The sequence below is a fragment of the Oncorhynchus keta genome, chromosome 24, assembly GCF_023373465.1.
Source record: "Oncorhynchus keta strain PuntledgeMale-10-30-2019 chromosome 24, Oket_V2, whole genome shotgun sequence".
Classification (NCBI taxonomy): domain Eukaryota; kingdom Metazoa; phylum Chordata; class Actinopteri; order Salmoniformes; family Salmonidae; genus Oncorhynchus; species Oncorhynchus keta.
Window position 1 is genome coordinate 42,954,325 of NC_068444.1, and position 118,032 is coordinate 43,072,356.

A 118,032-nucleotide genomic window follows, 5' to 3' on the forward strand; every position below is an offset into this window, starting at 1 on the left:
GGCTCTTGTACTAACGTCATTCAGATCAAAGAGAGAAGGAATAACGCAACACAACTTTCGGAAGTTCAGAGTTGCATAGAGGCCGCTGTCCCAGCTGGAGATATAGACGACTTCGGATGCAATGTTTGAAAAAACACAAAATGACGACAAGCCAGCCCCATTGATTGAAGATTGCATCTTCCTTGAGATCATGGACAGAGAAGTCTAAAAGCTGGGTAGCTTCTCTACCTTTCCGTTCACCCCTGCCTCAACTCCCTAACAACAGAGAACAGGCACTAAAAATCACTTACTTCTCTGCGAGAGAAAGCCGGACATGAAAGAACAGTTCCATGACTTCATGCAGAAGATCAACAATGACCAAGCTGAAAAAGCTCCACCGTTGAAGGGAAAACAAGAATGTTGGTACTTACCAATCTTTGGTGTGTATCATCCCCAAAAATCATTAGTCACATGCGCCAAATACAATAGGTGTAGACTTTACAGTGAAATGCGTACTTACGAGGACCTAACTGACAGTGCAGTTTAAAAAAATATGGATAAGAGATAAAAAAATACAGATAAGAATAAGAGATAAAAGTAACAAGTAATTAAAGAGGAGCAGTAAAAAATAACAATATATACAGGGGGGCGTGTAGGCTCTGTACCGTAATACAGGGTATTACGGTACAGAGTCAATGTGGAGGCTATATACAGGGTATTACGGTACAGAGTCAATGTGGAGGCTATGTACAGGGTATTACGGTACAGAGTCAATGTGGAGGCTATATACAGGGTATTACGGTACAGAGTCAATGTGGAGGCTATATACAGGGTATTACGGTACAGAGTCAATGTGGAGGCTATGTACAGGGTATTACGGTACAGAGTCAATGTGGAGGCTATATACAGGGTATTACGGTACAGAGTCAATGTGGAGGCTATATACAGGGTATTACGGTACAGAGTCAATGTGGAGGCTATGTACAGGGTATTACGGTACAGAGTCAATGTGGAGACTATATACAGGGGGGTGTCGGTACAGAGTCAATGTGCAGGGCCACCGGTTAGTTGAGGTAGTATGTACATGTAGGTACAGTTAATTAAAGAAACTATGCATAGATGACAACAGAGAGTGGCAGTTGTGTGGAGTGGGGGGGGCAATGTTAATAGTCTGGATAGCCATTTGACGAAATGCTCAGGAATCTTATGGCTTGGGGTAGAAGCTGTTTAGAAGCCTCTTGGACCTAGACTTGGCGCTCCGGTACCGCTTGTCGTGCGGTAGCAGAGAGAACAGTCTATGACTAGGGTGGCTGGAGTCTTTGACAATTTTCAGGGCCTTCCTCTGACACCGCCTGGTATAGAGGTCCTGGATGGCAGGAAGCTTGGCCCCAGTGACGTACTGGGCCGTTCACACTAGCTTCTTTAGTGACTTTGCGGTCGAAGGCCGAGCAGTTTCCATACCAGGCGGTGATGCAACCAGTTGTGCAGTTGTAGAACCTTTTGAGGATCTGAGGACCCATGCCAAATCTTTTCAGTCTCCTGAGGGGGAGTAGGTTTTGTCATGCCCGCTTCACAACTGTCATGGTGTGCTTGGACCATGTTAGTTTGTTGGTGATGTGGACACCAAGAAACTTGAAGTTCTCAACCTGCTCCACTATAGATGAGAATGGGGGCGTGCTCTGACCTCTTTTTCCTGTCGTCCACAATCACCTCCTTTGTATTGATCACGTTGAGGGAGAGGTTGTTGTACTGGCACCACACGGCCAGATCTCTGACCTCCTCCCTATAGGCTGTCTCATTGTTGTCTGTGATCAGGCCGACCACTGTTGTGTCATCTGCAAATTTAATGATGGTGTAGGAGACGTACCTGGCCGTGCAGTCATGAGTCAACAGGGAGTACAGGAGGGGGCTGAGCACGCACCCCTGAGGGGCCCCTGTGTTGAGGATCAGCGTGGCGGATGTATTGTTACCTACCCTTACCACCCGGGTCGGCCCGTCAGGAAGTCCAGGATCCAGTTGTTTGACTCCAGTTCTAAGCATGAAGGAGTCTCCCTCAACGATGTCCTCCTCAGCGGACCAGACCTGAATAACACACTCCTGGGAGGCCTCATCCGAAAATAACGTATTGCAGTCACAGCTGATGTGCAACAGATGTTCTACTGCTTCTTTGTCAGAAATGACCACCGAGATTACCTGAATTTCCTGTGGTATGAAGACAACGACCTGAGAAAAGATACCACAAAATACAGGATGAAAGTACTTGTGTTCGGCAACAGCCGCTCTCCAGCTGTGGCCATCTACGGCCTGAGGCGTGCAGCCCAGAAGGGTGAAGAAGAGCACAGCACAGATGCGAAACAGTTTTTCACTTGAAACTTCTATGTAGACGATGGACTTACCTCATTCTCCAGCGATGAAGAAGCAATTGACATCCTATAAAGAACAAGATAAATGTTAGCCTAGTCAAGCATAAAGCTGCACAAGATAGCCTCCAACAGCAGCAAAGTCATGGAAGCATTTATTCCAGAGGATTGCGCAAAAGATCTCAAAGATCTGGATCTAGGGGTAGACCCACTACCTCTTCAGCGAAGCTTAGCCATTAGTTGTAATCTGGAAAGAGACAGCTTCACCTTTCGTGTATCCCAAGAAGAGAGACTGTTCACAAGAAGAGGTGTCCTGTCCATGGTCAACAGCCTATACGACCCCCTAGATTTTGTAGCACCTATCACTATGTAAGGCAAGGTTCTAATGAGAAAAATCTCTACTGAACATGAACAATGTGAATGGGACATCCCTCTACCAAAAGAGATGTAGTGGAAAATGTGGAAAGACTCACTGATGGAACTTGAACAGCTCACCATCCGAAGGCCCTATGTCCCTGTCTCCTTGTCTTTCACCCAGCAAAGAGAACTGTGCTTCTTCTCAGATGCATCCACTATGGCCATATCAGCTGTAGCCTACCTCAGAGTGGTCGATGTCGAAGGAAGAAGTCAGGTTGGGTTCATCATGGGAAAGTCCAAACTGGCTCCAAGTCCTGCTCACACAGTTCTACGCCTAGAGCTTTGTGCCGCTGTTTTAGCAGTTGAGATGGCAGACCTTATCATTGATGAGATGGACATTGAGATTCATGCAGTGAAGTTCAACACAGACAGCAAGATTGTGCTTGGATATATCACAACACCTCAAGAAAAGTATATGTCTATGTGTCAGATTAATACGCATAAATAAGGAAGTCCACACAGCCAGACCAGTGGCACCACGTCAGCACAGAAAAAAATCCAGCAGATCATGGAACTAGGCCTGTGCCAGCAGTCATCCTCAAACACACCACCTGGTTCTCAGGCCCACTCTTCCTGACAAAGATAGAGATAAAAGAGACTACTCAGTCAGAAACCGTCAAACTTATGGGATCAGATACTGACACAGAGATCCGGAGGAAAGTCACAACCTTCACTACAGAAGCTACTGAAATCCAACTTGGCTCACACAGGTTTGAATGTTTCTCCAGCTGGAAGTCGCTCATCGAGCAATCGCAAAACTACTCCAAATAGCCCAAGCATTCTCCAGGGCTCCAGACAGTGACGAGGGCAACCATCTTAAACAAGCCAAAACCAACACCATCAGATGTGTACAGCAAAAAGTCTTCAAAGATGAAATCAATTGCCTCACCAAAATAGAATAGGTCTCCAAACACAGTCCACTAAAGAAGCTGGACCCTATCATCGGTAGGGATGGCTTGATAAGAATTGGAGGTCGCACAGGGGTAGCTGATATGTCATGGGAAGAGAAACACCCTCTCATCATGCCCAATAACCACCACGTCACCACTCTGTTGGTGAGGCAATACCACCATCAAGTTGCACATCAGGGTCGTCACTTCACTGAAGGCAATCAACTTGGACTCAACCTTTAAGTCTTTACTGAAGACTCATCTCTTCAGTGGGTCATATGATTGAGTGTAGTCTGGCCCAGGAGTGTGAAGGTGAACGGAAAGGCTCTAGAGCAACGAACCGCCCTTGCTGTCTCTGCCTGGCCGGTTCCCCTCTTTCCACTAGGATTCTCTGCCTCTAACCCTATTACAGGGGCTACGTCACTGGCTTACTAGGGCTCTTTCATACCGTCCCTAGGAGGGGTGCGTCACTTGAGTGGATTGAGTCACTGATGTGATCTTCCTGTCTGGGTTGGCGCTCCCCCTTGGGTTGTGCCGTGGTGGAGATCTTTGTGGGCTATACTCGGCCTTGTCTCAGGATGGTAAGTTGGTGGTTGAAGATATCCCTCTAGTGGTGTGGGAGCTGTGCTTTGGCAAAGTGGGTGGGGTTATATCCTTCCTGTTTGGCCCTGTCCGGGGGTGTCATCGCATGGGGCCACAGTGTCTCCTGACCCCTCCTGTCTCAGCCTCCAGTATTTATGCTGCAGTAGTTTATGTGTCGGGGGGCTAGGGTCAGTTAGTTTTATCTGGAGTACTTCTCCTGTCCTATTCGGTGTCCTGTGTGAATTTAACTATGCTCTCTCTAATTCTCTCTTTCACTCTCTCGGAGGACCTGAGCCCTAGGACCATGCCTCAGGACTACCGGGCATGATGACTCCTTGCTGTCCCCAGTCCACATGGCCGTGCTGCTGCTCCAGTTTCAACTGTTCTGCCTGTGATTATTATTATTTGACCATGCTGGTCATCTTGGCCATGTTCTGTTATAATCTCCACCTGGCACAGCCAGAAGAGGACTGGCCACCCCACATAGCCTGTTCCTCTCTAGGTTTCTTCCTAAGTTTTGGCCTTTCTAGGGAGTTTTTCCTAGCCACCGTGCTTCTACACCTGCATTGCTTGCTGTTTGGGGTTTTAGGCTGGGTTTCTGTACAGCACTTTGAGATATCAGCTGATGTACGAAGGGCTATATAAATACATTTTATTTTATTTGAAAGCACAGTCCGGTCAGCTGGATTGTGGATCATTGGAAGTAAAAGACTGGTATCCAGCATAATCTATAAGTGTGTGATCTGCAGAAAACGTAGAGGAAAACTGGAAGAACAAAAGATGTCAGACTTTCCTGCAGACAGTCTTCACTCATGTTGGACTGGACATCTTGGGACCCTGGATCATCACCTCTCTTCGGACCAGAGGAGGCAGCGCTGAAAGTAAATGCTGGGCCGTCCTGTTCTCCTGCATGAGTACAAGAGTGGTACACATTGAAGTGATAGAGTCTATGTTCACCCCCAGCTTCATCAATGCTTTGAGAAGATTCTTCTCTACCCAAGGACCTGCAAAGCAACTATGCTTGGATCGTGGCACAAACTTCATTGGAGCCTGCAAAGAGCTGAAGATCAGAACAGCTGACTCTGAGATGAGTACTTACCTTCAAGACCAAGGATGCGCATGGACTTCTTCCTCCCATGATTCTGGAAGTTAGTTCTACTCGTCTCACACATGAAGTCCTCACTGCACTCACAGCTCGACCCATAAACAGCAAAAAAAGAAACGTCCCTTTTTTAGGACCCTGTCTTTCAAAGATAATTCATAAAAATCCAAATAACTTCACAGATCTTTACTGTAAAGGGTTTAAAAGGGATGTTTATTTTTTTGCTGAGTTTAGTATCAACACGAACTGAAAGTATAGTTTCAACAAACAGGCATATGAATTTTGTACAGTTGTCACGCCCTGACCTTAGAGATCCTTATTATTCTCTATGTTTGCTTAGGTCAAGGTGTGACTTGGGTGGGAAAATCTGTTTTCTATTTCTTTGTGTTTTTGGCTGAGAATGGTTCCCAATCAGAGGCAGCTGTCTATTGTTGTCTCTGTTTGGGGATCATATATAGGTTGTCTTTTTCCTTTTGGGTTTTGTGGGATCTTGTTTTCTGTATAGTTTATTTTGCCTTACAGAACTGTGCGCTATTGTTTTTGTAATTTTGCTGTTGGTGTCATCAATGAAAAGAACGATGAACGCCAACCACTCTGCACCTTGGTCCGGTCCACAAACGAGAGGCGTAACAACAGTTGACCTCTTCATGCACTTACAAAGTTTCTACCACTGATTCTTGAACTCAAACTAATGCAAAACATGAATCATCATACTTATGTAATTTCAGGTGTTCCTATAATGTACAGATATTATAAAATTCCTTTCAGCTTATTTTCTTGCTGCTAGCTCGTGATAGAAATGCTGTTCTTTATTTGTATCCATTTGTGTGAATGTATATAGTAATTTTTCTAATATATTCTACTAAAGATTCTTAATGGCACCAGTGTCTCCCTGATTCTTTATTGGAAGAGTGTAAGCTGCCTGCCAAGCTTTTTAGCTTACACATTGGGAGGGCAGAACACATAGCGCATCTACAGATGAAAAATGCAGATTATCCAAATAAATGTGACCCAGTGTATCGATGAAAATAATTTTAGGAATCGAATATACACTTAACCCATTCCAGCAGTGCATTGTAAACTACACCATAACTTTCAATTGTGGCTCTTTCCATTGTGCTACATGATTTCTCCATATTGGAGAATGGCTAGTTCTGTTTCAAGCATAGCCATTCGGCTAATAGCTTTTAGTACCCTATCATAATACAAATCATAGCAACCTTTAAAGGGTTTATTTACAACCTCTGGGGTATAATGTGTTGGGCAAAGTGGTATAGGACAGTCTGACATTAAATATATCCCCTAACTTGAGTTCACTGTTGGCAGCCATTTCCAGTGTGAAATGCTCAGTCTGAAGCCAATTGGCTATGGGTTTAAGAGCCCTATCATAATAATACAAATCATACTGTGGTATCCCAGGAGGTCTACCCCGGGGGATGGTAATAGAGGGGAGGTACGTGAGGTGATGTTGGCTCCCTCTGCTGGGAATACGGGAGCTGGGCACCCCGACACGGACAGCTAAGTGGAGGTAATTAGAGGAAAGTGCCAACCAGCCATGGAGGCTAAATAAAAGGAGCATGATGGCACACCGTGGGAGAGAATGGGGGGTAGAGACACCAGTTAAGAGAGAGAAGACTGAGCAAAACCGAAGTAATTTCTGAGGTATTTATTTTCCATCTTAGTAAAGTTGTTTTGTGAACTAAAGCCTCCCTGTCTCTGTCAATCTCTGTACGCTCAAACCAACACCTCACGGTTTACCACAATACCAACCTTCAAAGGTTTTATTTACCACCTATAACGTTAGGGTTAAGTGGTATAGAACAGTCTGACCCATATGATGTGGATCATTGTCATGTTATTTGACATACTGTATACGCTTCAGTAAAAATGAACACCATGGTTGCAATAACTTTAAAAAGGTAGTTTATAAATGTGAATAATGTTTGTGGGTCCACGTCGGTAAGTTAATCAACCTTATGTAAATTAGATATGGATTTTCCTTTCAATAACTGATCAGGGCATAGCACTTTCTATTCAGCTTCAGACCACTTTGATGTAAGGCCTTTCTGTCACGCCCAACCAGTGCAGTATTGCTTATCCAATGTTCACTAGATCTATCAATGTAATTTCACCCAACACAATGTTCAATAAAACTTATTAAAAAACTAATTGTGGGTAAGTAATAATGAAGTTCATTGCAACTGCAAGGATGACTATGTCTGGAAGAAAATAAAGAGTAATAAATTGTAAGGTATTAAAGTATTTTCTTCATAATCAAAGACAACATATAGGGTAACTTGTTGGCTACATTCACAGTACACTTGGACAAAAATACAGTCAAACAGATGTATTTTTAATAGTGTCTGCTCTGAAACACCTCATTCATTAGTGTGGTAAATGAGTTTCCACACATTTACCCAATTTCTGAACTGACTCTTTCTACACCAGCAAAGATTCTGGTCATTGACTACAATTACTCTTATCATGCAGTACACATTTGCTGTGCAAAGTCAGGTGCAGTTGTCACGATCGTCGTATGGAGTAGACCAAAGCGCAGCGTGGTTAGAATACATTATTTAATGAACACTTAAACAAAAACAACAGACCGAATAAGATGACCGTGACCACTATATAAACAATGTGCTAACGTGCAACATAACAGACAATAACCCACGAAATACCCAAAGAAGCCTAAATATGATTCCCAATCAGAGACAAAGATAAACACCTGACTAATTGAGAACCAATCTAGGCAACCATAGACCTACATAAACAGATGGAAACAACCCCATAAATCTACAAAACCCCTAGACAGTCCAAACACCCTAGGTGAGACAAAACACACATACCACCCTTGTCACACCCTGACCTAACCAAAATATATAAAGAAAACAAAGAATACTTAGGTCAGGGTGTGACAGCAGTGCACTGTTTATCTGGAATTGAGTATTGAATGAAGCCAAGCATCATTCATAACATACACACTAACTATATAGAACACTTTCCTAATATTGAGTTGCACCCACGCCTCCCCTTTTGCCCTCAGAACTGTCTCAATTCGTCAGGGCATGGTGTCGAAAGCATTCCACAGGGATGCTGGCCCATGTTGACTCAAACTTCCCATAATCGGCCAGATGTCCTTTGGGTGGTGGACCAATCTTGATACAGACAGGAAACATTTGAGCGTGAAAAACCCATCAGCGTTGCAGTTCCTGACACAAACCAGTGCGCCTGGCACCTACTACCATACCCCATTTAAAGGCACTTAAATAATTTGTCTTGTCCATTCACCCTCTGAATGGCACACATACACAATCCATTTCTCAATTGTCTCAAGGCTTAGAAATCCTTCTTTAACCTGTCTCCTCCCCTTCATCTCAACTGATTGAAGTGGATTTAACAAGTGACATCAATAAGGGATCATAGCTTTCACCTGGATTCACCTGGTCAGTCTGTAGTGGAAAGAGCAGGTGTCCTTAATGTTTATTATACTGTGTACGTGCATATATTATTACCAACCTCCAGGGAATTAGACACAGGTCCTGGTGCAGCCCAACCTCCTGCTTCAGCCCAACCTCCAGCTCCATCCTCAGCCCAACCTCCAGCTCCATCCTCAGCCCAACCTCCAGCTCCATCCTCAGCCCAAACCTCCTGCTCCATCCTCAGCCCAAACCTCCAGCTCCATCCTCAGCCCAAACCTCCAGCTCCATCCTCAGCCCAAACCTCCAGCTCCATCCTCAGCCCAAACCTCCAGCTCCATCCTCAGCCCAACCTCCAGCTCCATCCTCAGCCCAACCTCCAGCTCCATCCTCAGCCCAACCTCCAGCTCCATCCTCAGCCCAAACCTCCAGCTCCATCCTCAGCCCAAACCTCCAGCTCCATCCTCAGCCCAAACCTCCAGCTCCATCCTCAGCCCAAACCTCCAGCTCCATCCTCAGCCAAGCCTCCATCCTCAGCCTCAGCCAAGCCTCCATCCTCAGCCCAACCTAATGTCTGTTTTTTTTCATGTACTTTTGCCATTCTATATTATTTTGTCTCTTGGAATTCAAGAGTCAATGCAATTCACACTTGGCCTTAATGTTCTGCTTGTCTACTAATAAATTCAAACTAAAGCTTTGTGCGAGTTTTTTCCTATCATGCTGTACCAAAATAAATTACCACCAACTCTGTGTGGCAATAAAGAGTCTTGCTGTGACCAGTGTAACAGACCAATCTAAAGGCACAACACACAGACGAGATGGGAGACCACACCAGTCCGTCACATTATTCCTTTTGATCTGGGTCGGCCATCGGTCAACAACGAATGCACCAGACTACTCTACACAAAAACTAAACTGAAACTATAGAAGAGCAAATGAGCCGTAGTGGGGCAGTGTGCCCTCAAAAGCCTGGGACTTGGTTGGAGGCAGTACAGACTCGTATTCAAATCGGCACCAAACAGAATGAAAATGGACTGAAACTGCAAGGGACTAACTGCTCTGAGACCTTGAAGTAGTGGTTCCCCTTGCTCTCCAAGGCCCGCTGCTTTTGTGGAGCGATGGGTAACGATGCTTCGTGGATGACTGTTGTTGATGTGTGCAGAGGGTTCCTGGTTCGCGCCCGGGTATGGGCGAGGAGACGGTCTAAAGTTATACTGTTATACTGCTGTTGACCCGGATAACTGTTTGCTGCGGAAAAGGGGGAAGTCAAAAGGGGGGTGAGTGAAACGGCTCGCTTCGTTAGCGGCTAAATAGCGTTTCAATCGGTGACGTCACTTGCTCTGAGACCTTGAAGTAGTAGTTCGGGTATGGGCGAGTGGATGGTCTAAAGTTATACTGTCACACAGGCAGGAACACCACCAGTATGTGGTTAGGTGATATGTTCACCACTAGCCTCGTGTGGCCATCCTTCCAAATCTTGTCTTGGAAGTCTGGAGAAATCCAGTATAGGATTCTGGGGTTGGATGGGAGGGTAGGTTTTTGTTCAGACCGTTATCTAGCGCACCTAACTAACTGGATGAAAAATTGAATCATGTTAGTTATTACTGGGTTTGGAGCGAAAACCTACAGGGTAGTAGCTCCAGGAACAGAGTTGGTCAGCCCTGCAATAGTGATTTGGGATTTGTAAATAAAAAAAATAAAAAAAAGTAGAGGCCAATAAATCATCAAATAATCTGAACAATTTATGCTAATCTGTTCCTTTAAGTATCCGTTATAATACACCCAGAAGTTATGAAGCAATGAAGAACCATGGAACGCACCCTTGTCGACCAGCGACGTGTCCGCGGGCTTGCAAAGCAACCGTACGTAGCCTTGCAATGAACGCACCGGTGTAGACCTGCAACCTGGGACGGGGCCGATGGCTAGCAAAGCGACCAGGGGCTAGCAATATCAGTGCAATGCTCACTTATTATTTATCAATTACCATTTTGCTTCCTATGGCGCGCAATGGAGGTCTGGGTGTCGGCGTGCTGGAAATGTGATCTCGCGTTATTGTGTCATTGTTAGTACAGTACATCTACACCACGATGTGAAACGTTGATTTGAACCTTCTGACCAACTAGTGGGTCAGGCGGTGCCCCAGAGTTTGATTCATATCGCTTGATTTCTAATAATAGTTGATAATTATATCGACTGATTGCAATTGTATCGCGTGCACCGACAGAGGTGCAACCGATGAATATGCTTTAGACATAACACAAGTAAACATTTTGAAACAGACAATATTTCCTCAGTTTGCCACTTGAAATTACAATTTGGAGGGTCGTTAATTTGTCTACCCTATTGCCTCTAATTCACAAAAGGGCTCTAGAGTGCATAGATGATCTAAATAGCATCATAAAAGTATAATACAAAACCAATAAATATATATTTTTTGGTATATAGACAATGTAGACGTAGAACAAAAAAAATAGCAATTTGGCACGCGCAAAATGTGGAGCGCAGCGCGTGGACGGATATCAGAAACGGAATGGCACAACACCGCGTGTGACGGTGAAAGACAGGTACATTCACATTTATCACCAAATTACGTAACAAAGAATTATGTTCTCATTGGAAAAATGCACGTCTTTCAAACTTACACTATAAATGGCTTTATATTCCAATGAGTTTTTATGCAGCCTTTGGGTTTAGCTACAAAATAATTGGCTAGCGTCTCGCTGAGTTTGCCAGTTCATTTCGTTAGTAGTTAACGTTACAGGAGATGGCTAAATAGTTAATTTACTAGAAAGTTAAGTAGTGATTAGATGGCTAGACTAATTGAAGTGTTGTCTTCCAATGATATGATGCAAACTCAAGGTCACTTAACTAGCTAGTTATATTGGGACACATCTTGCTAGCTATATTTCGAAGGCACATTTAACTTGCCACGATGATAGGAGAGGAAAATAACTACGTTCACCACCAGTTGGCTAGCTAGTAGTCATTCGTCAAACAACTTGTAGCTAGCCATGGTTGCTCGCAAACGAAGTGCCAAAACAATCTTGGAGTGATATGGTAATGTTTCAACAACCTAGCTAAGACTGTTTTAATATGCTCTTTGATTTAAGTTTGACAGCATGATCATGAACCGCGGATCTTTCCAAAACGTGATGCAACCCAACATGCCTTTGAGGAGGCCGTCAACCAGCCCAGCAGGTGCCACTGCAACCCCAAGGGCCCCTGGCCCAACACCAGACCGGCCTCTGGCGAGCTCCAACGGGGATGGTATTTGTATGAATGTGCAATGCAATGTGTCAAATGATAGTTGATTAGTGATAACGTCATTTTGAAATACAGCTCCTGGATTTATTTAACTGTAATGGCTGCTTGATATTCATAATGGTCATGCTGAATGTCTGTTATGAATACTGTAGTGATTTTATTAGGTAGGGTGTTAAGGGTCAACATTATATTATGGTTCTGGTATTATACTTTGGATTCCATGCTATAGAGGAGCTTCTCAGGAACACAGAACACTTTATTTCATGAGGATACGACTTAACATTGCTGAGATCTTATTTTCAAGTGATTGGAAAAGGTCAAAAAGGTTGCGGACTGGTCAATGTTAATCCCTAGTCAGTAGGGATGCACGATATATAGGTGAACATCGGAATCGGACAATATTAGATAAAAATGCCAACATCGGTTGGTGTCTAGCTTAACCTGTTACGGCTGAAATCCTGATACCGTTTGGTATACATCTCCAAACTCTAATTCTGGTCAGTGTTATAACGGACCAAAAATTCAAAAGGTGACATTACCGGTCGAAGAAACATTTTAAACTAAGTACAGAATCAATCATTAGGATGTTTTTAACATATAGCTTCAATAAAGTTCCAACCGGAGTACTCCTTCTTGTCTTCGTGAGCAATGGAACGCAAGTGACTACCATGAGGGAAAAGTGAGATCACAAAATGGCTGCTTGATGGACATCTGATATATTCTGCTGTCACATTCACTCCCAAAACAACATAGACATCATTATAATTTCTATTGATGGTTGACATCTAGTGTAGAGGTCGACCGATTAATCGGAATGGTCGATTAATTAGGGCCGATTTCAAGTTTTCGTAACAATCGTAAATCGGTATTTTTGTGCGCTCCATTTCCCAATTTTTTAAATATATTTTTTTAACAACTTTTATTTAATCTTTATTTAACTAGGCAAGTCAGTTAAGAACACATTCTTATTTTCAATGATGGCCTAGGAACGGTGGGTTGACTGCCTTGTTCAGGGGCAGAACGACAGATTTTCACCTTGTCAGCTCGGGGGATCCAATCTTGCAACCTTAACTAGTCCAACGCAATAACGACCTGCCTCTCTCGTTGCACTCCACGAGGAGTTACGCGAATGCAGTAAACCAAGGTAAGTTGCTAGCTAGCATTAAACTTATCTTATAAAAAACAATCAATCATAATCACTAGTTAACTACACATGGTTGATATTACTAGATATTATCTGGCATGTCCTGCGTTGCATATAATCTGACTGAGCATACAAGTATCTGACTGAGCGGTGGTAGGCAGAAGCAGCATTCATTCAAAAAGCACTTTCGTGCGTTTTGCCAGCAGCTCTTTGTTGTGCGTCAAGCATTGCGCTGTTTATGACTTCAAGCCTATCAACTCCCGAGATGAGGCTCGTGTAACCGAAGTGAAATGGCTAGCTAGTTAGCGCGCGCTAATTGTCGTTGTGTTGCTGTTTCGAGCCCAGGGAGTAGCGAGGAGAGGGACGGAAGCAATACTGTTACACTGGCAATACTAAAGTGCCTATAAGAACATCCAATAGTCAAAGGTTAATGAAATACAAATGTTGTATAGCGAAATAGTCCTATAATTCCTATAACTACAACCTAAAACTTCTTACCTGGGAATATTGAAGACTCATGTTAAAAGGAACCACCAGCTTTCATAAGTTCTCATGTTCTGAGCAAGGAACTGAAACGTTAGCTTTCTTACATGGAACATATTGCACTTTTACTTACTTCTCCAACACTTCGTTTTATTATTTACTTGAGGCTAAATAGATTTTATTGATATTACGTTAAAATAAGTTTTCATTCAGTATTGTTGTAATTGTCATCATTACAAATAAATACATTTTCCGATTTAATCGGTATCTGCTTTTATGGTCCTCCAATAATCGGTATCAGCGTTGAAAAATCATAATCTGTCGACCTCTAATCTAGTGGAACCCCTAGGCAGTACAACATCATTCACATCTCAAGGGGATTTCATTGGTGAATACATACAAGCTCAGGTTTCTGACTTCCTGTTTTGATTTCAACTCAGGATTTTGCCTGCCAATATGAGTTCTGTTATACTCACAGACATCATTCAAACAGTTTTAGAAACTTTAGTGTTTTCTATCCAATACTAATAATAATATGCAAATATTAGCAACTATGACTGAGGAGCAGGCCGTTTGATATGGGCACCTTTCATCCAAGCTACTCAGTACTGCCCCTGCAGCCATAAGTTAACGCCGACGTTAAAAACCGATGTCAAAGCTACCATGCATACCTATATAACGTAGGTACATGGCGTAATGACTCCACGTAAAATTTTGCGCAACACAGCATTCCTAACCTAACCCACAATGTCTGTTGTGTGGATCGAGCAGTCAACAAGTCGAGCAGTCATTTGTAAGAGTAAGACAATTTCAGCGAGACAACTCAAAGGTGAAATCCATTAAAGCCAAGATAATGGAATTCATTGCCATTGACAATCAACCGTTCTCTGTCGTGGGTGATGTTGGCTTTCGCCGACTGGTCGAGCACCGTTACACTCTACCAAGTGCGCTATTTTTCAGATGTTGCCCTACCGGAGTTACACAGTAGTAGCGTCACTGCTATTAGCTTCACGACATGCATACAATGGAATGCCGATTGGGTCTTTGCGTGTCAAAAAAGATACAGTAGCACAGTCAAAGCTGTGCAAACAAGCAACCACCGGCCACGAACGATGTGTTTACAATACTGCGTTTGTAATAAAGCATCATTTGTTGGACTTCTGGGGTAGCGAGCTTTAGCTCGGTACCTAGCTAGCACCAATGTAGCCAGCCTGAAAACAATGGCCAGTAGAAACTGCAGCCATGTTCATTATTCTTAGCAATGATTTAGGAATCCTTGTGAGTAAGTATTAGCAAGGTTGCCACTTGTTCACCTATTGTAATTGAACTTCAAATCATGAAAATAAATAACTAGCCAGCAACTTAACCCTGTTGCCCAAAGCTAACGTTACAAGTAGCCAGCTAACTTCATCTGGCTCGTGAGGCTCGACCGGGGAGCGCTGTTAAGCTAGCCATAATAAGGATTTGGCACAATAATATCATTTGCGGTTTGCCTTCAAAATAAAAGTTTGACAGTGATGTAAATTAATACAAATACTTTTATTTTGAAGGCTAACTTCAAAGTCCACTATTGTGGCTAATCCTTATTGTGGCTAGCTTCACATAGATGGGTGCGACCACCATTCATTAAATAAGAACTGTCTTATAAATTAGGGTTATTTTAGATGACACCTAGCTAACTATAGCTACTGAAACAAATGTCGTTTTGCTATGTTTTTGGGGAAGAATATTGTTTGCATCCATGAGCTAGCTAGCTTTTTTTTAATGACCAGCACTGTAGGTGCGTGAGACAACTTTACCAGCATCATAGCATAGCTATCATTGTGACAAATGAAATACGAGTGAAACCGTAATCAATGTGTAATAACTACGTAAAACATTAATGAACGTGTTCAATTATTACGTTATGTGCAGTCATATTTACAAGCAAGTTTTCAAATGATTTGTATTTTTACATTTATTTGACAGCTGTTTTTTGTCATTCTCGCATGGCGTCCATTGTTTGTTGCGTCACCAAACACCCTAATTTTAGCATGTAAATAATGATACTTTTTCCTTTGTCAAAGCCGAGGCCAGCCGAAAAGAAACCACTGTACTCACAAACGGCTCTATGGTATGCATTTATTATTTTTCAATTGTAATATCAATTTTTTATCTCTCAAATGTAAGGCCTGCCTGAAAGGCAGTGACAACATGTGTAACATCTGTTATTTTCCCTGTAGAAAACAGCCTCTATGCCCCCATTCACTGTTAAATTGTGCAACTACTGCAGTCAGCAAGGTTGGTCTTATTTCCCTGCTAATTTCTCATTGATGTATCACTTTGTTTGTCTTGTTCTACGGCATACTGTGCACAGGATTACTGTTACAGTGTATAACATAGGAGAAGCTTTCATGTTAACTCGCACTCAAATTACTACCTGTTTAGCAGCACGTGTCCCGCATTGGAAGGTGTATCCATAATCGGTAGACATTTCTTATTAAATCCGCATCCCTTAATTCACCTATCAGTGCACAACAAATCATTAAAGTCAGTTGTTGGATGCTATTGATCGATGTCTATAACCTGGGCTAGAATTGAATAAACCTTAATCTTTTCCAGGTAACCTTCGCTGTACGCGCTGCAAGAAGACCTGCTACTGCTCAGTGGCTTGCCAGTCAGAGGACTGGAATGCACACAGGCATATGTGCAAGCCCAGTACCCCAGATACTCCCACAAGGTGAATATCTAACTAATCATGGTTTATGTTGGCTCAATCAAAGGTGATTTGTTGACTTGGATGTTTAAGTGCTGGCCAGGCAACTAACCCTTTTTGCTTAATTGTTTTACTTCATGTTAAGCTTAAAGGGGCAGTATGCGATTGCTACATCCATTTCTGGACTTTTAAATTAGTGATATACCCATTGATTCTTGAAGAAAATTACTTAGTTTAACATACTCCATCAGAACCCAAAATATAAGCATTTTTTAATGAAACCATTGTTTGTACAATGTAATTGTAAATGAACACAGTACAGCCTTTAAACATGGTGAGAACTCTAATTTTGATCTCAGCTTATTACCAAATCAGCGGTGGGGTGTTTGCTTTGTTGTTTTGAACTGCAGATTGTCCCTTCAAAAAATGTCTAAAATGCACCCCCCTTTTTTTTTTTTTTACACCCTTCATCTCAAAAAGTGATAAGCCAAAGGAAATCCCAGCTTCACCGATGGGAAATCGGCAGAACCTGTCAGACTCCAAGGTATAATTTCTTCTGTGTTGAGATGCTGTGGAGAGAAACACACTTGTTTAAATTGGCCAAATTCCTGATGCCCTACTCTGTAGTGATGTGAAGTTTGGCTCTTTTTACTGACTCAATCTTTTGAACTTGTTCAGTCAAAATAAATCTTTCGATTAATTTGTTTCAGTAATGCCCAGAGCATGTAGGACCCCCTACCGGTGAACGATGAACTAAAAACTCAAAAGAATCATGTTTCTACAAGCCTCTCGTTCAATATAGGGGGCTTATTGGCGCTGTCATTTGTGACAGACTTATAAGTGTGCTTCAAACAATGTACATTTTGTAACGGTTTTAACTTGAGGTTATTATTTATAGGGGTGCCAGGTAGGTTGTGCCTACCAGAGAATACATTGGTTTCTCCTTTTGGTTTGGGAGTGAGTCCCATCTGAGCCCGTCAAGTCTACACCAATACAAAGGACTTATGTAAAAGTCAGGATGGTAATAAACTTTTCATAAACCCTTAAAAACATTGGAAAGAACTTCAAAAACAACTATTCTTTTTCGTGGGTTGTATTAACAACCTCAATGATTACACACACATATAATAATATAACACAATGAGTTCTGGTTCCTCCAGAAATGTCCTGTACCTCGGGCCTAAAGAGTCCAGCCCGGTAAAGGAGTTCAGGGAACTCAAGTGACTTTTGTCACACAATGTTTGTCCGTTCATTCAGTGTAGCGTAAACCCAGTATTAATCATACAAACAATATAACAATTATTTTACCACTGAACTTTAAAGCGTATCAACTCTCACTAAGTCCTCAACTACAACTAACTACATAAATCATCACAGTATACATCAAAACAAATTAAATACCGTATACAAAAAGGTTGTAGTCAGTCAGACAATCCAATCCGCCAACAGATCTCCAGCGGAGAAAGGCCACGAAGAACAGAGAGGTGTAGTCCACGGACGCAAAGAGTGGTCCGATCCTGGGTAAACTATTAGGCTACAAAACACACGGAATAGAGAAGCTTCGGAACTGAGGGTTGAACACATCCTCATTCACGTCTCCATCACAACCCTTTTTGCGCAGCTGATGCTGGCTATTTAATTGGGAATTAAAGAGAAAGCCCCCTATTGGAAGGGGAAGCACTGAGACGCTTCAGAAAAATTCAGAGCCGTCACAATTTGTGATTGACAGGCATTTAAATAAGATAATTCCTTGATACTGCATATGTTGGCTGAAGCAGAAAATTACATTTCAATCATGCTGCAGAGCTAGACGGATACTGATTGAATAAACTCCTCGATTGAGAATGACTATTGGCGGAATGCAATTGCTTGACTGCTGCGAGGGAGATTGCAAACGATATTGTGCCAAACTGCAGCAGACCCCCCCCCAAATGATTCATTGTCGAGTTGAAATTTGTTGAGCAGAGACGAGCTGTGTTTTTGTTCTACAAAGCTATTTCCATCAATGATAACTTCATTGCATTCATTCTTGCACCATGCGATCAATTATCAATTCTAAACATGTCGTTTTGTTCTCTTTGCTTCCTGCAGCATGATCTATTTCTCTCTGCATACTTATACAGTTGGTGGTTAGAGCACATCTCCGGAGCCACTGAGCCAGAGGAGAGCATATTAATCCTGCTCTAAAGAATTGTTTTCAAACTGCACATCACTACTGCTCTGACTCGAATTGCTTAGAAAATTAGAATGAGGGCCAGAATAGAGCACTGCTTACTACAGTGAGGCTGTTAAAGGAATATTAATGGAGCTGATACGAGTTAGTAAGTGTGTTTCTTTATTTATTAAAAAATGTATTACATTTTTTTTACCTCTTTTTCTCACCAATTTCATGGTATCCAAGTGTTTTTTGTAGCTACGATCTTGTCTCATCACTACAACTCCCATACGGGCTCGGGAGAGACGAAGGTTGAAAGTCATGCATCCTCCGATACACAACCAACCAAGCTGCACTGTTTTTTAACACAGCGCGGATCCAACCCGACACCAATGTGTCGGAGGCAACCTTGGCTAGCGCGCACTGTGCCCGGCCCACCACGGGAGTCCCTAGTGCACGATGAGACAAGGATATCCCTACCGGCCAAGCCCTCCCTAACCCGGACGACGGTAGACCAATTGTGCGTCGCCCCACAGACCTCCCGGTCGCAGCCGGTTACGACAGAGCCTGGGCACGAACCCAGAGTCTCTGATGGCACAGCTGGCGCTGCAGTACAGCGCCTTTAACCACTGCGCCACCCGGGAGGCTAGTAAGTGTATTTCAACTTAAACATTTAAAAAATAAATAATATATATATATATTTCCTTTTGTATTTGTACTTATTATGGATCCCCATTTAACTGCTGCCTTGAGCTACTATTCCTGGAGTCCAGCAACATAAGACAGTTACATACAGTTTAAAATACTACATGACATTACATTTCACACCTTACCCAACCCAACACATTCAGTGTCTTCCCTCAGGCCACCACATATTTACAATACAACATCCATGTGCAAGTGTGTAGAGTGCTTGTGTTATGTATTATGTGCCTGTCTCTTCACAGTCCCTGCTGTTCCATAAGGTGTATATTTATCTGTATTTTAAATCCGATTCTACTGCTTTCATCAGTTACGTGATGTAGAATAGAGTTCCATGTAGCCATGCCTCTATGTAGTACTGTGCCACCCTGTTCTGAGCCAATTGCAATTTTCCGAAGTCCTTTTTTGTGGCACCTGACCACACGACTGAACAGTAGTCCATGTGCGACAAAACTAGCGCTTGTAGGACCTTCCTTGTTGATAGTGTTGTTAAAAAGGCAGAGCAGCGCTTTGTTATGGACAGACTTCTCCCCAATTGTAGCTACTGCTGTAGCAACATGTTTGAACCATGACAGTTTATAATCCAGGGTTACTCCAAGCAGTTTAGTCACAAACTTCCTCAATTTCCACACCATTTATTACAAGTTTAGTTAAGGTTTAGGTTTTAGTTAATGATTTGTCCCAAATACAAGACTTTTATTGTATTTAGGACTAACTTATTTCTTGCCACCCATTCTGAAACTAACTGCAGCTCTTTGTTAATTCTTGCGGATCAGTGGGACGCCATTACCATTTCGACACCTTCATGTGAAATTGCAGAGCGTCAAATTCGAATTAGTTACTATAAATATTAAACCTTCATGAAATCACAAGTGCAATACATCAAAATAAAGCTAAACTTCAGATTTCAAAAAGGCTTTACGGCGAAAGCAAACCATGCGATTATCTGAGGACAGCGGCCAGCACACAAATGCATAACAAATCATTTTCAACCAGGGAGTTGCGACACGAAAGTCAGAAATAGCGATATAATGTATGCCTTACCTTTGAAGATCTTATTCTGTTGGCACTCAAAGGTCCCAGTTACATTACAAATTGTCCTTTTGTTCGATAAAGGCCTTATTTATATCCATAAAATCTCAGTTTAGCTGGTGCGCTTCAGTCAATAATCCACTCGGTTTCCCCCTTCAAATGCATACAAAATGAATCCCAAACGTTAGCAATAAACTTATCCAAACAAGTCAATCAACGTTTATAATCAAACCTTAGGTACCCTAATACGCAAATAAGTGATACAATTTAAGACTGAGAATCGTTATTGTCTGGAAACACTACAGCCAAAATGGGGGCCACCTAGAAAAACTATTTTCTGGCTCATTCTTTCAAAAACCAGCCTGAAATTCTTTCTAAAGACTGACATCTAGTGGAAGCCCTAGGAACTGCAATTGGGTACGTTTTCGCCCTATTATAATTCTATTATATAATTATTTTTATTTTTGGGGGGAATGGTTTGTCCTCTGGGTTTTGCCTGCCATTTCAGTTCTGTTATACTCAGATGTTGTTTTAACAGTTTTAGAAACTTTAGTGTTTTCTATGCAAATCTACCAATTATATGCATACCGTAGCTTCCGTTGCAGGCAGTTTACATTGGGCACACTTTTCATCCGGGAGGTCAAAATACCGCCCCCTATCCCAAAGAAGTTCAGTGTTGCAGTAATTTCACTTGCTGTAGTAGCTGAAGTGGGTAGTGTTGAGTCATCAACGTACATAGCCACACTGGCTTTTACTGAAGGCAAGTGCCATGTCATTAGTAAAGATTTAACAAAAATGTGGGTCCTAGCCAGCTGCCCTGGGGAATTCCTGAGTATCTGGATTATGTTGGAGAGGCTTCCATTAAAGAACATCCTCCTTTTTCTGTTACAGGTAACTCTTTGTCCACAATATAGCAGGGGGTGTCAAGCCATAAGTTTTTCCATCAGCTGATCGATAATTTCAAAAGCCGCACTGAAGTCTTTACAAAACAGCTGCCACAATCTTTTATCAATTTCTCTCAGCCAATCATCGGTCACCTGTGTAACATGCTGACCAAACCGCGCAAGTTGATTTTGTTCATCCACACCAGACGCGATCAGGACACACAGGTTGAAATTTCAAAACAAACTCTGATCCAATTATATTAATTTGGGGACTGGCATGTGGGTATATGCTCCTAAAAACCAATGAGGAGATGGGAGAGGGACTTGCAGCGTGTTGAGGGTCACAAATAGAACCAAGTTCAATTTTTAGTGCCCGGCCACGTAGAAGCTTGCGAACGCTCACGAGCAGTGTGGGTGCAATGATTGAATAACATGTATGTGTACATTTATTTTGCAACGCTTGTGTGCTTGTTGAATGTCCTTCCCTATCAGTGTGCTGAAAGTCTGAAATAGCATTGTATCTGGTCAAACACCAGTTTTTTTTCCAAAAGTTTACCAAGGTTTGGTAAGAGGGTCATTGGTCCACTATTTGAGCCAGTAAAGGGGGCGTTTACTATTCTTGGGTAGCAGAATTACTTTTGCTTTCCTCCAGGCCAGAGGGCACACACTTTCTAGTAGGCTTAGATGGAAGATATGGCCAATAAGAGTGGCTATATCTTCTGCTATTATCCTCAGTAATTTTCCATCCAAGTTGTCAGACCCCGGTGGCTTGTCATTGTTGATATGCAACATTCATTTTTTCACCTCTTCCACACTCGCTTTACAGAATTCAAAATAACAATTATCTTTCATAATTTGATCAGTTATGCTTGGATGTTTAGTGTTTGTTACTGGCATGTTTGCTAATCTTGCCAATGGAAAAATCATTAAAGTAGTTGGCAGTATCAATTTGTTATGAATGAGCCATCTGATTCAATGAATGATTGAGCTGAGTTTGCCATTTTTTCCCCAGAATTTCATTTAACCTTTCTAGGGCAGGGGTTCCCTCGACAACATTCCGCTGAAAAGGCAGCACGCAAAATAAAAAAATATTTTTTAGAAATATGTAACTTTCACACATTAACAAGTCCAATACAGCAAATGAAAGATGAACATTTTGTTAATCTACCCATCGTGTCCAATTGGTATGGTAGGGTCTGGTTGGTAGGGTTGGTATAGTAGAGTAAGGTTGGTATGGTAGGGTTGGTGTAGTAGGGTCATGTTGGTATAATAGGGTTGGGTCAGGTTGGTATGGTAGGGTCAGGTTGGTATAATAGGTTGATTATGGTAGGGTTGGTATAGTCTGGTTGGTGTAGTCGGGTTGGTATAATAGGGTCGGGTTTGTAGGGTCGGGTTGGTATAGTAGGGTCATTTTGGTATAAGGGTCGGGTTGTTAGGGTAGGTGTGGTGTGGTAGGGCCAGGCTGGTATAATAGGGTCGGGTTGGTGTGTTAGGGTCGGGTTGGTGTGGTCGGTTTGGTATAATAGGGTCGGGTTGGTATAATAGGGTCGGGTTGGTATAATAGAGTTCAGTTGATATGGTAGGGTTGGTATAATAGGGTAGGTTCGGTATAGTCGGGTTGGTATATAAGGGTTGGTATAATAGGGTCGGGTTGGTATAGTAGGGTCATTTTGGTATAAGGGTCGGGTTGTTAGGGTAGGTGTGGTGTGGTAGGGCCAGGCTGGTATAATAGGGTCGGGTTGGTATGTTAGGGTCAGGTTGGTATAATAGGGTATGGCTGGTATGATAGGGTCAGGTTGGTATAATAGGTTAGGGTTGGTATAGTAGCACAACATTTTTCAACGTTGAGCTTACCATTACAATGGCCGGAGAAGGGCATGGAGAAATCCGCCCATTCCTACCCCTCATACAATTTGTTGAACCTTTCACTTTGTAGTTCATGTACTTGTACAGTTGAGGTCAAAGATATTGGCACCCTTGCACTTTACTGCACGTGAAATTACACAGTAAATTAGTAATTTTGTCCAGATAATTTTTTCCCTTGTTCCTGTGTGTTAGTAAATCAAGCAAATATACATGTGAACTAAGTTTTTTCTTCTTCTACATAGAAAAAATATTGAATTGTGCAGGGCTGACTATATATTTGACAGGCAACTGTATGGAATTTATTAGTACATGTGACCAGACAACTGAGGAGAACATTATTTTGAGATCTCTAACACAGTTACCTGGCGTTTGCAGGTGAACAACGGTGATGTGACTTGCTCCCAGCGAGTGTACCTGCGGGACCTCCGTAAGAATGACATCACCAAAGGAATGGAAATTCAGGTTTGTGCTCTGGCCAGCTCCTTTAATGTCCTCCTGAGGTCATGTTTAGGTCTGGGAAAAAGTCTGACCTAAAAGGTCACCGTTGAAAGAATTTAAGAGGCAGAATTAATGACTTATCTTATTTTTAATGCATGTTTAGAAAATATGCTATGGCGATGTCTGATGTTAGAACAATGCACAGGTGTACAAACTAATCCAACATACCTTAATGTTCCACCCACACAATGACGATTGTCCTGTAGGTACATAGGCCAACATTATCAATGTAGTATGTTGAGTCTCATTGTGTTTGTGCACTCGGATGAAGTCTTCTCTCCTCCTGGTTGTCTGTGGCTCAAGGTGTCTGTGGTGGAGCTGCATAGCCCTGGTAGGTTTTTCATTCACGTCCAAAGCCCAGAGCTGGTTGAGGCTCTGAGAGCCGTTACTGTGGAACTGCAGAAGACCAACGGTGGCTCGCTAGGGACAGACTACAAGCCCGACACCGGAGAGGTCTGTGCCGTCAAATACTCCTTGGATCAGGTGATGAAGGAGAACACTGAGGAAATTTTGAAAAAATGCAGTTGTGAAAATACTACTTAGAAGCTTTAAAATTCCATACTATCTAATCCTTTGCTTATCTCCCTCTCTAGAACTGGTACAGAGGTGTTGTCCAGTCTGTAGCTGCAGATGATGGAAATGCTAAAGTTCTCTACATTGACTTTGGAAACGAAGAAGATGTGACACTGGATCGGATCAAGCCCCTCGCTGCCAGCATTGAACCCATTCCACCATGTGTGAGTTCATTGTGAAAATTCACCTCAGTTCTTTGAGAAGTAGAGTTCTCCTGGCTTCCACCAAACCCAGATTTGTCCGGCGGACTGTCAGATGGATATGTGTGATTCATCACTCAGGAGAACGCACTTCCACTGCTCCGGAGTCCAATGGCGGCGAGCTTTACACCACTCCAGCTGAAACTTGGCATTGCGCACAGTGAGCTTTGGCTTGTGTGTGGCTGCTTGGCCATGGAAACCCATTCAATGAAGCTCTAGATGAACAGTTCTTGTGCTGATGTTGCTTCCAGAGGCAATTTGGAACTCTGTAGTGAGTGTCGCAACCGAGGACAGATGTTTTTTACTAGCTATGTGCTTCAGCACTAGTCTGTCCCGTTCTAGGAGCTTGTGTGGCCTACCACTTCACGGTTGAGCCGTTGTTGCTCCTAGACATTTCCACTTCACAATAACAGCACTTACAGTTGACGGGGGTAGCTCTAATTTGACAAACTGACTTGTTGGAAATGTGGCATCCTATGACGGTGTCACTGAGCTCTTCAGTAAGGCCGTTCTACTGCCCATGTTTGTCTATGGCGATTGGATTGCTGTGTGCTCAATTTCATACATTTAGCTGAATCCACTAATTTGAAGGGGTGTACATATACTTTTGTATACGGTGCCTTCGAAAAGTAGTCAGACCCCTTGACTTTTTCCATTTTGTAACGGCCTTTTTCTAAAATGTATTAAATAAAACAATTTCCTCAGAAAGCTGCACACAATACTCCATAATGACAAAGTGAAAACAGGGTTTTAGACATTTTTGAAAATGTATTTAAAAAATAAAAAGATGCACTTAAGCTCCATTTCGAGTCTCACAGCAAACAGTCTGAATACTTGTGTAAATGAGGTATATTTACATAAGTATTCAGACTGTTTGCTATGAGACTTGAAATTGAGCTTAGGTGCATCCTGTTTTCATTGATCATATTTGAGATGGTTCTACAACTTGATTGGAGTCTACCTCTTGTAAATTCATATGATTTGGAAAGGCACACACCTGTCTTTTTAAGGTCCCACAGTTGACTGCATGTCAGAGCAAAAAACACGAAATGAGGTCGAATGGATTGTCCGTAGAGCTCCGAGACAGGATTGTGTTGAGGCACAGATCTGGGGAAGGGTGCCAAAACATTACTGCAGCATTGAACGTCCCCAAGCACAGTGGCCTCTGTTCTTAAATGAAAGAAGTTTTGAGCTGGCTGCCCGGCCAACTGACCAATCGGGGGAGAAGGGCTTTGGTCAGGGAGGTGACCAGGAACCCGATGGTCACTCTGACAGAGCTCTAGAGTTCCTCTGTGGAGATGGGAGAAACTTCTGAAGGTTCTCCCATCTCTGCAGCACTCCACCAATTAAGCCTTTATGGTAGTGGCCAGACGGAAGCCACTCCTCAGTAAAAAGCATGTGACAGCCCGGTTGGGGTTTGGCAAAAGGCACCTAAAGACTCTCAGACCAAGAGAAACAAGATTCTCTGGTATGATGAAACCAAGGTTGAACACTTTGGCCTGAATGCCAAGTGTCAGGTCTGTAGGAAACCTGACACCATCCCTACGGTGAAGCATGGTGGTGGCTGCATCATGCTGTGGGGATGTTTATCTGTGGCAGGGCATGGGAGACAAGTCAGGATCAAGGCAAAGATGAACAGAGCAAAGTACAGAGAGATCTTTAAAGTCCTGAGCAGGTTATCAGACTGGGGTGAAGGTTCCTGATCCAGAGCGCTCAGAACTTCAGACTGGGGTGAAGGTTCACCTTCCAACAGGACAATGACCCTAAGCACACAGTCAAGACAACACAGGAGTGGCTTCAGGACATGTCTCTGAATGTCCTTGAGTGACCCAGCCAGAGCCCGGACTTGAACCCAACATCTCTGGAGAGACCTTAAAATAGCTGTGCAGCGACTCTCCCCATCCAACGTGACAGAGCTTGAGAGGATCTGCAGAGAAGAATGGGAGAAACTCTCCAAATACAGGTGTGCCAAGCTTGTAGCTTCATACCCAAGAAGACTCAAGGTTGTACTGTACTGAGTACTGAGTAAAGGGTCTGAATACTTATGTAAATGTGTTATTTGTTTTATTTTTAATACATTTACAAAAAAAATGTTTTTGCTTCATTGATATAGGTTATTGTGTGTAGATTGAGGGAATTTTTAATCAATTTTAGAATAAGGCTGTAAAGTAACAATGTGGAAAAAGTCAAGGGGTGAAATTGTGTGCACTGTAGTTAATTTTCCTTCTGTTTCCAAGGAGTAATATTCAATGCCCAAATATTTCCTGCCCTATTTTATTTCAAATGCGTATTTATTCTTGATGAATTGCACTTGTTCACGTTTATTTACCACAAGCTTTTTCTTGCAGGCTTTGGAGTGCAGCATCGCCGGGATAACACCGGTGACTGACAGCTGGATGGGAGTGTGTTGCATGGCTGTGAGACAGCTGGTGGCTGGAAAGAGCCTGACACTCACTGTGGTGGACACACAGGAGAATGACCGCACCTACGCAGTGGACATCCTGCTGACTCCTATCGGTACTGTATCACAGGAAGGCTATGGTCAGTTGGCTACAGTGAATAATAGAAGGTGAAAGACTGAATCACCACGTTTAAATCTCCATAATAAACCTAAGCATGATTAGTTTTAGGAACCTTGAGCATCTGTTTGGGCGCTCCTATTGGAGTACGGCTCTCCGTCCGTATACAGCGTAATTTGTCCTACAGTGTCGCTTTGAACTATATGGATGTCTTTGCATCATTCAATTTTGTTCTCATGTTTGTATCGCTGAATGCTTAACTGACTTTAACACTATAATATAGTAACCATACTCCCCTTATGTCTATTTTCCTTTGTATGACTATTGAAGTGCTTTTCACGTTGTCTGTCTTCATGTCTGCCATGTAAACACCTTATCTTTCTCTGACAGGAAAACAGCTGAGCACTTTCCTCGTGGACCAAGGTTATGCTGTGAGGGAGGACGTCAATAAGAAACGCGCAGAACATGACGTTGGTGAGCAGTGTCAATTTTATTTAGTCACCATTTTGCAACAGTTTTCCCAAGTTCCATAATAATAATTGGATTCTGATTCAAATTCCTGCTTAAATGTGTTGTCTTAAACTAAACAAAGCAAAAAAAGAAGCGTCCCCTTTTCAGGACCCTGTCTTTCAAAGTGAATTTGTGAAAACCCAATAACTTCACGGATCTTCATTATAAAGGGTTTAAACACTGTTTCCCATGCTTGTTCAATGAACCATAAACAATAAATGAACATGCTCCTGTGGAACGGTCATTAAGACACTAATAGCTTACAGACGGTAGGCAATTAAGGTCACAGTTATAAAAACTTAGGACACTAGAGATGCCTTTCTACTGACTCTGAAAAAATACCAAAAGAAAGATTCCCAGGGTCCCTGCTCATCTGCATGAACATGCCTTAGGCATGCTGCAAGGAGGCACGAGGACTGCAGATGTGGCCGTACTGTGAGACGCCTAAGACAGCGCTACAGGGAGACAGGATAGACAGCTGATCGTCTTCGCAATGGCAGACCAAGTGTAACAACACCTGCACAGGATCGGTACATCCGAACATCACACCTGCGGGACAGGTACAGAATGGCAACAACTGCCCGAGTTACACCAGGAAAGCACAATCCCTCCATCAGTGCTCAGACTGTCTGCAATAGGCTGAAAGAGGCTGGACTGAGGGCTTGTAGGCCTATTGTAAGGCAGGTCCTCAATGGACATCACCGGCAACAACGTTGCCTATGGGCACAAACCCATCGTCGCTGGACCAGACAGGACTGGCAAAAAGTGCTCTTCACCGACGAGTTGCGGTTTTGTCTCACCAGGGGTGATGATCAGATTCGCGTTTATCGTCGAAGGAATGTGCGTTACACCGAGGCCTGTACTCTGGAGCGGGATCGATGTGGAGGGTCCGTCATGGTCTGGGGCAGTGTGTCACAGCATCATTGGGCTGAGCTTGTTGTCATTGCATGAAATCTCAACGCTGAGCATTATAGGGAAGACATCCTCCTTCCTCATGTGGTACCCTTCCTGCAGGCTCATCCTGACATGACCCTCTAGCATGACAATGCCACCAGCCATACTGCTCGTCCTGTGCATGATTCCCTGCAAGACAGGAATGTCTGTGTTCTGCCATGGCCAGCGAGGAGCCCGGCTCTCAATCCCCGTTTGTTCAGGGACACATTATTCCATGTCTGTTAGTCACATGTCTGTGGAACTTGTTCAGTTTGTCTGTTTAATCTTATGTTCATACAAATATTTGCACATGTTAAATTTGCTGAAAAGAAACGCAGTCGACAGTGAGAGGACGTTTCTTTTTGAGTTTACAAGGTAAAGGTTTTCTCCAGTTTGTATTAATATTTTTTTGCTAATCCCCCTTTGCTCCCCTCTGCGCCAGACTCCCTGGTGAGTGCGTCCCTGGAAAACTTCCGCTGCCAGTCGGGGGGTAAGAACAAGAACATGGAGGCACAGCCACCTGACCCTCTGACCCAGGGACTGGGAGACACCTTCGCTGCCATGGTGACGCACCTGCAGTCACCTTATGACATCATCTGTCAGAAACTGGACAACGCCAGTGAGTACAACCTAGTGACAACCCATTAATACGCTTTTGCTTAATTTCTTTTTTTGTGTTTTTATTAAGGATCCTCATTAGCTGTTATCATGGCAACAGCTACTCTTCCTGGGGTCCAGCAACAATAAGGCAGTTTTACAATTTAAGTTATTACTTGTGTGTTCCCTCAGACCACTACTGTACTACCACATATCTAAAATACAAAATCCATGTGTACGTGTGTAGAGTGCATGTATTATCATTTGTGTGTGTTCCTGTCTCTTCAGTCCCCGCTGTTCCATAATGTGTAAATGTATCTAGTTCTTAAAATAAATCTGATTCTACTGCTTGCATCAGTTACCTGATGTGGAATAATGTTCCCATATAGCCATGCCTCTGTAGTACCCTGCTCCTCCCGTAGTCTGTTCTTGACTTGGACTGTGAAGAGACCTCTTGTGGGGTATGCGTGGGTGTCCGAGCTGTGTGCAAGTAGTTTAAACAGACGACTCGGTGCATTCAGCATGTCAACACTTACAAAAACAAGTAGTGAGCCATGAGAGATTTACGTGTTGGATGAGATGCACTGCAGTGCTTAGTGTCTGGTGTGGCCACCAGCTGCGTTGACTGAATTTTTATTTTGACCCCCCTTTGTTCAGGGACACATTATTCTGCTAGTTACATGTCTGTGTGAACTTGTTCAGTTTGTCTGTTGTTGAATCTTATGTTCATACAAATATTTACACGTTAAGTTTGCTGAAATTAACGCAGTTGACAGTGAGAGGACGTTTATTTACCCACCCAGTATTTTAATCAAAACTTACCAGAAAGTATGTAGTCCTTGGCTCAGACAGTGTAGTAGTGTGGGCTCAATAGTGTCTCATTAGTGTGCAAAATCTTGGGAATCGGCTGTACATGTGATGGAAGAATGCACTGTGCATGCAGAGGGTTGCAATTCCATTGAATAGGGGATAGTTTTAACCAAATAATGCCACAAGACCTAGAATTGCAATCGCTGTTAGAACTTTAAAAAACTAATAATTTAAGTAAAATTCCACAAATTCCAGGGCTCAACTTCCCATTGAACATTTCTGTAAAGTTTCCAACCCTTTTGCAACTAGTGATGCACCGATATTATGTTTTTTGCCGGTAACAATATCTGATATTTTCCTTACCAAAAAAAACTATACCGATATTTAACATTTTTGCTGCTGTTTTTAAGCATTCTAGTACAGTTAACTATTTAACACACACACATGGATGCAGCGGTCTAAGGCACTGCATCTCCAATGCGTCACTACAGTCCCTGGTTCGAATCTAGGGTGTATCACATCCGGCCGTGATTGGGAGACCCATAGGGCGGTGCACAATTGGCCCTATGTCGTCCGGGTTTGACCGGGGTAGCCGTCATTGTAAATAAGAACTTGTTCTTAACCGACTAGTCTAGTTAAAGGTTAGACACACCGCACAGACCAAAGAGTTATTTTTGGGGGATTTACTTATGTCCCCATTACCAGTAAAACATCATCAAAACCTATTAATTTCACTCACTTGCGGTGCTGTTTCCTTGTTAGTTTGTTCAGTCGTTTCATTCTCAACCAGGATTTCTATAAAACACCGTTTGGGTCTTTGCCTGTCGAAAAATATACAATATAAGCTTGTTGACCAATTAGGACCTGAATATGACTGAATGTCACATAATTTAACACATTCATACATGTTTTATGTAGTTACTACACATAGAATAATCTATCACTCGTATTTCATGTCACAACGATTCATCAATACGTATGCTATGATGCTGGTAAAGTTGTCTCCCGCACCAACAGTGCTGGTCAAAGTTTGCTAGTTTATGGATGCAAACAATGTTTTTCCCCAAATACGTAGCAAAACGACATCTAGGTGTCATCTCAAATAACCCTAATTTATAAGACAGTTCTTATTTGATTAATGGTGGTCGGACCCATCTGTAAAGCTAGCCACAGTATTGAACTTTGCGGTTAGCCTTCAAAATAAAAGTTTGCATAATTCTACTATTTGAATTCATTTGCATCACTGTCAATGGCAATTTTATTTTGAAGGCAACCCGTAAATTCCACTATTGTGCCTAATCTTTATTGTGCCTTGCTTCACATCGCCGTCCGGTCGAGCCTCACGAGCCAGATGAAGTTAGCTGGCTACTTGTAACGTTAGCTTTGGACAACAGGGTTAAGTTGCTGGCTAGTTATTTATTTTCATGAACTGAAGTTCAATTTCAATAGGTGAACAACAAGTGGCAACCTAGCTAATACTTACTCACAAGGATTCCTAATTCATTGCTAAGAATAATGAAAATGACTGCAGTTTCTACTGGTCATTGTTTTCAGGCTGGTTGTATTGGTGTTAGTTAGGTACCAAGCTGAAGCTAGCTACCCCAGAAGTTGCAGTCGAATCAAATTATGCTTTATTACAAACGCGGTATTGTAAACAGGTCGTTCGTGGCCGGGGTTTGCTTGTTTGCAGACCTTTTTTGTACAGCTTTGACAGTGCTACTGTATCTTTTTTGACACGCAAAGAAACGGGATTCCATAGTATGTATGTCGTGAAGCTAATAGCAGTGACACTATTGCTGTGTGACTCCGGTAGGGCAACATCTGAAAAATAGCGCACTTGGTAGAGTGTAACGGTGCTCGACCAGTGGGCGAAAGCCTATATTACCCACGACAGAGAACGGTTGATTGTCAATGGCAATGAATTCCATTATCTTGGCTTTAATGGATTTCACCTTTGAGTTGTCTCGCTGAAATTGTCTTACTCTTACAAATGACTGCTCAACCTTTTGACTGCTCGATCCACACAGCAGACATTGTGGTTTAGGGTCGGGAATGCTGTGTTGCACGTGTAGCGCAAAATTTTACGTGGCATCATGTACCTACGTCATATAGGTATGCACGGGAGCTTTGACGTCGGTTTTAAAAATCGCCGTTAAACTAGACATTGGGCCGATACTGATTTTTGGCATTTTTAGCTATTATCGTCCGATTCCGATATGTTCACGGATATATCATGCATCCCTGTTTGCAACCCTAGGAGGTACTGATAAAAACGTTTTTTAAATGTTTTGCTTTAATGTGCCTTAGTGAATTGAATGTAACCCTGTGGAGGTGATTCAGTCTCTTGCATCATGGGTGCTGAGTGTTGTATGTCTGTACAGGTGTGATCCAGGAGCTGCATCTGAAACTGAGAGACCACTGCTCTCAGGCCCCAGCCAGCCAAAACTTCAGACCTGCCCCTGGCACAGTGTGCTGCTCCCTATTCTATGGTAAGGACACTCTCTAATTCTGTGTCAGGCTAGAGTACTCACATTCACTCAGGGTACATACACGGTCAGATAAAGGACACATGAGCTCTCTCCTTTGATCTTAATCTTGACCTGGTTAAGGAAATTTGTGGAGCATTGCCAGCCAATGATCTCATTGCGGTTGGTAGTGATCTTGTGGTGGCATATTTCTGCATAACAAATGGGGAGAGTTCCAAACTTCACACACCAGTCAGTTCTACTTAAACTACATCTTTAATAATAAGACCTTTGCAATAGCCTTTTTGACTTTCAATGATGCGCTATCTCTAATGAACCATTGAAAGTACCAACAGAAAAGTACAAATATATCTTTTACAGCCAAGATACACCCCTCTCAACTTACATGACAAACCGCAGATCTTAGGAACAGTTCACAAAGGTTAATATTTGTATGAAAGATATCTATAAAACATAGCAGACATTTACTGTTGTGTCAACAGTTCTCATTGTAAAGACCAGTGTCTGGCCCTCCTACTCCAAACTGGAGCCCTCTCTCCCTGGTACGGTATAGAACAGAACCATTAGCTCATGTTCTCTGGAATGCTCTTTTGATTTTATCACCCAAAGACATCGTAAATCTCCTCTGTCAGTGTTATCTCAGAGGCCAATCCTCAGAACACACACATAATAGTTAACAGAATATTCTGTTCTGTCGAATAAAACAAGCATTATAATGCAATCTTGCCATTTTCTATGACAATCTCTCTCCGTGTGTACCTTCCCAGAGGACAACCAGTGGTACAGGGCCAAAGTGCTGGCCTACTCATCTGAAGAGAAGGTGTGTGTAGGCTACATTGACTTTGGCAACTCAGAGGAGGTGGAGCTGAGTCGCCTGTGTTCCATCAGCTCTGAACTCCTAGCCCTGCCAATGCAGGCCATCCCTTGTGCCCTGGCAGGTATGACCTATTACATGTTCAATTCAATGTATTGATTCATCTGGAATTTCTGCTTTTCTGGCGACATCTATTCATGTGTCATTCCATTTGTCCAAGGTGTCAATAACAACCTTATAGCAATAAATAAATGTATTGCCATTTCATGCCTTTTTGATTCCTTCCTTTTCGTCTCAAACTCAAAGGAATCTCTAGTGCATTAAATTGTGTTTTAGGGATAGTGGTGGTGTTAACCTGATCACTTACAAACTCATCACATTATAATTAAAATTATTGCCTGTTACACACACAATCCCACCCCTCCCCCTATAGGAGTGCGTCCCACAGGAGAGGTCTGGTCAGAGGAGACTGTGCTTATGCTCAGGCGGATGGTGTGCAACCGATTCCTGCGGGTAGAGATCCTGGGCGAGCGGGAGGGTATGGCGCTGGTGGCCATGATCGACGAGGCCAGCGACCCCCAGGGCAATGTGGCTGAGATGCTGGTCGCCACAGGTTATGCCTTGCCTTCCAACCATCAGGACGAAGAGCCCACCACGAAGTGGCAGGCGGAAGGAGCCTGGACAGAATCATCTCATGGTAACTAGAAGTCAGACCTGCCAACCTGTACGGCAGTGTTTCTGCTGTACTCATTTAGCATTAAAGTCATCAATATGGTGCTAACTAGTAACAAGATCATGGTAAGAGTTTGTGATCTAGCAGCTAATTAACTCAGTGGTGTAAATGCATGGGCAACCTCATGCTTGATCCTTCTTTATTTAGCAACAATATATTTCACCCTCTTCATTCAGTTAATTGAAATTCAATCATGAAGTCACATGTACAATTATCAACTTCGATCTCATTTATTTAGTGAGGAGAAAGCGACATTTGCGCCAGGGTACAAACGCCCAATGGTGAATTTGATATTTATTTAGCAGTCGCGAAAGATTTATCTTGTCTTCCTGAGTTCCACATGAAACATGACATAATACAGAATATGAATAGACTAGAACAGCTCAAGGACAGAACTACATCAATTTAAAATAGGCACACGTAGCCTCCTTATTAAAACATACACACAATCTAACTAGGTCAAATTGGGGAGAGGTGTTGCTTTATCTGTTTTTTGAAACCAGGTTTGCTGTTTATTTGAGCAAAATGAAATGGAATGAAGTTCCATGCAATAAGGGCTCTACATAATACTGTATGCTTTCTTGAATTTGTTCAGGATTTGTGGACTATGAAAAGACCCCTGGTGGCATGTCTGGTGGGATAAGTGTGTGTGTCAGAACTGTGTGTAAATTGACTGCAAACAATTTGGGATTTTCAACTATTCATGTTTCTTATAGAAAGAAGTGATGCAGTCAGTCTTTCTTCAACTCTCAGCCAAGAGAGACTGGCATGCATAGTATTTATATTAGCCCTCTGATTACAATGAAGAGCAAGACATGCCGCTCTGTTCTGGGCCAGCTGCAGCTTAACTAGGGCTTTACTTGCAGCACTCGACCACATGACTAGACAATAATCAAAATGAGACAAAACTAAAGCCTGTACGACTTGCTTTTTGGAATGTGGTGTCAAAAAAGCAAAGCAATCTCTCTTATTACGGACCGACCTCTCCACATCTTTAGAACCATTGTTTTGACCATGAGTTTACAATCTAAGGTAACACCAAGTAATTTAGTCTCCTCAACTTGTTCAACAGCCACAACATTCGTTACCAGATTCAACTGAGGTCTAGAATTTAGGAAATGTTTTGCATTGGCCCCTAAAAGTGGTAGTAGTGGCCCATTGGGCACACCATGTAATTTCAACATGGACAATTGGGTAATATTTGGTTGATCAATAAGATTGAATTTCCAATGTGTCATCACTATGCTTTCAACCATCTAAAAGCACAACCAAATCCCAATGGAAAAACCATGTCTGGTTTAGTCGTCACCTAAATGTGTTATCACTCATTCAACTATTTAAATGCATAACAAAGTCAAAATTGTGAAACAGAGCCTAACTCTGCCATGGCTCGTTGGTCAAAGCCTATGGGGAAATTAATGTTTTTTTTTAGGGGTTTTGGATCAATGCTGAAAATAAGGACTATGGTAAACACAGGCCTCATACAGTGCATTTGGAAAGTATTCAGGCCCCTTGACATTTTCCACATTTTGTTAAGTTCCAGCCTTATTCTAAATTGTATTAAATTGTTTGTTTTAAATCGACACACAATACCCCATAATGACAAAGCAAAAAACAGATTGTAAGAGATGTTTGCAAATGTATAAAAAAATAACTGAAATTTCACATTTAAAATAAAATTGTATTTGTCACTAGGGCCGAATACAACGGGTGAAATCCTTACTTTACAAGCCCATAACCAAGAATGCAGTTAAGAAAATATTTATAAAATAAACTAAGTATAAAATAAAAAGTAACACACAATAAAATAACAATAACGGGGCTATATACAGGGGTTACCGTTAGTCAATGTCTGGGGGTACAGGTTAGTTGAGGTAATGTAAAGAGTAAAGTGACTATGCATAGATAATAAACAGCAAGTAGCAGCAGTGTAGAAACAAGGGGGGGTGGTCAATGTAAATAGTCCTGGTGGCCATTTGATTAATTGTTCAGCAGTCTTATGGCTTGGGGGTAGAAGCTGTTAAGGAGCATTTTGGTCCTAGACTTGATGCTCCGGTACCGCTTGCCGTGCGGTAAGAGAGTACAGTCTATGACTTGGGTGACTGGAGTCTTTGACAATTTTTGGGGGGCCTTCCTCTGACACTGCCTAGTATATAGGTCCTGGAAGGCAGGAAGCTTGTCCGCAGTGATGTACTGGGTCATACGTACTACCCTCTGTAGAGCCTTACGGTCAGATACCGAGCAGTTGCCATACCAGACGGTGATGCAACCAGTCAAGATGCTCTTGAGTATGCAGCTGTAGAACTTGTTGAGGATCTGGGGACCCCATGAAGGGGAAAATATATTGTTGTGCCCTCTTCACAACTGTCTTGGTGTGTTTTGACCATGATAGTTTGTTGGTGACATGGATCCCAAGGAACTTAACTCTCGACCCGCTCCACTTCAGCCCTGTCGATGTTAATGGGAGCCTTTTCGGCTCTCCTTTTCCTATCGTTCATGATCAGCTCCTTTGTCTTGCTCACATTGAGGGGAAGATCGTTGTCCTTGCACCACACTGCCAGGTCTCTGACCAGTCATGGGTGAACAGTGAGTACGGGAGGAGACTAAGCACGCACCCCTGAGGGGCCCCAGTGTTGAGTATCAACATGGCAGATGTGTTGTTGCCTACCCTTACCACCTGGGGGATGGCCAGTCAGGAAGTCAAGGATGCACTTATTGATGAAGCCGGTGACTGAGGTGGTATACTCCTCAATGCCATTGGATGAATCCCGGGACATATTCCAGTCTGCTAGCAAAACAGTCCTGTAGCATCCGCGTCATCTGATTACTTCCGTATTGAGCGATTCCCTCTTAACTCCTGCGTTAGTTTTTGCTTTTAACCAGGAATCAGGAGGATAGATTTATGGTCCGATTAGCCAAATGGAGGGGGCGAGGGATAGTTTTGTATGTGTGTGTGTGTGTGTGTGTGGAGTACAGGTGATCTAGAGTTTTTATTTATTAATATTTTCTCTCTGGTTGCAGATGTGACATGTTTGTAGAAATGAGGTAAAACGGATTTAAGTTTCCCTGCATTAAAGTCCCCGGCCACTAGGAGCGCAGCTTCTGGATTAGCATATTCTTGTTTGCGTATGGCCTTATACAGCTCATTGAGTGCGGTCTTATTGTCAGCATAGATGAGAACTTTCTTGGTAGATAGTGTGGTCTACAGCTTATCATGAGTTACTCTACCTCATATTAAATGCATTTTTAATATTAGACATCATGCTCCAGCTGTTATTGACACAAGCCACACCCCTTATCTTTACAGACATAGCTGCTATGTCCTGCCAATGCACGGAAAACCCAGCAAGCTCTATATTATCTGCGTCTTCGTTCAACCACGACTCTGAAACATAAGATATTACAGTTTTTAATGTCCCTTTGATAGGATAGTCTTAATAGTAGATCGTCAAGTTTATTTTCCAAAGATTGCACGTTGGCCAATAGTACTGATGGTAGTTTACACACTCGCCTCCGAATTCTCACGAAGCACCCTGACCTACGCCCCCGTTTTCTCCTTCTTTAGTTCTTGCAAATGACAGGGATTTGAGCCCTGTCTTGAGAAAGCCATATATTCTTTGCGTCGGACTCATTAACCAAAAAAATCTTTGTCCAGTTCAAGGTGAGTAATCGCTGTTCTGATGTCCAGAAGCTCTTTTTGGCCATAATAGACGGTAGCAGCAACATCATGTACAAAATTAGTTTAAAAATGTGACAAATAAACAAAATAGCACATTTTGTTAGGAGCCCGTAAAAAGGCAGCCACCCATCAGGCTTCGTTCTTCCCCACATTTACATAAGTATTCAGACGATTAACCCCGTTTCTCCCATTCTTCTCTGCAGATCCTCTCAAGCTCTGTCAGGTTGGATGGTGAGTGTCGCTGCACAGCTTTTTTCAGGTCTCTCCAGAGATGTTCAATCGGATTCAAGTCAGGGCTATGGCTGGGCCACTCAAGGACATTCAGAGACTTGTCCCGAAGCCACTCCTGCATTGTCTTGGCTCTGTGCTTTGGGTCTTTGTCGTGTTGGAAGGTGACAGGAATCAGGAGGATAGAGTTATTGTTAGATTTGCCAAATGGAGGGTTAAGGATAGTTTTGTATCTCTGTGGAGTAAAGGTGATCTAGAGTTTCTTTCACCTCTAGTTGCACAGGTAACATGCTGGTACCATTGAGGTAAGACTCGTTTCAGTATCCCTGCATAAAAATCACTGGCCACTAGGAGCGCCGTCTCTGGATGAGCCTTTTCTTGTTTGCATATGGCTCTATACAGCTTGTTGAGTGTTGTCTTAATGCCAGCATCGGTTTGTAAATAGTAAGGTCTATAGCTAATCATAAGGTATTTGAACTCGGGCGAGCAGAACCTCGACTTCCTTATTAGAGGTTGCGCACCAGCTGTTCATTTCTCTGGGATATGTGGGACGCTAGCGTCCCACCTCGACAACAGCCAGTGAAATTGCAGGGCGGCAAATTCAAAACAACAGAAATTCCATAGTTAAAATTCCTCAAACATAGAAGTATTTTACACCATTTTAAAGTAAACTACTTGTAAATCCAGCCACAGTGTCCGATTTCAAATCGGCTTTACGGCATTTTCCAGCCAAGGAGAGCCCTCACAAAAGTAAAAAATAGCGATTAAATTAATCACTAACCGTCGATCTTCATCTGATGGCACTCCCAGGACTTCATGTTACACAATAAATGTGTTTTGTTCGATAAAGTTCATCTTTATGTCCAAAAACCTCATTTGAAATTGGCGTGTTATGTTCAGAAATGCATAGTCTCAAACAAACATCCGGTGAAAGTGCAGAGAGCCACATCAAATTACAGAAATACTCATAATAAACATTGATCTAAGATACAAGTGTTATACATACGATTAAAGATAAACTTCTCCTTAATGCAACATTGTGTCAGATTTCAAAAATCTGTGCGCGATCAACGTGCGCGATCAACAACTCAAGGCTTTCAGCCAGACCACTGGTTGAAACAGCTCTTATTCGCTCCCCTTTCACAGGAGAAGCCTGAAACAACATTCTAAAGACTGTTGACATCTAGTGGAAGCCGTAGGAAGTGCAATCTGACTCCATTTCCCACTTCTTCCTGGTTGGATTTTTCTCAGGTTTCCGCCTGCCATATGAGTTATGTTATAGTCAGACATCATTCAAACAGCTTTAGAAACTTTTGTGTTTTCTATCCAAATATACGAATAATATGCATATCCTAGCATCTGGGCCTGAGGAGCAGGCAGTTTACTCTGGGCACGCTTTTCATCCGGACGTGAAAAGAATTTAACCTCAACTCCCCATCCCAGGTCCGGGAGCGTAATCGGACATAAATATTCCTAGAAAATATTCCTATTCATGAAAATCACAAGTGAAATAGACACAGCTTAGCCTTTTGTTAATCACCCTGTCATCTCAGATTTTCAAAATATGCTTTACAGCCACTTTACAGCCAAAGTGATTTTCTGGAATTTTTTTCCCTCATTTTGTCTGTCATAGTTGAAGTGTTCCTATGATGAAAATGACAGGCCTCATCTTTTTAAGTGGGAGAACTTGCACAATTGGTGGCTGACTAAATACTTTTTTGCCCCACTATGTTTTGTTTGATAAAGTTCATATTTATATTTAAAAAAATCTCAGAATAGATTTTCGCATTACGTTCACTAGTTCCAAAAACATCCAGTGATATTGCAGAGCCACGTCATTTTACAGAAATACTCATTTATAAATGTCGATAGATACAATTGTTAGACATGGAAATATAGATATTCCTCTCCTTAATGCAACTGCTGTGTCAGATTTTTAAAAAACTTTAAAGAAAAAGAAAACCAGGCAATAATCTGAGACTGCGTTCAGAAAAAATATATTTTTTTATCCACCATGTTGGAGTCAACATTATAAATTATCCTTTACCTTTGATCTTCATCAGAATGCACTCCCAGGAATCCCAGTTCCACATGAAATGTTTGGTTTAGTTCGATAATATCCAAGTAGCTACTTTTGTTAAGGCGTTTATTACACAAATCCAAACGCTCGTGCAGGTCCTGCCGAACTTCGGACGAAAACTTAAATATTACAGTTCGTAGAAACATTTCAATCTTTAGTGTGTTTCTATCATAAATCTTAAATAACGTTCCAACCAGAGAATTCTTTTGTGTGTAGAAAAGCCATGGAACGCAGGTCGCTATCATGTGAAATGCGCATTACCAGGACCTGGCTCTCTGCCCGACCACTGACTCGAAGAGCTCTCATCCGGCCACACATTACAGTAGAAGCCTCATTCAAGTTTCTTAAGACGGTTGACATCTAGTGGAAGCCTTAGGAAGTGCACCATAACCAATATCCCACTGTGTATTCAATAGGGGCTGGGTTGAAAATCGACCAACCTCAGATTTCCCACTTCCTGTTTGGATTTCTTCTCAGGTTTTTGCCTGCCATTTGACTTCTGTTATACTCGCCGACATCATTCAAACAGTTTTAGAAACTTCAGAGTTTTCTATCCAATACTAATAAATGGCATTACATGAGAGCGTGTGACCCATGGCCTTTTATACAATCATGCACATTTGCATCCTTCTAGGTCTTAAGGGAATTAGCATTTTATTAATCAAATTGGCGGAACTGGAAAAAGTATTTGCCAACTGATACAATTGGGCTTCGCTGCTGAACCCCCAATAATATGAACACTTTCTATAGTTTCAGCTTGATAATACACTTTCAGCAAGCACACTTATCGTTATAGAAGGTACAATAAAAATCCACACTGGTGCGTAGATCAACACCGGTATATAGTAAAATACCATATACTGGCCATCCCAAGACCTAGGTTTCAGGAAATGGCAGTAACGGGTGTTTCAAAAATGCTTAACGCTCCAACTTGATTTTAGGCCTACATCAGCATCACCTAAGGAGAACCCTGATTGTACGTTGAAACGTGTATACATTTCTCGTTGTTGAAAGTCTATAGCCTACCATTCCTACATTTACATTTGGTTATTAATTTAGCAGACACTTTTATCCAGAGCGATTTACACGAGTAATTAGGGTTAAATGCCTTGCTCAAGAACACATTGGCATTTTTTTTTTCACCTAGTTGGCTCGGGGATTGGACCTAGCGACCTTTCAGTTACTGGCCCAACGTTCTTAACTGCAGTCTTTTGCTAACATCATTATTGGGCTATTGTTTGTTTCCACATGTGTGGGAACTGCACACGCGTTGTTGTGGGAGCCGTGGGCTTTACCGCCTCTCTGAAGAGGTACTCGTAGAGATTCTTTAAAGTTGCCTGTTTTAAGAAGGGGACCCTTTCAGTTAGATACTGTTGCTATCAGCCAGGTCAAGCTGAGTGAAATTCTGATGAATGTATGGCTCCCATTTGAGAAAGCAAATACTGATACCTGCTGCATGTCCCTGCACATTATGTATGAAACAAGAATGTGATACGCTTTTCTACAACAAACCGGTTGGCTAGACAGGCTATAGATTGCATAGTGTGTCAATAGTTTGGCATGAAGGCTATGTTGTTGAAAAGGCCATTGATCAAAGCTAGGTGAACTTTGCTAAGTTTTGAAGCGTGTCCACAATGATGACGGTGATATCTTGCATTTGTATACTGTTTTTCTCAAAATTAGGGGCCTTTTAGTTGTATGGGAGTATCTCACCCTTGCTATTCCATGTCTTTGTCTCGCAGTGGCCAAGCCTGCTGTGGCAGAGAAGCTACAGTGGACATGTGCTGAGCTTCCTACTGAGGGCCAGATGGTGGCACTGGTGGTCAGTGTGATGGAGAATCCTGGAGAGTTCTACTGCTACAAATATAACCAAGAAGGTACAGGAATTCTAAACATCTCACAGTAGGAGTGAGATTTTACTAGATTAGAATTAGGGAGCGTAGGTCTCCCGAGTGGCACACTGGTCTAAGGCAGTGCTAGCTATGTAAGCCAGAAACCATACATGCTGAGGCTGCATTTATTGTAGCTGGGGATTTTAACAAAGCTAATCTGAGAACAAGGCTTCCTAAATTACGCTTTCTCTGTGAACGGGTTTATTAGCAAGTGCATCGGTGATGTTTTAGCCACTGTGACTATTAAACCTTCCCCTAACCAGAGACTGTGGATTGATGGCAGCATTGCGCGAATCACCTCTTTTAATCATGGCAAGGCGACTGGAAACATGACCGAATACAAACAGTGGAGCTATTTCCTCCAAGGCAATCAAAAGAGCAAAGCGTCAGTATAGAGACAAAGTAGTCGCAATTCAACAGCTTAAACTCGAGACGTATGTGGCAGGGTCTACAGCCAATCACGGATTACAAAATGAAAACCAGCCCCGTCACGGACATCGACGTCTTGCCCCCAGACAAATTAACCAACTTCTTTGCTCGCTTTGAGGACAATACAGTAACACTAACACGGCCTGCTACCAAAGCCTGTGGGCTCTCCTTCTCCCTGGCCAACGTGAGTAAAACGTTTAAGCGTGTTAAACCTCGCAAGGCTTCCGGCTCAGGCGGCATCCCTAGCCATGTTCTTGGAGCATGCGCAGATCAGCTGGGTGGTGTGTTTACGGACATATTCAATCAGGCAAACAACCTCTCACTCAACATCAACAAAAGAAAGGAGATGATCGTAGGCTTCAGGAAACAGCAGAGGGAGCATCCCCCCCCATCCACATCGACGGGACAGTAGTGGAGAAGGTGTAAAGTTCCTCAGCATACACATCACGGACAAACTGAAATGGTCCACCCACACAGACAGCGTGGTGAAGAAGGCGCAACAGAGCCTCTTCAACCTCAGGATGCTGATGAAATTTGGCTTGTCACCATAAACACTCACAAACCTTTACAGCTGCACAATTGAGAGTATCATGTCGGGTTGTATCACCGCCTGGTACGGCAACTGCTCTGCCCACAACCGCAAGGCTCTCCAGAGATTAGTGCGGTCTGAGCAACTGATCATCGGTGGGCAAATTACCTGTCCTCCAGGACACCTACAGCACCCGATGTCACAGGAAGGACAAAAATATCAAGGACAACTAGTACCTGAGCCACTGCCTGTTCACCCCCAAATCATCCAGAAGGTTAGGTCAGTACAGGTACGTCAAAGCTGGGACCGAGAGATTGAAGATATTTTTCAATCTCAAGGCCGTCAGACTGTTAAACAGCCATCACTAACAGTGGCTGCTGCCAACATAGACTCAAATCTCTGGCCACTTTAATATCACTAGTAACTTTAAGTAACGCCACTTTAATATTTACATCCTACATTACTCATCTCGTTTTTATATTCTGTATTCTATACCATCTACTGCATCTTGCGCACGGTTGGCCCAGGGTTTGGCCGGCATGGATGTCCTTGTCCCATCGCGCACTAGCAACTCCTGTGGCAGGCCAGGCGCAGTGCACGCTGACACGGTTGCCAGATGCAATGTTTCCCCCCACACATTGGTGTGGCTGGCTTCTGGGCTAAGTGGGCATTATGTCAAGAAGCAGTGCGGCTTGGTTGGGTTGTGTTTCGAAGGACGTGCAGCGCACAACCTTCGCCTCTTCCGAGTCCGTACGGGAGTTGCAGCGATGAGACAAGACTGTAACTACCAATTGGATACCACGTAATGGAGTAAAATGGCTACAAAATAAAAGACGCTGTGGGAGCCTCACCTCAGAATGCATTTCCAATGACATATTGTTTCTTAAGTGATATGTTGAGTTAACTTTGCTTCTATACCACTACATACCATTGCAGTGTACACTGAACATAAGTATAAAAGCAACATGTGAAGTGTTGGTCACAAGCTTTTCATGACCTGAAGTAAAAGATTCCTGACATGTTCTATATGTACAAAAAGCTTACTTCTCTCAAATGTTGTGCACAAATCTGTTTACATTCCTGTTAGTGAGCATTTCTCCTTTGCCAAGATAATCCATTCACCTGACAGGTGTGGCATATCGATAAGCTGATTAAACAGCATGGTCATTCATTGCACAGGTGCACCTTGTGCTGTGGACAACAAAAGGCCACCCTAAAATGTGAAGTTTTGTCACAACACAATGCCAAAGATGTCTCAAGTTGAGGGCGTGTGCAATTGGCATGCTGACTGCAGGAATGTCCACCAGAGCTGTTTCCAGATCGAATGTTAATTTCTCTACCGTGAGCTGCCTCCAATGTCGTTTTAGAGAATTTGGCAGTACCACCAAATGGCCTCACAACCGCTGTAACCACGCCGGATGTGTAGGACATGGACTGGCTTCATCTGCGCTATAGTCTGAGACCAGCCACCAGGACAGCAGATTAAACTCTGGATTTGCACAAAGAATTTGAAGAATTTCTGTGCAAACGGTCTCAGGGAAGCTAATCTGCTTGCTCGTCATCCTCACCAGGGTCTTGACTTCAGTTCGGCGTCGTAACTGACTTCAGTGGGAAATGCTCTCCTTCGATGACTACTGGTACGGTGGAGAAGTGTGCTCTTCACGGATGTATCACGGTTTCAACTATACCGGGCAGATGGCAGACACTGTGTATGGCTTTGTGTGGGCGAGTGGTTTGCTGATTTCAACAATGTGAGTAGTGCCCATGGTTTCGGTGGTGTTATGGTATGGGCAGGCATAAGCTACGGACAACGGATACAATTGCATTTTATCGATGGCAATTTGAATGCACAGAGATGCCGTGACGAGGCACATTGTCGTGCCATTCGTCCACTGCTGTAATGAATTCTTCTTCTTCCGAAGAGGAGAGGCGAAACGGATCAGAGGACCATTATGCGGCGTGGTAATTGTCCATGGTTCTTTTTTAATGCGTAAAGGTACACATGAACAAACTAACAAAAACAAGAAATGTGAAAACTCAAAACAGTCCTATCTGGTGCACACACAGAGACAGGAACAATCACCCACAAACACACAGTGAAACCCAGGCCACCTAAGTATGATTCTCAATCAGAGACAACTAATGACACCTGCCTCTGATTGAGAACCATACTAGGCCGAAACATAGAAATAACCAAAACATAGAAAAACAAACAGACTGCCCACCCAACTCACGCCTGACCATACTAACTAAATACAAAACACAGGAAATAAAGGTCAGAACGTGACAGTCTCCCCCAAAGGTGCGGACTCCGGCCGCAAAACCTTGACCTATAGGGGAGGGTCTGGGTGGGCGTCTGTCCGATGGCGGTTCTGGCGCGGGACGCGGACCCCACTTCACCATTGTCTTAGTCCGCTTTATTGTCCGCCTCCGTGGCCTTCTCACCATGGCAACCCCTCTCAATGACCCCACTGGACAGAGGGGCAGCTCGGGACAGAGGGGCAGAAGCTCTGGACAGAGGGGCAGGGGCTCTGGCGCCTCTGGGCTGAGGGCTCTCTGGCGCCTCTGGGCTGAGGGGCTCTGGCGCCTCTGGGCTGAGGGGCTCTGGCGCCTGGGCTGAGGGGCTCTGGCGCCTCTGGGCTGAGGGGCTCTGGCGCCTCTGGGCTGAGGGGCTCTGGCGCCTCTGGGCTGAGGGGCTCTGGCGCCTCTGGGCTGAGGGGCTCTGGCGCCTCTGGGCTGAGGGGGCCGGGCAGGCGGGACGCTCCGGGCGGCGCGCCGGGCAGGCGGGAGGCTCCGGCGGCGGCGCCGGGCAGGCGGGACGCTCCGGCGGCGGCGCAGGGCAGGCGGGACGCTCCGGCGGCGGCGCAGGGCAGGCGGGCCCGCGGCGGCGCAGGGCAGGCGGGACGCTCGGCGGCGCAGGGCAGGCGGGACGCTCGGCGGCGGCGCAGGGCAGGCGGGACGCTCCGGCGGCGCGCAGGGCAGGCGGGACGCTCCGGCGGCGGCGCAGGGCAGGCGGGACGCCCGGCGGCGGCGCCGGGCAGGCGGGAGCACCTGCAGGGAGGAGACTGAGAGACAGCCTGGTGCGTGGGGCTGCCACAGGAACCACCAGGCTGGGGAGACTTTCAGGAGGCTTGGTGTTAGGAGGAGCCTGAAAGACCGGGCTGTGGGGAGCACTGGAGCTCTGGTGCGCAACCTTGGCACCACTTCCCCAGGCTGGACAACTACTCGAGCCCGGACCCTCCAGAGTGCAGGCACAGGTTGAACCGGGCTGTGGGTAAGCACGGGAGATCTAGTGCTTACTACACGCACCTCTCCCTAGGCTCCACTCCCACAGTTGCCCGGTACGAGCGGAGCGCAGGCAGAGGACGCACTGCACCCTCCCAGCGCCCCGGAGACACAGCACGCAGAGCCGGCGCAGGATAACCTGGACCAAGACTGCGTACCGGCGACCAGACCCGCTGAGCAGGCACCATACGCCCTGGCTCAATGCCCACACTCGCATGGCACTTTCGGGCTGCCCTATAGCGCACCGGGCTATGGACACGCACTGGCGACACCGTGCGCTCAACCGCATAACACGGTGCCTGACCAGTAATGCGCTGCTTATCATAAGCACGAGGAGTGAGCTCAGGTCTGCTACCTGGCTTAGTACCACACCTCGTGTGCCCCCCAATTTTTTTGGGGGGGCTGCCTCTCGTACCTGTCGCACTGCCGTGCTGGCTTCGCCAACCTCATTCTCCTGTAACCTTCCTTGCATTGCTCCATCGAATCCCAGGCGGGCTCCGGCACTCTCCCTGGGTCGACCGCCCACCTATCTATCTCCTCCCACGTTGTGTAGTCATGTGATGCTGGCCGCTGTTGTTGCTGCTGCTGCTGCTGTCGTCGCTGTCCTTTACCACGCCGCTTGGTCCGATTTTGGTGGGTGATTCTGTAATGAATTTCCTCCTCTTCTTCCGAAGAGGAGAGGCGAAACGGATCAGAGGACCAATACGCGGCGTGGTAATTGTCCATGGTTCTTTTTTTTAATGCGTAAAGGTACACATGAACAAACTAACAAAAACAAGAAATGTGAAAACTCAAAACAGTCCTATCTGGTGCACACACAGAGACAGGAACAATCACCCACAAACACACAGTGAAACCCAGGCCACCTAAGTATGATTCTCAATCAGAGACAACTAATGACACCTGCCTCTGATTGAGAACCATACTAGGCTGAAACATAGAAATAACCAAAACATAGAAAAACAAACAGACTGCCCACCCAACTCACGCCCTGACCATACTAACTAAATACAAAACACAGGAAATAAAGGTCAGAACGTGACAACTGCCATCACCGCATGTTTCAGCATAATGCACGATCCCATGTCGCAAGGATCTGTACACAATTTCCCAGTTCTTCCATGGCCTGCAATACTCACCACACGTCACCAATTGAGCATGTTGGGATGCTCTTTATAGAAGTGTACGACCGCTTGTTCGAGTTCTTGGCAATATCCAGAAACTTTGCACAGCCATTGAAGAGGAGTGGGACCACAGGCCACAATCAACAGCACTGCATGAGGCAAATGGTGGTCACACCAGATACTGACTGGTTTTCTGATCTTATGCCCCAACCTCTTTTTTTCTTCTTCTTTTAAAAAAAAGTTGTGACCAACAGATGCAAATCTGTATTTCCGGTCGTGAAATCCATGTATTAGGGCCTACTGAATTTATTTAAATTGACTGATTTCCCTATATGAACACTCAGTAAAGTATTTGAAATAGTTGAATGTTAGACACGGTTAAATATGGTACACATTATATTCACCTTTTTTACGTGTTACATTCCCCGTTTTCACTGTAATTGACATTGCTTCATCAGCGATATCTGTTTGTGTTGTAAGACCTGCAGGTTCTAGCGGAGCTGGGGGCTGAGCTGAAGCGGCACTGTGAGGCAGACATCACCCCTTTCACCCCTAGTGTGGGTGAGCCCTGCTGCGCTCTGTTCTCTGGTAAGAACAAACTACGAGATTTATCGAACGCCACTCGAACTGAGTATCTATCATACTATATGGGGTAGTAAAAATATCACCAAGGACTCAAAGGCCCTCTCTCTTACTCCCACTGGTGCAGTGAATGTAGTCAAACTGTATATTATGGTTAATTAATACTGGTGTGTGTGCTCTCCCTCCACAGGTGATGGGGCATGGTACCGTGGTATGGTGCAGGGTGTGTGGGCTGGCAGTAAAGCCCGGGTGTATTTTGTGGACTATGGCAACACCAGTGATGTCGAACCAGCCCACCTCAGAGCGATCACACCCAAGCTCCTCAAACACCACTTCCTGGCTATCCGCTGCTGGCTAGCAGGTGTGTGTGTGTGACTGTTAAAGTAGTAACATTTCTACATTGTCAAACTTTACAGCTTTTTTATGTAATAAGTTATTATATTATCCGGTGGTTGTAATGTTATCAGGTGATTAACAACTTTTTTGATGAATAATGTAAGAACTTTTTTGATTAATGTTTTTATGTATTACTTCCTTCAATTTGATGCATATACTGCTAGTTACAAACACAATCTCATGCACATCTTCCCGGAATACTTCTAAACACACTCGCAAGCACACATTGAAATGTGCACAATCATACACACACACCCAAAAGTAACTGAATGCTCATAAATAGAAACTCACAAGCGCACAATGAAACCGGTCTAGTGGAAAGAGATTTTTAAAATACCACTATAACACTTCTTTACTTGGCCAATGTACAACCGGAGCTTGTCTTTGTGATGTCACAGTACCCAAACCCTGACACGCCAGACCCACAACAGGCTGTGTATCATGATGAGTAACCTTGCTTGAGAGCTAGTTTTGAATCCAGTCTGTGCCCGGATGGGTGTCCGCTAGGGGGGGGGGTCAAAGGTTTGAACCTCACCTGCATGTTGAGGAACCTTGTTTTACACTCCCCTGAGATAAAGATGACTTCTTGAAACCATTTTGTGCTTGTACCTTGCTCGAGAGCACAACGGCAGGAGATTACATCTAGAATTAGATACCAGCAACCCTCCAGTTGCCGATTCACATCCACCAGATTTTTCCCATGAGACCCAGGATTCAAAGGCCTGCCCCTCTAACCTCAAGGCTACGTGTGCCGCCCCATAGCAAGGTAACAAGAGACACAGGTTTGACTGCTCTGAGAGATGGACAACGCAGATGGACCTTATTGGTTACAACCCCCACATAGAGCAGATGCGATTTGGCACAAACGGAGTAATACATAAACATAGCTTTTGCTATGTTATTAGCTACATGTTCAGTTAAAGATCATGTTATTCATCAAGTTGTTACTCCCATGATAACGTAACAAAAACCTGTGGTAGCATAACTTATAATGTAAAGTGAAAGGTTATTACATTATCCGGTAAGTTATAACATTAACTGGTGTTATACATTAACCGTTAACCATTACTGTGTGTGTGTGAATGAATTACATTTTAAGTCATGTCAAATCTCCAGTTGGCAGCCCATACCTTACTGACTTAATTGACACTAACAACCATTACAATGATTCACGGTGATACTAAAGTGATCATTATTACTGTTCTGTGCAGTGCGGACCATGTAAATTATTAAAGTTATCCAAGCAATAATAACAACTAGAGCAGTAAAAAAAAGTTAATACAGAACATTTTTAACCCGGTCTTGCACAAAGAGACGATTGTATGTACATGTTTGTGTATTTGCAGGATTTTTTGGGATTTTGTTCATGATATCCTCATTCATAAAATTGTAATTGTTTTCAAACCTGCTCATACAAATATGGTGAGAAACTGTTGCAAATGTCAATGTGGAAAAACATAGCAAGTCATGACTATAAAATAGTCTTCCCCCAATCCCTGTAGGTGTTGAGCCTCTGAGCCCCCAGTGGAGTGCTGAGTCTATAGCCCGCTTCCAGGCCCTGTGTGTGGGCCAGCAGCTCCATGCACGTGTCCTCTTCATCACAGAGCGAGGCTACGGACTTCAACTGGACAGCAGTGGTCAAAACGTGGCCACCACACTGCTCTCAGAACAGCTGGCCAAAGCCCCTGGACAGAGCCAGGCCCATGCTAAATCCGTTCCCACTGTCCCTAAAATCCCCCAGCAGAAGCCTGCCATTCAGAGAGACACCACCACTAGTGTGGGACCACCCAAATCCGCAGCCAATGAAAATGAGCCGCTCACTGAGAAGCAGGTCAAGAAAAACAATCAGAGCAAGGCTAGTGCTCGGCAGCCGGCAAAAGTGTCCATCCCATTTGGATCCGATGGAACTGCATCTGGTGAGTTAGATTTACTGTATTTTCGGTATCAAGAATAGACTGTAACCATGTTTCCATCCAACCATTTTTAAACAAGTCAAGTACCTGTCGGATAAAAAAAACTCACGATGAGCCTGATGGAAATAGCAAATTGTTGGTGGACTTTCTTAAATGTTGACAAAACTAAATCTGTATCATTTGATTGAAAATGTGTCGACAAGTAGATGGAAACCTAGCTTGTGTAATAAAATAACTTTTTTGGACAACAGCACAAGATTGGCTGCAATTTCACAGTTCATCTGTCTGTCCATGTCTTGCCTTCAGATCAAACAATTCTCCATTTTATTTCAGCATGAGCTTACATGACAGTGCTGAACCAATTAATTCAGTCACATTGCCAGTGCCACACACTTTTACAAGAACAATTTATGTTTATCAAATATCTCCTGTTTGTCTTTACTCGTGCCGTCATACAATATTTGTTGCTAATAAATTCAAGCGCAACTTAGAAATATACACTTGAATTCCAACACGCCTGCCATCAATACAAGTAAATCATGATTCTGTAAATGTGGTTTGATAAGGAGTAATTTATCATTTTTCCAAAAAAAATCATTGGTAAGGTTATTGCAAAATAAGTATGTACAGTGCCTTCACAAAGTATTCAGACCCCTAGACTTTTCCCACATTTTAAGTTGCAGCTGTATTCTAAAATTGATTAAACTATTTTTTCCCTCATCAATCCACACACAATAAATACTCTATAATGACAAGACGAAAACAGGTTTTTAGACATTTTTGCAAAAAAAAACAAGTTACCTTATTTGCATAATATTCAGCGGGTTTGCTATGTGACTTGAAATTGAGCTCAGGTGCATCCTGTTTCCATTGATAATCCTTGGTGTCTTTACAACTTAACTGGAGTCCACCTGTGGTAAATTCAATAGATTTGGACGTAATTTGGAAAGGCACACACCTGCCTATATAAGGTCCCACAGTTGACAGTGCATGTCAGCAAAAAGCCAAGCCATGAGGTCAAAGGAATTATCTGTTGAGCTCCGAGACAGGATTGTGTTGAGGCACAGATCTGGGGAAGAGTACCAAAACATTTCTGCTACATTGAAGGTCCACAAGAATGCAGTGGCCTCCATCATTCTTAAATTGAAGATGTTTCAAACCACCAAGACAATTCCTAGAGCTGGACGCCCAGCCAAACAGAGCGATGTGTTTTAATAAAATCAACTATATGCATTACGGTTTGATGAAATAAGACCAATGCCTCAAGGGCGCCAGAGATCTAGATAACCAGAATATTTGTTTTCTTTAACCTGATCCAACTATTCTCCCACTCCTGCTGGCTTTCGCAGATTCCGCCATTACTTTCATTAAGTTGCCGGTAAGAGTCTGCAACTTTTCTCAAGTGGAATGCTAATTTATCTTACCATATCTACCAGTTCTGGTTTTCATCGGCACATTTTCATGAAACCATTTCATTTATAATGTCTTCATATCTCAACCATTGTCATGTGGTTAATCAAAATTCTATCCCAATCTAAATAAAAATTGTAAAAATTTCCAGCGCCGGTGAGCCGGGGCAACGTTTCCAGCGCCGGGACAGACACAGTTGTAGGCTATTTGTGCTAGGGATAAGAAGTCATGCCTAACTTGGGCAGGAGCGCACCGGAGCTTTATAATGCTTTAGCTCCTGTTCCTCTTAGAATATTAGCTCAACTTTGTGGCGCTCCTGCACCTAAATATAGACCGTACCAGCACCCAAAATGAGTACCGGAACCTATTTCAGTCCAAGTCCAGCACTGATAAGAAGTAATCAGGCAGACCTATTTTATGTCATTTCCACTTGATATCTTTCCCATTTCACGCTGAGTGGTTATCGAAAGGGAGAACACATACTCATTCAACGGTTTTTCATTATTTTCACTGTTTTCTAATAGTGAAGACATCAAAACTATGAAATAACACATGTGGAATCATGTAGTAATCCAAAAAGTGTTAAAATGAATCTAAATATATTTTACATTTGAGATTCTTCAAAGTAACCACCCATTGCCTCGTGACAGCTTTGCACACTCTTAGCATTCTCTCAACCAGCTTCATCTGGAATGCTTTTCCAACAATCTTGATGGAGTTCCCACATATGCACATTGTCGAAAGAGAGCATTCTGGATAGAGAGCGTTAGATTGTGCATCTGGGCGCATGGTTAAGCCGACGTCTGCGTTGTCCATGCAGCATTTACGGTGATACGGCCTCAGCGGAAGTCAGGGCATTCATATTTCTTGAGCTTCGTGGAGCAGTGCAGAGTTGTTGGCAAGGAAGTAAGTTTGTTTTCTACAGGATGTACCACCCTCACCTACCATCAACCAATCATGTCAATGCGGCGTTACACAGAGCCTTACCCATTGCTACAAACTTTGGGAAGCGAATTGCGATGCGGTACTGGGATTGATTTGTCCCGTGCATGTCTCTGGAGGCTCTGCAATTGTGTCACATATGGAGCCTTCGGCCAAAATTTTCCATCAAGCATAAATTGGATTTTAGTCTTGGCCTCCGCTATGGATTAGTTGACATATTTTTGTCTGGTCGACCAACAACCAAACAATTGACCAGTCGACTAATTGGGGTCAGCCCTAATGCATATGTGTGGGGTGGAGGGGTGACTTGAGCTATGGAAATAATTGTATTTAAGGACATCAGTCAAGGAAACCATTAGTCAATCAATGCTAACGCTAGTAATGCTAATCAGATGAACGATATCTACCTCAGCAGACAAATTCCCTCTGGACTGGAGGACGGTGGAGCTGCCTCGCAATGAGACCTTCCAGCCTTGCATAGCAGCCGTTGTCAGCCCCGGTCTATTCTACCTTTTCAACCCCAGCCATGGTGAGGACTCTTTCTCTCATTTCTCTCGTTCTTTGTGTCTACAAAAATCCATGTCAATTCTTACAGGTGTACAATTACACCAGACTCACCCACAAATGTTCTGTGTATACGGTATGAACATTAATTTATGTCTGTGTGTGGTCTAGTGTATGTGGAGAGACTGCAGAGTGTGATGATGGACTTGGCTGTATACTGCACCACCAAGGCCTTGCCTAGTCGGTGCAAACCCATGCCAGGAGCTGCATGCTGTGCCCAGTTTTCAGGTGAGGAGTCGTCACCCCCCCCCACACACACACACACACACACACTTTCATCACCTTGTGGACAGGACTTTGCATGCACACACACACATGCACTATCACTGCTAAAATACACACCCATTCCGTGCCTCACACAATGCGTACACATGCAGTGCTTCAACAACAATCAGATATTTCCCATTTCAAGGGCACTATAAAATAACCTCATTAACTCAATAACACTCATTTTTTTAAACGTTAGGTGAAATCTAATCGTAAAGTGTACGGACTGCCATTTTTTCACGCTGCTCAGGATTTGGCAATATGGCCGTCCATTCACTTTATGATCAGATTTGACCTAACGTTTCAATATGGCTAAATGTCTTTCTGGAAAGACAGAGTTCTACTGATGGATCACACATCTTTTTTGGGATGTTTTCAAACCAATTGAATGGCAATATTCACAATATGCTTACATGAGGGTGGTGGACTAAATGGTGGATTGCTCTGATAAGGTGTCAAAGCACGAGGTAGGAAACCCCCAAAATGGATTGGACACAGTCGATCACCTCAATATAAAAATGTAATATTCAATATCAGTAAGTTAGACTAAATAATAGCACTTCACAAACTTGTGTGTTATAACCTTCAAGATGGCCATCATTGTTCCTGTTCCCAAGAAAGTTAAGGTAATTGAGCTAAACAACTATCGCACTCACTTCCGTCATCATGAAGTGCTTTGAGAGACTAGTTAAGGATCAGTATTTAACACCATAGTACCCTCCAAACTCATCATTAAGCTCAAGACCCTGGGTCCTGGACTTTCTGAGGGGACGCCCCCAGGTGGTGAGGGTAGGAAACATCTCCACCCTGCTGATCCTCAACACTGGGGCCCCACAAGGGTGTGTTCTCAGCCCTCTCCTGTACTCCCTGTTCACCCATGACTGCGTGGCCATGCACGCCTCCAACTCAATCATCAAGTTTGCAGACGACACTACAGTTGTAGGCTTGATTACCAACAACGACGAGACGGCCTACAGGGAAGAGGTGAGGGCCCTCGCAGTGTGGTGTCAGAAAAATAACTTCACACTCAACGTCAACAAAACAAAGGAGATTATTGTGGATTTCAGGAAACCGCAGAGGGAGCACCCCCGTATCCACATCAACGGGACAGTAGTGGAGAAGGTGGAAAGTTCCTCGGCGACCACAAAACGGACCAGCTGAAATGGTCCACCCACACAGACAGGCTGGTGAAGAAGGCTCAACAGTGTCTCTTCAACCTCAGGAGGCTGAAAAAGTTTGGCTTGTCATCACCGGGGGCAAACTACCTGCCCTCCAGGACACCTACAGCACCCGATTTCACAGGAAGGCCATAAAGATCATCAAGGACAACAACCCCCCCAAACCAATGCCTGTTCACCCTGTTATCATCCAGAAGGCGAGGTCAGTACAGTGGCATCAAAGCTGGGACCAAGAGACTGAAAAACAGCTTCTACCTCAAGGCCATCAGACTGTTAAATAGCCATTACTAGCACATTAGAGGCTGCTGCCTATAAGCATAGACTTGAAATCACTGACCACTTTAAGGAATTGAACACTAGTCACTTTAATAGTGTTTACGTATCTGGCATTACTCATCATGTATTTACTGTATTCTATACTATTCTACGGTATCTTAGTCCGTTCCGCTCTGACATCGCTCGTCCATATGTGTACAGTCTTAATTCATTCCTACTTAGATTTGTGGGTATTGGGTATATGTTGTGTAATTTGTTAGATATTGCTGCACTGTCGGTGCTAGAAGCACAAGCATTTCACTGCAATAACATCTGCTTATCACGTATGTGACCAATAAAATTTGATTTGATTTGCCTTGATGACAGCTTTGCAAACCCGACCTCAACCATCTTCATGAGGAATGCTTTTCCAACAGTCTTGAAGGATTTCCCACATGCTGAATACTTGTTGGCTGCTTTTCCTTCACTCTGCGGTCCAACTCATCCCAAACCAGTTTGGGTATTGTGGTGGCCAGGTCATCTGATGCAGCACTCCATCACTCTCCTTCTTGGCCAAATAGCCCTTACACAGTCTGGAGGTGTGTTGGGTCATTGTCCTTTTGAAAAAGAAATGATAGTCCCACTAAGCACAAACCAGATGGGATGGCATATCGCTGCAGAATGCTGTGGTAGCCATGCTGGTTAAGTGTTCTTTGAATTCTATATACACTGCTCAAAAAAATAAAGGGAACACTTAAACAACAATGTAACTCCAAGTCAATCACACTTCTGTGAAATCAAACTGTCCACTTAGGAAGCAACACTGATTGACAATACATTTCACATGCTGTTGCAAATGGAATAGACAACAGGTGGAAATTATAGGCAATTAGCAAGACGCCCCCAATAAAGGAGTGGTTCTGCAGGTGGTGACCACAGACCACTTCTCAGTTCCTATGCTTCCAGGCTGATGTTTTGGTCACTTTTGAATGCTAGCGGTGCTTTCACTCTAGTGGTAGCATGAGACGGAGTCTACAACCCACACAAGTGGCTCAGGTAGTGCAGCTCATCCAGGATGGCACATCAATGTGAGCTGTGGCAAGAAGGTTTGCTGTGTCTTTCAGCGTAGTGTCCAGAGCTTGGAGGCGCTACCAGGAGACAGGCCAGTACATCAGGAGACGTGGAGGAGGCCGTAGGAGGGCAACAACCCAGCAGCAGGACTGCTACCTCCGCCTGTGCAAACACCGGCCAGGAACGATGTGTTTACAATACCGCGTTTGTAATAAAGCATCATTTGTTGGACTTCTGGGGTAGCTAGCTTTAGCTCAGTACCTAGCTAGCACCAATACAACCAGCCTGAAAACAATGGCCATTAGTGTGTGGAAGTACTGACCTGATTGTATGAAATGTGGACTACACATTCCTTTTGACTATAGTCACATGAACATGGATGAAATCGAATATTAATTCATTCTCTTTTTGTCCTTCAAAAGTTGTTCAAGTCAACTATTTTTGGATGAGCTGCATACGGTACAAAGGCAAACATATTGTGAGTTTTTTTATGGACAGTCATCTGTTGTCCATCACCTGTCAATGGATTTTTTTGTACACAATCTCAGTGGCGCTGTACATGTAGACCACATTCCTCTATATGAGGAGAGCTATTGTTGTTTCACCCCGCAGGTGATAAGAATTGGTACAGAGCCGTGTTCCTGGAGACCACAGAGACTGAGGCCAGTGTTATCTATGCTGACTACGGCAACTCCGAGAAGCTCCCCTTCGCCAGCATTCTGCCCATCCCCACAGAGTTCCTGGAGCTCCCTTTCCAGATTGCCCGCTGTGCCCTCACAGGTAAGAGGGACCACACAAGGCAGAAGTCAGCTGCACAGTCTGATGTTAACGCCTAGCCCTGTAGCTGTGATCTTGTCCCGTTGTGTCTGTCTGGGCCGGTAGGAACACTTTGAGATGTGATCTATGTCTGTGTGACTGGTCTGTCTAGTTTCTGTGGCACTCATTTTCTGTAGATGAAGAGGGATATAATCTATGACTTGTGTCTTCCTGTCAACTGCCTGTCTGTCTTGTTTCTGAGTCTTCATCCCTGTATTTAACAAGTGCTCTGAGATGATACCTGTCATGTTGTCTGTCTGTTTGGCCCTGGCCCTGCTGTAGGTAAAGAGCATTTCCCGTCAGTGTGGCCCGTAGAGGTCCTGGAGCTTTTCAGTGCCCTGCTGAGTGACGGCGTGCTGGCCTCTGTCCAGGACTTCGATGGCAACTCCAACCTGCTGTCAGTCACCCTGCAAATAGAGCGAGGCGGGGGCCACCTCAACACTATGATCCTAGAGGGGCTGCAGAGCACACAAACTGGCAGCGCCAGGACCCGCAGACAGGAGCCAGGCCAGACCAAGACACCCATCATCGCCACAGCTCCAGTCACGCCGGCCACAGCTCCAGTCACGCCGGCCACAGCTCCAGTCACGCCGGCCACAGCTCCAGTCGCGCCGGCCACAGCTCCAGTCGCGCCGGCCACAGCTCCAGTCGCGCCGGCCACAGCTCCAGTCGCGCCGGCCACAGCTCCAGTCGCGCCGGCCACAGCTCCAGTCACGCCGGCCACAGCTACAGTCACGCCGGCCACAGCTACAGTCACGCCGGCCACAGCTACAGTAACTGGTGTGTCAGTTCAGATATCCGTGTTCTTATGGTACTAATAGACAGTATCAAAGGGATATTGTATTGTGTGGCAGGGAGCCTAGAGGTTAGAATGGCCTACAACTGGACGGTTTCCAGTTCGAATCCCATGTGTGACAGGAAAATCTGGTGCTATTCTAGGTATCATAGATGGCATTTCCTGCTGTTGTGCTCTTCAGCAAGGCACTTAACCCCTATACTGCTCCAGGATCACCGCACTGTGGCGATGTCTTGGGCAATGTAACCATTTGTTTTGTTTTTTGCATCTTACTCATTGTGTTTGTAGTATCTTCTAATTAAATATTGCACATTAAACCTTTTAGATGAGCTGTATATATAAATCTTATGTATTTTCAGATTATGCTGCCCCGACGAATACTGAACCCAAGGAATCACAGAGCCTAATTTGCTCAAAAAGTGTGAATGGTATGTCCAAATGACTCATCAGATACTGCTTACTTGATCACTTTGACCCATTATTGGCACATTTTACCTAGCTTTTGGTTAAGCACTGACTCAAGTATTTGTTCTCCAGATTATGCCTCTCCATGCTGCTGCCGGGACTTGGTGCAAAAGGTGAAACACATTTTTCTACTATTGCTACTAACATATTCAGGTGGTGGCACCAGGCCATGATTTGGTCACACAGTAATTGTTACATTGTCACGCAGTAGATAAAATTACTTATAAAGTAATTCACAGTGCTAATGAGATGATATGATTCAAGTAAATAAATACATTGTTTAATCTGACACATCCAAGAAAGATTGTTGCTATATTTTACTCTCAAAATAGGGCTCCAGAATTTGATTTATTTTGTTCAATCAAATCTAAGTTTATTGGCCGTGTACACAAATTTGCAGGTACATTGAAATGAGTGTTTCTAGAACCAACAGTGCAATAAACACACACAGTCTTCCCAAAAATTAAGAAGTTAGGAAATATCAGAACGAGCAATGTCAGAGACCTTGACTTTTTCCACATTTTGTTATTATTCTTAAATGGGGGGGGAATGAAAATGACCATCTTACATAAAATTACCAGCTGTGGAATGGCACTACTGGCTGTGGAGGTGAGGTCCCACAGTTGACAGTGCATGTCAAAGCAAAAACCAAGCCATGAGGTTAAAGGAATTGTTCGCAGAGCTACAAGACAGGATTATGTCGTGGAACAGATCTGGGGAAGGGTACCAAAACATTTCTGCAGCATTGAAGGTCCCCAAGAACACACTGGCCTCCATTCTTACATGGAATAAGTTTGGAACCACCAAGTCTCTTCCTGCAAGAATTTCGCTTTGTCATTATGGGGTATTGTGTGTGTGTGTAGATTGAGGCCTTTAAAAAATGTTTAAATCCATTTTAGAATAAGGCTGTAATGTAACAAAAGGGGAAGGGGTCTGAATACTTTCCAAATGCACTGTACAGTCGTGGTCTAAATTGTTGCGAGTGACACAAATATTTATTTTCACAAAGTCTGCTGCCTCAGTATGTATGATGGCAATTTGCATATACTCCAGAATGTTATGAAGATGAATTGCAATTAATTGCAAAGTCCCTCTTTGCCATGCAAATGAACTGAATCCCAAATAAACATTTTCCCTGCATTTCAGCCCTGCCACAAAAGGACCAGCTGACATGTCAGTGATTCTCTCATTAACTTCTTTGGGACAGGGGGCAGCATTTTCACGTCCGGATGAAAACCGTGTCCAAAGTAAACGGCCTGCTACACTGACCCAGAAGCCAGGATATGCATATTATTAGTAGATTTGGATAGAAAACACTCTGAAGTCTCTAACACTGTTTGAATCATGTCTGTGAGTATAACAGAACTTATTTGGCAGGCGAAATCCCGAGGGCAAACCGTTCAGATTTTTAAAAAATTTGGTCAATGGGTTTTCATTGGGAATCCAGATTTCTAATAGACTTTCCTGCAGTTCCTATCGCTTCCACTGGATGCGTCTTTAGAAATTGGTTGAGGTTTTTCCTTCGAGAAATTAAGAAGTAACACTGTTCAGAACAAGGGGAGAGAGAAGTGTACTCTTTGATAGAGGCGCGTGACCTGAAAAGCTCGCTCCACTTTGTTTTCCTCCGGTATTGAACACAGATCATCCCGTCTTCAATTTGATCAATTATTTACGTATAAAAAAATACCTAAAGTTGTATTAGGAAAGTAGTTTGACATGTTTGGACAATGCTTACATTGTCTTACAAACTCCAAGCATTGATTATACAAGAATGGGCTGCCAACACTGCAAATATTGACTCTTTGCATCAACTTCATGTAATTGTCAATTAAAAGCCTTTGACACTTACGAAATACTTGTAATTATACTTCAGTATTCCATAGTAACATCTGACAAAAATATCTAAAGACACTGAGGCAGCAGACTTGATGAAAATTAATATTTGTCATTCTCAAAACTTTTGGCCACGACTGTAATAGTGTAAGACAGTATGACCAGTATATGAATAGAAAAGCTGTGTACAGCAGTAGTTGTATAGGATGAACCATGACTAGAATACAGTATATACATATGAAGTGGGTAAAACAGAATGTAAACATTATTAAAGTGACCAATGTTTAATAACGATGTACCTAGGGCAGTAGTCTCTAGGGGGAAGGGTAGCGTACAGAGTGGTAGCCGGGCTAGAACAGTGATTAAGGCTAGTGGTGACATTCAGTTTCTGTCTCTCAGTCCCAGCTTTGATGCACCTGTACAGTAAAATTTATTTTTGTGCGCTGGCTATCCATTTATTTGGCCCTTGTTTCTGATTTGATTTGTTTCTGTGAAATCTCATTCATTGAACCTTATGCTCTTTTAACATTAGAACAGCCAACGTCTTTTGAACATGATCTTTTGAGCGTCATGTGATTTAACAATTGTAATATCACTGCCATTTGTAGTCATGTCCCCCTCCGTCCTTGACTTTTCCTAAATAAGTCTTTCACACACTTACGTTGTGAGAATTTCAATACCGCAGAGTTTGTGATAAGCAATTTTACGAGGACACTCAACAGTTAGTTGCCCATCTCATAATGCCCATTGAAAGTACACCTGAACTATATCAAAACGAATTCCACATAAAAAATAATAAGTAGCATAAAGGCAAGATTAAATGGACAATATTCTGGTGGTTGACAATATTATCAATTGTGAATGAAGAGACTGAACAGTGCACCTTGTGTAATTGACAAAAACTTTAAGACTTCACCACAAAAAAAACTATTGTATTCTATGGTTTCTGAAACACCTACGTTTGCCAAACAACTCAAGGGTTCTATTTTGATCACTTTTTTTGTAGAATAACCTCTCTTTCATGCGATACACACATGAGCAGTCGTGGCAGCATATAGCCTAAGCACAGACTAGTTACATAACTTTAAATATGCTGTTCTTTTGAAATACATTGTTTTTTAAGGCCTGCCTAAACTAAATGATGAGTTTCTTTGTGATGGTGTATATTAAATTGATTTATTAGACTGTTAAAATAGACACGACAAGGGTGCGACATTGGCCTGGATTAGTATGCCTCACGGCCCGGCGGTTCTAGTGTTAAGGACCATCTTCTGCCCAAAGTGTAGAACCAACATGTTTTGAACCCCCTTCTCTTTCACAGATTGATCAACTGGAAGAGCACATTCTGTTCCTCATGGAGAAAATAGGTGGATTGTCAAAGTGACTACCATATGCAACGAGTACACAACTCTATGTTCTAGGAATATTCATGAATACATGAAGGTATTCAGTTTAAGTGATTTATGCTTTGCAGTTCAGTTGGGGATGTTCCCTCAGGGGGTTTTGGTGGGTGAATGTTGCATCTTGGCTGTGAAAGGTATTTACATTATGGATATAATATGATGGAACAGCTCTCTTGATCAGGACTTAGTTTTAAACTTTGGTTTAAAATTGCTAATATAATTGTTTTAGGTATTGTTTAACTGAAATGTAATCATATTTTACACTTTCATCATAAACTATATCATAATTGTACTTTAAAGAAGTAAGCAATCTTAGAATTGTTATTGTTTTGTGACCATGTGGTCAGTGCATCAGTAATGTTAGGATGATTACATGATTATGTGCCTTCTCATTTAGTGTTCCACCACCTGTTGAAGAGGCATGGTTTCTCATTTACTTGTTTTAATTCAAGTTCAGTTTGGGATATGTAATGGTTTTGTGACATTAAATGAAAGCATTTACTTGAGCAGATTTCTTGATGGCTAACCAAACAGCACAGACTACATGCTGATTAGAAATGTGTTTCAGTGTTTGATCTAAGATAAGAGAACAATATTTCTTTTCCTATGTGTGAAATAACTTCGCTAGATATTTGGGCCCTCATTTGCTCCTTGTAGATCTCACTTTTTGTCAAATTATCAATGTTCATTTTATGAGTTGAAGACCTTTAAAGGAGTGTTGCTATTTTTCAACCTAATCTGTATTTTTGATGTTAATGGCATGTTATAAAAGGGCGAATACACTTTTTTTTTTGTGATTTTTACTTGTTTTTGAGAAACTTACCCCAGTCGTGATAGACTTCCTCATTGCTCGTTGTGCAGTGTGCGGGCATCCAAAAAGCATATCCAAAAACACCCAAATATTTGCTTTTAGAAACACGCTCTCAGTATCGTGATGCAGGTCTTTAGATGTTGTACACATGCAATTGTGTCATTCCGAACTTCATCCGCAACGTTATGTGCAAGTCCAGCGGTTTCCCTCACCAGCTTGTGCTACTTCTCTGTGTAGCCTGCGCAGCAAAGAAGAAGAAACGGTAAGTACATTCATTTCTTTGACACTTCTCAATATAAAAACTGACTTATACCCATAAGTTTAACAATGAAATCTTTTAATAAAATTAGTAAGCTTTGGTTTTCAGATGTAAGAATGTCCTTGTTTTTATTTAAAATCCTCGGTTTTAGTGGCTTTCAACTTTCTAAATCCACCCTGAATCTACTCTTCCTGTGGGATCAAGATTTTCCAGATGTTCTGCATCAAAACTAACCTAATCACACTACCTTGGAGTTTTGAAAAATGCAACTACAACTTTGAATGATCAGAATAAAATGTTCAGTTTTGAAATACCCAATTCTAAGATTGAATCCCATCCGATTGACGGGGGTCTGTAGTTATGTTAAGACTAAGTTGGCATGAAATAGTTTTATTTGGGGGTTGTCTGTGATTGATATGTGTTGTAGCGTTAGGTAGAAACTTACGACCATAGATGTCAAATCTGTACCGTCTGATTTCTGTAGGGGAGTGTTAGACATTAAATGTAACTTTGTTTTATTGCATTTGTGAGATCATTTAAGATAACTTTTCAATGATGCTGCCGACAACAATTTTCAAGAAGTTCCATTGGTGATGGAAAAATGTATTCTGTTCAGGGACATACAGTACGTCATCACGTACAATCTTTCATATTGTGGTCAGAGACGCTTATGTTAGGAACTCAGTCCTGCCGGTGGTCAATTGACGGATGTTAAGGCTTACATTGTCCCCTGAAGCCAACAAGTGAACTTACACCCAACGTGGGGGGTTGAGAGGAAATGATATGGGTTGGTTGTGGTTAGTTTTTTTAAATGGTCTTTTCACTCATGGTATACAGTAGATAACACCGTAAACCCAAGGCTAAATCTGCATAAATATTGTTAGTTCACTGTTACCTCAACATCAAAGTCGCGCTTCTCTAGACCCCATATTATATTGTAGTTAGTTGTAGGGCGGTTTGCATCGAACTCTACTTAATGCTGCGATTTATGAAGGGGTTTGTCCTGAAGGGTTATTAAAAAAGGTAACCAAGTGGTCACCTTGCATTGTATGTAAGCACTTTTTATGTAGGTTTTGTGTGTGCTCCGTTGGTTAGTTTAGGCACTCAAGGCTGAGAGGGAGGGGTTGTCCTGTCCTGTGATCAGACCAACCAGTTTGAAACCACCAACAAACTAGACAATAGGTTGTCTCTTGTATCCAAGTGTCTGTGTTGGAAGTGAGGGTTAAGACATGTCTTTGCTCCCCTTTCCAAAATGTTTTATAAATAGCCAGATACGTGACATTAACCATGTCCATTGTGGTAATTTATTTAGAACCAGAGAACAGGGGTGATTCAAACATGATTATGTTTGCAAGTTGTTACAAATCTCTTTTGGCCCAACAATCTAGGGGGGGTGGTAGCGAGACCCGTAACATGACTCATGCAAATTATAATAGTGGAAAAGTAAGACTGAGAACGAAATAACCACAGACCATTAAATTACCGTCAAACACTCATGGTTTATTTGAAAACACACGGTAATGGGGGGAGCAGGAAAAGGGGCTGAGCTGGACCCAAGGAAAGAAATAATAAGTATCCAAAAACATCCCTAAGCTAGACTAGCCTACTTCACCAACAGCTAACTAACCAAAAATACAGTGAGTGGTTCACCCAGTTCTAACTAGTGTTTTTATACAAAGTATTCCTCCGGGTAATGTATGCCCATGGGCGACTTATCTTGGTACCCCCTTTTCCCACCAAACAAACACCATAACAAAACCAATACTCCCAGTTGGGGACAAAGTGACATGTAGTTGCAAAAACCGAACGAGATCTACAGACAGATGGCATTGACAGAGAGATTGAGCTCTCAAGCAAACAGACAGGGTTTTTAAACCAAGGGAAAGGGAATGTGTTAGGGTAAGGTAATGGAAACAGGAGGAGGTGTGTCTTCTGATTAGCAACTGATTGGGGAATGATTGCCACCTGTGAGGAGAGAAAATAAATACACACACAGGATACCTGTATCCGTAACACTCCCACCCTTAAAAGAGCAACCCTAGCTAGGGAGGGATTGCGACCAAAGTATTACAATGAATACCCACAAGATCAACAACAAAGTCAACCTTACTAAAATCATCATTTTTACACACGAGACTAAGCATCTGCTAATACATATTCAGAACCTTTTTTATGCCGTATCTCCAAATTATAATTTTGCACAATAAGGGCCCAACGCATTAGGCGCTGGTTCTGGTTGTACATCCGGTGGAGAAACACTAAGGGGTTATGATCAGTGTATATACAATCACCGGTAGGGCACTGGAACCAATGTATACTTCAAAGTATTGCAGGGCCAACAACAAAGCAAGAGCTTCTTGTTCTATTGTCGCATAGTTTGTTGGACATTTGTTCAATTTACGCGAAAAATAACAAATGGAATGATCCACTCCACTCTTGTCCTGCTGCAGTAGAACAGCACCAGCACATCTGGCACTAGCATCTACCTCAAGTTTAAATGGTTGTTCAAAATCCGGAGAGGCAAGTACAGGGGTACTACATAAGAGTGCTTTAGCAGATTCAAAAGCTATTTTACAATCATGGGACCACTCATACGAGAGCTGGACTGAGCAAATCGGTTAATGGAGCAACTACCGCAGAGAAATTTTGACAACCATCCCTAAAGAAATGCAGTTGTAGCCAAGACCTTGGCATCAACAGGGCGCACCTGTCCATGGCCGACCTTGCCGAGATAGGTAACAGTAGCCTTCCCAAACTCGCACTTTGCCAAGTTCAGGGTTAGAGAAGCAGCTGCCAACCGTTCACATACTACCCTTAGAGTCAACATGATTTGACCACTCAGACAAATAAATCACTAGATCATCAAGATATGCACTACAATTGGGAACTCCAGCTAATACAGGGTTAACCATTGTTAGTTCACTGTTACCTCAACATCAAAGTCGCGCCTCTAGTTGTTGCATTTCCAACATTAATGTCATGTTCCAACACGTTTGTGCGAGTAGGAACCTCATTACAGAGACACTGTAGCCTCACAATATCATCGGCCTGTCCGTCCGTTAAATGAACCAGACCTGATTGGATACACAGCAGCATATCTGAGTTGGGCAATCTAACGCACTGCTGCCGAGTATTGCACAACTCCAATCCATCTCCATCATCAATATGACAGTCCACTATCATAGCAGTAGAAGCAGAGGAGACAGCAGTACCTGCCGCTGTTTTTGAACTATCTAACTGGGTGATGGGTCGGGTGTGGTATGCTTTCAACAAGTTAATGTGGCACACACGAGATTGGCGTTTTCTATCAGGAGTTTGAAGCACATAGTCAGTTTCACTTATTTTCTTTTCAATGAAATAAGGACCAGAGAAACGAGCTGAAAGTGAAGATCCTGGAACAGGCAATAACACCAGTACTTGGTCACCTAGCTGTAGTGGACGAGAAACAGCCTGGTTATCATCGTGACTTGTCATGCTCCTCTGTGAGGAAGACAGAGCTTCCTTTGCAAGAGCACAGGCTTGGTGTAGGCGCTCACAAAAGGGACTAACGTAGTCCAACACATTCTCATCTCCTGTACACAACTCTTGGGACAAAAACCGTTCTTTAAGGACTTTCATTGGTCCTCTCACTGTGTGACCAAACGCTAGTTCAGCCGGGCTGAAACCTAGGGACTCCTGCACAGTTTCACGAGCAGCAAACAAAACTAGAGGAACTCCCTCATCCCAATCTTTCTCAGATTCCAAACAATATTTACGTAGCATAGACTTCAATGTCTGACGCCAAAGTTCAAGCGCACCCTGAGACTGGGTGATAGGCGCTTGACACACGGTGTGTAATTGATAAGGATTTTAACACCTGCTTGAAGAGCTTGGATAGGAAATTGGTACCTTGATCACTTTGTACCACCTTAGGTAACCCGAATGTCGTAAAGAATTGAATTAAGGCCTTACCGGAGCAGTAATCCTTCTCAGAGGAATGGCCTCGGGAAATCTTGTTGCCATACACGATTGTTAACAGAAACTGGTTACCTGATTTTGTCTTCGGTAACGGTCCAACACAATCAACCACCACATGTTTGAATGGTTCACCTATGACAGGTATTGGACAAAGAGGAGCGGGAGGAGTAACCTGATCTGGTTTTCCTGTTATCTGACAGAACTGAGACACATCTTGTTTTAAACCTGGCCAAAATAAATGTTGAAGGATCCGATCATAAGTCTGTGATTCCTAAATGACCAGACCACTGGTGATCATTACATTTACATTTAAGTCATTTAGCAGACGCTCTTATCCAGAGCGACTTACAAATTGGTGCATTCACCTTATGACATCCAGTGGAACAGCCACTTTACAATAGTGCATCTAAATCTTTTAAGGGGGGGGGGGTGAGAAGGATTACTTTATCCTATCCTAGGTATTCCTTAGAGGTGGGGTTTCAGGTGTCTCCGGAAGGTGGTGATTGACTCCGCTGTCCTGGAGTCGTGAGGGAGTGTGTTCCACCATTGGGGAGCCAGAGCAGCGAACAGTTTTGACTGGGCTGAGCGGGAACTGTACTTCCTCAGTGGTAGGGAGGCGAGCAGGCCAGAGGTGGATGAACGCAGTGCCCTTGTTTGGGTGTAGGGCCTGATCAGAGCCTGGAGGTACTGAGGTGCCGTTCCCCTCACAGCTCCGTAGGCAAGCACCATGGTCTTGTAGCGGATGCGAGCTTCAACTGGAAGCCAGTGGAGAGAGCGGAGGAGCGGGGTGACGTGAGAGAACTTGGGAAGGTTGAACACCAGACGGGCTGCGGCGTTCTGGATGAGTTGTAGGGGTTTAATGGCACAGGCAGGGAGCCCAGCCAACAGCGAGTTGCAGTAATCCAGACGGGAGATGACAAGTGCCTGGATTAGGACCTGCGCCGCTTCCTGTGTGAGGCAGGGTCGTACTCTGCGGATGTTGTAGAGCATGAACCTACAGGAACGGGCCACCGCCTTGATGTTAGTTGAGAACGACAGGGTGTTGTCCAGGATCACGCCAAGGTTCTTAGCGCTCTGGGAGGAGGACACAATGGAGTTGTCAACCGTGATGGCGAGATCATGGAACGGGCAGTCCTTCCCGGGAGGAAGAGCAGCTCCGTCTTGCCGAGGTTCAGCTTGAGGTGGTGATCCGTCATCCACACTGATATGTCTGCCAGACATGCAGAGATGCGATTCGCCACCTGGTCATCAGAAGGGGGAAAGGAGAAGATTAATTGTGTGTCGTCTGCATAGCAATGATAGGAGAGACCATGTGAGGTTATGACAGAGCCAAGTGACTTGGTGTATAGCGAGAATAGGAGAGGGCCTAGAACAGAGCCCTGGGGGACACCAGTGGTGAGAGCGCGTGGTGAGGAGACAAATTCTCGCCACGCCACCTGGTAGGATGAGCAAGGGATAACACATTTTGTCGAAAGGCTGTAGGAATCACTATTTGGTAAACAGCATTCCAATCTCCACCCGTGTCAACATGGGATGTCCATTTACGCATGAGGAGATTACCATCAATGAAGTAAGCCACCTTCCTCTTTACCTCTTCCAATGAAACAACACTAGAAAAACATTTAGCGAGCTTTTTGTCAACCTTTTCAGCTGCTCACGAGTGACTGGTCACTCTATTGCATCAGCAATAAGTTCAACATTCTTCGATTCTTTCCTGGGTTGTTTGTCAGAGGTGATCAGCTTCCCAGAGGTAGCACACAACCCATCCTCTTGATCAACCTCTTTGAACAGAACAGTGTTCGACAAATCTATCACGTCATCCTCTTGTCGTGCCTGAGCACGAGTGACGGCACAAGCGGGGAGCACGTGGATAACTCTGTGCCAGCTCATTGGAGACTGAGTAGTCACTTTTATCCATTACTTCCAATACGGGGGTACTACCTTTCCTCCGGCAATATCGTTACCCATTCTAAAGGTCACACCTTTTACTGGCAACATAGGACATACCCCCACTCTGAATATTCCACTGATTAACTCGGTGTACTTTCACAAAGTGCAACGGGACTGGGACAAAACCCGTTTCAATACCCTGAACTAACACACTGGAACAACAGTATGTATCATCGGATAAGGGCAACACATCGAACAATATAAACGACTGCGCCGCACCAGTATCTCTAAGGATTTTAACCGGACGATGAGACGCTTCGTCATTCGCTAGGGACACAAACCCCTCAAATGAACGGTTCATAACTGTGGTCGGGGACTGGGACTTTCAAACTACAGTTACCCTGAGGCACCTGTTTCGTTGCAGACCTCACAACCGTACAAATTAGACTAACACCTGTTGGCGGCTTGGCACGAAGAGGCATCACTTGTTTGCGTTTTAGCAGGAAGCAATCATTAATCATATGTCCCACCTTATGACAATAGAAACAGGGATGCACATTTTTCTGGCGTGCTTGATATACTACTGCTGGCTGACTAGGGCTAAAGGCCGAAAACACACTCTTGTGAGTCAACACACTCGTCTGCCAACACGGACGCTTCTGACAGGGAGGATACTTTCTGGTCATTTAGGTAAACTACAATGCGTTCGGGTAAGCAATTTTTAAACTCTTCCAACAAGATTAACTCCTGGAGAGAGTTGAAATCAGTTACATTACTAGCAGCATGCCATTCATCAAACAGATTCCCAAGTCTTACTAGAAGACCTCTTATGAGACCTAAATCTCTGTCGGTATGCCTCAGGCACAAGCTCATAGGCGCGAAGAACTAGCTTTGACCACTTCATAATTCAAACTGTCTTCCAGAGGTAGCGCTGACAAAACCCCTTGGGCTTTACCAGTTAATTTACACTGAAGTAATAGACACCATATCTCTTCAGGCCATTTCAATGCTACGGCTATACGTTCAAAAACACAGAATAGGAGTCAACCTCTGCCTTAGTACCTTTTGTTCAGAGAGTCAATCTGCCTACTAATGTCAAAAGTTTTGGAAGCTCCAGCTGGTGAGGACGACTCACTAACAGTCCAAGCAGGAACGAAGGCTAGCCTCGCTGTCTCTGCCTCCAGTTCCATCTGGCGCATTTTTAACTCCATCTGCAGCTGTTCTCGTTCTTTTTCTGCCTCAATTTTACTGGAGAGTCTCCCGCCTAATTTTGGCTCTCTCTTCTGCCTCCAGTTGAAACTGTATTGAACGGACATCCCTCCTGGCATCACCGGTTGACTGGGGAGAGTGGATCAAAACGGGGCAATGTGGCTGGAACTTTCGCCTCGCCCTAGCTTTTTTTAACCTCCGCCTTAACTGCATTCTGCGGAATCGATAACTAATAATGGTCAGCCAAGGTCATTAAATCAACTCTACGACATTTATCAAGAACCTCACACGAAGGGTTATCCAAAAAGGATGTCAAATCAAATGTAGCCATTTTGAACTACCACACAAGAGCCAACAAATAGCAAACACTACTTCTACATCAGCTATGACGCTCAACACTGAACTAGACCACTATAACAATCTGCATGAGCCCCCACTTATGTTACGTATCCCTTTTGGCCCGACAGTCTAGGGGGGATGGTAACGAAACCCGTAACATAACTCATGCAATTTATAATAGTGGAAAAGTAAGAGAGAGAACGAAATAACTACAGACAATTAAATTACCGTCAAACACTCATGGTTTATTTGAAAACACACGGTAATGGGGGGAGCAGGATAAGGGGCTGAGCTGGATCCAAGGAAATAAATAATAAGTATCCAAAAACACCCCTAAGCTAGACTAGCCTACTTCACCAACAGCTAACTAACTAACCAAAAATACAGTGGGTGGTCCGCCCAGTTCTAACTAGTGTGTTTATATAACTAGTGTTTTTCTAATCCACAGGCTCAAACGCAGTCAATACAATCAGACAAAAAAATTCTAATTGTAAAGTTCATAGAAAAATGTCAAACGATGTTTATATTCAATCCTCAGGTTGTTTTTTAGCCTAAATGATCTATAATATTTCAATCAGACAAAAACATGGTCAATATAAAAGGTAAACAAGAAATGCACTTGCCATGAAAAAGCTCTGCGACACGGTAGGGTCCAGACTGTTCAGACTGGTCTTACTCCCTCATAAGAATACAAGCCTGAAACGATTTCTAAAGACTGTTGACATCTAGTGGAAGGGATAGGAACTGCAAATAGAGTCCTAAGTCAATGGATACTGTAATGGCATTAAATAGAAAACTACAAAACCAAAGAAAAATCCTACTTCCTGAATGGATTTTTCTCAGGTTTTCGCCTGCCAAATCAGTTCTGTTATACTCAGACATTATTTTAACAGTTTTGGAAACTTTAGAGTGTTGTCTATCCAAACTACTAATTATATGCATATCCTATCTTCTGGGCCTGAGTAGAAAGCTGTTTAATTTGGGCATGCTTTTCATCCAAAATTGAATTAATCTTTGGATTAATTGTCGGGGTAGAGGACCTTGTGCATTTAAGGTAAAATAACAACCCAATGTTTACATCCCAGGACAAATTAGCTAGCAACAGCAAGCTAGCTAGCTAAATTGCCATAAATGTTTAATGATTTTTGACCTGTCCCTAAATTAATATAATTGGTTTAGAGTTTATTTTGATATTTCAACCTATGTGTCCTAATCGCTTCTGGTGTGGTTGAATAAAATAACGTGCGCACGATGGCGCACTCGGATGCATGCCCGTGTCCAGTTTGGTCAGGATGTTAGAATGTACATTTACAAACGGGACCATATATTACCAGTATTAACTTTTCTCATTAAAGTCCCTGTTTTACTGTCGCGAATTACAGATCGGTATCTTAATGCATTTGAATCTAAATTACAATAAGCTTCCCAGTGTATCGACCTCCAAAATCAATTTTGTTTCTGGTGTCCTTTGACAGCTCTTTGGTATTGGCCATAGTGGAGTTTGGAGTGTGACTGTTTGAGGTTGTGGACAGGTCTCTTTCATTCTGATAACAAGTTCAAACAGGTGCGATTAATACAGGTAACGAGAGGAGGACAGAGGAGCCTCTTAAAGAAGAAGTTACAGGTCTGTGAGAGCCAGAAATCTTGCTTGTTTGTAGGTGACCAAATACTTACTTTATTCTCATTTTGTCTGTCATAGTTGAAGTGTTCCTATGATGAAAATTACAGGCCTCTCTCATCTTTAAGTGGGAGAACTTGCACAATTGGTTCCTGACTAAATACTTTTTTGCCCCACTGTATGTAGATATAAGTAGATATTCAATAACAATCAGCCGTTTCCAGCTACAATAGTCATTTACAACAAATATACAACATTTACAATGTCTACATTTGATGTTATTTTAATGGACACCGAAATGTGCTTTTCTTTCAAAAACAAGGACATTCTAAGTGACCCGAAACTTTTGAACAATAGTGTATATTTGACCAAAAATCTACTAGTTTTCTAATTTGAGAATCCTGGGGAATCCTCACTATAGGAGCCCGATACAATTCCCAGCAAGTGGGTTGACCATATTGGTGCGATGCGTAGGATGTTCGCCTTTCACACAAGCAATCCGGATTTGCTTCCCTGCCCCGCCGTTTGCTACAATATGATACCCATTGAAATATGGAAAACATGATATTATGTGCCACTATAAATCGCAAAATAATGTTTTAATTCATTATTAATCTACTAACTTTTTTTTATTGCTCGTGCATAAAAGATGATGCATTGGGATGAATGCCAAAATATTGTGCCTATTCTCAATAAAGACCTTTTTAGAAAAAGAAACAAATTGCTCAATGTGTATAGTGTGTGTTTTACTCAGATGCCTCTGACGTTGTCGTTGACCCTGCCACTACCCACCTGAAACGTATTACCTCCCCTAAGGGTGATTTGGGTAAGTAACACAGATACCTGGCAAGAAGAGGGAGCACACGTGACAAGCCTTCTTAACAAACTCTGATGCCTCTTTCTTAGAAAATATGATGCTGTAATGAATAATGTAACAAACAATGATCTTCATTGTTGGTGATTTTCATACTGTGTAGAATACAAATCTAGATAGATCTGTTCATTTGCATAATTATCATCCAAAAACACTTTCTGCAACCAGTTAACAAAAATTCAAAAAGTATCTTGATCGCTGACAAACTACTAATGGCAATTAACCTTTTACAAACAGGTAAATCTCCTGGCTTTGACAGTATACCAATTGAGGTGTTCAGGGTCTTTTTTTTTTTAACAGAAATCAAATAACCTTTGCTCACCTGCTTACATTTTTCATTTGAAAAGGGGGAACCAAAAGAGAGAGACTGATTACATTACTATTGAAGCAGGAGGAAAATAGCCAAAATAAAGGCCCTGTACATCTGGAGACCCCTCACTTTATTGTGCTGTGACACCCATATTCTATCAATTTGTTTAGCACTTAGGATGAAGAAAGTAATAAGCAAAACGTGAGCATTCTGGCTTTATTGAGGGTCTGACACTGTTGTAGTCCATGTGGGGTCAAACGACATCAGGAGGGCTAGCACGGAAAACATTTGAAAATGGAACTGATTTTAGCATTAAAACACTCCAAAAAACAGCCAATCATTTCAGGTCCAGTACCATTGTTGGGCCACTGACACCTTCTGGAAACAGAAGATACACTACAGGAATGACAGAGTCCATCCAAATCATCTTGGCTCCTGGACTCATTTCAAGGCTGCGTTGAAACAATGATTTATCAAAGACCAGCTCAGCTAATCCCTAACATTGTGACAATGAGTCATCATAATTCTGCATTAAATGTATATTATCCTTGGGGCATTGTGTCCTTGGGGCAGACACAATGTAAGTAACTTAATTTATATCACCCTAATTGTCCAGGATACCTCTGTTAATCCTACAGCTATTGCATGCAGTAATCATGAGCCTATGAACCAGAGTTGCACTTTTAGCACTGAGGCAGTGTGCCCTAGTAGGAAGACCACTTTGTGCAGCTCACCCTGCATTATAAAGTCTACTTCTGATAAACTTTCCAGTAAAGCATTAAAAACAATCTAGCAACCCATAAAAGTGCTAAAAATAGCCCATATTAACATGAGCCTGAGAAACAAGGTCCATGAAGAAAATAACTTGCTTGTAACAGATGACATTCATATTCTGACTATCTCTTACTTACATAATACCGTTGATGATACATTGGTAGTAATACATGATTATAACATTGCCAACGGGGGCAGTGTTGCGGTCTATAATCAAGGCAACATTCCTGTAAAGCTTAGCGAAGTAATATGGCTACAGGTTCATCTGCCTCACCTAAAGCCCATTCTTGTGGGACGCTGTTATAGACCACCAAGTGCTAACAGTTAACAATTGGGGGTGACCAGTGAAACATACCTGCTGGAGCACGTTCTACAGGTGGGTGCTGCAATGGTGACCAGTGAGCAGAGATAAGGCGAGCTTTACCTAGCAAGGACTTATAGATGACCTGGAGCCAGTGGGTTTGGCAACGAATATGAAGCGAGGGCCAGCCAACGAGAGCATACAAGTCGCAGTGGTGGGTAGTATATGGGGCTTTGGTGACAAAACGGATATCAACAGAGAAGTATATTTTCTGGGTGATTTAAATATTGACTGGCTCACATCGAGCTGCCCACTCAAGAAAAATCTTCAAACTGTAAACAGTGCCTGAAACCTGGTTCAGGTTATCAGTCAACCTACCAGAGTAGTTACAAACAGTACAGGAATGGAATTATCAACATGTATTGATCACATATTTACTAATGCTGAAGAAATTTGCTTTAAAGCAGCATCCAAATCCATAGGATGTAGTGATTACAGTATAATAGCCATATCTAGGAAAACCAAACATCAAAAGGCTGGGCGTAATATGGCGTATAAGAGGTCATACAATAAGTTTTGTAGTGATTCATATGTTGATGATGTAAATAATATTTGTTGGTCTGTGGTGGCTAATAAACACACACCCATTAAGAAAAGGACTGTAAAAACTATTAAATCCCCTTGGATTGATGAGGAATTGAAAAATTGTATGGATGAGAGGGATGAGGCAAAAGGAATGGCAAATAAGTCTGGCTGCACAACTGATTGGCAAACGTACTGCAAATTAAGAAATCGTGACTAAACTAAATAAAAAATAAACTATACTATGAAACAAAGATACATTATATAAAGATAGTAAAAAGCTTTAGAACACCTTAAATTACATTTTGGGGAAAATCAGATGGCTCATCACAAAACCCACTGATATTGCCAACTACTTCAATGACTTTTCATTGGCAAGATAAATAACATGCCAGCAGCAAACACTGACACTACACATCAAGTATATCAGACCAAATTATGAAAGACATGAATTGTACTTTTGAATTCCGTAAAGTCAGTGTGGAAGAGGTGAAAAAATGATTGTCTATCAACAATGACAAGCCAGCAGGGTCTGACAATCTGGATGGAAAATTACTGAGGATAATAGCGGACGATATTGCCACTCCTATTTGCCACATCTTCAATTTAAGCCTACTAGAAAGTGTGTTCCCTCAGGCTTGGAGGGAAGTTATTCCGCTACCCAAGAATAGTAAAGCAACCTTTACTGTCTCAATTAGCCAAACAACCAGCCTGTTACCAACCCTTAGTAAACTTCTGGAAAAAAGTGTTTGACCAGATACATTGCTATTTCACAGTAAACAAATTGACAACAGACTTTCAGCATGCTTATAGGGAAGGACACTCAACAAGCACGGCACTTAAACAAATGTCTGATGATTGGCTGAGAGAAATTGATGATAAAATGATTGCAGGGGCTGTCTTGTTACACTTCAGTGCATTTTTTGCATTATCGATCATAGTCTGCTGCTGAAAAAACATATGGTTTATGGCCCGTGTTACCCCCTGCTATAATGTGGATAAAGACTTACTTGTCTAACAGAAAACAGAGGGTGTTTTTTAATGGAAGCCTCTCAAACATAATCCAGGTAGAAGCAGAAATTCCCCAGGGTTGCTGTTTAGGCCCCTTGCTTATTTCAATCTTTACCAACGACATGCCACTGACTTTGAGTAAGGCAAGTGTGTCTATGTATGCAGATGACTGCAACACTTAACAAAGAGCTGCAGTTAGTTTCGGAATGGGTAGCAAGGAATAAGGTAGTCCTAAATATTTCCAATAGTATAAGCATTGTAATCAGGACAAATTCTTCACTAAACCCTAAACCTCAACTACATCTTGTAATGAATAGTATGGAAATTGAGCAAGTTGAGGTGACTAAACTACTTAGAGTAACCTTGGATTGTAAACTGTGGTGAAAACATATTGATACAACAGTAGGTAAGATGGGGAGAAGTCTGTCCATAATAAAGCTCTGCCTTCTTAACAACACTATCATCAAGGCAGGTCCAACAGGCCCTGGTTTTGTCGCACCTGGACTACTGTTCAGTCATGTGGTCAGGTGCCACAGAGGGACTTAGGAAAATTGCAGTTGGCTCAGAACAAGGCAGCACGGCTGCCCCTTAAAGGTACACAGAGAGCTAACATTAATGACATGTATGTCAATCTCTCATAGCTCAACGTGGAAGAGAGATCGACTTCCTCATTACTTGTTTTTGTAAGAGGTGTTGAAAAGCTGAATGTACCGAGCTGTCGGTTTTAAATACTAGCACACAGCTCAGACACTCTTGCAAACCCCACAAGACATGCCACCAGAGGTCTCTTCACAGTCCCCAAGTCCAGAACAGACTATGGGAGGAGCACAGTACTTCATAGAGCCATGACTACATGGAACTCTATTCCACATCAGGTAACTGATGCAAGCAGTAGAATCAGGTCAAAATACTCCTTATGGAACACCAGTCAAAAGTTTTAGAACACAGGCTTGGAGGGTTATTTTTACTATTTTCTACATTGTTGAATAATAGTGAAGACATCAAAACTATGAAATAACACATATGGAATCACATAGTAACCAAAAAAGTGTTAATCAAATCAAAATATATTTTATATACTAGATTCTTCAAATAGCCACCTTTTGCCTTGATGACAGCTTTGCACACTCTTGGCATTCTCTCAACCAATTCCTTGAGGTAGTCACCTGGAATGCATTTAAATTTTAACAGGTGTGCCTTCTTAAAAGTTCAAAGTTGTGGTAAATCGTTCCTTCTGAATGCGTGCTTAACCAGCACAGCTACCACGGCATTCTTGCGCGATACGCCACCCCATCTGATTTGCACTTAGTGGGACTGTAATTGGTTTTTCAACAGGACAATGGCCCAAAATCTCTAGATCACCTTTATTCCACACAGACAAAGCTCTTCCTCACCCTCCATTTGGCAAATCTAACCATAACACTATCCTCCTGATTCCTGCTTACAAGCAAAAACTCAAACAGGAAGTACACGTGATAGGCTCAATTAGGAAGTGGTCCAATGAAGCGGATGCTAAGCTGAAGGGACTGTTTTGCTAGCACAGACTGGAATATGTTCTGGGATTCATTCGATGGCATTCAGGAGTTTACCACATCGGTCACCGGCTTCATTAATAAGTGCATCAAAGACATCATCCCCACAGTGACCGTACGTACTGTACATATCCCAACTCGAAGGCATGGATGACAGGCAACATCCGCACTGAGCTAAAGGCTAGAGCTGCCACTTTTAAGCAGTAAGACACTAACCCGGACGCTTATAAGAAATCCCGCTATGCCCTCTGATGAACCATCAAACAGGCAAAGCATCAATATAGGACTAAGATCGAATCCTACTACACAGTCTCTGGTGCTCATCGGAGAGACAGGGCTTGCAAACTATTGCGGATTACAAAGGGGAATCCCAGCCTGTGGTGGTTATTACTGTATTATCAAATGAGGGGAGACAAACGTATCACACAAGTCAGTTATACTAATTCGTTATTCACTTATAAGGGAGCAAGGTTAACTATAAATAAATATTAAACAAAAAAAGGTAAATATGTGATTTTTCTGCCCAGCGACACAAGCCTACCAGATGAACTATACTCACTTCGAGGCAAACCAACACTGAACCATGCATGAGAGCATCAGCTGTTCCTGACGACACTCTCCATAGCCGATGTGAGCAAGACCTTTAAACATTCACAAGGCCGCAGGGCCAGACAGATTATCAGGTTGCGTACTCCGAGCATGCGCTAACCAGCTGGCAAGAGTGTTCACTGAAATGTTCAACATCTCCCTGACACATTATGTAATAACTACATGTTTCAAGCAGACCACCATAATCCCTGGGACCAAGAACGCCATGGTAACCTGTCTAAATGACTAAGGCCCCGTAGCACTCACATCTAACACCCGAACAGATCCATGGATGAAGCAATCTCTATTGCACTCCACACTGCCCTTTCGTACTTGGACAAAATGAACACCTACGTGAGAATGCTCAGCGTTCAACACCACAGTGCCCTCGAAGCTCAGCCATGGGACTGAACCCCCCGCAACTGGATCCTGGACCTCCTGACGGGCCCCCCCAGGAGGCGATGGTAGGCAACAACACACATGCCACACTGACCCTCATCAAGGGGACCCCCTCAGGGGTGCGTGCTTAGTCCCCTCCTGTACTCCCTGTTCACCCACGACTGTGTGGCCACCCATGACTCCAACATCATTAAGTTCGCCGACGACACAATGGTGGTAGGCCTGATCACCGGTGACAGCCAACATGGAGGAAGTCAGAGACCTGGCAGTGTGTTGCCAGGACAACAACCTCTCCCTCAACGTTAGTAAGACAAAGGAGCTGATCGTTGAGTACAAGGCTGTAGCGGAGAGGGTCGAGTGCGGCAATTTTCTTGGTGTCCACATCATTAAGGATCTATCATGGTCTAAACACACCAACACAGTCGTGTAGAGGGCACGGCAATGCCTCTTCCCCTCAGGAGGCTGAAAAGATTTGGCATGGGCCCTCAGATCCTCAAATGTTCTACAGATACAGCATCGAGACCAACTTGACTGGCTGCATCACTGCTTGGTGTGGCAACTGCTTGGCATCTGACCGCAAGGCATTAGAGGGCAGTGCATACGGACCAGCCGATCTCCCTGCCATCCGGGCAGTGTCAGAGACTCCACCCACAAAAACAAGATTCTCTGGTATTATGAAACCAAGATTGATCTCTTTGGCCTGAATGCCAAGCGTCACATCCTAAAGAAACCTAGCACCATCCCTACGGTGAAGCATGGTGGTGGCAGCATCATAATGTCAGGATGTCTTTCAGTGGCAGGGACTGGGAGACTAGCCAGGATCGAGGGAAAGATGGATGGAGAAAATTACAGAGATCCTTGATGAAAACCTGCTCCAGAGCACTCAGGACCTTAGACTGGGATGAAGGTTCACCCTCCAACAGGACAATGACCCTAAGCACACAGCCAGGACAACACAGAAGTGGCTTTGAGACAAGTCTCTGAATGTCCTTGAGTGGTCCAGCCAGAGACCGGACTTCAACCCAATCGAACATCTCTGGAGAGACCTGAAAATATTGGTGCATCGACGCTCCCCATCCAACCTGACAGAGTTTGAGGATCCATAGAGAATAATGGGATGAACTCCCCACATACAGGTATGCCAAGCTTGTAGCGTCATACCCAAGAAGTCTCGAGGCTGCAAACGCTGCCAAAGGTGCTTCAACAAAGTACTGAGTAAAGGGTCTGAATACTTATGGAAATGTCATATTTCAGTTTTTCATACATTTGCACATTTCTTAACTTGTTTCTGCTTAGTCATTATGGGCTATTGTGTGTAGTTTGAGGGGGGAAATGTATTTAATGCATTTTACAATAAGGCTGTAACGTAACAAAATGTGGAAAAATTTTAGGGGTCTGAATACTTTCCGAAAGCATTGTATATGTGGGGCTCCCGTGGAGCACAGTGATCTAAGTCATACAGTGCAAGAGGCAGCAGGTAGCTTAGTGGTAAGAGTGTTGGGCCAGTAACCGGAAGGTTGCCGGATCGAATCCCAGAGCTGTCAAGGTAAAAATATGTCGTTCTGCCCCTGAACAAGGCAGTTAACACACTGTGCCCCGCTAGGCTGTCATTGCAAATACAATGTTGTTCTTAACTGACTTGCCTCGTTAAATAAAGGCTATAATTAAAGTAAGATCTTAGAAAATAAAAGTATTTTCACGTTACTTGGTTCCTGCCGGATGGGGAAGGTTTTTATTTTTAGAACTCACAAAACAAATGTTAGTATTGGATTCTTTCTCTCAAACACTACTGTCAACTATAAGGATTGTGGGAGGTCTCAAGATTTTACTGATAAGTGGGACCAGATAACATGTCAAGAGGGATGGGCCTAATTTTGTATCCAAAAAGGTACTCCTGATCGCCAGTGATATGACAATTCTAGTTGTGTGTGTAAAGAAAAAAATCTATTCCTGTGGTTTGTTAGGGTTACTTTTCTAGTAGCAAAACAATACACTCACCTAGCTGTAGCAGATCAGGCTGACTAGCCTAAATACATTTCCCAGAGCTTGAAACACCCACCTAATGGTGAAACGATTGTTTTTACGCCCTTCGGACTTGGTGGTGTGCAGGCCCTTAGGCATCTCTGAAAGTTTTCAATAGAACTGAATTGATAGATTGTAAATCCAGGATTAGCATGATTATACGACGTTATATGACACAAAATGACAAAAATAACCACACTACTCATTTCACAATAGAATCTTCATGTTTAATACAATAAAAGTGTGTTAACATAGGCATTCATTTGATGTGAAGTAATTTAAACATTGTATTGCCCCAGATTCAAAGGGGGCTGCAGAGTATGGCAATATTTAGTAAATTCACAATAAAAACATTTTTTGGGTGGGGGGGGATTCGTCTCCCTATACTATATATTCGTTTTTCCAAATCTTTTATAATATATGAGGACAATAGCATTTAACACCAGAAAGCATTTAAAAAATATTACTTCTAAAAATATGATTTTTCCCTTAAATTCCATTCCAAAACAAGTGGAGCTAACACTCCTTTCAATACAGAATGGGCACTACATCACTGATAAGAGATTCATGTGTCGAGAGGATTCATGAGTGCCATCTGTGTGATTGACAGGTATGTGTAAAATGTCTACTCGGTCGCCAGCATACTGTTCACTACTGTGGTTCATAGAAATATTGTGTAATCAGGTAAAAAAAAAAGAAAAGACTGATTTCTGACTTTGGGACAAACATGCAGTGGATATGCCATGACGACCTTAAATATGTATGTGTGCTTTTGAAGGCCACCAAAGTGCTGTCAATTGAAGGTATTAATGATCAAATGTATGTGACTATGGGACACTCAAACCATTTATCAATTGTCATGAGAATAACATTTAACAAACGTTTTGTGTTTCAGTTGTATAAACTTTCATACATTTCACGTATGTAAAATGTTAATGAATTAGATTTTTTAATTGAAGGACAATGCAAGGTGTCTTTAACCGTGGTAATAACTGACAATTTACCACACTGATATACAGTGAAACAATGTGGTCATTTGTGCTTTGAGACCAGATTCAGTTCACTTATCACATGGAATTCCTCCATTTTGACAAACAAATTCAGGCATACATCATTTTACAAGCAACGAAATGAGTGAATTTGTCGGCCAACATAAAGGGGTCTTTCAAAAGACAAGTTAAATTATCCTTGGCCATTGATAAGAAGACATTGATAACAAGCCATATATTGATAATGTATACTGGGTATACCAAACATTAGGAACACCTTACTAATACTGAGTTGCCCTCAGAACAGTTTATTGGGGCATGGACTCTACAAGGTGTGGAAAGCGTTCCACAGGGATACTGGCCCATGTTGACTCCAATGCTTCCCACAGTTGTGTCAAGTTGGCTGGATGTCCTTTGCGTGGTGGACCATTCTTGTAAAAAAAAAACAGAAGCGTTGCAGTTCTTCACACAAACCGGTGCAAAGGCACCTAATACCATATCCCGTTTAAAGGTGCTTAAATCTTTAGTCTTGCCCATTCACCCTCTCAATGGAACACATGCACAATCTATGTCTCAAGGCTTACAAATTCTTCTTTAGCCAGTCTCCTCCCCTTCATATATACTGATTGAAGTGGATTTAACTAATCAGTAAGGGATCATAGCTTTCACCTGGTCAGTCTATGTCGTGGGAAGAGCAGGTGTTCTTAACGTTTTGTATACTCACTGTAAATACATTGACTCCAGTGGATAAAGTTTACTGACAAGCTTCATCATCTTCAACCTAATGAATTAATGTGTGTACATATAAACTGGCAAAATCTCAAATCCTCCTTGCTTGTGGTATGATGGAACATTTCCTGTGCCCTTGACCAAAAAACACAACGCTTTTTTTTTTTATGCAACAGATTAGCACTCTTTCCTGACAATTGTGCCAGTGAAACTCAAAATCCACAAAAAATAAATCTCACACAAAGAAACCTGAGGATGACAGTAAAATGTAATCTTTAACAGTCACTGCTGGGAGTGCATTATTGGTATGAATAGTTAAATTATTCGTACTTGACTTTGTTACCTCTGTTACATGGGATCATATGACAAGTGATTGCTCTTTGAGTGAGACCTAATCCCTTTTTAGGATTAATGATATTATAAAAACATTAAGACAAATAGCCAAAAATTGAAATTGTACATTTTCCAGCCGCTACCCTCCTGATTCAGTTGAAATTCAGCATATCGCCGCAATCTTTCATAAGGTAAGGTGCTTTTAAACTGACCCGTGTAGCCTACATTCTTAGACAACTATTATGCTGCTCCGATAAGCAAGTCCCCTCTAATAGTCTGATGTCCTTACACATTTAATGAGACTTGGCTCTCCCAACCAACTAGGATCCTTACAGGGAATGTTAGATCTGGTTTCCGTGTGGTTGTATAACGTCAGCAAATAATCCCCAAACAACGTTCAGGTACGGTGTTTCATAAACACAGTGGCAGTGTCCAATTACCCATACTTGCATTCTAAATAGAAGGCATGTTGAGTATTGCGAAAAATGTTTAGTTTTATATTATGTGAACTTTAGTACGCTTTAAAATGCCAAGATGTCATACTTATTTCAGCTTTTCATCTAGCAGAATTTGCTGCACACACCTTAGTAAGAGAACAGTCTTTCGAGACCCACGTGTCTGACAACAGCTGATAATGGCAGGACTTCAACGCAATTGCTCATTAGATGAGGCATTCTTAGTAGGATGAACCTAGTATGCTGATATGTGTAGCTTACTGCATTTATTTTTACTGAACAGTGCATTCTAAATAGTATGTAGTACTATCAGTACCACAGTATGCAGCTTGAGTAGTAGGCAAGCCAGTTTTCGGACATGGCCAATGTCTCTAGAAATCTACTTCATGTCAAGAAATGCCCCCTTCCCTCCAAAACTAAAAATAAATGCCCTGAGGCATAAATAATGTTAGCTGGGATCTTGGCCAATAAATCAAATGCTTGTACGCATGTCCAAATTTGGACAAGCTGGAAAATAAACAAGAACATTTTCAGATATTACAGATTTCAGATATAACTGATCTCTAACCTTTTAACAACCCTACAAAACTGGCAGCAAATTTTCCGGGTCAGTAAAATAACATGGATATTTCACACAGCCTGTTGACAAAAACCAGATCAAATGTGACATCATTATTCCTAGGAATAACCTGAAGAGGCAAGTATCACCACCAACACATGAACGCAGCGTGCCACTGTAGAAATTTATTTGGAGAGCTTGTTTTGTGCCCAGCTACGCTACACGTGCAAAACGGCATTCTCTCCCAAACCGCGCAGCATCCTGCTGGACCTGGATCAACCCTGAATTTTGAGACCGCTCGGTTAGTCTCGTCAGTCTGTGGTCAATGGCGGTCAGTTAAAATACAGCTCCTTGGTCAGCATGGAGACCACGCAGGGGATCTGCTTCTTCTCGCTGAAACGTGGGTCCTCGGACCAGGACTCGAAGCTGGTGGCTACCATGTAGTTGACACGTGTGAGGATCTGCATGATCTCCAGCTGCTTACCAAACTCATTGAGGACGTTGCAGAGTGCCTGGACAAACCAGGAGCCGCGCCCAGGGTTCCTCCACGAATAGTACCCTGGAAGAGTAGTTGCGTCACTCTCTCCAATTGGCACCGATGCGCGCACACAGGCTCACACACTTTACAAGTGCACAGACAGATTCTCTCACACAGTAACAAACACTATGAAAACAACTGGATAGTGGATGTGCGTTACCAGCTACCATGGTTGATTGGAACAACCAGGGTGTGAGGTAGAGATGGTGGCTGTGGGATTTCTGTCAGACTATCGGTGCAAGGAACATTTAGGAGCGGGCGAACTAGTTTAGCTGGAAATGTACAAGAATGCTGTGGGTTACCTGGCACGGTGGAGTAGGCAAAAAGGAAATCTGCCTCGACAGGAATCTTGTGCCTGGGATTTGCATCCGTTTCCAGGGTATCATTGGGGGGCCCGGAATCAGTCTGTATGCCATCATCGAACTCAGAACCTCGACAAGCCTGGTGAATCAAATGAAAGTTGAAATCAGGAATATCTTTTCTAGGACCTAGTAAAAAGGGCAATATGTCTTATTAAGTTCTACAAATATGGCTGTATAGTTAGTAATCTGTCCATCAAGAAAAACAACAGTCACCTTGCATATAAATGGGATAACCATAATATATATACATTTCTAAAAATAAGAGGTCCTGTAATTCAGCCTTGTGGAACACCATAAATTATTATATAAATTATATTATATAAATTAAGTCCTTTTATTTCAAAACACTGCACAGCTCACTTACAGACATTGGGTAAACTAGTTTGCCCTATGACCTAATAATCTTCACCTCAAATAAATTCTAAAATCTCAAAACAAATGAAAAAGAAAATCAGCATCTTCTATTCTAGGGTTAGACAACCTTTCACATTCTGGTTCGAACCAGGTGCCAACTGACAATATTTAACCATGATTAATCATCTACCTCTTCTAAGTTTAAGAAGCTAAGCTCAACAATAAATGCTTTAATCAAGCCTAGCTCGAACAAAAGCCTGGGCTTTGTGAAGCTGCCCAGCCCAGTGTTGGCTTTGGCCCTCACCTGGATGAAGAAGAGTTTGGGCTTGCCCACTAGACTCTTGCACATGTCACCCCTGAAGAGTGAGGTCATGCTCTTGATGGGCATGGCTCCGTCAGTGCCATAGATCATACCCTCCTCACCGTGACTCAGCAGGATGCAAGCAAAGCAGGAGCTGTCGCTGTGGTCCTCCTCTGAGGCTAGGACACACACACACACACACACACACTTGTAGGGTTAAATAAACATTTTAAATGCATTGCCATTCCCAGTTTCCTATTTATCGTCACCTCAATCAAGAATCGACTGTTCTTTCAACCAATCGACTGGCCCACATTTTGAAATGTGTCTTTCCATATCGTTCCATCCTTTGTGTTTAAAAAAAAAAGCTAATGCTTTAAGCAAACTGTTTGATTACATAATTAAGACACAAATGACTAGAGGGAGTCCGACCGCGAATTGATTTGATTGTGTCAGGCTTAGATTTGCAGCGCTGTGTTAAAAAGCACTGTGGTTAAAAAAAAATATTGTCTAAAAATAGTGACTGACTTAGAACCCATTGTCTCTCTCTCCTCCCTGCTGTAGCGATCACCACAGAACATCAGTGTGTATCCCATGTTGCTGAAGCTGCAACATAGTTACAGCCTTTCGGACTGAAAAGTTGTTACCGAAATCCCTAATTTAAACAAATACATTCCCTATTCCCTCAACCCTTGCTCTCTTTACGTGACAGGTGTACACATCGCATGCACGTGACCAATAGGGCCTGACCTATAGCCTATCATAATCACATCAATAAATTGGTTATAAACTCTGAACACGTAACACGTGACAGCAAAACGGATGCAGACATGATAAATAAACTCAAAACGGGGGAATGTTTACTGGTTGCTCAGGCGTTAAAAGGGGTGTAAATGTGGCTCGTTGTGGAAAATACTGGAGATCAAGAAAAATAAAGTAAGGAGCCAGCGCTGAGTGCTTGTCATACAGGTGCTGTTAGGTTACAATATCATTTATCAATTAAACACAAAATAAATAAGTGTACCAGAGTCTGTTGTAACGTTTTTTTTTTGTAAAACCTTTAGCACAGCAAAGACTGTTTGTAGTCGCATTCAGTCGTGTATGCAAATTCTGAAATGGAACGGTTTAGGCCTATTTATTGTTTACGCTAATTATTCAATAGGTCGCTTTGTTATTTTATTTTAAAACTAAAATGCTTGATTGCATTTCAAATCATGAATGACTCGTAAATGATTGATTGATATAGGCCTAAGTTAATTCCAGTATTAAGACAGGATTAAACAGGATGCGCTCTTAGGCCTCCTGATGGTCATTATAATAAATCACTATAATATATTATAATAAGTAATGTCATCATCATAAAATAAGGAGATGATCAAGGAGGGTTATTATTATTATTATAATAATAATAATAAATACCCATTTGGAACAGTGTAAACACTAAATCAATTCTAAGCAACACCAGAGGGGAAAAAACTAGACTTTATTACAGCATAACAAATATTAAAAACAGCTGAATTTGTGAAATTGTTTATCTGAAATGTGGTTACATTAGACTTGTTGCTCAAGGACTCAGTAGGCTATTAAACAAATACTAAAACAGGCAACATAAGCAAGATCTGTCTTATTTCTGTAGATGCACAGTTAAAGTCAGAAGTTTACATAAACTGAGTTTAAATGTATTTGGCTAAGGTGTATCACAAATCCTGACATTTAATCCTAGTAAAAATTCCCTGTTTTAGGATTTTACTTCTTTCATCACATTCCCAGTGGGTCAGAAGTTAACATACACTCAATTAGCATTTGGTAGCATTGCCTTTAAATTGTTTAACTTGGGTCAAATGTTTTGGGTAGCCTTCCACAAGCTTCCCACAATAAGTTGGATGAATTTTGGCCCATTCCTCCTGACAGAGCTGGTGTAACCGAGTCAGGTTTGTAGGCCTCCTTGCTCACACAAGCTTTTCAGTTCTGCCCACAAATGTGCAATACGATTGAGGTCAGTGTTTTGTGATGGCCACTCCAATACCTTGACTTTGTTGTCCTTAAGCCATTTTTCCACAACTTTGGAAGTGCTTCACAGTTGGGATGGTGTTCTTTGGCTTGCAAGCCTCCCTCTTTTTCCTCCAAACATAATGATGGTCATTATGGCCAAACAGTCAAATTTTTGTTTTCATCAGACCAGAGGACAAAAACTACAATCTTTGTCCCCATGTGCAGTGGCGAACCGTAGTCTGGCTTTTTTTATGGCGGTTTTGGAGCAGTGGCTTCTTCCTTGCTGAGCGGACTTTCAGGTCATGTCGATATAGGACTCGTTTTTACTGTGGATAGAGATACTTTTGTACTTGTTTCCTCCAGCATCTTCACAAGGTCCTTTGCTTTTGTTCTGGGATCGATTTGCACTTTTCGCACCATAGTACGTTCATCTCTAGGAGACAGAATGCGTCTCCTTCCTGAGCGGTATGACGGCTGCGTGGTCCCATGGTGTTTATACTTGCGTACTATTGTTTGTACAAATGGTAGTGGTACCTTCAGGCATTTGGACAATGCTCTCAAGGATGAACCAGACGTATGGAGGTCTACAATTTTTTTTCTGAGGTCTTGGCTTTTGATTTTCCCATGTCGTCAAGCAAAGAGGCACCGAGTTTGAAGGTAGGCCTTGAAATACATCCACAGGTCCACCTCCAATTGACTCAAATGATGTCAATTAGCCTATCAGAAACTTCTAAAGCCATGACATAATTTTCTGGAATTGTCCAAGCTGTTTAATTAAAGGCACAGTCAACTTAGTGTATGTAAACTTCTGACCCACTGGAATTGTGATACAGTGAAATTATAAGTGAAATAATCTGTCTGTAAACAATTGATGGAAAAATTACTTGTCATGCACAAAGTAGATGTCCTAACCGACTTGCCAAAACTATAGTTTGTTAACAAGAGATGTGGAGTGGTTGAAAAACGAGTTTTAATGACTCCAACCCAAGTGTATGCAAACTTCCGACTGCAACTGTCTATGGATGATGTATAAAGCCAGGCACATTTAACCGTTAGGCTGTTGATTATAGACCTAATTATGTTGGGGTTTCCTCTCTCCTCACTTTCCAAAGACAATTAAGGCACGGGCTGTTTTCTCATCTCCTAACTCCACTGCTGCCTCCCCTGGTTAACTTGGCTATTATGCACATAGCAACATGGTCCAGGAAAAGGCGCCATTTCAACAGCGCACTGATGCGTTTCAGAACCGACCACTGTCCAACGCGGGAGAAAGCGCATTTGTTATAAAATAATGTCACATTAGTGTTGCACCACTGTTCTTACATAACATAACCATATATCATTTCAGGAGCACATGTTTTAGTCTGATGGACTGTGCCATCCCCATGGACTCCACAAATGGATCAGTCCTCTCTGATTCGCGCCTGTCTGAGTGGTGTCTTGTATACCAGTATTATAAATCATTTTCCCCCCTACTGCTTGTCTAAAGAAATCTCGACCAACAGCCAATCGACTGAATTGGGTCAGCGCTAAACAGCACTAAAAGAGAATGTGATGGTGTTGGTGCCCTGTTTGAAAATGTATGCACTGGAACTGTAGGGGGGTGACAGTGAGACAGGGTACTCTCACTGAAGTCGCCCCTAGAATAGATACGGATGTCAGGCCTACAGACAATATGTACTCACCCTCTCGGAGAAGACGCTCCATCTTCTCACACGTCTGGTCGTTGTAGATGCAGACGTCGAAGCCCAGGCTCTTAAAGCACTTAAACAGTTCGCCTGCGTCTCGATCCGTGCCATTGCGTACATTCATCCCTGACAGACAATATGAACAGCATTCACCGTACTCTACATGTACAGAGTATAGCTTACACAGTGTTATACAATAGGCCACTAAAATCAAGCTATATCAAAAAGGCAGGGCTCCAGACTAACATTTTCCCCTATTGGCACTGGTGGCACGAGCCCATAATTTGGTCGCACCCAAAAATAAACAAAATTGCAGCGTCACGCAATATAAACAATAAGAGTAATCACCTTATAAAGTAATTAAAAAGTCTTTCAAGATGTGTCATAGAATACTGAGATGTTAGATGTAACAACTTATTTATTGAATACTATGTCCAATCAGCAATGTATGACTCAAGAAATATTGATATTCAACCTAATCCAGTGATTGTCATGAATTGAGTTGACAATCCTGTATTTAAAAATGTATATATTTTACTGTCCAAAATAGGGGTTCAGAAAGCTGAAATCCTCCTCTCTTTATCAGGTAGTTAACTTCCAAAGTAGCGTTTTTTCCCGCAAATGTTACACAATCAGAATGCATTTTTCAGGGTGCACGAGGGGGGAAGAGAGAGAATGTGCGAGGCTCCCGCATTACAGCAGCCGGCCCCAGTGAAACAGGCACAGTGGCATTTCATTACAGGAATCATGACGTTAATGCACCTTAATGTTTGACCAAAAAATGGAATGTTCTGATTGAGGTAACCAGGTAGAATGTGGGGCTTGCACTGGTGTGACCAATTCAGCAAAGCAAAATGCGACTAAATGGTCGTAGTCTGGAGCCCTGAGTGGAAATTAACAATCTTATAAAGAGTAACTGCGTTACATAAATATATTAGTATAAAAGTGTTAGACAACCATGTATCCAAGTCAACATAAAAGGTGATGCCATACCAGTCTTTTCGTCAAAGTTCTTGTTGTTGATTATGATGCACTTGCCCACTCGCTGGTGGCTCATCTTATACTGGAATGTTGGTGAAACGATTCTGTAATGGCTTTCAGAAGAGTAGTCCTGCTCCCGCGTCTTGCCATCCTTATTCTTCTTACTGAGCCATAGGGACAGAGAGAAAAAAAAAAAAAAAAAAAAAAAAAAGAGGTTAATTCAATCAAATTTTATTGGTCACACTCGGGGCTCCCTAATTAACACTTGGTGCTTGCCTAGTTAAATAGAAGGTAAAAAAAAATGTAAATACACCTTCAGCAGATGTTATTGCGGGTGTAGCAAAATGCTTGTGTTCCTAGCTTCAACTGTATATAACAATACGCACAAATTTAAAAGTCAAATGATGGAATTGCTCAATGTCGGAGTGGCATTGACGGAAATACAGTAGAATAGAATACGGTATATACACATGAGTAAAGCAGTATGTAAAACATTATTTAAACATGATTGAAGTTGCCAGTGATTCCAAGTCTATGTATATAGGGCAGCAGCCTCAAGGTGCAGGGCTCACGTAACCAGTGGAAGCCTGCTAGTGATGACAAAGACGACACATATAGGTATCCATTGGTGCCAGGATAAATGTTTCAGGTAAAGTTACATCAAATGTATTATATAGTGACTGACTTATGGTTTGTATTACTGGCACCAACAGACCAACTTGTTTGGACAGGCCTACGTCTATAACCTCTGGTAAACAACTCAACAAAATTCCTTTGCAAAGAGAATTTGGCATCACTTTCAAAGGGTGAATCTTAAAAAAGGTTTTAAGCACTAGATAGAACAGTACACCTTCAAACAGTACCCACATACACACAGGGCATTCTTAAAGAAAATACATGCCACTTTATCATCATTAGACATGACACACTACTGAAAAAATATATACATTATTGACCCTCACTGTATTCAACATAAAACCAAGGATTTAAAAATATCAGACCTTGATATAAGAGCGAGACATCCGTAAAAACGGTATTCTTACTCCAGGCTATTTCTGGGGAAGTAGGTAATCCAGAGAATGCCCTGCTTCCTTGAGAAAAGGCTAACTTGACACAACTCCTTTGATTACTTCAACATTAGACAAGCGAACATTTTTCAAAACATTCTGCTGACAAAAAGTCATCCAAACACACAGAATTAATGAGAATCAAAAACATCCTTGAACCACTTACTCAGAGACCATTGAGCACGTACATTTTCAAATGAGGCATTAATGTCATGGCCAAATCTGTTGAAGTAATCCACTGGCAGGTGAATTATAAAGTTACAACATGTTCAGCTAGCTCGGGTATTAAGAAGTCATAAGTGAATCAAAGTATGTCCCCGACAGAGTAAATCTTCCCGAGTGACAATTCTCACAGACCTGTCATATTTCCATTCTTTAAAGGACCCATCCAGATAGGTAGGCCACAGTAGCCCATTGGGCTCACAATATCAGCATGTGTTCTAGAAGAGCCTAGTCATCAGGTTACCCAAGAACTGCAACAATGGAACCCCATACTCAGACGCATGCGCACATGCACGCTCACATGCACGCAGACACAGAAATGGCCAAACAGGCCATACTATACCCCACATGTGATCCAGAACTTTTCCATAGCCCCCCACCCCCTACCTCATGGTGCCAGAAAGCCTAGCAGTGGTCCGAGAGTGGGCAAAGAGCCCTGCCTCTGTGGCACTGTGGGGGTGGGAGGGGTCCCTTACCTGGGTTCCTCATTAAGCGCCACGCCACTCTGCATCTGAAATACGTTGCTCCTCTTGTCTCGCTCCTTTTTTAGTTATTTTGCCTTCTCTAAACCTCGAGGTGTTGATTTTTTGGGGTGTACGGAGCGGTTGGTGTGCACTAGGATCCGGACATGCTCTCTATACTCTATAGACACTGGACTTGGCCTGCGTGCACTGGGGAGGCGCACTGTAGCTCCCTGAGTCAGCAGCCACCACACCAAACCAGAGTTTTCTAAAGGCCTATTCAAATGACCCTGCACACTCTGCGGGGGTCAGGCAGGGCAGCACGTAGCCTTTATGGCTGCTGACAAGCACAGAATCAGCCTCTCTCTCTCTCACACACACACACACACACACACACACACACACACGATTATTAACAAGCTATACTGTATGGTTATTAGTAGTTCCTGTATATGTGGCCAAACTGTATAACAGACTATAGGTTACCGTATGGTTATAAACAGCAGACTAGCTACATCCATAAGTGGGGTAGTCTAGGGAACAGCACTAGGTCTGGGTAACATGGTAGATTTTTTGGGACATTTTCAAAAGGGGAGAGGGGTGCTCTATAGACCGAAAATCCTCGCAACAAATCAAGAATTTCAGTATTCAGGGCTTAAATGTGAGCGGGAATTGTGCTCTTGAAAAATAACATGACAGAGACGGACACAATGCGGACGCAGATAGCTACCCAGCAAGCCGGGAACATTCCCAGGACATTAGCTAACATTCCCATTCATTTCTAGTTAGATCAAACCCTAACATCCCAATAATGTTTTTGATAACACCTTTTTTCTTTTTCACTAAGAAAACATTTGACATTAAATAGGCAATCCTTGGAACATTCATATATAACCACAGAACATTCCCCTAAGTGTATTATTAGGTAACCATGGAATGTTATAACACAATGTTCCAGTGATGTTGTTAAAACATAATTTCCGCAACAAAAAGTGGGAGATATAGAAGTGGTTCTGAGAAATCATTGGAGTGTTTTGCTGATGGAGATGATATTCAAAACACCCTTACCAACCAGCAGGGAATATTCCCACAATACTCTCAAAGTTATAGTGTGATGTTAGGACATGACGTAAAAAAAACGTTCCCTAAACATACTTCAGCGATCATGCCTAGATTCAATGAAATTGGTTATGAGAAAACATTACTGGAATGTTCTGCTTATGGAGATGTCATGCAAGACACCTATAACAACAAGCACAGAACATACCTATAATACTCTCAAAGTTAGAGCGATGTTCTGACTGTTCCAAAAATGTTCCCTCAATATACTTCAGATATTGCCAGAATACAATGAGTGGTTATAAGAAAACAATATTGGAACCTCCCATTATGTCTATGGATGCTGCCCAACATATTGTAGCAAATCTGCCATTCTTAAGACCGAAAAAAAACGCTCCATCAAGGGACACCCCAATAAGTTATTCTTTAATGTTATGCCGTTACCAATAATGTTCTAAGAACATACAGTATTGATAATGGAAGTGGTTCTGAAAACATTACTGCAATGTCCTGTTAATATTGATGTATAGTGTAACATTATAGGAAGTTACTTAATTTACAAGCATAGCCTACATATGGCAATTTAATCTAAACTCATCAAAAAAGAAACATCCTCTCACTGTCAACTGCGTTTATTTTCAGCAAACTTAACATGCGTAAATATTTGTATGAACATAACCAGATTCAACAACTGAGACAAACTGAACAAGTTCCACAGACATGTGACTAACAGAAATTGAATATTGTGTCCCTGAACAAAGGGGGGGGGGTCAAAATCAAGTAACAGTCAGTCTCTGATGTGGCCACCAGCTGCATTAAGTATTGCAGTGTACCTCCTCCTCATGGACTGCACCAGATTTGCCAGTTCTTGCTGTGAGATGTTACCCCTCTTCCGCCAAGGCACCTGCAAGTTCCCGGACAATTTCTGGGGGGGTGGCCCTAGCCCTCGCCCTCCGATCCAACAGGTTCCAGACGTGCGCAATGGGATTGAGATCCGGCCTCTTCACTGGCCATGGCAGAACACTGACATTCCTGCCTTGCAGGAAATCACACACGGAGCGAGCAGTATGGCTGGTGGCATTGTCATGCTGGAGGGTCATGTCAGGATGAGCCTGCAGGAAGGGTACCACATGAGGGAGGAGGATGTCTTCCCTGTAACGCTCAGCATTGAGATTGCCTGCAATGACAACAAGCTCAGTCCGATGATGCTGTGACACACCACCCCAGACCATTACGGACCCTCCACCTCCAAACCGATCCCGCTCCAGAGTACAGGACTCGGTGTAACGCTCATTCCTTCGACGATAACCGCGAATCCGACCATCACCCCTGGTGAGAAAAAAAACGCGATTATTCAGTGAAAAGCACTTTTTGCCAGTCCTGCCTGGTCCAGCGATTTTGTGCCCATAGGCGACGTTGTTGCCGGTGATGTCTGGTGAGGACCTGCCTTACAACAGGCCTACAAGCCCTCAGTCCAGCCTTTCAGCCTATTGCGGACAGTCTGAGCACTGATGGTGTGATTGTGCGTTCCTGGTGTAACTCTGGGAGTTGTTGTTGCCATCCTGTACCTGTCCCGCAGGTATGATGTTCGGATGTACCGATCCTGTGCAGGTGTTGTTACACGTGGTTTGCCACTGCAGGGACAATCAGCTATCCTTCCTGTCTCCCTGTAGCGCCGTCTTAGGTGTCTCACAGTACAGACATCGCAATTTATTGGCCACATATGCAGTCCTCATGCCTCCTTTGCAGCATGCCTAAGGCATGTTCACGCAGATGAGCAGGGACCATGGGCGTCTTTCTTGGTGTTTTCAGAGTCAGTAGAAAGGCCTCTTTAGTGTCCTAGCCTTTTATAACTTTGACCTTAATTGCCTACTGTCTGTAAGCCGTTAGTGTTTTAACGACTGTACCACGGGTGCATGTTCATTAATTGTTTATGGTTCATTGAACAAGCATGGAAGACATTTTTTTTAACCTTTATAATGTAGATCTGTGAAGTTATTTGGATTTTTACGAAATTTGAAAGACATGGTCCTTTTTTTGCTCAGTTCACTTACATCATAATATTTTATTAGGCTATTGCCCAAACTTAGTTACATCTTTCTTGAGGAAGGTCATCAATGAGATTTTACTTGATCGATTACGTGATCTGCTACTTCCCAGCCCTGTACTTAGCACACTGCACCACCAGGATGGAGTTGGATCTCAAATCAAATCAAATTTATTTATATAGCCCTTCGTACATCAGCTGATATCTCAAAGTGCTGTACAGAAACCCAGCCTAAAACCCCAAACAGCAAACAATGCAGGTGTAAAAGCACGGATCTATACAAAAAGGATAAGAATTTCAAGTCTCACTGCTATGTCTTAGTAGATATTTTCATATATCTATTGACATGTCACCAAAATCTGGCAAGCAATAAATTCATGTTAATATACAGTACCAATCAAAACTTTGGACATCATTAACTATTTTCTACATTGTAGAATAACCAAAAAAGTTACCAAAAAGTGTTAAACAAATCAAAATATATGTTATATTCTTCAAAGTAGCCATCCTTTGCCTTGATGACAGCTTTGTACACTCTTGGCATTCTCTCAACCAGTATCACCTGGAATGCTTTTCCAACAGTCTTGAAGGAGTTCCCACATATGCTGAGCACTTGTTGGCTGCTTTTCCTTCACTCTGCAGTCCAACTCATCAATTGGGTTTGGATTTGGTGATTGGAAGGCCATGTCATCTGATGCAGCACTCCATCACTCTCCTTCTTGGTCAAATAGCCATTAAGCAGCCTGGAGGTGTGTTGGGTCGTGATAGTGATGATCGTCCCACTAAGCCCGAACCATATGAGATGGCGTATTGCTGCAGAATGCTTTGGAAGCCATGCTGGTTCAGTGTGGCTTGAAGTTTAAATAAATCACAGAGAGTGTCACCAGCAAAGCACCCCCCACACCACCTCCTCCTCCATGCTTCACGGTGGGTACCACTGTGGGAATCTCCACATGCTGGTTGAGAGAATGCCAAGCGTGTACAAAGCTGTCATCAAGGCAACGGGTGGCTACTTTGAACAACCTCAATTATACAATATATTTGGATTTGTTTAACACTTTTTTGGTTACTACATGATTCCATGTGTGTTATTTCATAGTTTTGATATCTTCACTATTATTCCACAATGTAGAAAATAGTAAAAATAAAGAATAACCCTTGAATGAGTAGGTGTCCAAACTTTTGACTGGTACTGTACATTTGCACGGAAGTCGAAACATCTAAACTTGACATGAAATGAAGAGGACTGGTGAATGTAAAAAGCATGAGGATGTTAACTGTGGCACAGTGGATTAGTTCATGGTTAAAACTACAAAGGTCACAGATGCAAGTGGGGAACAAACCTACAGTTGAAGTCGGAAGTTTACATACACCTTAGCCAAAAACATTTCAACTCAGTTTTTCACAATTCCTGACATTTAATCCTGGTAAAAAAAAAAATCCCTGTTTTAGGTCAGTTAGGATCACCACTTTATTTTAAGAATGTGCAATATCAGAAAGATAGTAGAGGGAATTATTTATTTCAGCTTTTATTTCTTTAATCACTTTCCCAGTGGGTCAGAAGTTTACATACACTTAATTAGAATTTGGTAGCTTTGCCTTTAAAATGCTTAACTTGGGTCAAACGTTTTGGGTAGCCTTCCACAAGCTTCCCACAATTTTGGTGAATTTTGGCCTGTTCCTCCTGACCGAGCTGGTGCAACTAAGACAGGTTTGTAGGCCTCCTTGCTTGCACATGCTTTTTCAGTTCTGCTCTCACATTTTCTATGGGATTGAGGTCAGGGCTTTGGTTATGGCCACTCCAATACCTTGACTGTTGTCTTTAAGCCATTTTGCCACAACTATGGAAGTATGCTTGGGGTCATTGTCCATTTGGAAGACCCATTTGCGACCAAGCTTTATCTTCCTGTCTAATCTCTTGAGATGTTGCTTCAATATATCCACATTATTTTCCTGCCTCATGATGCCATATATTTTGTGAAGTGCACCAGCCCCTCTTGCAGCAAAGCACCCCCACAACATGATGCTGCCACCCCAAGCTTCACGGTTGGGATGGTGTTCTTCGGCTTGCAAGCATCCCCCTTTTTCCTCCAAACATAACAATGGTCATTATGTCCAAACAGTCATATTTTTGATTCATCAGACAAGAGGCCATTCCACCAAAAAGTACGATCTTTGTCCCCATGTGCAGTTGCAAACAGTTTTTTATGGCGGTTTTGGAGCAGTGGCTTCTTCCTTGCTGAGCGGCCTTTCAGGTTATGTCGATGTAGGACTCGTTTTACTGTGGATAGAGATACTTTTGTACCTGTTTCCTCCAGCATCTTCACAAGGTCCTTTGCTGTTGTTCTGGGATTGGTTTGCACTTTTCGCACCAAAGTACATTCATCTCTAGGAGACAGAGCACTTCTCCTTCCTGAGCGGTATGACGTCTGTGTGGTCCCATGGCGTTTATACTTGCATACTATCGTTTGTACAGATGAATGCGGTACCTGTGCCCAGACCGCTGCAGAGTACGCACTCACCTCCCGGACTATGACAGCCTCCAGCAGATGAAATGAGCAGGCACTCCGCACCCTATTTAGAAGAGGACAGCACGAAGAGATCCAGACGGAGCTGGTGTGTCGAGACAACCTCATTGGAAGCACTCATCACGATGGCCATCCATCTGGATAATGTTCTTCGGGAGCGTCGGCACCTCCATCGCATCTCGCTCTCCTCCTTTGGCCTTCCTGAGACAAAGCCTGAACCCAAGGAGGTAGGGTCCACACACCTCACCGTGGCAGAGCGATGCTGTCGGAGATGGCTGGGGTTCTGTCCCTATTGCGGTCAGGAGGGGCACCAGCTTCAACAGTGTCCAGTGCGTCCCAACCAGGGGTCCACGAGGGCTGAGGGACGGCACCGTGATCATCCATTTCCCATGGTAGGCGTGAGTATTCCATCATCACTTTCCACCAAACCCTTTCTGGTTTAAATTTCACTGGCTGGCTGTCCCTCATGTGTTGTTTCTGTAGCTCTAGTGGACTCCGGTGCCGCAGGAAATTTCATTAACAAGTTCAAACACTAGATAGTTGACCACTGGGATCCCACAATCTCCTAATCAAGGATGGAGATCACTGCCTGGGGACCCTGATGTCGGAAGACCTGCTTTCCCTTACCCGGTGGTTCCACGTCAGTTGAGAGTCCTGTGGTTGCCCTCCAGGCCGACATCGCAGATGTTTACCAGGATCTCTGAGAGGTTTTCTCCAAGACCCGCGCCACATGTTTCCCTCTTCATCACCCCTGGGACTGTGCCATCAACCTGCTAGCAGAAACTACTGCTCCGCGCAGCCGCGTCTACCCAGTCGGTGGCTGAAACCAAGGCTATGGAAGAGTACATCCAGGAGGATCTCCAACAGGGTTTCATCTGCCCCACCACCTCTTCCTCGTGGTCAAAGAGGGAGGTCTACGTCCGTGCATAAACTACAGATGTCTCAATTTCATCACCACCAAGTACCGCTACCCTCTCCCGGCCGCCATCGAACAGCTCCGTGGAGCCCGGTTTTTCACTGGACTGGACCTGGCGGAGTGCCTACAATCTGAACGGCATTTAGCACAATGTCTGGCCACTACGAGTACTTGGTCATTCCTTATGGATTAGCCAATGCTCCACTCCCCTTCTTGGTCAAATAGCCCTTACACAGCCTGGATGCGTGTTGGGTTATTGTCCTTTTGAAGAACAAATTATAGTACCACTAAGCACAAAGAAGACGGTATGGCGTATCGCTGCAGAATGCTGTGGTAGACATGCTGGTTAAGTGTGTCTTGAATTCTAAATAAATCAGACACTCTCACCAGCAAAGCAAAATTTCAAATGCCAAAATAACTCGCAAAACAGGCAAGACCCCCCTAATTTCTTTTGTATATATCTATATATATTTATATTTTAGGCCTAAATTTGGTTTGCAACTATAGTTTAAGTGTTTTCCATTGAATTTTTAGATTTTATACATTAATATTTTGATACATGCTTAATTGAACATTTGCAAAGGTTCTACATAAAATGAGAAATAATCAAATACGAGTATGTACATTTTATTTGTTGAGTATAATTCAAAATGTAAGAAATAGGCCTTTACATGTGGTCATTTTATTTAAACTATTTATTAATTGAATTTACAGAAAATGTGATGTATCAATATGTACCTTTATATGAAATGAACTATATCGGGATATGAGATTTTGGCCATATCGCCCATCCCTACTGTGAAGCATTTATTTGGGCTGCAATCTGATGTGCAGTTAACTCTAATGAACTTATCCTCTGCAGCAGAGGTAAGTCTGGGTCTTCCTTTCCTGTGGCGGTCCTCATGAGACCCAGTTTCATCATAGCGCTTCATGATTTTTGCGACTGCACTTGAAGAAACTTTCAAAAAGTTCTTGAAATGTTTCGTATTGACTGACCTTCATGTCTGAAAGTAATGATGGACTGTCGTATAAAATGTGGCCTAACGGAATCTTAAAAATTCCGTCAACATAGCATATTATTTATGCAAATAAAACACCATCAAAATGTTAAGGCTTTAAAAAGGTGCAATCTGGGATTGGTACATCCATTTTTTTTATTTTAAATTATGCCAAAGTTTAGGGTTATTTTCTCTTCACCCTCCATGGTTTCTTTTCCCATTTTCTAAATCTCCAAATAACAATCTGTGCACAAACCTAGGCCCAGATTTCAATACCCCAGGTAGATTATACGAGTGTTGTGTTAGTGTAGCTGTGAGATGATTTAAGGTTTATCATAAAAGTTACTGACCTAATGCATTTCAGTTATGTGAAACTGAAAAATATTTTAAAATGTAAAATCTCCATTGAGCATGAAGTGGACTTAATCTGGATCTCGGAAATGGCCTCAAGGGTTTAACCTTTATACTGCTGGAGGAACTGACACTTCTCAATCTCATTTTTTAAAAATTGTTTATGAGCATGCTATACTTAAAGTTATTGAACCTTCAATTTTGGACTCTACATCTCAATGTTGAGTCCTTCCTAATATTGCGTTGCACCCCCTTTTACTCTCAGAGTAGCCTCAATTAGTCAGCGCATGGACTCTACAAAGTGTTAAAAGCATTCCACAGTGATGCTGGCCCACGTTGACTCCAATGCTTCTCACAGTTGTGTCAAGTTGGCTGCATGTCCTTTGGGTGGTGGACCATTTTTGATAGACACAGGAAACTTGTGTGAAAAACCCTGCAGCGTTCCAGTTCTCGACACAAACCAGTGCGTCTGGCACCTTTAAAAAAATATATATTTAACTCGGCAAGTCAGTTCAAAACAAATGTTTATTTTAATATGACAGCCTACCGGGGAACAGTGGGTTAACGGCCTTGTTCAGGGGCAGAACGACAGATTTGTACCTTGTCAACTCTGGGATTCGATCCAGCAACCTTTCCGTTACTGTCCCAACGCTCTAACCACTAGGCACCTACTACCATACCCCGTTCAAAGGCACAAATCTTTTGTCTTGCCCATTCACCCTTTTAAATCCTTCTTCAACCTGTGTCCTCCCCTTCATCTACACTGATTTAAGTGGATTTGATAAGTGAACGATACTTTCTGAAGGCACTGTATAATCAATACACAACTTCCAAGCAGTAGGGTATTTGATGCAAACATAAAAAGTATAACTTTTCCATTGTATAAATGTACATAATCACATTCATACAATGGAAGGCAATTAGGCCCTGGCCAGCAAACAAAATCTCTTGCTTCATTTTGCAAATGATTGTCATTTAGTCTACTGATTTGAAAAGACAAAATGTTTTTACTCTCTTATTGCACACTCTGCATGGCTCGAGAACAATGACCTGAAAACATGTGACGTTGTACACAATTTGAGGACACTTTTTGGCTCTAGCGCTACTTTCAAAACTACTGGCTTAAAAGTATTTTGTTAAACTCTGCAGCCTCCCTTTCAGAAAGTCATGCACTTACATGATTTTGTATGCATGTGTGGGTTCTAATTGTATGTCTCAAAGTACTTCAACTTGGCCTAGAAGTACTGTAGTTGATTCGGCCACATTATTTGAAAATACTAAAATACACAGAAAATAAGTATTTACAATACAAATACTTAAATATGCAAGTATTTGAACACAGGTCTGTTTAATTGCACGTAACCTGCACTGAAAGCAGTAGATAAGGTTTGTAGCACCCCCTTGTGGTGAAAACTGGTTGAGGGGGAAATCACATATCACACATGGTTCTTCCCCCTTCACTAATTTATTGAAACACTAATTATATATATTTTTTTCATTTGCACCAACAGTCTTTCAATAGTCTGAACATTAACACTCTTAAATGTTATGATTCTACTTTTTTTAATAGGCTGTTCTTGATTCTGGCTGTTGGTCGACCATTAAATATAGATTTTAAAATTATTACTCAGTTAAATATCAGTCCGAAAAGTCTGTTAATTGAATTTCATTAATTTTTATAGTTCATTTTACAGGCCTAGACAGGCATAATATCTTAATATTATAAATGCCTTGTGAGTTAAGTACCACTGTCCTACCTTAAAACCCCAAATTTAAGATTGTATAGCTTAAATCCGTTGTTTATGTGTAGCTTCAAAATATGATTCTAGTGAGTCCTTGCATGTAGTGTATAGCTCCGCCAGGGTAAGACTGTTGAAACATGCACCTCTCATGTCTTTTGGACAAGGTACTCACAATCCAAAGAGGAGGAATCTTCCCTTTCGGTCAGGTTTGGCATCTGTTACATCTTCAAGCTCCTGGACTTCTCCCTCCAGCTGAGTAACATCAGGTTCTTCTGCCGCCATCTATGTCACACACACAAAAATCAGCCAATTTATATAAACAGACATAACATAAATTATATTTCTTACATAGCTCCAGCTGGGCCTATTCATTAAAGCTACATTCCAGGATTTGAAAAAAAAAATGAAAATTACAGGCCTCTCATCTTTTTAAGTGGGAGAACTTGCACAATTGGTGGCTGACTAAATACTTTTTTGCCCCACTGTACCTAAAACATTCTCCATTAAGGCTGCATAGGCTTGGATTTCCTCAACGTATTTAAATGCTTCATTCATTAATGACTTCATTATTTAATGAGCAGGCATGCTACTAGTGGCTAAACGTTAATCCCGAATGTTATGTATCGGCTTTATCCAATCATGTTGAAACTATCAGCCCAGGGGTTCTGTTTCAATTAACTACAATGACCATAATTTTTCCGGCTCGAACATAGATGGATACACTTATGCCTACTATTCTAATTACACACAGAACGCATAGATCACATGAGAGGAATGTACACATTTAACATTTACATTTAAGTCATTTAGCAGACGCTCTTATCCAGAGCGACTTACACAACACAATGATGAGAGAAAGGGACAGACAGTTCGTAAAGTATGCCTTATCTACTTGAAGAACTAGTATATTTCATCAGACAGCTCTGCAGCAAGCTTAGGCAGGCTAGCCTAGTTAAAGAGGATGACTAAAGAGTACAGTATGGGGAGCATAGGTGTCTGGCTGTTGGGCTGCTACTGCCTGAGCCGAGACGCCATGATGACTTAAGGAATTAAAATGAATAAAGTCCAAATAAAAACTAAGTTAATATACACCTGAAATATTGTACTATTTTATAGTAATTTCCTATTTTTATATTGACGTCTACCCAATGTGGACCTGACAGAGACAATGGAATACTTTCAATGTTTAGTAAGTTAAATATTTTGGGCTTTGGAATTTCCATTAAAAAAAAAACACTTTATAATGCAATTCATGTTTAAGAAAGAAAAAGTGAAACCAAAATCCGTGATTATTTTTCAATAGTCGAACCGACCTCAAAGCACGTTAACGTTAATCACTCAGCACTAGATTTGACCTAACCTTAGGTGAAAAAAGAAAGACTGCTACAATCTGATTTGGCTGAACGCGATACACAATATCCGGGATTAGCATTTAGCCACTCTAGCATGGTGGTGAGAAATGGTTTCACAAAGAACGTACGCATATTTTCCACGTTTTGTCCACAGTCTCGCTATTCAATAAAGTTGAGGAAATCGAAGCCTATGCAGCTCCAATGGGTTGTTTTATGTACGAAACGAGGGATGTCAATGTATTGCCGGCTGCATACAATGCATTGGTACGGTAAACTGACACGACTCAATATCGCCATCAGCCGGCCTTTGGTCTGGAAGAATGATTGAAGTCCAAAGTTTTCAAATCCCACACCATACCAAAAACCACAATTTGTCTAGCTAGAAATATCTGCTCTATATTTTGTCCAGCCAGAGGTAATTCATTTTCAGGAACGAGCCCCCGACGGAAGTCAAGTTTGGAAGCTGGCTTGCTAGCATTGCAGTAAAGTTAGTGCCACAAGATGATCAACAAGACAGTACGACTTACTTTTGTTTTAAGCCGTTTGTCATCTAGGGAAATACCTTGTGTCTGTCAAAACTGGGAATAATATAATAGCTAGTTCGCTATATAGCATAACTAGAATAATTCGTGTTCGTCAAGGTGATGCACCTTCAGCTCACAGGAAGAAAGTGAAAGTAGCGGCATAGAGTTTCTGAACATACTGATGCTGCGTTCAAAACAACTGGGGAAAATACGAGGTCAAATAATTATGTCCGTGATCTTCAGGTCGGAATTCTAGAAAGAGACCCGAGTTTTTTACCCCATTATTTTTTTTTAAAGAGGCCAAGTTGCAATTTCGAGTTGGACGACCGTTCAAATCTATTTCTCTAAATCGGAGCGTTCTGTAGTCAGAGATTTCCGAGTTACGAGTTCTCACAGTTGTGGTGAACGCGGCATGTACTGTTTCTGAAGCCATGGGCGAAACAACGCGAGAACCGGGAACGCTGGCGAAACAGACCAAGCCGAGGCTTGACAAGTGAAACATTCTTCCTCAGTTGTTAATTTTCTGGTAATATAAAGGCATAACCTAAATTCGAGCCAATGTTATTACTACAACCTGTGTTTCGTGTTGATAACCGCGTAAATTGCTCTCAGACAAATGTCATTTATACATTCGGCTCTAATTACCCCCCCAAAACGAAATACTAATTAGCTGCTAATGTGGCTATCATACAGAACTACAAATCTTGTCGCAAGCTGTGACTTAATATGCCAATACGAGCGTTGCAAAATAAATGTAAACATACATGTTATTAAATAATTTGCTTTAACAAAGGGCGTCTGCGTTGCCAATCGCTATAATAGGGCTTACGGTCCAGACACACCCTATCCCCTCAAATTAAGTGAACACTTCTGATGACGTATCAAGACGTCTGAGGAGTGTACACGTGCGAGGGAAGATGGAATTAATTAAAAATATATATTTTTTTATTCATAATACAGATCAACAACTTACATTCCGACATCATACAAAACAGAACGCAGGTATTAACAAGAAAATACTAAAAGATATTGTAACGACCCTGGGTTTATAAACTCAGAGATCGACCTTGCATGTTTTTGCGGAACAGTCGATAGCGCGCCGGACTTCGGGCTAGAAGGTCGAGGGGTTCGACACCTGCTCCCTGCCTGTTTCATTACAATACAAAAAAATATAAATGAAAAAAAAGCTATTCTAGTGCAATTGTAATCACTCTGAAAAAGAAAATCGCATTATAATGATTCAGGAAAATGTTACTTGTTGATATTCACAATGGATGTTTTAATAAGATAGTTAAAATCAATCAAAAATGTGTAATTTTTGTTTGTGTATAAAGTATTTGCTGGTGACACTCAGTGATTTATTTAGAATTCAAGGCACACTTAAGTTGCCCCTCACTATAGCTGCACTCCGCCACACTTCTCCCTTTTAATGCTTCTATGCTCATCCTTGAAAAATGCCAGGTCTGAAATGGACACCAAAGTCGACATATTGGACAAACAATATTATCTAGGCTAAGTAAAACCAAATAATGTTTATCTACTACTCTGCTAACTAACTAGCTAAAGTGTAGTCAGTGACTAGCTAAGACAGTGAAAGGGGACTTAAAATGTTAATGGATTGTACACAGAAGGCTGGATCGCACTGGTGAACGGTAGCTGACAGTGTCTGCTAGAGATGACGTTCAAGGACTTTGTAGTCTTCTGTTGCAAATTAGAATTGTGCATTTTTTTGTCGTAAATTTAGGCAAATATATTGATATTCACCTTGTCCAGACAGAATTACACGGTTATCAAAACGGCACGCCTGGCTAAGCCTATGTTACCGGCCTCAGTCTGTAGCTGAAGTGGCCTGTATTAGTAAAAGGAACGCACACAAGTTTACGTCAGCAAAGATCTGGAGCTTTCTTTATTCTGCAGAATGGTGCGCGCTTGGCCAGAACTTGCTGTTTCTCCTACTACCACAGTGCAATAGCGCCATCTATTGGGCTGATGGACTAATGCTAAAGCATGTAAAATATACAATTTAGATGAATTAAGACAAATACATAAAAAATTGGTTAAAAAAAATAGAAAGTGATGTCTGTTTTTAGTGACTGTTTTCAAAACCTTTACACTTACATGAAACACAGACCTTTATATGAAGTAGTTCTAAAATTCCAGACGTAAAAAATTATGGTGAAAAACGATTGGAACCATTACCGGGTTTTATGGGTCCCCTGTGCCGGACAAGAGTCAGAAACTGCTTCTCCAGTCTTTAGAATGTACAGTTTAGGTAGGACTCAAAACTTATTTTTAGGTTGTATTTTATAAATTCACTCTTGAGTAGGGTTGAATATTTTCCTGGTATTTTACAAATGTTCCATCCCGAGAATAAATCCCTTTTCTTCTGGGTAACCTGGTATTTCCTGCCAAAAACGGAAGTGCCATTCAAAAGCATTATAAAGCATATGAATAGGCCTATGTCTGGATTTGATTAGAGTTGTGATTGAAAATTCAAGCCTGATGCTACCTGAGCCTGATGAGCCATACCTTAATTACATTTGATGAGCCCTACATTAAAGATGTTTATCCAATAATGTTATCCAATACATATATGATATAGACTACTGCACGACAGAAAAACATAAAAGCCCATAGATGTAGCTATATGTTCTTGGGTAAATACATTAAACTAGCTCCAGTCTTTTTGACTGTGGACTGTATTACTGCACTGTACTCTATTATATGACTGGAATTACGCACATCGTTCAAACCATGGTAAAGCAGTGAGAGAACATGCGATTCTGGTGCAGCACATGCAGCCTACAAAGTTACAAGTATAGGCTAGCGAATTTGATTTTAATTTGGAAACATAATATAATATTTGTATAATTAGTTGGTGTATATACCTTTCATAATATTTCCCCTAATGTTATTAGCTTACCTACTCTTTCTCTCTTTATTGTTGCTGCATTCCTTCCTCCCTTTCGAAAGATATATGAAATAAGTTTAGTTGTCCTTATCTTCATCATTCTGACATCCTTGAATAATATAGGAATATAATTAGATGCAGAAGACTTTGAATGGTTATGGGTCTGAATAAATAACTGCTGTAGCCTATCGCCACCGCGCGTTTGCTCTTCTTTCAAACTACCGTTGAGCTCTATTGGCTGCTGTATATAACACTCAGAAAAAATAGTTTGCATCCCTCTTCGAATACCTATTGGTAAAAATGTCCTGCGAGCTATTGTAGTCCAAGGAGCGTTTTTTTAGAAGAGGCTAGCAGAGCACAGGTGCATGCATATTGAGCAAGAGACAGAGGCTATAAGTTAGAAAACGTATTATGCATAACCCATCATTCATTTGTTAAATACAGTGCATTAGGAAAGTATTCAGACTCCTTCACTTTTTCCACATTTTGTTACGTTACAGCCTTATTCTAAAATGTATTAAATGTTTTTTTTCTCACATTCCACACACAATTCCCCATAATGACAAAGCAAAAACAGGTTTTTAGAAATTTTAGCAAATTGATATGTAAATAAGTTGTCCGTTTTTAAAATTATTTTTATAAGTATTCAGACCCTTTGCTATGAGACTCAAAATTGAGCACTTGCATCGTGTTTCCATTGATCATCCTTGAGATGTTTCTACAACTTGGAGTCCACCTGTGCTAAATTCAATTGATTGGACATGTTTTGGAAACCACACACCTGTCTATATAAGGTCCCACAGTTGACAGTGCATGTCAGAGCAAAAACCAAACCATGAGGTCAAAGGAATTGCCCGTAGAGCTCCGAGACAGGATCGTGCCGAGCACAGATCTGAGGAAGGATACCGAAAAATGTCTGCAACATTGAAGGTCCCCAAGGTCTTCCATTCTTAAATGGAAGAAGTTTGGAACTACCAAGACTCTTCCTAGAGCTGGCCGGCCAAACTAAGCAATATAGGGAGAAGGGCCTTGGTCAGAGAGGTGACCCGAAGGTCACTCTGACAGAGCTCCAGAGTTCCTCTGTGGAGATGGGAGAACTTTCCAGCCTTTATGGTAGAGTGGCCAGACAGAAGCCACTCCTCATTAAAAGGCACATTACAGCCCGCTCAGGATTTGCCTAAAGGACTCTCAGACCATGAGAAACAAGATTCTCTGGTCTGATGAAACCAACCAACTCTTTGGCCTAAATGCCAAGCATCACTTCTGGAGGAAACCTGGCACCATCCCTACGGTGAAGCATGGTGGTGACAGTATCATGCTGTTGGGATGTTTTTCAGCGGCATGGACTGGGAGACAAGTCAGGATCGAGGGAAAGATGAACGGAGCAAAGTACAGAGAGGTCCTTGATGAAAACCTGCTCCAGAGCGATTAGGACCTCAGACTGGGGCGAAGGTTCACCTTTCAACAGGACAACGACCCTAAGTACACAGCCAAGACAAAGCAGGAGTGGCTTCAGGACACATCTCTGAATGTCCTTGAGTGGCCCAGCCAGAGCCCGGAATTGAACATCTCTGGACAGACCTGAAAATGGCTGTGCAATGACGCTCCCCATCCAACCTGACAGAGCTGGGAGGATCTGCAGAGAAGAATGGGAGAAACTCCACAAATACAGGTGTGCCAAGCTTGTAGCGTCATACCCAAGAAGACTCAAGGTTGTAATCGCTGCCAAAGGTGCTTCAACAAAGTACTGAGTGAAGGTGCTGAATACTTATGTAAATGTGATATTTCCGTTTTATTTTATGATATTTCCATTAGGACATCTATATATAGGGCTATATATCAACCTATGTCGTGATTTCCGCCGAAGTTGGTCCCTCTCCTTGTACGGGCGGCGTTCAGCGGTCGACGTCACCGACCTTCTAGCCATGGCCGATCCATTTTTCATTTTCCATTGGTTTTATATCGTCTTCCATCACACCTGGTTCCAATTACATCAATTACATGTCGTGCATTTAACCCTCTGATCCCCCCATGTCCTTGTCCGTAATGCTTGTGCACGATATGCTGGTATTTACCGGGTTTTGTTTGACCCATTTGATGTATTGTTCTGTTGACGGTGGTTTATGTTTATTAAACAACACCGTTGTAAATCAGTTTCCGCTCTCCTGCGCCTGACTTCTCTGCCGCCAGTACGCACCGCATTACAATCTAGAACAGAATGATCTATTTTGGATGCAATTTGAATTAAATTGGAGAGAGACTGCAAGAGTGCTTGCTCGTGCACTGATTTAAATCAATGTTTTAAAAATTCTGCATCTGCAATAAATTAAAACAAATCTTTACAATTATAAAATAAGGTGACCCCGAAAGCCAGATGGAGATTAAATTAGAAGTGCATTTGGTCTTAATATTACTGTGGCCCCAGATAACACATTTTGGTTCTGGGAATGTTCCCTGAACTTTGCACCAATGTTCACTTAAGGTTCAAATGGATTGTTTTCTTAACGTTATTTGAACATTCTCTTTTAGTTGTATGAAGGTAGCGGGAACGTTATCTAAAGGTTACAACGTTGGGAACACACAGCCAGGAGTACAAAATTAAATATAAAATATTAACAGAATTATAATTTCAGTTATCAATTTGTTTTATAAAACGGGTTCGGGGGAAAATCTGCAATCTGATTGGCATAAACACACAGGCTGGCATAATTAAATATTAACAGTTCTTATTTTTGTTCTTGGGATTTACAATTTAACCCACTGAAGACATTATTTATTTAAGTATACTCGGTCATAACAGACTTCATATGGGCAAATAAAACTCAGAATAAAAAGGTAAATTTTTTGTCTTCCAAAACGTAAAAATAACTGATATTTGCACAAGACTCAGGGTATGTTGGAACATCACTAACAAAATTACAGTTAACACAAATGTACACTTAATACAGTATACAATATAAAAAATTCAGCTCAATCTGTTTTCCATTAGGTTTCTATGGCAATCCCTTTTTAAGTAGAAATATGCTTGCAGTTCCTATGGCTTCCACTAGATGTCTTTAGAAATTGGTTGATGTTTTTCCTTTGAGAAATGAAGAAGTAAATCAAATCCAATTTTATTTGTCACATACACATGGTTAGCAGATGTTAATGCGAGTGTAGCGAAATGCTTGTGCTTCTAGTTCCGACAATGCAGTGATAACCAACAAGTAATCTAACTAACAATAAGGGGATAAAGAATATGTACATAAGGATATATGAATGAGTGATGGTACAGGGCAGCATACAGTAGATGGTATCGAGTACAGTATATACATATGAGATGAGTATGTAGACAAAGTAAACAAAGTGGCATAGTTAAAGTGGCTAGTGATACATGTATTACATAAGGATGCAGTCGATGATATAGAGTACAGTATATACGTATGCATATGAGATGAATAATGTAGGGTAAGTAACATTATATAAGGTAGCATTGTTTAAAGTGGCTAGTGATATATTTACATCATTTCCCATCAATTCCCATTATTAAAGTGGCTGGAGTTGGGTCAGTGTCAATGACAGTGTGTTGGCAGCAGCCACTCAATGTTAGTGGTGGCTGTTTAACAGTCTGATGGCCTTGAGATAGAAGCTGTTTTTCAGTCTCTCGGTCCCAGCTTTGATGCACCTGTACTGACCTCGCCTTCTGGATGATAGCGGGGTGAACAGGCAGTGGCTCGGGTGGTTGATGTCCTTGATGATCTTTATGGCCTTCCTGTAACATCGGGTGGTGTAGGTGTCCTGAAGGGCAGGTAGTTTGCCCCCGGTGATGCGTTGTGCAGACCTCACTACCCTCTGGAGAGCCTTACGGTTGAGGGCGGAGCAGTTGCCGTACCAGGCGGTGATACAGCCCGCCAGGATGCTCTCGATTGTGCATCTGTAGAAGTTTGTGAGTGCTTTTCGTGACAAGCCAAATTTCTTCAGCCTCCTGAGGTTGAAGAGGCGCTGCTGCGCCTTCTTCACGACGCTGTCAGTGTGAGTGGACCAATTCAGTTTGTCTGTGATGTGTATGCCGAGGAACTTAAAACTTGCTACCCTCTCCACTACTGTTTCATCGATGTGGATAGGGGGGTGTTCCCTCTGCTGTTTCCTGAAGTCCACAATCATCTCCTTAGTTTTGTTGACGTTGAGTGTGAGGTTATTTTCCTGACACCACACTCCGAGGGCCCTCACCTCCTCCCTGTAGGCCGTCTCGTCGTTGTTGGTAATCAAGCCTACCACTGTTGTGTCGTCCGCAAACTTGATGATTGAGTTGGAGGCGTGCGTGGCCACGCAGTCGTGGGTGAACAGGGAGTACAGGAGAGTGCTCAGAACGCACCCTTTTGGGGCCCCCGTGTTGAGGATCAGCGGGGAGGAGATGTTGTTGCCTACCCTCACCACCTGGGGGTGGCCCGTCAGGAAGTCCAGTACCCAGTTGCACAGGGTGGGGTCGAGACCCAGGGTCTCGAGCTTGATGACGAGCTTGGAGGGTACTATGGTGTTGAATGCCGAGCTGTAGTCGATGAACAGCATTCTCACATAGGTATTCCTCTTGTCCAGGTGGGTTAGGGCAGTGTGCAGTGTGGTTGAGATTGCATCGTCTGTGGACCTATTTGGGCGGTAAGCAAATTGGAGTGGGTCTAGGGTGTCAGGTAGGGTGGAGGTGATATGGTCCTTGACTAGTCTCTCAAAGCACTTCATGATGACGGAAGTGAGTGCTACGGGGGCGGTAGTCGTTTAGCTCAGTTACCTTAGCTTTCTTGGGAACAGGAACAATGGTGGCCCTCTTGAAGCATGTGGGAACAGCAGACTGGTATAGGGATTGATTGAATATGTCCGTAAACACACCGGCCAGCTGGTCTGCGCATGCTCTGAGGGCGCGGCTGGGGATGCCGTCTGGGCCTGCAGCCTTGCGAGGGTTAACACGTTTAAATGTCTTACTCACCTCGGCTGCAGTGAAGGAGAGACCGCATGTTTTCGTTGCAGGCCGTGTCAGTGGCACTGTATTGTCCTCAAAGCGGGCAAAAAAGTTATTTAGTCTGCCTGGGAGCAAGACATCCTGGTCCGTGACTGGGCTGGGTTTCTTCTTGTAGTCCGTGATTGACTGTAGACCCTGCCACATGCCTCTTGTGTCTGAGCCGTTGAATTGAGATTCTACTTTGTCTCTGTACTGACGCTTAGCTTGTTTAGGATACATCAATTTGGATTAGGAACGTTCTTTGAAATGTTTGGACAAAGTTTACAGGTAACTTATTAGATACTTTGTAGGCATGTTGGGCGAGTTGGAACCGGTGTTTTTCTGAATCAAACGTGCCAAATAAATGGACATTTTGGGGATATAAAGAAGCAAATTATTGAACAAAATTACCTTTTGTGATGTTTATGGGACATTTTGGAGTGCCAACAGAAGAATATCTATAAAGGTAAGGCATGAATTATATCGTTATTTCTGAGTTTTGTGTAGCACCTGCCTGGTTGAAATCTGATTGTCATGTGTTGGTATGCTGGGCGCTGTCCTCAGATAATCGCATGGTCTGCTTTTACCGTAAAGCCTTTTTGAAATCTGACACTGTGGCTGGATTAACAAGAAGTTCATCTTTAAACCGATGTATAACACTTGTATGCTTTTTGAATTCTTATTATGAGTGTTTCTGTTTTTGAATTTGGAGTGCTGCAATTTCACTGGGAGTTGTCAAATCGATCCCGCTAAAGGGATTGGCACGCGAAGGGATCCATAAGAAGTTTTAACACTTACAATTTTAGTTAACAATTAAGGAATCTGCCATCTGATTAGCACACACACACACACACACACACACACACACACACACACACACACACACACACACACACACACACACACACACACACACACACACACACACACACACACACACACACAAGGGCTCACTCTTCCACCACCTCCTCTGCAACCTGTAAAACAAAGAGTTCCTAATTAGTTAAATACTAATATTAGGGTTTTTAAGGATAGTGTCCTTCCCAAAATGGATCATTGCCCATTGGTATTTAACTTGTGCTTAAAAAATGTTCAGTGCTTTGACCAGAAATCAAAATTCATATACATTTGCTGGATTTTAAATCCGAACTAGAATAGAGAAATAAAACATGACTCAATCCAATGCTTAAATGAGGGTAACCTTTGGTGAACACTTCGGGAGGTAGAGCAGGGTTTCTCAAACTATGGGTCAGGACCCAAAGTAGGCCCTGGTTATGTGAGAGGTGGGTCACATTGATAATCACATATACTATTTCTTCTTAGTTTGGGTTGTTGGACAGTTAATTCCTAATTTGGGTCTCGAGCTGAACCTCTGATTTAGAGAATCAGGACATAACACAAATCATGTCACATACACAAAGGTGATGAGAGAGAGAATTCTGTATTGGTCAGGAAGCAGACTGGGAGCAAGACCTCGGCAGAACCCTGACTGGGAAAGATGGTCACCACCTGGGACAAATTATTGTCACTGGCTGTTGGTGTACTTTGTAAGAGCCATTTTGCCAATATGTGGTCGTGAAAACTGCACTGCACAGAAAGCACCCTGAGGATGATTACTTTCTGTATTGCAGTGACATTGGTTGTGATGGCAGTGCCTCAAATTCTGCAATCAAAGGATCAAGGAGGGGAAGCCTTTATCCTGCATCATCAAAAGCCTCTGCACTCACAATGACTAAGGAAGGGATGGCAACTATTGCTGTACACACTCTTGAAGAGAAACTTGTGTTTAAGGAATGAGAGAGAAACAAACAGAAGGAAAGTACACAGCTTGAATTGGACATCAAATATCTAGAAATATTAATGCCCTCAATGTTTAAAAGCAGTGAGTAGAGGAGCGACTTGAGATGACATGATAGCTCTCACTAACACAAATTGCTCAATGGCTAACACTGAAACAAAACCCAAACTCTAATTCCATGCCACACTGTAAGGGGTGCATAACTGGTGGCAGGGAAGACAGACGCAGGAGCGCAGAACTGGGTAATAACCGGAGCAGTTTAATTATCAAACCCAATGGCATCCAGAACTACAAAATATGGGTACCAAACCCGTCGCGCACCAGTCAAAAATGTGCACAAGCACTTACAACAAACAATTTCACACACAGACATGGGGGGAACAGAGGGTTAAATACATAACAAGTAATGAGGGAAATGTAAACCAGGTGTGTGGGAAAACAAGACAAAACAAATGGAAAATGAAAGGTGGATCGGCGATGGCTAGAAGCCCGGTGACTTCGACCGCCGAACGCTGGCCGAACAAGGAGAGGAACCGACTTCGGCAGAAGTCGTGACACCCCCAACACCGGCCTCCGGGATGACCCGAAGGGCGAGATGCAGGGCGATCCGGACGGAGACGCGGGAACTCCCGCAGCATTGAAAGGTCCAACACGTCCTCCACCGGAATCCAGCATATCTCCTCCCACTCCACGAGGTACTGAAGGCCCCTCGCCCGACGCCTCGAATCCAGTATGGAGTGGATGGAATACGCCAGGGCCCCCTCGAGGTCCAGAGGCGGCGGAGGAACCTTCCGCACCTCAGACTCCTGGAGCGGGCCAGCCACCACCGGCCTGAGGAGAGATACATGGAACGAGGGGTTAACACGGTAATCGGGGGAAGAGTTGTAACCTGTAACTAACCTCGTTCAGTCTCCTCAGGTCTTTAAATGGCCCCACAAACCACGGCCCCAGCTTTCGGCAGGGCAGGCGAAGGGGCAGGTTTCGGTTCGAGAGCGGTCTGTGCTGGTTTTCTGGCGCACCACTTCCCACTGAAGGTGAACACGAGCAGCGTCCCAGGTCTCCTCCACGCGCCTGAACCAGTCGTCCACCGCAAGAGCCTCGATCTGACTCTGATGCCAAGGCACCAGAACCGGCTGGTACCCCACTACGCACTGGAAGGGGGAGAGGTTTGTGGAGGAGTGGCGGAGTGGCGGAGCGAGTTCTGGGCCATCTCTGCCCAGGGCACGAACATCGCCCACTCCCCCGGCCGGTCCTGGCAGTAAGACCTCAGAAACCTACCCACACCTTGGTTAACTCTCTCCACCTGCCCGTTAGGCTGATCAAGACCCCCAAATGTTCCATGAATGCCCTCCAGACCCTCGACGTGAATTGGGGACCAAGGGTCAGACACTTTAACCTCAGGTACCCTGTAGTCCTGGAAGATGAGCGTAAAAAAGGCCTCCGCAGTCTGTAGGGTCGTAGGGAGAAAGGGGCAGAGGAAGGAGACGGCAGGAATGAGAGAAACGATCATCCACAACAACCAGAATCGTGGTGTTTCCCTGTGATGGGGGTAGATCGGTCAGGAAATCGATCAACAGGTGCGACCATGGCCATTGTGGAACGGGTAAGGGGTCTAGCTTACCTCTGGGCAGTTGCCTTGGAGCCTTACACTGGGTGCACACCGAGCAGGAGGATACATAACCCTCACGTCCTTAGCCAAAGTGGGCCACCAGTACTTCCCACTCAGACAGCGCACCGTCCAACCGATGCCTGGATGACCAGAGGAGGGTGACTTGTGGGCCCAATAGATCAGCCGGTCACGGACAGCAGATGGAATGTACAGACGCCCAGGCTCTGCACGCAATGCCTGCTCAATGTCCGCATCCAGCTCCCACACTACCGGCGCCACCAGGCAGGAGGCCGGGAGTATGGGGGTGGGATCCATGGGCAGCTCCTCTGTGTTGTCATGACGTTGGCCTGGGAGGTAGTTTTATGACATTCATAAATACCTCTTCCCCCCTTTTTCCTCTCACTACCCTACTGATGTTACATTTGCAAAACCCTTGGTTAAAATAGAGATTCTGGGAACATCAGAAGGTGGGGGGAAATGAACTATATTCTGGTTATCCGACCAATGGAACATATGCGGTGGTACTTAATGAATATGATGTCAGTTCGGTTGTCATCTGAGACATTCTCATCAATGATAAGATGACATAAACTCTACAGTGGAAAGTCTACACATCAGACTTATCGGATTCACATGGAATTGTTGTTGAATTTAAATGTTTGAATATGAAATTATTCGTGATGGGATGAAATGGGATTTTAGCTTCTAAAATGTGAGATTTGGGTTTTCATAAGATAGGGCTCTGCTCAATCAGTGGCCCACCCCTGTGAAGGGACACAAAACTTTTCAAACACGCCCTCCTCTCCCTTCCTATATAAGCCCTTGACCACAATGTAACCTCGGTTTCCGAGGATGTAGGACGACGGTCCGATGTCAAAATGGTTCAGATAATAACTACAGAACGAAGCCAACATCAGCGTGAGCTTTGGTGGCGAATGGTATGAACTTTGAACTATTATTCACTACAGAAGCGATACCTCCTAGCCGTTGAGTTAGCAACAGCCGCTGCAAACGAGGGTTAGGAAGGAACAGACAGAGTATCCCGTCTACCACACAACGACGTTGCTACAACTTATTCAATTTACCAGCAGAGACATTCTTCAAAAGAACACAGGACTCAGATGGGCAACACGGCCTTCCATCTTACCACCAACCTACCGAAGCGCAGCTCAGAGTAAATATTTATTGAATTTTCCTATTCCAAATGGGCGGTAATTTAGAATGCATAAGATACTGTATTTACTATAGCACAGCTTCGGCCTTTTGTTCCTCAGTCTTCCCGCTCTTTCACTCATACCCAGACCCTTTTCTTTTGCGTAACAAGCTGTCATATCTGTTACGCCCGCTCGGGACGTTTTCCTTTATGACGGAATTTGTAATCAAGTTGTGATTTAATTACAGTGGGGCAAAAAAGTATTTAGTCGGCTAAAGTTCTCCCACTTAAAAAGATGAGAGAGGCATGTAATTTTCATCATAGGTACACTTCAACTATGACAGACAAAATTTTTAAAAAAATTCTCCAGAAAATCACATTGTAGGATTTTTTTATGAATTTATTTGCAAATTATGGTGGAAAATAAGTATTTGGTCAATAACAAAAGATTATTGCAATACTTTGTTATATACCCTTTGTTGGCAATGACAGAGGTCAAACGTTTTCACAAGGTTTTCACACACTGTTGCAGTTATTTTGGCCCATTCCTCCATGCAGATCTCCTCTAGAGCAGTGATGTTTTGGGGCTGTTGCTTGGCAACACAGACTTTCAACTCCCTCCAAAGATTTTCTATGGGGTTGAGATCTGGAGACTGGCTAGGCCACTCCAGGACCTTGAAATGCTTCTTACGAAGCCACTCCTTCATTGCCCGGGCAATGTGTTTGGGATCATTGTCATGCTGAAAGACCCAGCCATGTTTCATCTTCAATGCCCTTGCTGATGGAAGGAGGTTTTCACTCAAAATCTCACAATACATGGCCCCATTCATTCTTTCCTTTACACGGATCAGTCGTCCTGGTCCCTTTGCAGACAAACAGCCCCAAATTTGCAAATAAATTCATAAAAAATCCTACAATGTGATTTTCTGGATTTTTTTCTCTCATTTTGTCTGTCACAGTTTAAGTGTACCTATGATGAAAATTACAGGCCTTTTTAAGTGGGAGAACTTGCACAATTGGTGGCTGACTAAATACCTTTTTGCCCCACTGTATGTGTATGTGTAATTCTGTGTGATTAGTTAGGTATTTAGTAAATAAATAATTAAACCCAATTTTGCATTGCTGGTTCAACTTGTTAGCCAGGGTTTGTGCAGATAACCAAGAATTTACAACTTTCAGATGAGACTGAATAAAGATGAAGATTCATATTTACTGCTATTGATGTAAAATATTACTAGGTCTTTAAGAGTTTATTCGGAAGATAACAGCTCTATAAATATTATTTTGTGGTGCCCGACTCTCTAGTTAATTAAATTTACATGATTAGCTCAATCAGGTAATATTAATTACGGAGAAATTATTTTATAGAATAGCATGTCATATCTCTTAATCCGGCATAGCCAAAGACACAACAGTGTCATACAGCCGGGACAGTGCGTCTGCCTTCACATTTACATTTACATTTAAGTCATTTAGCAGACGCTCTTATCCAGAGCGACTTACAAATTGGTGCATTCACCTTATGACATCCAGTGGAACAGCCACTTTACAATAGTGCATCTAAATCTTTTAGGGGGGTGAGAAGGATTACTTATCCTATCCTAGGCATTCCTTAAAGAGGTGGGGTTTCAGGTGTCTCCGGAAGGTGGTGATTGACTCCGCTGTCCTGGCGTCGTGAGGGAGTTTGTTCCACCATTGGGGGGCCAGAGCAGGGAACAGTTTTGACTGGGCTGAGCGGGAACTGTACTTCCTCAGTGGTAGGGAGGCGAGCAGGCCAGAGGTGGATGAACGCAGTGCCCTTGTTTGGGTGTAGGGCCTGATCAGAGCCTGGAGGTACTGAGGTGCCGTTCCCCTCACAGCTCCGTAGGCAAGCACCATTCACGTTCTGGGAACCTGGTCTGTAAGAGAGGGTGAAAACAAAATGGGTGAAAAACATGGCAAACCTTGCCTGGCGAGGGTTCAGTCTCCTCACCGCCCGGATGTATTCCAGATTACTGTGGTCAGTCCAGATGAGAAAAGGGTGTTTAGCCCCCTCAAGCAAATGTCTCCACGCCTTCAAAGCCTTGATGACAGACAACAGCTCCTGGTCCCCCATGTCATAGTTTCGCTCCGCCGGGCTGAGCTTCCTCGAGAAGAAAGGCGGAGCTCTCGTGCTCACTTTTTGTGCCGTCACCTCCCGATTTACAAACTAAGCACTGGTGCAGGCTAAGAATAGGATATACACACAGAAGGACCAAGGACAATATTAATCCTCCTCCAGACCCCCTGACTCTCCTAGGCCTCTGGCCATGTCTCAATAAGGCCTCAGACCCTCAGAAATATTTGTGCTCAACCATGTATCTGTCAGAGCCCTTGATTCCACCAGTAGACTCATGCCTCTTGTAGAACCCATAAGTCAAACTCTCCTAACGCGAACTGAATATACACCCCATGTATGTAGTTTGATCTGTGAAGATGGTCACTCATTGGAGCAGTGTACAAAAGAAAGGAAATGCACAAGGGGAATATGACCTTTCTACAGGAAGAGGGATCTATTTGGGCTGCTCAGGAACATTGATGCCTGCCTCTCAACCAAACCAATAGCCCTTACTAACCATCAAACATCAGGTCATGTTGGGGCCAGGAAGCAAATGTAAGAACTGGACATGCTCTGAGGAAGGCGCAATATGAAACATACTCAAGTGGTGTATTAAGACATATTGCAATTATGAATTTTAAAAAAGAAACACCAAGCTTTAACTGTAAATTATATGAAGTGAGTGCTGATCCTTAAGTTTTATCTTAACAATTTAAACTATTTGCTAGACCAGCAGATTAACCCCCCAGAGTCAATTGACACACCGGTGCCTCAATCTAAGTAACATAACAAAAAATCCCCTTCAAAGTCGGTCAGTCAGTTTAAGTTAGAGATGTTTTCTGTTTTGCTCTACGACCCTCACAAGTATGAGGAGACTTGTCTGAAGTCGGTATCGTGCACCTTCTGTTTGGTAGCATCCGAACCGTTTGGGCTACAAACTAATTGGAAAGGGGAAATTCTAACGAACATGATGATGTTCTGCATTTTACTCTAAAACCCCCACAAGTGTCACGGGACTCGTCTGAAGGTAACCGGTACCGGTTTTTAAAAAATAATGTAGTTTTGTGCCTGCCCAAAACAAGGGGTTAAATATGTGTAAAAAATATATATATAATTATGTATCTCCTAGATTTAAAGACAAACACTTCAAAACCTTGTTTCTTATGGAAAAATATTTTACTGTCTTTTTTGCCATTAATGTGTTATTCAGTGCGTTACTACTAAAACCCATACAAAAGGCCAAAATCAATATTTTATCAAATATTTTAAAACAATATTTTTTTATCAATTCTAAATCAAATAGCTAAATGATCCATAGTATGACCATTTGAAAACATATGTCAGCTTAGCACCCCCATCCCCAGAGTCTTAAACTCTAAAGAAATAAGAAGGAAAGGTAAATCTAATTTGATGCATGGAGGAGACATGAAGGAGATGGAGAGGTGTGTCAAAAACAGTCTATCAGTAACCCACATATCAAGTGGCTAATTAGAACCCTAGGAATGATGTTGCAACTGTGTTCAATGTGCAACTACGCTAGCCCAGTACAGCTTAGCTTGGCTCAGTTCCTGTTCTGTAATGTGAAAATGAACCTGTTTCTGTTACTTCCCTCCATTTCTTCAGTAGGGTTCCAATGACCTCCACAACTTCAGTATTCTTAACTTTTTGAAAGTTAAGTTGGCTCCTATAGTAACACCATACAGA

At 42.7% G+C, this 118,032-nt stretch overlaps 2 protein-coding genes across 9 annotated transcripts; one reads left to right on the forward strand and one right to left on the reverse strand.

Annotated features, from left to right (window-relative positions):
• Positions 1 to 10,635: 10,635 nt before the first annotated feature.
• On the forward strand, positions 10,636 to 61,566 carry tdrd1 (tudor domain containing 1). Of its 4 annotated transcripts, none has more exons than XM_052478358.1 (26): positions 10,637 to 11,313; positions 11,860 to 12,016; positions 15,707 to 15,753; positions 15,863 to 15,920; positions 16,242 to 16,359; positions 16,816 to 16,879; positions 23,350 to 23,436; positions 23,776 to 23,955; positions 24,066 to 24,209; positions 26,594 to 26,786; positions 27,155 to 27,238; positions 28,650 to 28,826; positions 31,996 to 32,103; positions 32,868 to 33,038; positions 33,348 to 33,611; positions 41,377 to 41,511; positions 47,374 to 47,481; positions 47,666 to 47,836; positions 49,374 to 49,787; positions 52,552 to 52,665; positions 52,812 to 52,928; positions 56,084 to 56,251; positions 56,570 to 57,067; positions 57,443 to 57,511; positions 57,621 to 57,661; positions 60,703 to 61,566. In XM_052478358.1, exons 1-26 carry the CDS (start codon positions 11,242 to 11,244, stop codon positions 60,763 to 60,765), a joined length of 3,822 nt encoding a protein of 1,273 aa, XP_052334318.1. In that variant the 5' UTR covers positions 10,637 to 11,241; the 3' UTR covers positions 60,766 to 61,566. The 4 variants fall into 4 exon arrangements, with proteins under 4 accessions (XP_052334320.1, XP_052334318.1, XP_052334317.1 ...); XM_052478357.1 differs by having other exon boundaries at positions 10,639 to 11,313; positions 52,549 to 52,665; XM_052478359.1 differs by having other exon boundaries at positions 10,640 to 11,313; positions 26,594 to 26,762; positions 52,549 to 52,665.
• Positions 61,567 to 79,465: 17,899 nt separating this feature from the next.
• Positions 79,466 to 116,339, reverse strand: casp7 (caspase 7, apoptosis-related cysteine peptidase). 5 transcript variants are annotated; one of them, XM_035734839.2, is made up of 7 exons: positions 116,195 to 116,339; positions 100,105 to 100,214; positions 88,554 to 88,705; positions 87,558 to 87,686; positions 83,884 to 84,059; positions 83,166 to 83,304; positions 79,466 to 82,884 (listed from the first exon to the last, which is right to left on the reverse strand). In XM_035734839.2, the coding sequence occupies exons 2-7, from the start codon at positions 100,212 to 100,214 to the stop codon at positions 82,658 to 82,660; spliced, it is 933 nt and encodes a 310-aa protein (XP_035590732.1). In that variant the 5' UTR covers positions 116,195 to 116,339; the 3' UTR covers positions 79,466 to 82,657. The 5 variants fall into 5 exon arrangements, with proteins under 5 accessions (XP_035590732.1, XP_035590729.1, XP_035590728.1 ...); XM_035734836.2 differs by lacking the exon at positions 116,195 to 116,339 and adding an exon at positions 102,573 to 102,683; XM_035734835.2 differs by lacking the exon at positions 116,195 to 116,339 and adding an exon at positions 101,812 to 101,979.
• Between the last annotated feature and the right edge of the window lie 1,693 nt (positions 116,340 to 118,032).

Bases quoted from the DNA above. Each gene is read 5' to 3' on its own strand.
- tdrd1 (XM_052478357.1), top strand. From the start codon at position 11,242: ATGTGGAGCGCAGCGCGTGGACGGATATCAGAAACGGAATGGCACAAC. The intron at 52,929-56,083 runs GTGAGGAGTCGT...TTCACCCCGCAG, and splicing joins ATGCTGTGCCCAGTTTTCAG to GTGATAAGAATTGGTACAGA. The intron at 56,252-56,569 runs GTAAGAGGGACC...GCCCTGCTGTAG, and splicing joins TGCCCGCTGTGCCCTCACAG to GTAAAGAGCATTTCCCGTCA.
- casp7 (XM_035734839.2), bottom strand. From the start codon at position 100,214: ATGGCGGCAGAAGAACCTGATGTTACTCAGCTGGAGGGAGAAGTCCAG. The intron at 88,706-100,104 runs GTGAGTACCTTG...CCTATGGCTCAG, and splicing joins AGATTCCTCCTCTTTGGATT to TAAGAAGAATAAGGATGGCA. The intron at 82,885-83,165 runs GTAACCCACAGC...CTACTCTTCCAG, and splicing joins TGCCTACTCCACCGTGCCAG to GGTACTATTCGTGGAGGAAC.